The 102,180-nt window shown below is 42.6% G+C and overlaps 1 protein-coding gene across 1 annotated transcript; it reads left to right on the plus strand.

The window, feature by feature from the left end:
- Window positions 1-28,539: 28,539 nt before the first annotated feature.
- On the plus strand, window positions 28,540-91,065 carry LOC120061856 (ecto-NOX disulfide-thiol exchanger 2-like; the record flags this gene model as incomplete). Its single annotated transcript, XM_039011639.1, has 11 exons — window positions 28,540-28,698; window positions 35,056-35,262; window positions 38,482-38,715; window positions 41,564-41,776; window positions 49,357-49,463; window positions 57,735-57,840; window positions 68,743-68,945; window positions 70,271-70,417; window positions 85,555-85,663; window positions 87,899-87,984; window positions 90,934-91,065. Coding segments are annotated over 11 exons (1,703 nt in total), but the record flags the coding sequence as incomplete, so codon positions are not given.
- Between the last annotated feature and the right edge of the window lie 11,115 nt (window positions 91,066-102,180).

Raw genomic sequence — 102,180 nt, forward strand, 5'->3', positions numbered from 1 at the left:
CCTCTACTGTGTTATAACACTAACCATACCTCTACTGTAGTTATAACACTAACCATACCTCTACTGTAGTTATAACACTAACCATACCTCTACTGTAGTTATAACACTAACCATACCTCTACTGTAGTTATAACACTAATCCAAACCATACATCTACTGTAGTTATAACGCTAATCCAAACCATACATCTACTCTAGTTATAACCCTAACCATACCTCTACTCTAGTTATAACCCTAACCATACCTCTACTGTAGTAATAACCCTAACCATACATCTACTGTAGTTATAATCCTAACCATACCTCTACTATAGTTATAACACTAACCATACCTCTACTGTAGTTATAACCATAACCATACCTCTACTGTATTTATAGTCCTAACCATTCCCCTACTGTAGTTATAACACTAACCATACCTCTACTGTAGTTATAACGCTAATCCAAACCATACCTCTACTGTAGTTATAACGCTAATCCTAACCATACATCTACTCTAGTTATAACCCTAACCATACCTCTACTGTAGTTATAACCCTAACCATACCTCTACTGTAGTTATAACCCTAACCATACCTCTACTATAGTTATAACACTAACCATACCTCTACTGTAGTTATAATCCTAACCATACCTCTACTGTAGTAATAACCCTAACCATACCTCTACTATAGTTATAACACTAACCATACCTCTACTGTAGTAATAACCCTAACCATACCTCTACTATAGTTATAACACTAACCATACCTCTACTGTAGTTATAATCCTAACCATACCTCTACTATAGTTATAACACTAACCATACCTCTACTGTAGTTATAACCATAACCATACCTCTACTGTATTTATAGTCCTAACCATTCCCCTACTGTATTTATAATCCTAACCATACCTCTACTGTATTTTTAGTCCTAACCATACCTCTACTGTAGTTATAACCCTAACCATACCTCTACTGTAGTTATAACACTAACCATACCTCTACTGTAGTTATAATCCTAACCATACCTCTACTGTATTTATAACACTAACCATACCTCTACTGTAGTTATAACACTAACCATACCTCTCCTGTAGTTATAACACTAACCATACCTCTACTGTAGTTATAACCCTAACCATACTTCTACTGTATTTATTACACTAACAATGCTCCTACTGTATTTATAATCCTAACAATACCTCTACTGTAGTTATAACACTAACCATACCTCTACTGTAGTTATAATCCTAACCATACCTCTACTGTAGTTATAACACTAACCGTACCTCTACTGTAGTTATAACACTAACCGTACCTCTACTGTAGTTATAATCCTAACCATACCTCTACTGTAGTTATAACACTAACCATACCTCTACTGTAGTTATAACACTAACCATACCTCTACTGTAGTTATAATCCTAACCATACCTCTACTCTAGTTATAACACTAACCATACCTCTACTGTAGTTATCACCCTAACCATACCTCTACTGTAGTTATCACCCTAACCATACCTCTACTGTAGTTATAACACTAACCATACCTCTACTGTAGTCATAACCCTAACCGTACCTCTACGGTTGTTATAAGCCTAACCGTACCTCTACGGTTGTTATAAGCCTAACCGTACCTCTACGGTTGTTATAAGCCTAACCGTACCTCTACGGTTGTTATAAGCCTAACCGTACTTCTACTGTATTTATAACCCTAACCGTACCTCTACTGTATTTATAACCCTAACTGTACCTCTACTGTAGTTATAACCCTAACCGTACCTCTACGGTTGTTATAAGCCTAACCGTACCTCTACGGTTGTTATAACCTTAACCGTACTTCTACTGTATTTATAACCCTAAACGTACCTCTACTGTATTTATAACCCTAACCGTACCTCTACTGTAGTTATAACCCTAACCGTACCTCTACTGTAGTTATAATCCTAACCATACCTCTACTATAGTTATAACCCTAACCGTACTTCTACTGTATTTATAACCCTAACCGTACCTCTACTGTATTTATAACCCTAACCGTACCTCTACTGTAGTTATAACCCTAACCGTACCTCTACTGTAGTTATAACCCTAACCGTACCTCTACTGTAGTTATAATCCTAACCGTACCTCTACTGTAGTTATAATCCTAACCATACCTCTACTATAGTTATAACACTAACCATACCTCTACTGTAGTTATAACCCTAACCGTACTTCTACTGTATTTATAACCCTAACCGTACCTCTACTGTATTTATAACCCTAACCGTACCTCTACTGTAGTTATAACCCTAACCGTACCTCTACTGTAGTTATAACCCTAACCATACCTCTACTGTAGTTATAACCCTAACCATACCTCTACTGTAGTTATAACACTAACCATACCTCTACTATAGTTATAACACTAACCGTACCTCTGCTGTAGTTATCACCCTAACCGTACCTCTACTGTATCTATAGTCCTAACCATTCCCCTACTGTATTTATAATCCTAACCATACCTCTACTGTATTTTTAGTCCTAACCATACCTCTACTGTATTTATAATCCTAACCATACCTCTACTGTAGTTATCACCCTAACCATACCTCTGCTGTAGTTATCACCCTAACCATACCTCTACTGTAGTTATAACACTAACTTTACCTCTGCTGTAGTTATAACACTAACCATACCTTTACTGTAGTTATAATCCTAACCATACCTCTACTTTAGTTATCACCCTAACCATACCTCTACTGTAGTTATAACACTAACCATACCTCTACTGTAGTTATAACACTAACTTTACCTCTGCTGTAGTTATAACCCTAACCATACATCTACTGTAGTTATAACACTAACCGTACCTCTACTGTAGTTATAACCATAACTATACCTCTACTGTAGTTATAACACTAACCATACATCTACTGTAGTTATAACACTAACCATACCTCTACTGTAGTTATAACCATAACAATACCTCTACTGTAGTTATAACACTAACAGTACCTCTACTGTAGTTATAACCATAACTATACCTCTACTGTAGTTATAACCCTAACCATACATCTACTGTAGTTATCACACTAACCATACCTCTACTGTAGTTATAACCCTAACCATACCTCTACTGTAGTTATAACCCTAACCATACCTCTACTGTAGTTATAACCCTAACCATACCTCTACTGTAGTTATAACCCTAACCATACCTCTACTGTAGTTATAACACTAACCATACCTCTACTGTAGTTATAACACTAACCATACCTCTACTGTAGTTATAATCCTAACCATACCTCTACTGTAGTTATAACACTAACCATACCTCCTCTACTGTAGTTATAACACTAACCATACCTCTACTGTAGTTATAACACTAACCATACCTCTACTGTAGTTATAACCCTAACCATACCTCTACTGTAGTTATAACACTAACCATACCTCTACTGTAGTTATAACACTAACCATACCTCTACTGTAGTTATAACACTAACCATACCTCTACTGTAGTTATAACACTAACCATACATCTACTCTAGTTATAATCCTAACAATACCTATACTGTAGTTATAACACTAACCATACCTCTACTGTAGTTATAACACTAACCATACCTCTACTGTAGTTATAACACTAACCATACCTCTACTGTAGTTATAACACTAACCATACCTATACTGTAGTTATAACACTAACCATACCTCTACTGTAGTTATAGCACTAACCATACCTCTACTGTAGTTATAGCACTAACCATACCTCTACTGTAGTTATAGCACTAACCATACCTCTACTGTAGTTATAACACTAACCATACCTCTACTGTAGTTATAACACTAACCATACCTCTACTGTAGTTATAACACTAACCATACCTCTACTGTAGTTATAACACTAACCATACCTCTACTGTAGTTATAACACTAACCATACCTCTACTGTAGTTATAACACTAACCATACCTCTACTGTAGTTATAACACTAATCCAAACCATACATCTACTGTAGTTATAACGCTAATCCAAACCATACATCTACTGTAGTTATAATCCTAACCATACCTCTACTATAGTTATAACACTAACCATACCTCTACTGTAGTTATAACCATAACCATACCTCTACTGTATTTATAGTCCTAACCATTCCCCTACTGTAGTTATAACACTAACCATACCTCTACTGTAGTTATAACGCTAATCCAAACCATACCTCTACTGTAGTTATAACGCTAATCCAAACCATACATCTACTCTAGTTATAACCCTAACCATACCTCTACTGTAGTTATAATCCTAACCATACCTCTACTGTAGTAATAACCCTAACCATACATCTACTGTAGTTATAATCCTAACCATACCTCTACTATAGTTATAACACTAACCATACCTCTACTGTAGTTATAACCATAACCATACCTCTACTGTATTTATTATCCTAACCATTCCCCTACTGTATTTATAACACTAACCATACCTCTACTGTATTTTTAGTCCTAACCATACCTCTACTCTAGTTATAACCCTAACCATACCTCTACTGTAGTTATAACACTAACCATACCTCTGCTGTAGTTATAACACTAACCATACCTCTACTGTAGTTATAACCCTAACCATACCTCTACTGTAGTTATACCACTAACCATACCTCTACTGTAGTTATAATCCTAACAATACCTCTACTGTATTTATAACCCTAACTATACCTCTACTGTAGTTATAACACTAACCATACCGCTACTGTAGTTATCACACTAACCATCCCGCTACTGTAGTTATCACCCTAACCATACCTCTACTGTATTTATAACACTAAACATACCTCTACTGTAGTTATAATCCTAACCATACCTCTACTGTATTTATAACACTAACCATACCTCAACTGTAGTTATAACACTAACCATACCTCTCCTGTAGTTATAACACTAACCATACCTCTACTGTAGTTATAACCCTAACCATACTTCTACTGTATTTATTACACTAACAATGCTCCTACTGTATTTATAATCCTAACAATACCTCTACTGTAGTTATAACACTAACCATACCTCTACTGTAGTTATAATCCTAACCATACCTCTACTGTAGTTATAACACTAACCGTACCTCTACTGTAGTTATAACACTAACCGTACCTCTACTGTAGTTATAATCCTAACCATACCTCTACTGTAGTTATAACACTAACCGTACCTCTACTGTAGTTATAACACTAACCGTACCTCTACTATAGTTATAACCCTAACCGTACCTCTACTGTAGTTATAACCCTAACCGTACCTCTACTGTTGTTATAACTCTAACCGTACATCTACTGTAGTTATAACCCTAACCGTACCTCTACGGTTGTTATAAGCCTAACCGTACCTCTACGGTTGTTATAAGCCTAACCGTACCTCTACGGTTGTTATAACCCTAACCGTACTTCTACTGTATTTATAACCCTAACCGTACCTCTACTGTATTTATAGTCCTAACCGTACCTCTACTGTATTTATAGTCCTAACCATACCTCTACTGTAGTTATCACCCTAACCATACCTCTACTGTAGTTATAACACTAACCATACCTCTACTGTAGTTATAACACTAACCATACCTCTACTGTAGTTATAATCCTAACCATACCTCTACTATAGTTATAACACTAACCATACCTCTACTGTAGTTATCACCCTAACCATACCTCTACTGTAGTTATAACACTAACCATACCTCTACTGTAGTTATAACCCTAACCGTACCTCTACGGTTGTTATAAGCCTAACCGTACCTCTACGGTTGTTATAAGCCTAACCGTACCTCTACGGTTGTTATAAGCCTAACCTTACTTCTACTGTATTTATAACCCTAACCGTACCTCTACTGTATTTATAACCCTAACCGTACCTCTACTGTAGTTATAACCCTAACCGTACCTCTACGGTTGTTATAAGCCTAACCGTACCTCTACGGTTGTTATAACCTTAACCGTACTTCTACTGTATTTATAACCCTAAACGTACCTCTACTGTATTTATAACCCTAACCGTACCTCTACTGTAGTTATAACCCTAACCGTACCTCTACTGTAGTTATAATCCTAACCATACCTCTACTATAGTTATAACCCTAACCGTACTTCTACTGTATTTATAACCCTAACCGTACCTCTACTGTATTTATAACCCTAACCGTACCTCTACTGTAGTTATAACCCTAACCGTACCTCTACTGTAGTTATAACCCTAACCGTACCTCTACTGTAGTTATAATCCTAACCGTACCTCTACTGTAGTTATAATCCTAACCATACCTCTACTATAGTTATAACACTAACCATACCTCTACTGTAGTTATAACCCTAACCGTACTTCTACTGTATTTATAACCCTAACCGTACCTCTACTGTATTTATAACCCTAACCGTACCTCTACTGTAGTTATAACCCTAACCGTACCTCTACTGTAGTTATAACCCTAACCGTACCTCTACTGTAGTTATAACCCTAACCATACCTCTACTGTAGTTATAACACTAACCATACCTCTACTGTAGTTATAACACTAACCATACCTCTACTGTAGTTATAACACTAACCATACCTCTACTATAGTTATAACACTAACCGTACCTCTGCTGTAGTTATCACCCTAACCGTACCTCTACTGTATCTATAGTCCTAACCATTCCCCTACTGTATTTATAATCCTAAACATACCTCTACTGTATTTTTAGTCCTAACCATACCTCTACTGTATTTATAATCCTAACCATACCTCTACTGTAGTTATCACCCTAACCATACCTCTGCTGTAGTTATCACCCTAACCATACCTCTACTGTAGTTATAACACTAACTTTACCTCTGCTGTAGTTATAACACTAACCATACCTTTACTGTAGTTATAATCCTAACCATACCTCTACTGTAGTTATCACCCTAACCATACCTCTACTGTAGTTATAACACTAACCATACCTCTACTGTAGTTATAACACTAACTTTACCTCTGCTGTAGTTATAACCCTAACCATACATCTACTGTAGTTATAACACTAACCGTACCTCTACTGTAGTTATAACCATAACTGTACCTCTACTGTAGTTATAACACTAACCATACCTCTACTGTAGTTATAACACTAACCATACCTCTACTGTAGTTATAACACTAACCATACCTCTACTGTAGTTATAACCATAACTATACCTCTACTGTAGTTATAACACTAACCATACCTCTACTGTAGTTATAACACTAACCATACCTCTACTGTAGTTATAACACTAACCATACCTCTACTGTAGTTATAACCCTAACCATACCTCTACTGTAGTTATAATCCTAACCATACCTCTACTATAGTTATAACACTAACCATACCTCTACTGTAGTTATAACCATAACTATACCTCTACTGTAGTTATAACCCTAACCATACATCTACTGTAGTTATAACACTAACCATACCTCTACTGTAGTTATAACCCTAACCATACCTCTACTGTAGTTATAACCCTAACCATACCTCTACTGTAGTTATAACCCTAACCATACCTCTACTGTAGTTATAACCCTAACCATACCTCTACTGTAGTTATAACACTAACCATACCTCTACTGTAGTTATAACACTAACCATACCTCTACTGTAGTTATAATCCTAACCATACCTCTACTGTAGTTATAACACTAACCATACCTCCTCTACTGTAGTTATAACACTAACCATACCTCTACTGTAGTTATAACACTAACCATACCTCTACTGTAGTTATAACCCTAACCATACCTCTACTGTAGTTATAGCACTAACCATACCTCTACTGTAGTTATAGCACTAACCATACCTCTACTGTAGTTATAACACTAACCATACCTCTACTGTAGTTATAACACTAACCATACCTCTACTGTAGTTATAACACTAACCATACCTCTACTGTAGTTATAACACTAACCATACCTCTACTGTAGTTATAACACTAACCATACCTCTACTGTAGTTATAACCCTAACCATACCTCTACTGTAGTTATAACACTAACCATACCTCTACTGTAGTTATAACACTAACCATACCTCTACTGTAGTTATAACACTAACCATACCTCTACTGTAGTTATAACACTAACCATACCTCTACTGTAGTTATAACACTAACCATACCTCTACTGTAGTTATAACACTAACCATACCTCTACTGTAGTTATAACACTAATCCAAACCATACCTCTACTGTAGTTATAACACTAATCCAAACCATACATCTACTCTAGTTATAACCCTAACCATACCTCTACTGTAGTTATAACACTAACCATACCTCTACTGTAGTTATAACACTAACCATACCTCTACTGTAGTTATAACACTAACCATACCTCTACTGTAGTTATAACGCTAATCCTAACCATACATCTACTCTAGTTATAACCCTAACCATACCTCTACTCTAGTTATAACCCTAACCATACCTCTACTGTAGTAATAACCCTAACCATACCTCTACTGTAGTTATAATCCTAACCATACCTCTACTATAGTTATAACACTAACCATACCTCTACTGTAGTTATAACCCTAACCATACCTCTACTGTAGTTATAACCCTAACCATACCTCTACTGTAGTTATAACCCTAACCATACCTCTACTGTAGTTATAACACTAACCATACCTCTACTGTAGTTATAACCCTAACCATACCTCCTCTACTGTAGTTATAACCCTAATCCTATTCCTAGACTGGTTTCTGTAGTCTGTGGATCCTGCATTCCTCACGTTTGCCTCCGTAGGCCATGTGTTGTGTCTATTAAAATGGGTTTGCAGAGCTGAGTCAGCCAGGTAGAGTTATGACTCTATTATCAGTCTGAGGACTTGAGAGCCACACAGCTCAGTTCCAGACAGTTGGAAGGAGCTTTGGCAGTATCATCCCTTATTTGCAAAATGCTCATGCAACTCAATTTGTTTCTATTCTGCCATCCACACCACTACTTTATTGATTTATACAAAACTTGTTGAGTTTTGCAGAGCATACAAGCTATGATTAAGCCCTAAGAGATTAACCAGAGGATCCTTCTAATTTACAAAAAGGGCAGAATCATCCTCTGCCTACTGTCATATGTCATCATGTGTCACTTGGACAGGTGAACCATAGAAACATGGCATTAGACTGTAGCGGTCACTGTCGGTCGCCATCTTGGCTCTACCGAAGACTGTTTGCCTAGTGGCAGAGCCCACAGTTATCATGTGTACCTCAGACAGTGGAAATTACAGTGGCAGAGCTCACAGAAATGTCATCATCATGAATCACACTGTCAGTTGAACCATTTAGGGGTGTCATTGAACAGTATCCACAAAGCGACTCAGAGTAGAAAACTGGTGGTAAGTGCTGAGTATAGAGACTTTTTACTCCTACTCTTATGGGTAAAAATAAAACCTATGCATGAAGCCTCTTTAAGTCATAAATCACATCTAGTCGACAGATAATTCGAACGCATCGTGAGCTGTCCTTACCCGTTAAGTTACCAGCAGATGTCTTCGTAATAGAAAAATGTGGTGAGTCAGTGGTTCCTGCGCCACATGCAATTGCTTTGGAATTGTTAAAATAATGTGGTAATTCTATTTGATCCAATCCATAGATAATCTAGATCTACATGGAACAGTATATCTTATGCCTTTGACAATGATTTACAAGGCTTATTTCACATGACATGCCTAAATACTTATAACAAATAGGCTAATAAATAAACTTGTTTTGGTTTTTATTATTTAATTACCTAAATCATGTTATTTCAAGATATACCTTTGGAGCACAATATCACGTTGTTAAAAAATATGCCTAATTGTGCATGCCTATAAATTGGGCAATTAAAGGCATCTAGGGCTTATGTTTACTTTGATTGTGTTAGATGAAAATTATAGACCTTTCAAATGCTGTTTGCAACGACAAGCGATTTAGAGTTGTTAAACGGCAGTGAAGAGTTTGTTTATAAACTCAGCAATAGGCATGCTGCAAGGGGGCATGAGGACTGCAGTTGTGGCCAGGGCAATAAATTGCAATGTCCGAACTGTGAGACGCCTAAGACGGCGTTACAGGGAGACCGGACGGACAGCTGATCGTCCTCGCAGTGGCAGACCACGTGTAACAACACCTGCACACGATCGGTACATCTGAACATCACACCTGCGGGACAGGTACAGGATGGCAACAACAACTGCCCGAGTTACACCAGGAACGCACAATCCCTCCATCAGTGCTCAGACTGTCCACAATAGGCTGAGAGAGGCTGGACTGAGGGCTTGTAGGCCTGTTGTAAGGCAGGTCCTCAGCAGACATCACCGGTAACAGCGTCGCCTATGGGCACAAACACACCATCGCTGGACCAGACAGGTCTGGCAAAAAGTGCTCTTCACTGACGAGTCGCAGTTTTGTCCCATCAGGGGTGATGGTCTGATACGCATTTATCGTCGAAGGAATGAGCGTTACACCGAGGCCTGTACTCTGGAGCGGGATCGATTTGGAGGGTCCGTCATGGTCTGGGGCGGTGTGTCACAGCATCATCGGACTAAGCTTGTTGTCATTGCAGGCAATCTCAATGCTGTGCGTTACAGGGAAGACATCCTCCTCCCTCATATGGTACCCTTCCTGCAGGATCATCCTGACATGACCCTCCAGCATGACAATGCCACCATCCATACTGCTCGTTCTGAGCCCGGATCTCAATCCAATTGAGCACGTCTGGGACCTGTTGGATCGGAGGGTGAGGGCTAGGGCCATTCCCCCCAGAAATGTCCAGGAACTTGCAGGTGCCTTGTTGGAAGAGTGGGGTAACATCTCACAGCAAGAACTGGCAAATCTGGTGAAGCCAATGAGGAGGAGATGCACTGCAGTACTTAATGCAGCTGGTGGCCACATCAGATACTGACTGTTAATTTATATTTTGACCCCCCCTTTGTTCAGGGACACATTGTCTGTGGAACTTGTTCAGTTTATGTCTCAGTTGTTGAATCTTGTTATGTTCATACAAATATTTACACATGTTAAGTTTGCCGAAAATAAACGCAGTTGACAGTGAGATGACGAAATCTAAAAGTAACTTCTCTTTGCCATATATGTAAAATAGCCTACATAAACCCTACAAATAAAAACATTGCATACTGCAGGTAGAAAATATCCTGATTAAAATAAATATCCTATAAATCACATTAGCTATGCATGGTCTGTCTGCAAGGAACTTGAAACATTGTATCAACTATTGTATTAACTTGGTCCAGCCTGACGCTCATGCTAGCAAACTTACAACATTGTATAAAATATTCTGGGCCCTCAGTTTCCCATGCCAATGAGCTCTGGACAGACAGACACAGCTGTAGGGTATTTTGCGTAAGGGATAAGAAGTTATCTGGTAGACCTATTTTATAACGTTTCCACCGGATCAGAGTATGACATTTTTTTCCCCTTTAATGCTGAGTGGTTATCGAAATGGCGAGACCTGGAAAGATTTTTCATATAGGCTACGTTGAGGAATGATTGTCATTCTCAATGGATGTAAAAACAGACCTTGTTTACTTGCTGTTTGAGGCAAAGAACAAATACTTTGAGAAGCTCCACAGTGATGGTGAGTTAAGGCAATCAGAAATAATATCTGATCCCCAAATGGGCATACTTATCGGCCTACATTTGCATGCAGGCCAGGTAGACTAGTCCTATTTCTATATGTGTAATTAGTTGCGTGTCCTTACTCGAGCTTGACAGGAGCGCTCTAAACAAAAGATAATGAATAAATTGACAACTTGTAAATGGAATGAAATAAATCAAAATTGTAGCCTAGGTGGTGTGCTCTGCAAACAATGTGTCCACTCCTACAATGACAATGGTAAGTCTCTAATAATAATACTGTATATTGTCTGCATTAACAGAAATGACCGTAATCAAACAAACATTGTAGATGAGAAATGATGTGACTTAACGGTACATGTACTGCTGGTCATACTGGTGTGCCAGCCCCGTGGCTTCCGCAATGGATTAGTCTACTCAGACAGGCGTGAATCAGTGTGCCAAATAGTTTTGTATATACAGTGCATTTGGAAGGTATTCAGACCCCTGGACTTTTTCCACATTTTGCTGCGTTACAGCTTTATTATATAATAGATTCAATGAATTTGTTTCCCTCATCAATATACACACAGTACCCCCATAATAACAAAGCGAAAATAGGTTTTTGAAATGTTTGCAAATTGAAATATCACATTTACATACGTTTTCAGACCCTTTGCTATGAGACTCGAAATTGTGCTCAGCTGCATCCTGTTTCCATTGATCATCCTTGGTAAATTCAATTGAATGGACATGATTTGGAAAGGCACACACACACCTGTTTATATAAGGTACCACAGTTGACAGTGCATGTCAGAGCAAAAACCAAGCCATGAGGTCAAACAAATTGTCCGTAGAGCTCTGAGACAGGATTGTGTCGAGGCACAGATCTGGGGAAGGGTGCCAAAAAATGTCTGCACCATTGAATGTCCCCAAGAACGCAGTGGCATCCATTATTCCTAAATGGAAGTAGTTTGGAACCACCAAGACTCTTCCTAGAGCTGGCCGCCCGGGCCAAACTTAGCAATCAAATAACATTTGATTTGATTTGATCAGGGGAGAAGGGCCTCGGTCAGGGAGGTGACCAAGAACCCGATGATCACTCTGAGCGCCAGAGTGCCTCTGTGGAGATAGAAGAACCTTCCAGAAGGACAACCATCTTTGTAGCACTTCACCAATCAGGCCTTTATGGTAGAATGGCCAGACAGAAACCAGTCCTCAGTAAAATGCACGACAGCCCGCTTGGAGTTTGACAAAAGGCACCTAAAGAACTCTCAGACCATGACAAACAAAATTCTCTGGTGTGATGTAACCAAGATTGAACGGTGAAGCATGGTGGTGGCAGCATCATGCTGTGGCCTGTGGGGATATTTTTCAGCGGTAGGGACTGGTAGACTAGACATGATCGAGGGAAAGATGAACAGTGCAAAGTACAGAGAGATCCTTGATGAAAACCTGCTCCAGAGTGCTCAGGACCACAGACTGGGGTGAAGGTTCACCTTCCAACAGGACAACGACCCTAAGCACACAACCAAGACAACGCAGGAGTGGCTTCAGGACAAGTCTCTGAATGTTCTTGAGTGGCCCAGCCAGAGCCCGGACTGGAACCCAATTGAACATCTCTAGAGAGACCTGAAAATAGCTGTGAAGCGATGCTCCCCATCCAACCTGACAGAGCTTGAGAGGATCTGCAGAGATGAATGGGAGAAACTCCCCAAATACTGGTGTGGCAAGCTAATTGCGTCATACGAAAGAAGACTCAAGGTTGTAATCGCTGCCACAGGTGCTTCAACAAAGTACTTAGTAAAGGGTCTGAATACTTATGTAAATGTAATGTATCTTTTTTATTTTCAATAAATTGAGAAAAATGAATAAAAATGTGTTTTTGCTTTGTCATTATGGGGTATTATGTGTAGATTGATGAGGGGGGGAAATAGTTTAATCAATTTTAGAATAAGGCTGTAACATAACAAAATGTGAAAAAAGGCAAGGGGTCTGAATACTTTCCAAATGCACTGTATATTTGCCTCTGCTCTACAAAAAAAAACGTTCATTCGACCAACAGTCTATCAACTAAACAATGGGGTCAGCCCTACAGGATTCCTAGGACCTTTTCTGAGATGCTTTGTGTATACGGGCCCAGAGCTCCTTGTCGACTGATGACGTTCCATTAGCGGTTGTTTAATGCTTTGGAAGCGAGAGGTTGAGATGAATGAAACGCAATAAGGTGCTACGCTTCTGGTGTTTTATTATTTGTTAAATATCATTAAAAGAACTGCGGGGCATTGATCACTTTACCATTACATTTATACTTCACCATTTCACCCCGCCATCTACAATGATTTATACAGCCATGTGTCTTTTTTCTGTCCTTATTATAATATCTTCTTTCCCAAAGCCTTTTATAAACCACATCCTTCAGCTTGTTTAAAAGCACATTCATGTCAACAGAGCTACTGAATTATAGGCCTCACGGCAACTCCACTCCACCACATATTTCAAATGAAGTGGGCATGGAGGACGCTAATCCCACCTACTGGGTTTTTCCCTATTTCATTTAATGTGTACAGTTTACTGAGCTTCTTCCAGACTTAGCAAACTCTCCGTCCTAGTTTACTGTGCTGCCTATGCAAAATAAAGTTATAGTTTTGTTGAGCGAGTTATAGTTTTAGAACTGTGTTGGAGAGGAAAACTCTGTGGTGTGTGTGTGTGCGCGTGTGTGTTTTGTCACTGAGCGCCTTGAGCCATTGGAGCTGCTCTTAGTGCTGTTACCTTAAAAGAGGACTCTCTCTCCCGCAGCTGCATTGGTATCATACCAACATTGCCAGCAGGTTGGGCTGTAGTCAGGTTTGCTGTGTAGTAGTGGGATTGGGGTTTCGGGGTGAGAGGGCTGTACTTATGAATCACCTGGAGAAACAGCTGTTCCGTAGCTTGTTGTCGCTTTCTCCCACCCACTCTCTCCATCTCTCTCTCTATTCCTCTCCTCTGTCCCCGTTGTCTCTCTCTCCCTCTTCTCTCTCCACTCTCCCTCTTCTCTCTCCACTCTCCACCCCTCTCTCTCATCCTCCACCGCTCTGCTCTGGAGCTCAAATTATCCAACAGCTTCATTACTGCCATCTCTATACTGAGTTACCACTCTGCTCCACTGCTACAAAACTCTGAACCAAAGTAAAGTAGGACAAATAATACTAATCTGGCTAAAACACTGTTTAGTTATACATAAATTTATACAGTTGAAGTTAGAAGTTTACATACACTAAATACATTTAAACTCTGTTTTTCACAATTCCTGACATTTAATCCTATGAAAGATTCCCTGTTTTAGGTCAGTTAGGATCACCACTTTATTTTAAGAATGTGAAATGTCAGAATAATAGTAGAGAGAGTGATTTATTTCAGCTTTTATCACATTCCCAGTGGGTCAGAAGTATTTCTCCTGACAGAGGTGGAGTAACTGAGTCAGGTTTGTAGGCCTCCTTGCTCGCACACGCTTTTTCAGTTCTGCCCACAAAGTTTCTATTGGATTGAGGTCAGGGCTTTGTGATGGCCACTCCAATACCTTGACTTTGTTGTCCTTAAGCCATTTTGCCACAACTTTGGAAGTATGCTTGGGGTCATTATCCATTTGGTAGACCCATTTGCGAAGAAGCTTTAACTTCCTGACTGATGTCTTGAGATGTTGCTTCAATATATCCACATTTTCCTCTCTCATGATGCCATCTATTTTTCAGTCAGGCAACCGTGACTTTCCGAATGGAAAGGAGTCATACGCCTACGTTGAATCCCTCTGCTTGTGCCTCCATTTGACATTTCGAGGGTTATGGTGTAGGGGTTACCGACCGACCGACCATCATCAACATCGCTGACTTTGGAGTCAAGCAAAATCGACTGAACGCGAGTCAATGCAACGAAGTCTGAGGTAACGTTAACCGGTCATGACTGTTGTTGACTAGGCTAGCGTTAGACACTGGACAACTTTGTTGCAACTCTAGTTGAAGGTAACTAGCTAATTGCATCGGAAGTGTTTTGTGTAACACCCCCAGCAAATAACGTTAGCAAGCAACTCAACTGCAACTAAAATTGCAACAGTTTATCCGCGTACCCCTGTTATTAGGTAGTTAACTGTAGCTAGCTTCCACCTCAGATAGTCAAGTACTGTAATACATTTTGTTGACAGATTTGTTTTTGAAATGTTTTGTTAGCTCCACCTCATTTAGCTAGACTGAACTTGACATAGCTAATGTTTGCTGAAAAATAAGTGTCCCTGTATTTGCTGTGAGTGTGTGCGTGTGTTGACAAAGCATTCAAGACAGGAAGCTTGTTAATGCCAACTGATATATTTGGGTTCAGTTGTCTTAACGAAATGTTTTTCTTTTTTCAGGATGACATCTTCATCCCTGAAAAAGTTTTCATCCTGGAGGAGACTTCAGGAGGCAGAGGAGGTACATGCAAATCCATGTTTTTTCAAGTATATGCAGTGATTCTTGAATATGACTATAGCCTAATAGATGCCTTAATTGTTTTCTACCAACAGGGAAGAACGGTTAGTACAGCATGCCAAACGGACTCCTGGGTCCCAGAGTGTGCCTGTGCTGCGGTGGAGAAGAGGTCCACCGGGACTATCACTAAAGAGCTCTGGGCCCAGCTAGATTGAGCTCACAACCATCAGTATACAACTGAGTCCTGCCCCTATACTCCACAGATGGAGCTGATGGAGAGTGAAATCAGTGAAGACCACAAGTCGCTGTATGAACCTGAGAGCTCAGAGCCACAATCATCACAGTGCGAACCAAGATATACTATCGATCACTTTGGGGGAGCGGGCTGGTGTTCCGAAAATGGAGAAGGAGCAGGCCATTCAACAGCGAGTTAAAAGATACACACATCCATAAAGGGAATCGGGGTGGAATTGTTTTTCAGCTGATTTTGTTTAACCCGTTTCAACCCGTTTTTAACCTTGTCCCAATGGATGTGCTACCTTGTCCTGGTCCTGCCGTTTCGACTCTCTCTCTCAACCTATGAATGCTCAGCTATGAAAAGCCAACACCTCAGGAGCAAATGTCAGTTGAACTGTTGCACCCTCTATAACCACTGTGGTTATTATTGTGATGTAAAAAGGGCTTTTGTAAAATACATTTGAGTGATTGATTGTTTGCTGTGCTGGATGCTGTGTATTCACTAACTGTCTGAGTGATGGGACATTTTTATAGTATCTGTAACATATTTTGGGGTGTATTTAATCTGCATCTTAACTTCTTAAAGTGGCAGTTAGCAGTAGAAATAATAACAAAGTGTCTCCCTGCTCCTCTTTCGGTAAAAAGCTGAGAGATGGGGCTGGATAAATGTAACCACTCTTAAATTCAAAGACAGAGCTATAGATGCAAGGGCTGACCATCCATGATATCAACATTGTAATCCTGTTTCCACTACCATGTACCCAGTTCGCTTTGGATAAAGGCATCTGCTAAATGGCATATCTTATTAAAGTCTCATTTTACTCTGCCAACTAGCTGCCCAGTGTAGTTACCATTCCTTTCCAATACATGGCAGCCAAAGTGAGTTGAATTCAGTACTCTAACGACAGGGACACAGGATTAGTTTTATCTTCAAAGCAAGTTTATCTGGTTACGCTTGAAGCTGTTGTTCTAGTGGACAAGCTAACAAACACTATTTTTTACATAAGGCGCAGGCATAGATTTACTAAATGAACTGGTTTTATTCAAACTTTTATTCAATGCCTTTGCTTTTGGGTGTGGGCACCTTATGGAAGAAACAACACACGCAGGGATGAGACGCCGAACACCTCGTCCAATTCTCCCTTGTGCCCATAGCTTGAAATGGCGATAAACTGCCAGCCTGTATGCTCCGCAAACAAAATCATAAGAAAAGTTAGTCTGATACCGAAACTAAATCATAATGTATTTATAATGAGCACGCCCCATTATTGGTTAGAATGAGATTTCATGAATCATGATGCTTTCTGTGATTCGAACTGGGGATAAACATTGTTATAGGATACTGATTGTATATATTGAGTACCTATCCACTACTGATATTAACCTTAAACAATTTATAATCAAGCAACATTTCACCAATTATTTAACTGGCATATCGGCTGCTAACTGGTCGCGTGACCTCTTCTGCCAGGAAGTCCTTCATAAGGATTAGTTGCACGTCCAATAAATACATCACCATCCAGACAGACTGACAGGAACCTCTGACTGGATGTAATACATCACCATCCAGACAGACTGACAGGAACCTCTGACTGGATGTAATACATCATCAGACAGACTGACAGGAACCTCTGACTGGATGTAATACATCACCAGACAGACTGACAGGAACCTCTGACTGGATGTAATACATCACCATCCAGACAGACTGACAGGAACCTCTGACTGGATGTAATACATCACCATCCAGACAGACTGACAGGAACCTCTGACCTGGATGTAATACATCACCATCCAGACAGACTGACAGGAACCTCTGACTGGATGTAATACATCACCATCCAGACATACTGACAGGAACCTCTGACCTGGATGTAATACATCACCATCCAGACAGACTGACAGGAACCTCTGACTGGATGTAATACATCACCATCCAGACAGACTGACAGGAACCTCTGACTGGATGTAATACATCACCATCCAGACAGACTGACAGGAACCTCTGACTGGATGTAATACATCACCATCCAGACAGACTGACAGGAACCTCTGACCTGGATGTAATACATCACCATCCAGACAGACTGACAGGAACCTCTGACTGGATGTAATACATCACCATCCAGACAGACTGACAGGAACCTCTGACTGGATGTAATACATCACCAGACAGACAGACTGACAGGAACCTCTGGATGTAATACATCACCATCCAGACAGACTGACAGGAACCTCTGACTGGATGTAATACATCACCATCCAGACAGACTGACAGGAACCTCTGGATGTAATACATCACCATCCAGACAGACTGACAGGAACCTCTGACTGGATGTAATACATCACCATCCAGACAGACTGACAGGAACCTCTGGATGTAATACATCACCATCCAGACAGACTGACAGGAACCTCTGACCTGGATGTAATACATCACCATCCAGACAGACTGACAGGAACCTCTGACTGGATGTAATACATCACCATCCAGACAGACTGACAGGAACCTCTGACTGGATGTAATACATCACCATCCAGACAGACTGACAGGAACCTCTGACTGGATGTAATACAGCCACCATCCAGACAGACTGACAGGAACCTCTGACCTGGATGTAATACATCACCATCCAGACAGACTGACAGGAACCTCTGACTGGATGTAATACATCACCATCCAGACAGACTGACAGGAACCTCTGGATGTAATACATCACCATCCAGACAGACTGACAGGAACCTCTGACCTGGATGTAATACATCACCATCCAGACAGACTGACAGGAACCTCTGACTGGATGTAATACATCACCATCCAGACAGACTGACAGGAACCTCTGACTGGATGTAATACATCACCATCCAGACAGACTGACAGGAACCTCTGACTGGATGTAATACATCACCATCCAGACAGACTGACAGGAACCTCTGACCTGGATGTAATACATCACCATCCAGACAGACTGACAGGAACCTCTGACTGGATGTAATACATCACCATCCAGACAGACTGACAGGAACCTCTGACCTGGATGTAATACATCACCATCCAGACAGACTGACAGGAACCTCTGACTGGATGTAATACATCACCATCCAGACAGACTGACAGGAACCTCTGACTGGATGTAATACATCACCATCCAGACAGACTGAAAGGAGCCTCTGACTGGATGTAATACATCACCAGACAGACTGACAGGAACCTCTGACCTGGATGTAATACATCACCATCCAGACAGACTGACAGGAACCTCTGGATGTAATACATCACCATCCAGACAGACTGACAGGAACCTCTGACTGGATGTAATACATCACCATCCAGACAGACTGACAGGAACCTCTGACCTGGATGTAATACATCACCATCCAGACAGACTGACAGGAACCTCTGACTGGATGTAATACATCACCATCCAGACAGACTGACAGGAACCTCTGACTGGATGTAATACAGTCACCATCCAGACATACTGACAGGAACCTCTGACTGGATGTAATACATCACCATCCAGACAGACTGACAGGAACCTCTGACTGGATGTAATACATCACCAGACAGACTGACAGGAACCTCTGGATGTAATACATCACCATCCAGACAGACTGACAGGAACATCTGACTGGATGTAATACATCACCATCCAGACAGACTGACTGGAACCTCTGACTGGATGTAATACATCACCATACAGACAGACTGACAGGAACCTCTGACCTGGATGTAATACATCACCATCCAGACAGACTGACAGGAACCTCTGACTGGATGTAATACATCACCATCCAGACAGACTGACAGGAACCTCTGGATGTAATACATCACCATCCAGACAGACTGACAGGAACCTCTGACTGGATGTAATACATCACCATCCAGACAGACTGACAGGAACCTCTGACTGGATGTAATACATCACCATCCAGACAGACTGACAGGAACCTCTGACCTGGATGTAATACATCATCATCCAGACAGACTGACAGGAACCTCTGACTGGATGTAATACATCACCATCCATACAGACTGACAGGAACCTCTGACTGGATGTAATACATCACCAGACAGACTGACAGGAACCTCTGACCTGGATGTAATACATCACCATCCAGACAGACTGACAGGAACCTCTGACCTGGATTTAATACATCACCAGACAGACTGACAGGAACCTCTGACTGGATGTAATACATCACCATCCAGACAGACTGACAGGAACCTCTGACTGGATGTAATACATCACCATCCAGACAGACTGACAGGAACCTCTGACTGGATGTAATACATCACCATCCAGACAGACTGACAGGAACCTCTGGATGTAATACATCACCATCCAGACAGACTGACAGGAACCTCTGACTGGATGTAATACATCACCAGACAGACTGACAGGAACCTCTGACTGGATGTACTACATCACCATCCAGACAGACTGACAGGAACCTCTGACTGGATGTAATACATCACCATCCAGACAGACTGACAGGAACCTCTGACCTGGATGTAATACATCACCATCCAGACAGACTGACAGGAACCTCTGACTGGATGTAATACATCACCATCCAGACAGACTGACAGGAACCTCTGACTGGATGTAATACATCACCATCCAGACAGACTGACAGGAACCTCTGACCTGGATGTAATACATCACCATCCAGACAGACTGACAGGAACCTCTGACTGGATGTAATACATCACCATCCAGACAGACTGACAGGAACCTCTGACCTGGATGTAATACATCACCATCCAGACAGACTGACAGGAACCTCTGGATGTAATACATCACCATCCAGACAGACTGACAGGAACCTCTGACCTGGATGTAATACATCACCATCCAGACAGACTGACAGGAACCTCTGACCTGGATGTAATACATCACCATCCAGACAGACTGACAGGAACCTCTGACTGGATGTAATACATCACCATCCAGACAGACTGACAGGAACCTCTGGATGTAATACATCACCATCCAGACAGACTGACAGGAACCTCTGACCTGGATGTAATACATCACCATCCAGACAGACTGACAGGAACCTCTGACTGGATGTAATACATCACCATCCAGACAGACTGACAGGAACCTCTGACTGGATGTAATACATCACCATCCAGACAGACTGACAGGAACCTCTGACTGGATGTAATACATCACCATCCAGACAGACTGACAGGAACCTCTGACCTGGATGTAATACATCACCATACAGACAGACTGACAGGAACCTCTGACTGGATGTAATACATCACCATCCAGACCGACTGACAGGAACCTCTGACCTGGATGTAATACATCACCATCCAGACCGACTGACAGGAACCTCTGACTGGATGTAATACATCACCATCCAGACAGACTGACAGGAACCTCTGACTGGATGTAATACATCACCATCCAGACCGACTGACAGGAACCTCTGACTGGATGTAATACATCACCATCCAGACAGACTGACAGGAACCTCTGACTGGATGTAATACATCACCAGACAGACTGACAGGAACCTCTGACTGGATGTAATACATAACCAGACAGACTGACAGGAACCTCTGACTGGATGTAATACAGCCACAATCCGCTGGGATTTTGGGCTGTATCGCCACCATTTCTCTACAACACACACACTCCTACTCTTGCCATTATCTGGCAGACCCTCTAGCTGAGGTGTTTCAGGCGGCATGTCTGTGTTGTTACTGCTACGAGAACAAATTATTTGAACTGGGGCAATGATCGGCTCAAACATGAACGGCTTCAGTAGGTTTATTGGCTCCCTAACTAACATTATTTCATTCTCTGTAATAAACTAATTCTCAGACTCGGAGCTACTCTGTAAATTCAGCCATTTTGGGGAGTTCCAAAATTGTCTCTCCTGCCAGTGACGCAACAATGCCAATATCGCGATTTACAGTTACAGTAGGCTGCCTTTCTAAATCCTGGTGTTTCCATTCCCCTTTAAACTTCACTTTTGATTAGATGTATTGGCTCTCTGGTAAGCAACACCACCTGCCACCAAGTCATTGCATCATCAGTCTTTCTAAGCCAAGTATACTGAACAAAAATATAAATGCAACATGTAAAGTGTTGGTCCCATTTTTCATGAGCTGAAATAAAAGCTTGCAGAAATTTTCCATATGTACAAAAATTGTATTTCTCTGAAATTTTGTACACAAATTTGTTTACATCCCTGTTAGTGAGCATTTCTCCTTTGCCAAGATAATCGATCCACCTGACAGGTGTGGCATATCAAGAAGCTAATTAAACAGCATGATCATTACACAGGTGCATCTTGTGCTGGGGACAATAAAGGGCCATTCTAAATTGTGCATTTTTCTCACACAACACAATGCCACAGATGTCTCAAGTTTTGAGTGAGTGTGCAATTTACATGCTGACTGTAGACATGTCCAACAGAGCTGTTGTCGGAGAATTTAAAGTTAATTTATCTACCATAAGCCGCCTCCAAAGTCGTTTTTAGAGAATTCTGCAGTACATCCAACTGGCCTCACAACCACAGACCACGTGTAACCAAGCCAGCCCAGGACCTCCACATCCAGCTTCTTCACTTGCAGGATCGGATGAGGAGTGGCGTGCTCAGGAATAATAATGTCTGTAATAAAGCCCTTTTGTGGGGAAAAACAAATTCTGATTGGCTGGACCTGGCTCTCCAGTCGGTGGACCTGGCTCCCAAGTGAGTTGGCCTGCGCCCCTGCCCAGTCATGTGAAATCCATAGATTAGGGTCTGATGAATTTATTTCAATAGACTGATTTCCTTATATGAACTGTAACTCAGTAAAATCTTTGAAATTGTTGTATGTTGTGTTCATGTTTTTGTATTCAGTATAGCTACTGGAAGATCAGGCTCAGTCAACTTACCCCGCTGTGCGGGGACGGAAGTGGTACTGAAGAGGTTCCGCTGTGAGGATATGTTGTTTTATGAGGACGGGGTACTGTAGAGACTCCACTATGGGGGCATGGTACCTTGCGGGGACAGGCTACTGTAGAAACTCCACTATGGGGACATGGTGCCATGTGGGCACATGGTACCGTAAACCCTCCACTGTGGGGACATGGTGCCTTTTGGGGACATAGCTTGCCTTGTGGAAATAGTTGTGTTAGGGCCTCTTCTAGTCCTTAAAGGAGAGAGCATGCTTGCTTATAGGGACAAGGCTTCCGTAGAGTCCCCACTCAAAGGACGTGTTGTCTTTCCAACTGCAGAATCTCTGCAATATAAGACTTGATGTTCTATATTCACAGCGATGATGTCATTGATTTGTTTGTTTGGATTTTGATTAGAGTTGTGAGTTCTCCAGACACACTGCTGTGTATGAGGAAGATGTGTGGACAGACCAAGCTAGTTGTCAAGCCTGATGCATGTTAACCTGTTGAGGACAGAGGGCGCTGTTTTCACTTTGGGGGAAAATCGTGCCCAATTTAAACGGCCTCGTACTCAATTCTTGCTCGTACAATATGCATATTATTATTACTATTGGATAGAAAACACTCTCTAGTTTCTAAAACCGTTTGAATTATATCTGTGAGTAAAACAGAACTCCTTTTGCAGCAAACTTCCTGACAGGAAGTGGAAGATCTGAAATCGATGCACTGTTCTAGGGGCTGCCTATTAAAGTCCTTGATATTTATTAGTTTAGATGCACTTCATACGTCTTCCACTAGATGTCGACAAGCAGTGAGAGAAGAAATTGAGTGTGTAACCTGATCTGGGCTCGAATAATAGCTCTTGGCATGACGTGTCACCAGTTTCCTGTTTTCTGGAGAGCGCGAGAAGGGACCTGGATTTGCCTTCTGATAAGCTGTCGTTATGGACGACTAATATCTCCGGCTTTGATTTTATTTGATACATGTGACAATATCATCGTAAAGTATGTTTTTTCAATATAGTTTAATCAGATTATTGAAATTTTTTCGGGAGTTTTGCCGTGTTCCGTTCTCTGAGTTTGTTGACGATGGAGAGATTCGCGCCACTTGGCAAGTGTGCTTGCTAAATCGAGAGGGAAAAAGGCCGTTCTAAAACCAAACAGCGATCGTTCTGGACAAAGGACCCCTTGTACAACATTCTGATGGAAGATCAGCAAAAGTAGGACCCATTTTATGATGTTATTTCATATATCTGTCGTACATGTGAACTAGTCGTTTGCGCCCAGAGTTTGGGCACTCTCTCGCTATACCTAAGCTGGATGTCGTAATGAAGTTATTTTTAGAATTCTAACACGGCGATTGCATTAAGAACTAGTTATTTTTTAGTTATGTTTATGAATAGTTATTTGGTCAGAATATGTGTGTCAGAAAAAGTGTCAGAAAAATATCCGGACATTGTGGGAAAAAGATGCTACGTTAGCACAATGTATAACCACTGATTTCAGCTCTAAATATGCACATTTTCGAACAAAACATAAGTGTATGTATAACCTGATGTTATAGGACTGTCATCTGATGAAGCTTATCAAGGTTAGTCAAAAATTATATATCTTTTGCTGGTTTATTCGCTATCGCTAACGTGCCTATTGCTATCGCTAACGTGCCTTGATGAATGAATGCGGTAGTGTGGTAGGCTATTGTAGTAAGCTAATATAATGCTATATTGTGTTTTCGCTGTAAAACACTTAAAAAATCGGAAATATTGGCTGGATTCACAAGATGTTTGTCTTTAATTTGCTGTACACCATCGATTTTTCAGAAATGTTTTATGATGAGTATTTAGGTATTTGACGTTGGTGTCTGTAATTACTCTGGCTGCTTCGGTCCTATTTGTGACGGTAGCTGTGATGGTAGCTGTGATGGTAGCTGCAATGTAAAACTGATTTATACCTCAAATATGCACATTTTTCGAACAAAACATAGATTTATTGTATAACATGTTATAAGACTGTCATCTGATGAAGTTGTTTCTTGGTTAGTTTGGTTGGTTCTTGGTTAGTTAGGTTGGCTTTGTGCATGCTACCTGTGCTGTGAAAAATGTCTGTCCTTTTTTGTATTTGGTGGTGAGCTAACATAAATATATGTGGTGTTTTCGCTGTAAAACATTTTAAAAATCGGACATGTTGACTGGATTCACAAGATGTGTATCTTTCATTTTCTGTAGTGGACTTGTTAATGTGTGAAAGTTAAATATTTCTAAAAAATATCTTTTGAATTTCGCGCTCTACCTTTTCAGTGGAATGTGGGAGGAGTTCTGCTAGCGGAACGCCAGAGCCAGACAGGTTAAACACCCACAGGGAAGCATTTAGTCTGCAACACACACACACACACACACACACACACACACACACACTCATACACACCCACACACTCTTCTCTGAATTGATTTAGCCTGACAAACACACCCCTCTGAATACATAAACAAGCTCTAGGGAAGGTTCCCTGGGGATTCATACAGTTCTATCTTTTATATCCTCAACAATCACTGCCCCCTTCTAACACACACACACACACACACACACACACACTGGGTGTATATAGTCTTACTGTCATCCTCTTTTTAACTATTTATACAATATACTGACTAATAGAAGCAGCAGACAGTGGAAGTAGCAAGCAAATGTTTTGGTCTCATAGGTTTGTATCTGATAATATTCATATTATACTAGTAGAAGCAGTGGATATAAGGAGCTTCTTGTGTTCCTGGCTTGAACATTTATTTACTTGAATAAATACTTAAGAAAAATAAGGTTTTCTTCCAATTGTATTTTACTCTTGGCCCTCTGTGTCTCTGTAATTGCTGACTTAGTGTTAAGGAGCTGTAGTGGTTCCCAGGTGTACAGCCAGTGCTGTTGGCAGAACGAGGACTGATAGAGATATCGATAGTGAGATCTGTAGCTGCACATTTATAGGCTGAGAGAAGTAGGCGAGTTTTCTGATAGAGATACAGAAGTGTGCTGTGCATTCAGGCTGGAGAGGACTAGAGAGAGGGAGATCTTTGGCAGAGATGAAGAGAGAGGGAGATCTGTTTTAAAAGTGTGGAGGAGATTGAAAGAGCATCTCTGATAGTGATTTAAAGAGATACAGTATGTTAAGTAGAGAAGATGTCTGGCAGCACATTGAGACTGGAGACTGCCTCTGTTCGTGTTCTAGGTGTTCCGACCTGCTCGCCTCATCAGAAAATTTTACCCAGCATGCCTCATTGCAGCTCCCTGTGTCACCCTTCCTCCCTCCACCCAGCACCCACTGCTGGAGGGGTGGTTTACCCTGAAAAATAGGGGGAGGAAGGGGGGAGAGGAGGAGGATAAAGGGAGGACTAATGTGATGTGTTGGATGGCCAGGAGGTATCTCTAGTCAAATGTCACATTTTCTTTTCTGGCTGGACTTTTGATTGACAGGCAGCATGAAATGTAATGACCTTAACAAACCTCTTGGAAGCTGATTGTTTAACATGGAGGGACAGGACTGTGGCATGTGTGTGTTGGCGAGCGTGTGTGCATGCTTACGTGAAAAAGAGAGAGAAGAGGAGAGATGAAGAGACATAAAGATGGAGGGAGAGGGAAGAGAGATGGCGAGAGAGACCTTGTGTGGGTGGAGAGAATAAAGTTCTCTACTGATGTTTCTGTTCTAGAGGAGATCCCTGCTCTCTGTGTCTCTACAGAGTTTTACCTCTGACTGAAAGAGGCCTGTTTCACACTGAAGATAGTGTTTTTGTTAGTGTGTGGGTGTTTTCAACCGAAGATGTTGAAAGATGTGAAACTTGAATTCGGGGGTTGAGTCTCCATTGTTCTGTCTGTACAGAGAATCCTGCTGGAGCTACTGTAGCTGAATATCCCTGAGAAGAACAGCTCTACTGCATGCCTCTGTCCTCTGGCTCTCAATGGAATTGGACACGCGCACACACACACACGCACACACACACACACACACACACACACACACACACACACACACACACACACACACACACACACACACACACACACACACACACACACACACACACACACACACACACACACACACACACACTGGAAGGAATAAGGAAAAGGCAGCAGCGAAATGGAAACAGCTTTGTCTTGATCAAACCAATCTTCTCTGTGCTCAGAATGGGTGTATGAGTGTGCCAGCTAGGAGTGTTTTCTTCAGCACTGTTTCCATTTCCTCAGTGTCAGGGTACTAAGGGGCAGTTATGAATCAGCTCACACCTGTGGGCCTCACTCCCTCATTCAGAAAATGACCACTTCCACTCCTCTCTGAGACCCACCAGAGAGCTCCTCTGTGGGCCTCTCAGCCAGCCCGGAGACCAGAGCTGCCACTGAGACTGGCCTTGGTATTCAGCAGACACAGAGTCCGCTGCACCGCTCCCTCCCTCCTCTATTTCTACTCCTGCCATCACTTCACCTCTCCTCCGCCCTCGCTGGTCTGGGGAAGTCATTACCGGGGCATGAATACAAGATGTGAGGTCATCAATAACGGCCACAGAGAGGGATTAAGCAGACCTAGACGTCCGGTTACTGTCTTCTCCTCTGATTGGTCCAGCTACACGTCTGGCGTGTGACCCCCCTCTCTTCCTCATCCTTCATCCTCATTTATAGCTTCCTCGCTCACACACAGAAAGCTGAAATTATTGAAAAGCTTCCTTGTCTCACAAAGTGGGATTTAAACATAATTTACATAGAGGTTAAAAAGTGGTACTTTGTTATACTCTTTCAGTTTTGTCACAGTCAGGCCTCACATTGTGGTCCATGACACACACACACACACACACACACACACACACACACACACACACACACACACACACACACACACACACACACACACACACACACACACACACACACACACACACACACACACACACACACACACACTCATTTCTAAAACCCTCTGCAGATACATAGCTAGTGTGTCTGTGCGTGCAAAGTGTATCCAGCTGCAGTCTAAATCAATAGTCCCCTACCTGTGAAGGAAGGCTGGTTCTTCGATCCATCTCTCTCTCTCTCCAGACAGAACATTAAAGGTCAGCCAATCAGCAACAGAGAAGAGAGTCAGTAGAATCCCATGTAGCCGTAGTGCCACTTTAAATATGCAGGATGTCTGAATGTTCTTTTATTCATGAGAGCATGGATTCAGTTATTTATAAACTGTTTGTGTTTCACCATTGTTGACAGAACCTCCACAAAGTGCTCAAGGGGAAATGCATAATGTCAAATGAAACATGAGAATGGAATAACACACATAGAAAAACACACATTTCCACAGGTATTAGTTCATCCCACATTGACATTTTCATGTGTGTGTGCATCTCCTTCAGATTTCGACTCGGGCCTTGGCATGATGACGGGCATCGCTCCCATGAACCCCATGATGCCTGGCCTTGGTTACGTACCCCCGCCCCCCCTTCCCCAAGATCTGCCCATCGTCAAGGAGATCATCCACTGCCAAAGCTGCACCCTCTTCCCCCCAAACCCACGTAAGTCTATTTCTCTCTATTTAACTTTAGCCGCAACCCGCTACAAATCTATGGAAGTGATTGGGACAAACAAGCAATGTTTATTTTATTATGGCCAAATCCCCTTTAGATAACATCAAACCAAATAATTAACTTTACAAATTGCACAGTTGCCCCTATCACTCTCATGGGTTTTTAGCCAGTGGCGGCTAAAATTAGCTGAAGTTTGTAGTGGCTGTTTAAAGAAAACCGAACCATGGATTTCAGTTTCTCCTGGTCCATAGACTACTTTCAGGGTGAGAAACCATCTGACATTAAGTTGTAAATTACTGAACTTCCCCTTTAATTAAGACATAATATGCTTACTAAACTCAGCAAAAAAAGAAATGTCCCTTTTTCAGGACCCTGTCTTTCAAAGATAATTCGTAAAAATCCAAATAACTTCACAGATCTTCAATGTAAAGGGTTTAAACACTGTTTCCCATGCTTGTTCAATGAACCATAAACAATTAATGAACATGCACCTGTGGAACGGTCGTTAAGACACTAACAGCTTACAGATGGTTGGCAATTAAGGTCGTAGTTATGAAAACTTAGGACACTGAAGAGGCCTTTCTACTGACTCTAAAAAACACCAAAAGAAAGATGCCCAGGGTCCCTGCTCATCTGCGTGAACGAGCCTTAGGCAAGCTGCAAGGAGGCATGAGGACTACAGATGTGGCCAGGGCAATAAATTGCAATGTCCGTACTGTGAGACGCCTAAGACAGCGCTACAGGGAGACAGGATGGACAGCTGATCGTCCTCGCAGTGGCAGACCACGTTTAACAACACCTGCACAGGATCGGTACATCTGAACATCACACCTGCGGGACAGGTACAGGATGGCAACAACAACTGCACGAGTTACACCAGGAACGCACATTCCCTCCATCAGTGCTCAGACTGTCCACAATAGGCTGAGAGAGGCTGGACTGATGGCTTGTAGGCCTGTTGTAAGGCAGGTCCTCACCAGACATCACCGGAAACAACATCGCCTATGGGCACAAACCCACCATCGCTGGACCAGACAGGTCTGGCAAAAAGTGCTCTTCACTGACAAGTTGCGGTTTTGTCTCACCGGGGTGATGGTCAGATTTGCGATTATCGTCGAAGGAATGAGCGTTACACCGAGGCCTGTACTCTGGAGGGGATCGATTTGGAGGTGGAGGGTCCGTCATGGTCTGGGGTGGTGTGTCACAGCATCATCGGACTGAGCTAGTTGTCATTGCAGGCAATCTCAATGCTGTGCGTTATTGGGAAGACAACCTCCTCCCTCATGTGGTACCCTTCCTGCAGGCTCATCCTGACATGACCCTCCAGCATGACAATGCCACCAGCCATACTGGTCATTCTGTGCGTGATTTCATGCAAGACAGGAATGTCAGCGTTCTGCCATGGCCAGCGAAGAGCCCGAATCTCAATCCCTTTGAGCACGTCTGGGACCTATTGGATCGGAAGGGTGAGGGCTAGAGCCATTCCCCCCAGAAATGTCCGGGAACTTGCAGGTGCCTTGGTGGAAGACTGGGGTAACATCTCACAGCAAGAACTGGCAAATCTGGTGCAATCCACGAGGAGGAGATGCACTGCAGTACTTAATGCAGCTGGTGGCCACATCAGATACTGACTGTTACTTTTGATTTTGACCCCCCTTTGTTCAGGGACACATTAATCCATTTATGTTAGTCACGGTGTCTGTGGAACTTGATCAGTTTATGTCTCAACCGTTGAATCTTGTTATGTTCATACAAATATTTGCACATGTTAAGTTTGCTGAAAATAAACGCAGTTGACAGTGAGAGAACGTTTCTTTTTTTGCTAAGTTTATGTCCCTTTTCTTACCGTGTACCTTCTCTATTACTTGAGTGCTGACAATGACTGAGACCACCTCAAGGTTCATCTATCTCCTCACAGTTAATTTATGCAACCATAAGCATTATCTTCTCCCCTCATGCATTGTAAATGCTGCTAGACTCCAGCGGTCTGATCTAAAATGCAGACGAATTAAAAGATTTCAAGGTTTTCCAATTGACTGAACTGACCCATGTAAGCTCTGGAGGGCCATATCGACTCCATATTTCAATCTGACAGCATTTAAACTCTCCAGCCAAGAAGAACGTCTCATGGGTACACACACACCTTGTAGAGACAGACTAGGGCTGTCTCCGAATAAAATAAATCTTTGTCGACCGAAAGTCGTATATATATAGACACACCCTGTGTTTTAATAAAATCAACGATATGCATTGAGCTTGTCTGATGCTTTAAGCTTACTGTTTGATGAAATAAGACACAAATAACTCAAGAGGGAGCCAGAGATCTAGAGGAAGAAAAAGACCTTAGCCTGACCCCACCATTCTCCTTTTGCCATTACTCTCCTGAAGTTGCCAGTAATAGGCTACATGAGGAGTTGGCAACCTTTCTCATGTGGAATGCCAATTTATTTTACCATTTATACCGATCTGTGTGCCAGTTACGGTTTTCATATGCTCATTTTCGTGGAACAGTTTAATTTCATATACAGTTGAATTCGGAAGTTTACATACACTTAGGTTGGAGTCATTAAAACCTGTGTTTCAACCACTCCACAAATTTCTTGTTGAACTATGGTTTTGGCAAGTCGGTTAGGACATCTAATTTGTGCATGACACAAGTAATTTTTCCAACAATTGTTTACAGACAGATTATTTCACTTATAATTCACTGTATCACAATTCCAGTGGGTCAGAAGTTTACATACACTAAGTTGACGGTGCCTTTAAACAGCTTGGGAAATCCCAGAAAATGATGTCATGGCTTTAGAAGCTTCTGATAGGCTAATTGACATAATTTGAGTCAATTGGAGGTGTACCTGTGGATGTATTTCAATGTCTACCTTCAAACTCAGTGGCTTTGCTTCACATCATGGGAAAATCAAAAGAAATCTGCCAAAACCTCAGAAAAATAATTGTAGACCTCCACAAGTCTGTTTCATCCTTGGGAGCAATTTCCAAATGCCTGAAGGTGCCACTTTCATCTGTACAAACAATAGTACGCAAGTATAAACACTATGGGACCACGCAGCCGTCATACCGCTCAGGAAGGAGACGCGTTCTGTTTCCTAGAGATGAATGTACTTTGGTGCGAAAAGTGCAAATCAATCCCAGAACAACAGCAAAGGACCTTATGAAGATGCTGGAGGAAAGAGGTACAAAAGTATCTATATCCACAGTAAAACGAGTCCTATATCGACATAACCTGAAAGGCCGCTCAGCAAGGTAGAAACCACTGCTCCAAAACCGCCATAAAAAAGCCAGACTACGGTTTGCAACTGCACATAGGGACAAAGATCGTACTTTTTGAAAAAATGTCCTCTGGTCTGATGAAACAAAAATAGAACTGTTTGGCCATAATTACCATCGTTATGTTTGGAGGATAAAGGGGGATGCTTGCAAGCCGAAGAACACCATCCCAACGTGAAGCACGGGGGTAGCAGCATCATGGTGTGGGGGTGCTTTGCTGTAGGAGGGACTGGTGCACTTCACAAAATAGATGGCATCATGCGGTAGGAAAATTATGTGGATATATTGAAGCAACATCTCAAGACATCAGTCAGGTGCTTGGTCGCAATTGTGTCTTCCAAATGGACAATGACCCCAAGCATACTTCCAAAGTTGTGGCAAAATGGCTTAAGGACAACAAAGTCAAGGTATTGGAGTGGTCATCACAAAGCCCTGACCTCAATCCTATAGAAATTTTGTGGGCAGAACTGAAAAAGCTTGTGCGAGCAAGGAGGCCTACAAACCTGACTCAGTTACAGCAGCTCTGTCAGGAAGAATGGGCCAAAATTCACCCAACTTATTGTGAGATGCTTGTGGAAGGCTACCCAAACGTTTGACCCAAGTTAAACAATTTAAAGGCAATGCTACCAAATACTAATTGAGTGTATGTAAACTTCTGACCCACTGGGAATGTGATGAAAGAAATAAAAGCTGAAATAAATCATTCTCTCTAATATTATTGTGACATTTCACATTCTTAAAATTAAGTGGTGATCCTAACTGACCTAAGACAGGGAATTTTTACTCTGATTAAATGTCAGGAATTGTGAAAAACTGAGTTTAAATGTATTTGGTTAAGGTGTATGTAAACTTCTGACTTCAACTGTATAGGTAGGGGTATCGTGACTAGCAGCAGTGTGTGTGCGGCGTCAGTATGCATTTGTCTGTTGTCGTATTTAGTGTGTGTTGGCGTATTTAGTGTGTGTTTTGGGATGTAAGTATGTGTGGGTAGAATCCCAAAAAGGAGCAATGCAGGTAGCAATTTGATTTGCTATTTAGTAGTCTTGTTTTGAAGTCTTATGACTTTGGTGTAGAAGCTGTTCAGGGTCCTGTTGGTTCCAAACTTGGTGTGTTGGTATCACTTGCCGTGCGGTAGCAGAGAGAACAGTCTGTGGCTGGAGTCTTTGACAAATTTCTGTCAAAGACAAAAATCGCCTGGTATAGAGTTTCAGAATGTCAGGAAGCTCGGCCCCATGGATGTACTGGGCAGTACGCACTACCCTCTGTTGAGCCTTGCGGTCGGATGCCAAGCAGTTACCATACCAAGCGATGATGCAGCCTGTCAAGATGCTCTCGATGGTGCAGCTGTATAATTTTTTGAGGATCTGAGGGCCCATGCCACATATTTTCAGAGGCATTGTTATGCCCTCATCACAACTGTGTTGGTGTGTTTGGAACATGATAATGATGTGGACATCGAGGAACTTGAAGCTCTCGACCCGCTCCACTATAGCCCCATCGATGTAAATTGGGGGTGTGCTCGGCCCTCCGTTTCCTGTAGTCCACGATCAGCTCCTTTGTCTTACTGATGTTGAGTAAGAGGTTATTGTCCTGGCACCACACCTCCGTAAAGGCTGTTTCATTGCTGCCGGTGATCATGCCTACCACCATCGTGTGGAGTTGTGTGCGGCCACACAGTCGTGGGTGAACAGGGAGTACAGGAGGGGACTAAGCATGCACCCCTGAGGGGCCCCCATGTTGAGGGTCAGTGTGGCAGATGTGTTGTTGCCTACTCTCACCACCTGGGGGCGGTCTGTCAGGAAGTCCAGGATCCAGTTGCAGAGGGAGAGGTTAAGTCCCAGGGACCTTAGCTTAGTGATGAGCTTCGGGGGCACTATGGCGTTGAACTCTGACCTGTAGTCAATGAATAGCATTCTCACGTAGGTGTTCCTTTTGTCCATGTGGGAAAGGGCAGTGTGGAGTGCAATAGAGATTGTATCATCTGTGGATCTGTTTTGGTGGTCCAGGGTGTCTGGGATGATGGTGTTGATGTGAGCAATGGCCAGCCTTTCAAAGCATTTCATGGCTACAGATGTGAGTGATACATGGCGATAATCATTTAGACAGGTTACCTCGGTGGTCTGCTTGAAACATGTAGGTATTACAGACTGGGTCAGGGAGAGGTTGAAAATGTCAGTGAAGACACTTGCCAGCTGGTCAGTGCATGCCCTGAGTATGTATCCTGGTAATACATCTGGCCCTGCAGCCTTGTGAATATTAACTTGTTTAAAGGTCTTACTCACATCTGCTATGGAGAGCGTGATCACACAGTCGTCCGGAACAGCTGGTGCTCTCACGCATGGTTGTGAGCATTGAAGGCATTTAGCTCGTCTGGCAGTGTGTGACTTGGTTTCCCTTTGTAATCTGTGATAGTTTGCAAGCCCTGCCACATTTGACAAGCGTCAGAGCCGTTGTAGTAGCATTTGATCTTATTGGTGCTGTATTGATGCTTTGCCTGTTTGATGGTTCGTTGGGGGGCATAGCGGGATTTCTTTTGAGAGTCAGCTGTCAGAGCAGCTTACCGATTGCTGCTGCTGTACACAGCCCATCTGTAAATAGCCCATCCAACCAACTACCTACCTCATCCCCATATTTGTTTTAGTTTTTCTGCTCTTTTGCACACCAGTATTTCTACTTGCACATCCTCATCTGCACATATATCACTCCAGTGTAAATTGCTCAATTGTAATTACTCTGCCACTATTGGCCAATTTATTGCCATACCTCCTTACTTCATTTGCACACAAATGTATACAGATTTTCCTATTGTGTTATTGACTGTACGTTTGTTTATCCCATGTGTAACTCTGTGTTGTGTTTGTCGCACTGCTTTGCTTTATCTTGGCCAGGTCGCAGTTGTAAATGAGAACTTGTTCTCAACTGGCCTACCTGGTTAAATAAAGGTGAAATATAAAAATTGTTTAAAACACTCAGGTCAAATGAATACTTTATTATCATTCTTTGTTTCCAAGTTTACAGTTAGTTCTCTGTTTTGATGACTCTCTCTCTCCTCATCTACAGACCTTCCCTCTCCGGCCATGAGGGAGCGCCCTCCAGGTTGTAAAACGGTGTTTGTGGGCGGTCTGCCAGAGAATGCCACCGAGGCACTCATTGTGGAGGTGTTTGGCCAGTGTGGTGACATCATCGCCATCCGCAAGAGCAAGAAGAACTTCTGCCACATCCGATTCGCTGAAGAGTTCACTGTAGACAGAGCCCTCTTCTTATGTGGTACGCTTCCGATGTTTCCTATTAAACATCATGCTGTGTTGTGAAATAAATACAACCCGTTTCCAGTCAGAGACCTTAACTATGCTGGTCAATGAGAAAACGACTCGGTGTGTTGTGGAATAAATGTCCCCTCTCCTGAGTCAGACCATCACTATGCAGGTCAATGAGAAGACAACTAGAGGTGTAGTGGAATACATGTCTTCGATACCCTTACTATTGAGGTGACAATAGCAGAGGTGTAGTTAAATAAATAGAGTTCTGAATGGAGGAAATTCATCACCAGTACCAGTCCCATTAGTCATGTGACACCAGAGGGTGTTTTGTTGTCTAATCTCCTTTTTCCAGCTACTAGACTCCAGCCACATCTTACATCTCTCTCTTTTCTAAAGCTACTAGACTCCAGCCACATCTTAAATCTCTCTCTTTTCTAAAGCTACTAGACTCCAGCCACATCTTACATCTCTCTCTTTTCTAAAGCTACTAGACTCCAGCCACATCTTAAATCTCTCTCTTTTCTAAAGCTACTAGACTCCAGCCACATCTTAAATCTCTCTCTTTTCTAAAGCTACTAGACTCCAGCCACATCTTAAATCTCTCTCTTTTCTAAAGCTACTAGACTCCAGCCACATCTTAAATCTCTCTCTTTTCTAAAGCTATTAGACTCCAGCCACATCTTAAATCTCTCTCTTTTCTAAAGCTACTAGACTCCAGCCACATCTTAAATCTCTCTTTTCTAAAGCTACTAGACTCCAGCCACATCTTACATCTCTCTCTTTTCTAAAGCTACTAGACTCCAGCCACATCTTACATCTCTCTCTTTTCTAAAGCTACTAGACTCCAGCCACATCTTACATCTCTCTCTTTTCTAAAGCTACTAGACTCCAGCCACATCTTACATCTCTCTCTTTTCTAAAGCTACTAGACTCATGCCACATCTTACATCTCTCTCTTTTCTAAAGCTACTAGACTCCAGCCACATCTTAAATCTCTCTCTTTTCTAAAGCTACTAGACTCCAGCCACATCTTAAATCTCTCTCTTTTCTAAAGCTACTAGACTCCAGCCACATCTTACATCTCTCTCTTTTCTAAAGCTACTAGACTCCAGCCACATCTTACATCTCTCTCTTTTCTAAAGCTACTAGACTCCAGCCACATCTTACATCTCTCTCTTTTCTAAAGCTACTAGACTCCAGCCACATCTTACATCTCTCTCTTTTCTAAAGCTACTAGACTCCAGCCACATCTTACATCTCTCTCTTTTCTAAAGCTACTAGACTCCAGCCACATCTTAAATCTCTCTCTTTTCTAAAGCTATTAGACTCCAGCCACATCTTACATCTCTCTCTTTTCTAAAGCTACTAGACTCCAGCCACATCTTACATCTCTCTCTTTTCTAAAGCTACTAGACTCCAGCCACATCTTACATCTCTCTCTTTTCTAAAGCTACTAGACTCCAGCCACATCTTACATCTCTCTCTTTTCTAAAGCTACTAGACTCCAGCCACATCTTACATCTCTCTCTTTTCTAAAGCTACTAGACTCCAGCCACATCTTACATCTCTCTCTTTTCTAAAGCTACTAGACTCCAGCCACATCTTACATCTCTCTCTTTTCTAAAGCTACTAGACTCCAGCCACATCTTAAATCTATCTCTTTTCTAAAGCTACTAGACTCCAGCCACATCTTAAATCTATCTCTTTTCTAAAGCTATTAGACTCCAGCCACATCTTACATCTCTCTCTTTTCTAAAGCTATTAGACTCCAGCCACATCTTAAATCTCTCTCTTTTCTAAAGCTACTAGACTCCAGCCACATCTTAAATCTCTCTCTTTTCTAAAGCTACTAGACTCCAGCCACATCTTAAATCTCTCTCTTTTCTAAAGCTATTAGACTCCAGCCACATCTTACATCTCTCTCTTTTCTAAAGCTACTAGACTCCAGCCACATCTTAAATCTCTCTCTTTTCTAAAGCTATTAGACTCCAGCCACATCTTTACATCTCTCTCTTTTCTAAAGCTATTAGACTCCAGCCACATCTACATTCTCTCTTTTCTAAAGCTATTAGACTCCAGCCACATCTTAAATCTCTCTCTTTTCTAAAGCTACTAGACTCCAGCCACATCTTAAATCTCTCTCTTTTCTAAAGCTATTAGACTCCAGCCACATCTTACATCTCTCTCTTTTCTAAAGCTATTAGACTCCAGCCACATCTTAAATCTCTCTCTTTTCTAAAGCTATTAGACTCCAGCCACATCTTTACATCTCTCTCTTTTCTAAAGCTATTAGACTCCAGCCACATCTTTACATCTCTCTCTTTTCTAAAGCTATTAGACTCCAGCCACATCTACATCTCTCTCTTTTCTAAAGCTACTAGACTCCAGCCACATCTTACATCTCTCTCTTTTCTAAAGCTATTAGACTCCAGACACATCTTAAATCTCTCTCTTTCCTAAAGCTACTAGACTCCAGCCACATCTTAAATCTCTCTCTTTTCTAAAGCTACTAGACTCCAGCCACATCTTTACATCTCTCTCTTTTCTAAAGCTACTAGACTCCAGCCACGTTTTAAATCTCTCTCTGTATGCAAACTGAAGGACATATATCACAGCCCCACAAAACGCAGAGAGGAGGCAGAAGTAAACTGGAAGCCCACGCTAATTTCTCTTTCCTTTTGGCAGAGACTGGAGAGATAGAAACAGAGAGTGAGAGCAACAGAAAGATAGAGCGGGAGAGACACCAGAAAGAGAGAAAGAGAAACAGATAGGAGTGGCAGAGAGAGAGGAAAGAAGAATGAGAGAAAGGAGGGAAAAGGAAAGAGGAGCAATTAGCAATTTCTATTATGTCACTAGAGGAGCAATTCGACTCTTTAAGTCTCCTCTATAAATTAGTATAGAGAGAGCAGAGTCATTTCCTACTCCAACCTAGCAAAGCTACTTTAGCTGGGATGCAGCTGTGACAGAGGATCAAACAGATTAAAAATAGGGACAAAGGGATGGAGAGACAGGTGGATGGACAGATCGTGTTAACCCAAATAGAGGATGTCAGGCATCAAGATAGAGATGCAGGTGAATGACAGAAAGTGGGGTGTGTATTTCCCGCATTTTACTGCCCTGCGCCTATTCGTTTAACAGAGTGAAATGTCACTGTGATGTTACCACCTGGTTCTAACTCTCTCCCCTCCTCCCTCCCCCTTTGCTCTCGCTCCCCCCTCCTCCCCAGGCTACCGTATGCGTCTGGGCTCCAGTACAGACAAGAAGGACACAGGGCGGCTCCATGTGGATTTTGCCCAAGCCAGAGATGACCTGTATGAGTGGGAGTGTCGTCAGCGCTTGTATGCCAGAGAGGAGAGGCACCGCAGGAGGATGGAGGAGGACCGTTTCAGACCCCCCTCTCCTCCACTCATCGTCCATTACTCAGACCACGAGTGTAGTCAGCTGGGGGACAAGATTAAAGGTGGGGCTCCACGACTTATCGAAGAGTATCCCTTTAATGCGTTTGATTGATGCGTGCATGCATGCGTTTGTGCGTATGTATTTATATGCGTTTGTGCGTATGTATTCCCCGCTACTGTAATCTGCTGTAGTACAAAAAGATCCCCTCCCACAACTTGTACTACTTAAAGATGTCTGAATGTGAGGATTCCAGTGGAAAGTAGGTCAACATCATGTTTTGTGAATTAGTGATGAGGTTCGCAAAGACAGTTAGCCTCGCTGCTGTCTTGGCCCAAACACCTTGACGTGTTCTCCGTTAACTGTTTCACAGCAAGAGCAGTAACATTTCAACTGCGGATGTTGTGAATGTGGCTCCTCTACTTTCAGTTGAGCTGTGAAGCTGCTAGATGTGAACATTTGTGACAGCCAGGCAGCAGCCGGATGTTTTAGTATCTACACATCTCTTCAACACATCCCGCTGCTCTTACTGTGTTTGTGCATTGACTCTTAGGGACCTCGTTAAAGTGTGTTATTTTGATAAGCCTCTTAGCTCCCTAGACGTGTAGATGCATTGTATGACATTGAAGGTGATAATTATGTTCATCAGATGCCACAGCCTCACAGTTAAACACTGATTCAGTCCAAATATGAATAATCTATGGGCCCTGGTCATTGTCAGTGATTGACTAGTATTGATACCTACTGAGAATGTGTATTAATAATGGAACTGTAGTTACCAGGAAGGACTAGTGACTGTCGAGGGCCTGGAAATCTAAATCATTCTATAATATAGAGTAACACCTCAGCGAGTTCTAGTTATGACACATTCATTTCTGACACCTTGATTCAATATCGAAAGCAGTGATGGATTCTTTAAGCAAATTGTGTGTGTATGTGTGTGGGGGGGTCCGTGTTTGCGGGGGAGGCTTCTGTGGGCTTCATCTTAAATCAATTAAAAAGGCTTCCAGCTGCTCAATCTGTTTTAGTATGTGTGTGTTAGAGAGTGAGTGAGTGATTTGTATTTTCTCTCATACCCTCTCTTCCCCTCCTTGTGTTGAGTTAGAGGATCCTTTATTAGGTAACTAATAAGCACTAACCAAATGTAATGTAATGAGCACCAGTGTCCTTAGTGGTGCCTGGAGAAATGGCTATAGTCAGAAACAAAAGAGTGATCAAATTAAGATCTTACATCTGTACACTCTGGATGACATGAATCATAAATCCCATATTGGTCTTTCACAGTCAGGCCAACCCAAGCTGCACTGTGCAAGTAGGCTAATAGTAGGCATACTAGGTTGTCAACTGAGTACGAAATTCACAGGTTTCAGATTTTCAACAAATCAAATTGGTTTTCGCTCTCAAGTCACACTTTATTCATAGAAAAACAACAATTGGATGTTCTAAGTCCACAACAATGCTTAAACCACATCAGGAGATCACTTGAGGCCTGGGGAAATTATAATTTTCAATTAATCTGTACAGGCACCTAACACTGTTTGGTTAGCAGTGTTTCTGTAGCGTTTGCAAAACAAATTCCCACTGGATTGATGCAAATAATCGTGATATCATTCTGCCAGGTAGGTTAATTTTTAGCTAGTTAACATTTCATTTTTGGAAAGCCTTTCCATTTACCAGAAGACGGTTAGGCCTGTCATTAGCGTCACTATATTTTTCTTGTTCCTTAATTGTTTGAAACCTGGACGTTTTACTTCATGTTATGAGGAATGTCTGACCTTGCTTCAAAGTAGCCTGTAGCCAAAATCCCACCATAGAAACATGGAGGCAATTATTTTATAAAGACTTTCTCATTTGCGCTTTCCTGTTCTATTGGTTTTCAAACTTTCTTTGTCTAACAGCCAAAGGCATTATCCTCGTCATATTAACAACCCGTGATAGTTATTGCGTCACTGTCGATGAAACCTCATTTTAGAGCTGTGTTTTCCCACAAATTGCATTTTGGAACATTTGAGCGTAGGCCTACCGCTGTGTGCACATTGCAGCGCTTAAAATGTGAAGAAATAATAGTTTAGCGACATTTGAAGCGAAACATTATGTTCTGTTCCATCAGCCTTATTTAATGATACGGCGTGTACCTCCAGTACGCTACTTTGATACGCATCGTGGGGGATTAAAATGTGAGTATATGCAATTCCCACTGAAAATAAAGTGAGTATACGGTGTATTCCTGTGTATACCCTCCATTACACCACTGAGTGTCATTAACAATGAAAATCAATAACTCTCTTGACATCACCTCATCAGTCTACGACCCAAAAATGAATAATGCAAAACAACCACTGTTGTTCATACAAAGGCATTTGAAACATGATATTTATTCCATTCATTCACTGCCCTCTAGTTAACATTCAGAGCAGTACTGGAGAAACGCCAAGAAGCTGTGGTGCCATTTAGAATGAATTTGAGGGATTTCATTAAAGATATCACTATTCTTTCTCCTCTCCTGTCTCCCCTCCAATCCCTATCCTCCCCTCCGTTCCTCTCCTGATATCAGCTTTGGGATGAATTAATACGCTTTTTTCTCTAATGAACTGTGACACGTCAAGGTCTCCACGGAAATGGTTTGGCCTGCAAACACTGTGACTCCCTGCTTCTCTGCTATCTCTGTGGCGCCTCTCCTCTCAGTTCACTGTCAGGCCTTGATACATAGGACAGAATAACTTTCAAACCATCCCACTGAATTATTTGTTATTTCATGCAGAAATTCATGTTCTAATTCTGAATTCTATGTTTCAAACCACAAATGGATTCTTACCCCTAACCCTAACATTACATTTTTTTTTTACCCCTAACAAATCTAGATACTGACCCTAACCTTTAGTTTGACTTTAATAACCCTGTCCTCTCCTCAGATGAGGCAGCGTTTGCGGAGGCGGTGCGCGTGCTGCTGACCTGGGTGGAACGCGGCGAGGTGAACCGTCGTAACGCCAACAACTTCTATTCCATGATCCAGTCGTCCAACAGCCACATCCGCCAGCTGATGAGTCAAAAGGCCACCCACGAGAAGGAGATGGAGGAAGCCAAGGACAAGTTCAAAAGCGCCCTCTCTGGCATCCTGGCACAATGTGAGTACACACTAGACTGACATCACACACCCACATACAGAGGGAAAGAGAACCATGTCTCACGTCAGGGTCAACATCAAACCACGCCTTGCGTTCTCTTGAGGCAACGTCACATTGTCCCTGTAAAAGTTCCCCATACTCAAGTGATTTTCATGTCACAAGTTCACTTGTCCTATTATTACAGGTTAGTGCTCCATACACTCGGGACATTAAACAGAAATTGTATTTTCTGAAAACACACACATACAGCAGGGCACAAACATAGCACTTCTGAAGACCCCCTTTATGGGAATACTCTTTGAAGAAGTAGATTTGGAGCAGTTTGGCTGCTAAAGGCCAGTGATGGCAGCAATAACACTGAACAGGTTATTTAGGGAGCTGTTAGCTATCTTTCTTAGCACATCATCATTAAACCCAGAGTGGCCATCTCTCTAGCTCCGTCTCCCAATCTCCTCTCTCTCCATCTTTATTGTCTTTCTCCCAGCTTCCCTCTCCCTCACTCTCTCTTTCTCTCTCTGTCTCTCCACCTCTCCATCTCCTAGTGGTTGACACCTCTGACACCTCTGTCTGTGGAGAGCAGCTGTATGGCAGATTCACTAATGAGGCTTTTAGGAGCTAATCTCACGGTCGACTCCTGTAGAGCTGACCCTGGGTCAGTCAGAACCATTAGACTACCCAGGTCAGCCAGAGACATTCAGATAGTTCCTGGGTCAGTCAGACATTCAGGTAGTACCAGTACCTGGGTCAGTCAGAGACATTCAAGTAGTACCAGTACCTGGGTCAGTCAGAGACATTCAGGTAGTACCAGTACCTGGGTCAGTCAGAACCATTAGACTACCTGGGTCAGCCAGAAACATTCAGATATTACCAGTACCTGGGTCAGTCAGATACATTCAGGTAGTACCAGTACCTGGGTCAGCCAGAGACATTCAGATAGTACCAGTACCTGGGTCAGTCAGAACCATTAGACTACCTGGGTCAGCCAGAAACATTCAGATATTACCAGTACCTGGGTCAGTCAGATACATTCAGGTAGTACCAGTACCTGGGTCAGCCAGAGACATTCAGATAGTACCAGTACCTGGGTCAGTCAGAGACATTCAGGTAATACCAGTACCTGGGTCAGCCAGAGACATTCAGATAGTACCAGTACCTGGGTCAGTCAGAACCATTAGACTACCTGGGTCAGTCAGATACATTTAGATAGTACCAGTACCTGGGTCAGCCAGAGACATTCAGATAGTACCAGTACCTGGGTCAGTCAGAACCATTCGACTACCTGGGTCAGTCAGATACATTCAGATAGTACCTGGGTCAGCCAGAGACATTCAGATAGTACCAGTACCTGGGTCAGCCAGAGACATTCAGATAGTACCAGTACCTGGGTCAGCCAGAGACATTCAGATAGTACCAGTGCCTGGATCAGCAAGAGCAAATTCATATCGTACCATCCAGAGGTGGGACCAAGTCATTGTTTCACAAGTAAGTCTCAAGTCTTAGCACTCAAGTCCCGAGTCAAGTCCCAAGTCAAGACAGGCAAGTCTCAAGTCTTTAACTTTGAGTTTCGAGTCCTAAACAAGTCATAATGTGCTCTTTTTTTAAACATTTATTTAACCAGATAGGCCAGTTGAGAACAAGTTCTCATTTACAACTGCGACCTGGCCAAGATAAAGCAAAGCAGTTTGACACATACAACAACACAGAGTTACACATGGAATAAACAAACATACAGTCAATAATACAGTAGAAAGGGTCTATATACAGTGTGTGCAAATGTGATCGACTATCGAGGATCGCTATGGGGCGCAATCGGGCGATGTAGGCTTGTACACAATTGCCCATCCTTGTTTTAGGAACGTCAGGCAGGATTTAGGCTACCAACTGCCTAGCCAGTTGTAGCTCAATCTTGGGTGCAATGATCATGTTCCCGCACTGACTGACTGTGTGGAGGCTCATTGATTTAACTTTACGCTAGCCTACATGATACACTAGTAAAGTAATAAAATATATAGCTGTCGGCTATATTAGCCACGACTTACCATTCTTTGTGCAGCTTCAAATGTCGAACAAAGTTGAAAATTGTTCCGCCTCCGTCTGTAATTTTCTTCCCGCATGTTTTGCAAGTTGCAATCCATTTTTTGTTGATAGAGCGCTGTCTTTATATCCGAAAATAATAATTTTGGGTATCATCTTTCCAAGGGCTCAATCTGAATTCACCCGCCGACGTTCCTCTGCACTGCCACGCACAATTTGATTGGCTGCTGTCTGATTCCAACTTTAATCTGTTAAATGAAGAGTTGATGCGCTGCACACTTAATAGCATCATTTTTAATATTTGGGCTTGGGGAGGGTATCGAGACAGAAGGCTCAAGTCCAAGTCAAGTCACGAGTCATTGGTGTTAAAGTCAAAGTCGAGTCCAAGTCATCATATTTGTGACTCGAGTCTGACTCGAGTCCAAGTCATGTGACTCGAGTCCACACCTCTGGTATCATCACCCCATCCATATTATCATTCTGAGCACCAACTAGGGAACTCATTTAGCTTGAGGCGGGACTACCCTGGGGCATGTTGGGTAGTCTACAGATGTAACTCTTGTTTGTCAGCTGTTCAGCTGTAACTCCTGTGCTTCGAAAGACAACATCCCAAAGGGAGCAGACATAGTTTTATAAACCTGCTTTAACCTTCTCTGTGGCAGTCTCTTTGTATCCCACAGCTGTGACAGGCGTGACACTAAGAACCAAGGATATAACACACTCCCATACCTGCCGGGGGGAATAGAGATATCCATGTCTGAGGTTGCAGGAAACCTGTGATGGGCGGAGCTACCTTGCACAAGGACTATATGAACTCAGTCGAGTGATCATTGAATGGCGAGGATCTGTCATTGGGCCTGTGAAATATTGATATCACATACAGTAACTTGTGTACTAAGTACTCTTTCTATTGTAGGATTCATGAAACCTCCGCTTCAATGACTCTTGCTTTTGAATACGATTGACACCAACACAGTCGCCACAGATAGACATAACGATAATCACATAGACGTAACAATCATCACAGACAGACAGACATATAAACATAACAATCATCAGACAGACAGACATATAAACATAACAATCATCAGACAGACAGACATATAAACATAACAATCATCAGACAGACAGACATATAAACATAACAATCATCAGACAGACATATAAACATAACAATCATCAGAGATAATGAAACACGTAACAAAGAAACACCAATGATTTAACAACTCTTCAGCCACTCAATGCACTCTAAATTCTTACAAAAAGTATGCTGTTGTATACCTCTTGTCTGTTAAACTAGTATTTAGGAGCAATGTTTATTTGATGAGAAAGAAGGTACGTTTGTTTTTGGCCCCCCCATGTACAGTATCTTGTGCTGCATGTAGAAATAGTCCAGTGTAATCTCCCCCAGAGGTCTAACACAAACTCCTCTAGTTAACGTTAGCCTGTTAGTCAGTGGACAGCTGATCTGAAGGAACCCACAGCCATATCATCAAAGTAAGTAACACCTCTCTACATGAAAACAAATGGAAGCAATTACATGAGTCATATCGATGATTGAAAAGGCCAAAAGGGAAAATGTATAGCTGACCTGATTCACAACTGCCAATGCTAAGAGCATGCATGAGTTCAGATATCTTTGGTGGTACACCAACTACAGTAAATACAGTGATGTATTTGAAAGAACAAAGTGGGTCTCTCTCTTTGTTCTCTTTTAAAGTCCACCCTCCTCCATCACAATAATCCATACAAACACTTGTTTCTATTCAGGAGTTTGTCTGCGGTTTCACCCTTACAAATGTCAACACGGGCTTTGGTGTCCTGGGAGGCAGGGATACACTGTCGTTCTGTGAACAAAGCCACATCCATATTTACCAGGCTTTCTCACAGCTGCACATTTGAATACAGAGACATGTTGTTTCCAAATGTAATATACACTGCTCAAAAAAATAAAGGGAACACTTAAACAACACAATGTAACTCCAAGTCAATCACACTTCTGTGAAATCAAACTGTCCACTTAGGAAGCAACACTGATTGACAATAAATTCCACATGCTGTTGTGCAAATGGAATAGACAAAAGGTGGAAATTATAGGCAATTAGCAAGACACCCCCAATAAAGGAGTGGTTCTGCAGGTGGTGACCACAGACCACTTCTCAGTTCCTATGCTTCCTGGCAGATGTTTTGGTCACTTTTGAATGCTGGCGGTGCTTTCACTCTAGTGGTAGCATGAGACGGAGCCTACAACCCACACAAGTGGCTCAGGTAGTGCAGCTCATCCAGGATGGCACATCAATGCGAGCTGTGGCAAGAAGGTTTGCTGTGTCTGTCAGCGTAGTGTCCAGAGCATGGAGGCGCTACCAGGAGACAGGCCAGTACATCAGGAGACGTGGAGGAGGCCATAGGAGGGCAACAACCCAGCAGCAGGACCGCTACCTCCGCCTTTGTGCAAGGAGGAGCACTGCCAGAGCCCTGCAAAATGACCTCCAGCAGGCCACAAATGTGCATGTGTCAGCATATGGTCTCACAAGGGGTCTGAGGATCTCATCTCGGTACCTAATGGCAGTCAGGCTACCTCTGGCGAGCACATGGAGGGCTGTGCGGCACCACAAAGAAATGCCACCCCACACCATGACTGACCCACCGCCAAACCGGTCATGCTGGAGGATGTTGCAGGCAGCAGAACGTTCTCCACGGCGTCTCCAGACTCTGTCACGTCTGTCACATGTGCTCATGTGCTCAGTGTGAACCTGCTTTCATCTGTGAAGAGCACAGGGCGCCAGTGGCGAATTTGCCAATCTTGGTGTTCTCTGGCAAATGCCAAACGTCCTGCACGGTGTTGGGCTGTAAGCACAACCCCCACCTGTGGACGTCGGGCCCTGACCGTTTGAGCAGACACATGCACATTTGTGGCCTGCTGGAGGTCATTTTGCAGGGCTCTGGCAGTGCTCCTCCTTGCACAAAGGCGGAGGTAGCGGTCCTGCTGCTGGGTTGTTGCCCTCCTATGGCCTCCTCCACGTCTCCTGATGTACTGGCCTGTCTCCTGGTAGCGCCTCCATGCTCTGGACACTACGCTGACAGACACAGCAAACCTTCTTGCCACAGCTCGCATTGATGTGCCATCCTGGATGAGCTGCACTACCTGAGCCACTTGTGTGGGTTGTAGACTCCGTCTCATGCTACCACTAGAGTGAAAGCACCGCCAGCATTCAAAAGTGACCAAAACATCAGCCAGGAAGCATAGGAACTGAGAAGTGGTCTGTGGTCACCACCTGCAGAACCACTCCTTTATTGGGGGTGTCTTGCTAATTGCCTATAATTTCCACCTTTTGTCTATTCCATTTGCACAACAGCATGTGAAATTTATTGTCAATCAGTGTTGCTTCCTAAGTGGACAGTTTGATTTCACAGAAGTGTGATTGACTTGGAGTTACATTGTGTTGTTTAAGTGTTCCCTTTATTTTTTTGAGCAGTGTATTTCAATATCACATATTCCTCCATTTTGGCATTTGGTTGTTGTCACCTTGAATGGAATGGTTACTTTAAAAAGCCTGCTAAGAAGCAGGTTATTCAAACAGGGGATGTGTCCCAAAATGGCACCCTATTCCCTATATAGTGCACTGCTTTTGGCCAGAGTCCTGCTTCATAATTCACTCAGGAGGATCTTCATAGAAGATGACAATCATTTCACAGCTACAATTGGATCTGCTTCCATCGTGTTCGGTGGATTTCAGTTGGTCTTTATGCCACTGCATATTTCATCTACAAGATAAACCTTGTTGACAGATAGTTAATGGCCTCATTTAGAAATGCGGGCACAACTCTAGCTGGAGTCCTACAAATAACAACAAAGAGCATACACTTATCCATCAGCTATCTCTCTGACTCAGAAAAGTCGAGGCCACAACCTACACTTTGCTCTCCCCTGCCTTCCCTGTCAATCTCTTCCATCAAATGAAGGATTCCGAGAAGCCACTACTGATCTCGACACGTACCTCTCACTCCACCCTTTCTTCCCTCTCTACCTCCCTCCCTGCCAAGGCCACAACTCCCCCCCTGGGATCATTAAGACCCCTTTGGCACAAAGAGAAACCGTTAACATGACCTGTTCCGATGTAAAGCTGTGGTAAAGCTGTGGGAGTGTTCATGCTTCCACATTGGACTTCACAGAGTGGAAAGCTGACCAGTTCTTTAATATTGTATATTATGAGTTGTTGAACATTTATGTCACTATGTCTTGTGTGGGTACTCTGTCTGGACAATCTGTGACTATGCTGCATAATATCAACAGGTGAGTAAATTGGTCATTCTGACACGCACACACTCAACCATACACATATACACTACACACACACATTAATTATGAGAAACAAAAAGTGTTATGACAATTAGTACAGTCTCACAATCTCTAGTTTAATCTATTTTCATCTATTGAGTAATTTTCTCCATTGCTCTGGGTTCACACACTGAGGGTGTTTTTGTAACTAATCTGAGGCTGGTTGTTAATACCAGGCCCAGCTGTCAATCACAGGAGTGATTAGGAGGGTGTGTTGAACAGACACATGTCTTCCAGCAGGCCTTCCTGCTTCCTCTCTTACACAAGTCCTGAATCAAAGCTGTCATCTTACTCAGGCTCAGGGATATGACCGCTCAGCCCTTCTATCTAACCCACAATAAGGACAGTAATGAGGAGAGCCAAGTTGTATCCCAAATTGCAGCTTGTTCCGGTGCACTACTTTTGACCAGAGGCCTATGGGCACTGCGTAGGGGATAGGTTGCCATTTGAGACACAGCCACAGTACAGAAACAGGCTTTAGACACAGAGGCAGCCTTTGATTATGGCATTCAGAGCGTCTGAGAGTCGTAGAAGATGAGAGGTGTTGTGGTAATTAAAAACAGGAGAGGCTTTAGACGAAAAGAGGGTTTCAGTTAATGGTAGAGACTTTACTTTGATCTCTTGATAAGATCTCTGTCCCTTCAGAGAATTCCCTTGTTTTACAGTCAATCTCTACTGAGTCTGTATCACTGAGGAGGAGAGGAGAGAAAGAGGAGCAGAGTGTGTGTGTGTGTGTGTGTGTGTGTGTGTGTGTGTGTGTGTGTGTGTGTGTGTGTGTGTGTGTGTGTGTGTGTGTGTGTGTGTGTGTGTGTGTGTGTGTGTGTGTGTGTGTGTGTGTGTGTGTGTGTGTGTGTGCAAGCAAGCGTGTGCAAGCAAGCGTGTGCAAGCAAGCGTGTGTGTGCAAGCAAGTGTGTGAGGCATGGTCACGGCAGGGGTGTGTGTGAATAGAGCAGGAGCCTGCTGCTAGCCGTCTGATCTTCCTGTTGCATTTTTAGGACGGGCTCTCTGTGACCACCTCGAGGCGGGGTGACTCGCGACTCTGACCCAGAGCTGTACTATACTGTATAGAACAGAAAAGAACAGTAAAATCACATAAACATACAGTAAGGTGTCTTCCTACCTGATTCCACTTTCTCACTCCTCTGCTCCTTCCCACCCGCCCTCTCTCTCTCTGGACGGTAACTGGCCCCTGCATCCCCCGCCACAGTTGAGCAGATTGTGTCTGTATTCCACGCTGCTTCCAAACAAAAGGCATGGGACCATTTCTCCAAAGCTCAACGCAAGAACCTGGACGTGTGGCGCAAGCAAGCAGAGGTTGGTCCTTTTACTTTTTCTACAATTACTTAAGCATTCTATTCATTTGGTGAAGTGCAGTATAGTCTCCATATTATTGTGTCCTTTATGTGAACACTATGTAAACATCCCCATCTCTCCAGTATTCCAGCCTCCAACTACATTTCGTGAAATTCATGGTGTTGTCTTGGCAGGATGATTTGTGTTGGAGTATTAAAGCAAACACTAGCTTTCAAACAAGGCTTAACATTAGCATTAGCTTAATTGAAATGGTAAAAAGAACTGGTCCTAAAATGTAACCATGTGGTATTCTTTAAGTATTATAAAGGAACTGAGATTGTAGAACATCAACATTAAGTACTAGCCTAAGAGGTAAAGACTAGAGCTAGCCTAATAAATGCAGGATGAAGTCTAGGCTACACCCAGTCTCTCTACTTAGTTCAGTCCCAGAGTGGGGGCTCCGGTCAGGACCAGGTACAGGCTACTCCCCCCTCTCTCCTCTGAAGGGAGTCCAGTCCGGTGAGTGCTCAGTCTCACTGCCAGGAACAGGTAACGGTAGACTCACCCTTTAGCTCAACCACAGTACACGGGATCTTTTTTTTCACGTAGCACTTCAAAACACACTTATATTTCCTTTATTTTATTACTCTCTTGACTGTGCTTTCATCCAATAGGTGAACAAATGACCTACTTTAATCTTTTGTTTGGTGTAAAATGTAGGTCGTGCTCAGATTTGTTCTCTATTTTCTTCGTTGTTTCCAACAAATTAATGAATTACCACAAACACGTTTCCCTCTTTAATGGAGGGTGTTCAAGTGTGGCGCCGCTGTCATTTCAGGGCCAAACGGGTAAGTTTGATCTGGGTATAAATCTCTGAGGCCACCCGTGTGTAAACAACAGGTGTGGTGTGTAATTAACAGCCTAATCTCTGTCTCACAGTGACACTGACATGGTCACCATGGATTTCACAGCCTGGAGACGGTGTAGCTCTTCTATGGAGATCCTAGTGCAACAGACGCATTACAAACTGTTGATGCACGGTGGCAGTGTATAGGTGTTCTGTAAAGTGAGAATCATTTTTATGTGCAGGTCATGTGTAACTGACGGTATACAATTGGATGGGTTGGTAGCTGTGTGTTTGGGTGTGTGTATATCATGATGGACTCATTCAGAGGTATAGCTGGCATGTCTTGATCTCAGACTGTAGAGACTCTTCTGCTCTAAAGGTAGGTGTGAGGTGGTGTGTGTAGACTAGTGACATCACTCCTCACTAAGCAGAAAATTACAATTTAAGCCTAATTTATACCTTGCGTATATACGCAACACAAGAACCCAAGTTCATTATTGCAGGGTTGCACTTGTTTGTGTACGTTTGCTACATAACTATGCAGGACCACGGTTTTGCATAGGTAATTGTAGTTCTTGTGTTTTGTACTGACTAGGATAAAAAATTAGGCTTAATATACATAAACATGACATTGCCTTTTTATTTTTCACAGCACGGAGCTAAAACATCCCTACACACATCTCAATGAAGCTCTATGTGAATATTAATTTATTAAAAACACACAGTTACAGTATAATACAGTACAATCCCCTGCAGAGCTGTTAAAATGCTAATGACACCAGGAATAGAACTCTGGAGAGTTATCAACTCATACTGAGAACTGGAAGTGCCTCTTTGTGTATAGATGCATATTAACACTCTACTGTTGGCGGTGAATATTCAGTTATTGTGATCCAGCAACACTGTTCCCTACAGAATCATAAACATGCGTATGGTGATAACTGGAACTGAGCTCTTAACACAGATGTATCACCTTCTGTTGTAAGAGTAGATGGCTTCATATACTACTGTCAATGGACATCTCTGTCATCACCAGGGCCAATCTTCTATTGTTCTACTGGACATAATCTCTGTCGTCACAAGGGCCAATCTTCTATTGTTCTACTGGACATGATCTCTGTCGTCACAAGGGCCAATCTTCTACTGTTCTACTGGACATAATCTCTGTCGTCACAAGGGCCAATCTTCTACTGTTCTACTGGACATAATCTCTGTCGTCACAAGGGCCAATCTTCTATTGTTCTACTGGACATAATCTCTGTTGTCACCAGGGCCAATCTTCTAGTTCTACTGGACATAATCTCTGTCGTCACAAGGGCCAATCTTCTACTGTTCTACTGGACATAATCTCTGACGTCACAAGGGCCAATCTTCTATTGTTCTACTGATTTTGTCAGACCTTGAGTCTCAGGGATCAAGTCCTTAGAGGAATATTAGAGCTCTCTTATTGGGAGTTTATTTATTTATAGACAATGTCTTTCAATGCAGAACGACTGTTGTGGCGTGTTTGTGTCACTGTGCTGTAAATGGATAACAGTGATGTCACACAGTAATCCAGCAAAAATATTCCAACATTTCCCCAAAATTCCTAGGTCTTCCAGAAATCCTAGTTGGACGATTCCAGATTTCCTGTTTATTCCATACTGATTCCAGGAATCTTCCAACCAGGATTTCTGGAAAACCTGGGAATTTTGGGAAGTATTTTCCCACCCTATAGCAGTGTCTTTATTGAAGGTCTGTTCTGTATGTGTCAGACAACAGGATGCACAGAATAGCAGGACTGAAAGATTGCAGAAGTTTCACTGTCAGTCTGACACAATCACAACAAACATCTGCTACCTTCCATCTATTCATTTATCCATTTTCCTCCTCACACAGTCACTCATCCATTTACCTTATTTATCCATGTACCTATTCAGATCCAGCCATGTATCTATCCATCTATCCATTCCACGAAATGGGTGCCTTTTGCTTCCCTTTGATATTTTAAGTAGAAATGATGCACCGATATTGAATTTCAAAAGCTTGTTATTTTAAATGAAGTGCACATATACACCACATGGATAATTTAATACATCTGATTTTTTATATGAATAAAGGATTAAGTAAGGGTTCTCTCTCTTTTTGGTCTATTTACACGTCAACCCTCTTCGCTCAATTAATTTTAGGAAAACTTTATTTGATGAAACTTTCATTATGTGTGAAACATGTATCATTCTTCATTTCGTGAACACCATGTGGTCCCATGCTCTTCACCGCATGAGGAGTAATGGCCAATCTTCACCTTAAACCTCAACCTTGTTAAAGGCTCCACAGTAACTTAATCAGTTTGATATTATATATCAGTTCATTTGTAAAAGGGATACTTGATCAATGAGAAAATGTTGGATTTATCTCAAACATGCCTTTAAATAATATACTGAAAAAAATATGAATGCAACAGTGAACAATTTCAATGATTTTATTGAGTTACAGCTCATATGGAAATCAGTCATTTGATATAAATTAGGCCCTAATCTATGGATTTTACATGACTGAGAATACAGATGTGCATCTGTTGGTCACAGATACACTGTATATACAAACGTATGTGGACACCCCTTCAAATTAGTGGATTCGGCTATTTCAGCCACACCCGTTGTTGACAGGTGTATAAAACACAGCCTTGCAATCTCCTATAGACACGCATTGGCAGTAGAATGGCCTTACTGAAGAGCTCAGTGACTTTCAATGTGGCACTGTCATAGGATGCCACCTTTCCAACAAGTCAGTTCGTCCAATGAATGCCCTGCTAGAGCTGCTCCGGTCAACTGTAAGTGCTGTTATTGTGAAATCAAACTTTATTTGCCACATGCGCCGAATACAACAAGTGTAGACGTTACCGTGAAATGCTTACTTGCAAGCCCTTAACCAACAGTGCAGTTCAACACTTTACATGTTGGGTTTATCTTTTTATTCAGTGTAGTTACGCAGTTGCGTAAGTGTCTGTGACAGGGTTGACAGTGTGCAGATAAAATGCTCTTAGTTCATAGGATTTTAATGCATGTGATGGGGGAAAGTGTTTTTCCATAGGCTAAACATATCCTACATGCAATTGAATGTTGAACGAAAATATATTTGAAAGTTAATTTCTGTCCAAAAGGCACCTATTATGTGGAACAACCCAACACATCTATCCATCTCTCAACTACACATATTTGTCTTCTGGTACAGGTTTTCTGATCCAAAAAGTTGGATTTTTGTAATTTTCATTGTTGCACCAGGAAATCAGCTCCAAGTGATTTTAATTGTGGAAATCTGTTCCCAAGTATTCCCACTCATAATAGAGTGACACGCGATCGTATACAAATGTAAGCAAGGTTTAAATTATCTGCGTCGTCTACAAAATATTTGTAATTATGTTCCGGCCCCCGACCGTCCGCTCAAGAAAAAATTGGCCAACGGCTGAATTTAGTTTATGATCCCGGGTCTATTCTCTGCTACCACTGCTCTTATTGTCTCAGGATGCGTCCCAAATGGCACCCTAATCCCTATATAGTGCACTACTTTTGAGTGGGGCCCTCTGGTCAAAATGAGTGCACTACATAGGGAATAGTATACCACTTGTGCCGCAGATCATTCTTTCTACTCACTGCACAGACACAATAACTTTAAGCAACGCAGCTAGGGCTGTGGTGGTCATAACATTTTGTCAGCCGGTTATTGTCATACATAAGACTGCCGGTCTCATTGTAATTGACCGTTAGTTAACATAAACACGTTTAGTATCTCCAGGCCTCCACTCATACAAGCTGATGCGTAGCTTTGTGATGTGTACATTTTTTTAAAGTCTAAATAAATTTAATATACACCATCACAATAAATCCATTATTTATTTTTGTCAGGTCTGAAGAAACATGATATGAAAAAAAAATATTTCAGAAGAAGAGAATATGAGTTACTGTATGTTATCTGGCTATGCTCCATGTCTGTTCGTTTAGCTGACAAGATATGCTTATAAGTCCCACGCCATTATTTTATATAATATGATTTTATAGGAAGAATGTAATTGAACTTAGCTGAATAAAATAGAAATATATATATTTTTCCGCATATGCAGTGTCAATGTTGAGCATAAAAGTGATCATTTGAAACAGGTCCTATTTTCTAGATTTACAGTTATTTGGCAACTTTAGTTGCGAATGATGCAATCCTTAGAATGTCTTAGAAATCGAAAAGTATATGGGCTACATGATGCTATTGATGATTTGAGAAAGTAGCAACAAAAGCTTGCTCTCTGTTCCTTGACTTAGGCTGCTCAGCTGTCCTCTGCACAGCTGAACCCCCCCCCCCCCCCCCTTCCATTTGTTTTGTACACTGTTGCTACTCGCTGTTTATTATCTATGCATAGTCACTTCATCCCTACCTACATGTACAAATTACCTCTAACCTGTACCCCCGCACACTGACTCAGTACTGGTAACCCCTGTATATAGCCTCATTATTGTTATGTTATTCTGTTACTTTTTATAATTTTTGACCTTAGTTTATTTGGTAAATATATATTTTTAAACTCTTCTTGAACAGCACTGTTGGTTAAGGGCATGTAAGTAAGCATTTTCACAGTAAGGTCAACACTTGTACTCGGTGCATGTGACAAATAAAGTTTGATTTGATCAAGTGATCATATTTTCACCCATCAGACTATTCCCAGTTTAATATTTGTATTTACTAGTATGTAAAATTTGTTTTGATTTCGAATGGTCCAATTCACCTTCGGCTCCAATCCACTGTGACTCTGCTCAGGAAATAGACGCAAACAAAAAAGCTTATTTTTCTCAAATGTTGTGCACAAATGTGTTTACATCCCTGTCAGTGAACATTTCTCCTTTACCAAGATAATACATCCACCAGACATGTTTGGCAAATGAAGAAGCTGATTAAACAGCATGATCATTACACAGGCGCATCTTGTGCTGGGGACAATACAAGGCTATTCTAAAATGTGCAGTTTTGTCACACAACACAATGCCATAGATGTCTCAAGTTTTGAAGGAGCGTGCAATTGGCATGCTGACTGCAGGAACGTCCACCAGAGCTGTTGCCAGAGAATTTAATATACATTTCTCTAAGCCGCCTCCAACATTGTTTTAGAGAATTTGGCAGTACGTTCAACTGGCCTCACAACCTTAGACCACGTGTAACCACACCAGCCCAGGACCTCCACATCCAGCCACCCAGACAGCTGATGAAACTGTGGGTTTGCACAACCGAAGAATATCTGCACAAACTGTCAGAAAGCGTCTCAGGGAAGCTCATCTGCATGCTCGTAGTCCTCACCAGGGTCTTGACCTGACTGCAGTTCCGCGTCGTAACCAACTTCAGTGGGCAAATGCTAACCTTCGATGGACCACTGGCATGCTGGAGAAGTATGCTCTTCATGGATGAATACCGGTTTCAACTTTATCGAGCAGATGGCAGACAGTGTTTATGGCGTCGTGTGGGCAAGCGGTTTTCTGATGTCAACGTTGTGAACAGAGTGGTGCTGGTGTGGTTATGGTATGGGCATGCATAAGCTACGGACAACGAACACAATTGCATTTTCTTGATGTCAATTTGAATGCACAGAAATACTGTGATTAGATTCATCCGCCGCCATCACCTCAAAATTTCAGCATTACGATGCACGGCCAACATTGCAAGGATCTCTACACAATTCTTGGAATCTGTAAATGGCCCAGTTCTTCCATGGTCTGCCTACTCAGACATGTCACCCATTGAGCACATTTGGGATGCTCTGGATCGGCGTGTACGACAACGTGTTCCAGTTCCTGCCAATATCCAGCAACTTCGCCCAGCCATGAAGTTGAGTGGGACAACTTTCCACAGGCCTGTCACGAGAATTTTCAATCACAATGATAATAACTAACAATCAATAGCTTTGACCAATCCCAGAGGTTTGTAAGACCATGGGTTTAATAATAATTAGGCAAAAACTCAGCTTATGCAAAAGGTTAGTACAGTTTATTCACGAGAGCGCTCTGAAATCAAAAATACAAACACAGTCTTTATAACACACACACAAACAAGTTCAAATCTTATGCTACGCCTTGCTCAGAGGGTCTGTGTTTTTCCACTACACAGATAAATTGTTTATTTAATATGCAACATGTTTCATAATCTTCTACAAGCCTAACAGTTTCTCCCCTCTGCAGGTGGAGACAGAATGTCCTGTAAGGAACACAGTAGTACAACTTGTCTGTCGATAGCTCCTCTTATCATTTGTTTCCCACTTGCAACCTTCTTACATACTAAAAAGGAACAAAAGGTCCATGTTCTAATTCTAACTAAAACTACACACATCATCAGATTATAGTTTTATGATTCTTATAAATTTCATACAATTATATGGTTTCAGGGTGGAATATTTTAATCATTACCTTTAAGCATATAATTCCCTTATCAAGGACACAATTAACAGCCTGATCAACTCTATGTGAAGGAGATGTGTTACGCTGCATCAGCCAAAAGGTGGTCACACCAGATGCTAACAGGTTTTCTGATCCACGGGGCTACCTTTTTTTTTTACATACAGTATCGGTGACCAAAAGATGCATATCTGTATTCTCAGTCGTGAAATCCATAGATTAGGGCCTAATGAGTTCATGTCCATTGAAGTGTAGCTTGTAGCAGTGTAACTTGATCTGATGGAATGGCTTGTCCGGCACTTTGTAAAAACCAAGAGTGCATTGAGTGAATGTTGGAAGGAGATCCTGGTTCCTTTCTAAACATAGCAATGTGAATGCACACAGGACTCGGACCACAAAATAGGTGAAGTGAAGTGAAAAAAGAGTTGAGTCCACATTCAAAGGCAAAGGATTGAGATCGGTTCTTTTAAAGAGGACTGTGTGAACACACCCTAAGGGGAAGTTCACCCTACTCTGAGCTAGACACAGCCAACAGCACAGTGGCTACAGCAGTATGCTTATAGGACAATTATATCAGTACAGTTATACTCAATACAGTATAGGACATACATTACATGCAGGCTGCTGCTCTCTGCTATCTGCTGTCCCATCAGTGCAGCAGAGGGAGAACCCAGTCCTGCTCTGAGACCTGTCATCATGTCTTATCTCATCTCCACTCCTCATGTTCTCTGTGTATCGCTCTGGGTAGAAGCTGCCTTTAGGTACAGCTCAAGGATCAGCTCACCCTCTCAATATCCTAAATGTACCGATATAGATGGAAAGCAAATCTGAACCTTAAATCAGTTTGCACGGGCAACATCAACCACTGTGCGTGTGTGCGTGCGTGTCTGTGAGCTTTCAAGTGTATGTATTGTATGTATCTATCTGAATGTGTATGTGTGTTTGAGCCATGTCTGCAGCCAGGCTACCCAGGAGGAGTTTGTTCAGAAGGAACATTGTCATAATCCTGTTTTGTTGTGTTGTTTTGTTTCCCTCCAGGAGATCAGAAACATGCAGAATGAAGAGCTGATGGGTATCAGACGAGAGGAGGAAATGGAGATGTCTGACGATGACATGGAGGATACACACAACCCTGACGAATCAGGTACACACACACTACACACACTCCTGATAGAAAATCTAACGTTAACAACACACACCACACACACTTTTGGGATATGGTTCCTTCCCTTTCTTCTTAGTTGTAGAATAGATCTGTAGCAGAGCCCTCTGTCTCAGTGTCATCCGCTCGTTCACTCTCTAAATGGACAAATTAAGTTGGAGAGGAGACCATGCAGAGACAATATAATGGGCTTCTCCAGACTGAGTGTGTACGCGTGTGTACTTGTAGAACTGTGTGTGCGTGTGTGCCACTCTAATTGGGGATGCTCACAGCTGGAACGGTGTGTGTGTGCGCGCATACTTGTACACTTAAGTGTGTGTCTGTGAGAGAGAGAGATAGAGAGAGAGTGTGCACGGCTGGTAGACACTCTGAGACAACTATCAATCATCCAGTAAGCCCTTCTCTAAAGCACCTTTATGGCAAAATAACAGGTCAAATATCAATATGGAGCAGGGGTGACAAACATATCGCCTACGGGTCCAATACAGTGGGGGATTAGCTCACCAAATCCCCCCACTGCTAAACATTTTTCCAGAGGATACACTGAGCTAATAATCATTGAAATGAAAACTAGACCGTCAGGGAGCATAGAAAATACCAAAAACGACAGATTTTATTTGTACATTTTGACGGAAATATAACACATTTTCAGTTGACGACTGAATGCGGCCCCCGGCGCCAAATTAGATTGACACCCCTGATGTACACGGAGTGCACAAAATATTAGGAACACCTTCTTGCCCTCAGAACATTGACTCTACAAGGTGTCGAAAGCGTTCCACAGGGATGCTGGCCCATGTTGACTCCAATGCTTCCAACAATTGTCAAGTTGGCGGGATGTCCTTTGGGTGGTGGACCATTCTTGATACACACACGGGAAAATGTTGGTCATGAAAGACTCAGGAGCGTTGCTCTTCTTGACACACTCAAACCGGTGCGCCTGATACCAACTACCATACCCCGTTCAAAGGCACTTACAGTTCATTCAAAAAGTATTCATTCCCCTTGACTTATTCCACATTTTGTTGAATTCACAGCCTGAATTCAAAATGGATTCAATATTTTGTTCTCAACCGGGGGTGCCTCAGCTAGCTCGTTGGGCTTCCCCACCTTAGCTGGCTCGAGAAGTCTTCTTGCCTCGGTGGGCTAAGCAGGCTCCCACCCCACGTCATGCTTCAGCTCTCCTTCTCTGGTGCTCGATGGCACCAGGCTGCCCTTCATTACGCACACCTGTCACCATCATTACGTGCATTAGCGTTCACTGGACTCACCTGGACTCCTTCACTTTGTTGATTGCCTTCCCTATTTCTGTCTTCTCCCCCGTTTGTTCCCTGTGTCAGCATTAATGTCATTATGTGTTCATGTCCAGACGCTGTCCTGTCATGTTCCATGTCCGTTGATGATTAAATGTTCACTTCCTGTAATTGCTTCTGGTCTACCAGCGTCGATCTTTACAGAAAGGTGAATTCATCTCCCAGTGTCTGGTGGAAAGCAGACTGAACCAGGTTTTTCCTCTAGGATTTTGCCTGTGCTTAGCTCCGTTCTGTATCTTTTTTTCCTGAAATACTCCCCAGTCCTTAACGATTACAAGCATACCCATAATATGATGCTGCCAACACTATGCTTAAAATATGGAGAGTGGTGCTCAGTAATGTGTTGTATTGGATTTTCCCCTAACATAAAGCTTTGTATTAAGGACAAAAGTAAATTAATTTGCCACATTTTTTGCAGTATTACTTTAGTGCCTTGTTGCACACGGTGACATGACGTGACTCTTATTTATCGAATAATTACCTACTATGTTTGTTCGTGGATTAAATGAATCATGTAACAATTAACTCATCAGGAATTTGGGGCACAACGGGAGAAGTTGTTAACCGAGTTACCGTCTCTCGAATTAACTCAAGAATATACAGTTGAAGTCAGAAGTTTACATACACTTAGGTTGGAGTCATTAAAACTCATTTTTAAACCACTCCACAAATTTCTTAGTTTTGGCATGTCGGTTAGGACATCTACTTTGTGCATGACACAAGTCATTTTTCCAACAATTGTTTACAGACAGATTATTTCACTATCACAATTCCAGTGGGACAGAAGTTTACATGCAAGTTTACTGTGCCTTTAAACAGCTTGGAAAATTCCAGAAAATTATGGCATGGCTTCAGAAGCTTCTGATAGGTTAATTGACATAATTTGAGTCAATTGGAGGTGTACCTGTGGATGTATTTCAAGGCCTACCTTCAAACCCAGTGCCTCTTTGCGTGACATAATGGGAAAATCTATAGAAGTTAGCCAAAACCTCAGAAAGAAATTGTAGACCTCCGCAAGTCTGGGTAATCTTTGGGAGCAATTTCCAAACGCCTAAAGGTACCACGTTCATCTGTACAAACAATAGTACGCAAGTATAAACACTATGGGACCACGCAGCCGTCATACCGCTCAGGAAGAAGCCATGTTCTGTCTCCTAGAGATGAACGTACTTTGGTGCGAAAAGTGCAAATCAATCCCAGAACAACAGCAAAGGACCTTGTGAAGATGCTGGAGGAAACAGGTACAAAAGTATCTATATCCACAGCAAAACAGTAAAATGTCCTCTGGACTGATGAAACAAAAATGTAACTGTTTGGCCATAATGACCATTGTTATGTTTAGAGAAAAAAGGGGGTCGCTTGCAAGCCGAAGAACACCATCCCAACCGTGAAGCACGGGGTTGGCAGCATCATGTTGTGGGGATGCTTTGCTTCAGGAGGGACTGGTGCACTTCACAAAATAGATGGCATCATGAGGTGGGAAAATTATGTGGATATTTTGAAGCAACATCTCAAGACATCAGTCAGGAAGTTAAAACATGGTCGCAAATGGGTCTTCCAGATGGACAATGACCCCAAGCATACTTCCAAAGTTGTGGCAAAATGGCTTAAGGACAACTAAGTCAAGGTATTGGAGTGGCCATCACAAAGCCCTGACCTCAACCTATAGACATTTTGTGGGCAGAACTGAAAAAGTGTGTGCGAGCAAGGAGGCCTACAAACCTGACTCAGTTACACCAGCTCTGTCAGGAGGAATGGGACAAAATGCACCCAACTTATTGTGGGAAGCTTGTGGAAGGCTACCAGAAATACTAATTGAGTGTATGTAAACTTCTGACCCACTGGGAATGTGATGAAAGAAATAAAATATGAAATAAATCACTCTCTCTGCTATTATTCTGACATTTCACATTCAGGAATTGTGAAAAACTGAGTTTAAATGTATTTGGCTCAGGTGTATGTAAACTTCTGACTTCAACTGTATGGTTATCGATAACAGTCACTAATTGATCATTTCCTCATATCAGTCTCATTCTGAACGTCGCAGACTTCGTGAATATGCACAAACGCAAGTCTTTCTAGTCATTCCGTACCACACAAATTGATTTGATTATTTATTTACTAACAAACTAAATGATTACACAGGATACACACACACGGTATAGATTATTGATTAGAAACGTAATAAGGTTAGACAACAATATGACACTTGTTACACAAGATGGAGAGTTAAAGAGAGAGAGAAAGCAAGAGAGAAAGAGAAGCAACACTTGTATACCCTCACAGTAACCCTAATACCTGCCCCGAATGCCGCTCTTTTGTGTAAGAAGTAATGCATGTATTTACATGTTGAATGTCTTTGTCGGGTATCTCTGTTGGGCCCACGCTTTGGTGGAAAGGGTTCCGCTTTGTGAGAAGGGTTTCGATTGGGCCTTCTTCTTCGGATGGCCTTCTCCTTCATTCGCAGGTGTAAGTCTCTGATTGTCCACAAGATGTCACAATGTCCTTCTTATTATTTGTCTGTTTACTTGCACTCATTCTGGAAGAGTGGTCTTCTGAGGACAGCTAATCAACCGTTTCGATGATCTGCAAACAGGTGATGAGAGCAGTGTAGACAACGATGATTTGATGAGAATAACCGGATGGTCCTACTTAAATTAACTTTCTTAGATACAGTACTTAGAACAGCTACTCAACCGTAGCATTGATTGTTAGAGGTTAGTTTGTCTTCTTCAACCTCGTGTTGAGTTCCAGGGTCGTGACAAATGTAGACCTAGCTGCAGCTTGTGGTCCATTTAGTCTGGTATGTTAATTCTTAACTTTTATACCCTCTGTAAAAAGGGGGTGTTTTCGTCTCTGAGCTCCCTGGGGCGTGGCTAGTTACTAGGCAAAGTATCCTAATTACTATGATGCCGTTAGAGAACTAAAATCACAATACTATCGACAAAAAAACGTTCTCTTCATCCTTGATATTTTCTACACCACGTAAAGGATGTAAACCTGATATACACAGTGTAAAAGCTCAAGTTACAATGTTTTCGTTATAACGTCTTTATACAATTTTTAATGACATCAAAAAATAGACGTTCATTTTCCATATTCCGTCTCTCATCATTCCCAACATTCGGGAATGACATGCTGAAATGTATTGTCCAGGGTTCATTGTTTGATGTTGAGGTTTTGGGTGGCAAACTCTTCTGTAACAAAAAGACATTCCATTCAACCATACTAGAGACCAGAAAGGAGTCATCTGCTGCATTACAATTTACAATCGACGTGAGGTGTCATAAAACCACCACATCAATCCCTCCCCCCCTCTGCGGGTGAGAGGGTTCTGTAGACGCTGATCCACTGTCCTGATCTTTGGAAATGCTCACCCAGAAGCGGCGCTCCTAGTGGCCGGGGACTTTAATGCAGGCAAGCTTAAATCAGTTTTACCAAATCTTTCCCAGCATGTCACTGTGGCTTCTGTGCAACCAGGGGGGAAAAAATCCTAGACCACCTTTACTCCACACAGAGATGCATACAAAGCTCTCCCCCACCCTCCATTTGGCAAATCTGACCATAATTCTATCCTCCTGATTCCTGCTTACAAGCAAAAACTAAAGCAGGAAGTACCAGTGACTCGCTCAATACAGAAGTGGTCAGATGACGCGGATGCTACACTACAGGACTATTTTGCAAGCACAGGCTGGAATATGTTCTGGGATTCATCCAATGGCATTGAGGAATACACCACCTCAGTCATCGGCTTCATCAATAAGTGCATCCCCACAGTGACTGTACGTACATATCCCGACCAGAAGCCATGGATTACAGGCAACAACCGCATCGAGCTAAAGGCTAGAGCTGCCACTTTCAAGGAGCGGGAGACTGATCCGGAAGCTTATAAGAAATCCCGCTATCCCCTCAGACGAACCATCAATCAAGCAAAACGTCAATACAGGATTAAGATTGAATACTGCTACACCGGCTCTGACGCTCATCGGATGTGGCAGGGCTTGGAAACTATTACGGACTACAAAGGGAAACCCAGACGTGAGCTGCCCAGTGACGCGAGCCTACCAGACGAGCTAAATGCCTTTTATGCTCGCTTCAAGGCAAGCAACACTGAAGCATGCACGAGAGCACCATCTGTTCTGGATGACTGTGTGATAACGCTCTTGGTATCCGATGTGAACAAAACCTTTAAACAGGTCAACATTCACAACGCTGCTGGGCCAGACGGATTACCAGGACGTGTACTCAAAGCATGCGTGGACCAACTGTCAAGTGTCTTCACTGACATTTTCAACCTCTCCCTGACCGAGTCTGTAATACCTACATGTTTCAAGCACGCCACCATAGTCCCTGTGCCCAAGGAAGCGAAGCTAACCTGCCTAAATGGTTACCGCCCCGTGGAACTCACGTCGGTAGCCATGAAGTGCTTTTAAAGGCTGGTCATGGCTCACATCAACAGCAACCTCCCAGACACCCATGACCCACTCCAATTTGCGTACCGCCCCAACAGATCCACAGATGACGCAATCTCAATCGTACTCCACACTGCCCTTTCTCACCTGGAAAAAAGGAACACCTATTTGAGAATGCTGTTCATTGACTACAGCTCAGTGTTCAACACCATAGTGCTCACGAAGCTCATCACTAAGCTAAGGACTCTGGGACAAAACACCTCCCTCTGCAACTGGATCCTGGACTTCCTGACGAGCTGCCCCCAGGTGGTAAGAGTAGGCAACAACACGTCTGCCACGCTGATCCTTAACACAGGGGCCCCTCAGGGGTGTGTACTTAGTCCCCTCCTGTATTCCCTGTTCACCAATGACTGAGTGGCCAAACACGACTCCAACACCATCATTAAGTTTGCTGACGACACAACAGTGGTATGCCTGATCACCGACAACGATGAGGCGGCCTATAGGGAGGAGGTCAGAGAACTGGCAGCGTGGTGCCAGGATAACAGCCTCTCCCTCAATGTGAGCAACACAAAGGAGCTGATCGTGGACTACAGGAAAAGGCGGGCTGAACAGGCCCCAATTAACATCGACAACGAACTATCATGGTCCAAACATACCAAGACAGTCGTGAGGAGGGCACAACAAAACCTTTTCCCCTTCAGGAGACTGAAAAGATTTGGCACGGATCCCCAGATCTTCAAAAGGTTCTACAGCAGCACCATCGAGGGCATCCTGACCGGTTGCATCACCGCCTGGTATGACAACTGCTCGGCATCTGACCGTAAGGTGCTACAGAGGGTAGTGCGAACGGCCCAGTACATCACTGGGGCCAAGCTTCCTGCCATCCAGGATCTATATACAGTGGTTTGCAAAAGTATTCACCCCCTTGGCATTTTTCCTATTTTGTTGCCTTTTGGGGGGGGTTGTATCATTTGATTTACACAACATGCCTACTACCACTTTGAAGATGCAAAATATTTTTTTGTGTGAAACAAAAAATTAATTAGACAAAAATAAACAGAAAACTTGAGGGTACATAACTATTCACCCCCCCTAAAGTCAATACTTTGTAGAGCCACCTTTTGCAGAAATTACAGCTGCAAGTCTCTTGGGGTATGTATCTATAAGCTTGGCACATCCAGCCATGGATTTTTGCCCATTCTTCAAGGCAAAACTGCTCCAGATCCTTCAAGTTGGATGGGTTCCACTGGTGTACAGTAATCTTGAAGTCATACTACAGATTCTCAATTGGATTGCGGTCTGGGCTTTGACTAGACCATTCCAAGACATTTAAATGTTTCCCCTTAATTAAACCACTCGAGTGTTACTTTAGCAGAATGCTTAGGGTTATTGTCCTGCTGGAAGGTGAACCTCTGTCCCAGTCTCAAATCTCTGGAAAACTGAAACAGGTTTCCCTCAAGTATTTCCCTGTATTTAGCTCCATATATCATTCCTTCAATTCTGACCAGTTTCCCAGTCCCTGCCGATGAAAAACATCCCCACAGATTGATGCTGCCACCACCATCCTTCACTATGGGGATGGTGTTCTTGGGGTGATGAGAGGTGGAGGTTTGCGCCAGACATAGCATTTTCCTTGATGGCCAAAAGGGTCAATTTTAGTCTCATCTGACCAGAGTACCTTCTACCATATGTTTGGGGAGTCTCCCACATGCCCTTTGGCGAACACCAAACGTGTTTGCTTATTTATTTCTTTAAGCAATGGCTTTTTTTCTGGCCACTCTTCTGTAAAGCTCAGCTCTGTGGAGTGTACGGCTTAAAGTGGTCCTATGGACAGATACTCCAATTTCCACTGTGGAGCTTTGCAGCTCCTTCAGGGTTATCTTTGGTCTCTGTTTTGCCTCTCTGATTAATGCTCTCCTTGCCTGGTCTGTGAGTTTTGGTGGGCAGCCCTCTCTTGGCAGGTTTGTTGTGGTATCATATTCTTTCCATTTTTTATAATGGATTTAATGGTGCTCCGCGGAACGTTCAAAGTTTCTGATATTTTTTTATATCCCAAACGTGATCTGTACTTCTCCACAACTTTGTCCCTGACCTGTTTGGAGAGCTCCTTGGTCTTCATGGTGCCGCTTGCTTGGTTGTGCCCCTTAGTGGTGTTGCAGACTCTGGGGCCTTTCAGAACAGGTGTATAAAGACTGAGATCATGTGACAGATCATGTGAAACTTCGATTGCACACAGGTGGACTTTATTTAACTAATTATGTGACTTCTGCACCAGACCTTATTATGCACCACTTTTCAGTTTTTCTTTTTAAAGATTTTTTTTTTAAGTAATGTTTAAAATTTCACTTAACCAATTTGGACTATTTGGTTTATGTCCATTACATGAAATCCAAATAAAAATCTATTTAAATTACAGGCAGTAATGCAACAAAATAGGACAAATGCCAAGGGGGATGAATACTTTTGCAAGGCACTGTAATAGGCGTTGTCAGAGGAAAGCCCATAAAATTGTCAGACACTCCAGTCACCCAAGTTATAGACTGTTTTCTCTTCTACCGCACGGTAAGCAGTGCCGAGTCTGGGACCTAAAGGCTCCTCAACAGCTTCTACCCCCAAGCCATTAGACTGCTGAACAATTCATAAAAATCACCACCAGACAATTTACATTGACCCCCCTCATGTACAGTGCTGCTACTTGCTGTTTCTTTGTTACCTTTTTATTTATTTATTTAAAAATATATATATTTGATCTTTCTTTAACTAGGCAAGTCAGTTGTGCAACCTTTTGGTTACTAGTCCAACACTCTAACCACTAGGCTACCTGCCGCCCCACCTATGCATAGTCACTTCACCACCACCTACATGTACAGAGAACCTCAACTAGCCTGTACCGGTGTACACTGACTCGGTACCGGTGCCCCCTGTATATAGCCTCATTATTGTTATTCTTATTGTGTTACTTTTTATTATTACTTTTTATTTTAGCCTTCTTGGTAAATATTTTCTTCTTCTTGAACTGCACTGTTGGTTAAGGGCTTGTAAGTAAGCATTTCACAGGAAAGTCTACACTTGTTGTATTCGGCGCATATGGCAAATAAAGTTTGATTTGATTTGAGAGTCATGACAACAGGATGCATGTTTTGAAATATTTTTTATTCTGTACAGACTTCCTTCTTTTCACTCTGTCAATTAGGTTAGTATTGTGGAGTAACTACAATGTTGTTTATCTGTTTTCTCTTATTACAGCCATTAAACTCTGTAACTGTTTAAAGTCAACATTTCCCAAGTCAACATTTCCCTCCTCTCCGGCAACTGAGTTAGGAAGGACGCCTGTATCTTTGTAGTGACTGGGTGTATTTATACACCATCCAAAGTGTTATTTTTTATTTTTGCCCATCTACCAATCGGTGCCCTTCTTTGCAAGACATTGGAAAACCTCCCTGGTCTTTTTGATTGAATCTGTGTTTGAAATTCACTGCTCGTTTGAGGGACCTTGGGGTACAGAGATGAGGTAGTCATTCAAAAATTATGTTAAAAACTATTTATTGCACACAGAGTGAGTCCAGGCAACTTATTATGTGACCTGTTAAGCAAAAGTTTACTCCAGAACTTATTTAGGCTTGCCATAACAAAGTGGTTTAGTACTTATTGACTGTGGACATTTCAGCTTTTCATTTTTAATCAATAACCTAATTCCACTTTGACATTATGGGGTATTGTGTGTAGTAGGCCAGTGACAAAAAAATCTACATTTAATCCATTTTCAATTCAGGCTATAATACAACAAAATGTAGAAAAAGTTACGTTAAGTCCCTTGCTCAAGGGAACATCGGCGGAAGGTGGCACCGGAGATATTGGTGCCAGAAACCCTCTGGTTGCCCCCCCACCCCTTCATGTCTTTTAGTTTCTGCTTGTTAATCGTTGTGATCTCTGCCAGTTGCCAATATGACAGCCTCCCTCGTTACTATGCAGATATATGCAAACGTTATCATCAGCCTACCAGGTCCGGATTCCCACCTCTTTTCATGTGCGACCTTGCTTATTAGAAAACACAGATAACAATCGTTGTCAGGAGGCTGTCACAGTGTTGGATGGGAACGCTGTGGAGAAGGGCACAGGATGTGCTGGGGGGACAGGTGTTGTGACACCCCTTCATATTTACAGCATTAGCTCACACCTGCTAGGGATCCTTGTAACCCAGGAACACAGGGGGAGCCCACCCAGTCTGTTTCTTTAAAAGCTAATCGATGCTAATGGTTAGGTGTCCTATTCATACACAGTGTAGAGTGTGAATGGGTTGGTGCTTCTACATTCATGCAGTATAGAGTGGGAATGTGTTGGTGCTTCTCTCCTGTCAGCAGCCCTGTGCTGAGCTGCTGGAGTCGATGCTAAAGCCTGTCACGTTGTGGAGGGGGAATCGGTTGGCTACCCCGGACAGCAACTTGATGAGGCTCCCTGATTAATATACACCTCACCCAAAACCTCCCTGCTGCTGGCACACACACACACACACACACACACACACACACACACACACACACACACACACACACACACACACACACACACACACACACACACACACACACACACACACACACACACACACACACACACACACACACACATTAACCAGAGCAGTTGGATGACTCAGAGGTCTCTGTGTCTTAGAAGTCTGTATCTCTTGGTTCAAACAGACCCGATGCCTGATTCAAAGAAGCCAGCATGAGTCTCTATGCTCAATCTAACACACACACACACGATGCTAGGCCTCTCTTATACAATCACTCTCAGGTCTTATCTCTCCAACTCAGCTACACAAACACACCCTCTACTTACATCACACATGTCCCCTGAGACAGCATTGGAGAATGAAGACTCTTCTATCAAAGCCCAAAGGAACAGGGACTGAGTAGCTCTCATCACAGTCTCATCATGTCTGTTCAATAGGACACGTTAGGATTTCACGAGTATTTCTCATCACACTGTCTCTCCTGTCTGTTCATTATAGGACAGGTTAGGATTTCAAAGCCTCTGCAGTAGAGTTGCAGTATGTCCTCAGATCATCAATAGACATTGGAAGGCTGTTTATACAGTGTAACGTTATGCTACTGCAGTTGTGATGTTCTATGTCTCTTGTGTATGTGTGTGTGTAGGCCCTGTGTCCCAGGCGGAGGCTCTGAAGGAGGAGAATGACTCTCTGCGCTGTCAGCTGGATGCCTACAGAAACGAGGTGGAGCTGCTGAAGCAGGAGCAAGGCAAGAACCAAGAACACCCTCCTCCACAGCACAATGAAGAGGACGCCTGCAGGCAGCAACAACTAACCTTTCTACAACAGGCACTACAGGGCATGCAGAAGGTATACTTCTACCACACCCGCTATAGCTTCACTTTTTGCAGCAGGTCCTACTTTGGATTTATTTCAAGCAATTCCACAGGCATTTTTATACAGATATAAGTCGTGCAGATTCTAGCTGATGAGAGTCATAGTCCGTTGGTTTTTCTTTCTGGGGCGACAAGGGGTTTAGATGAAAAGTCACTTTTAATGGAGGTGGATAGAGAACTGCCCTCTCAATCACACAGACACAGGCGCGTGCACACATACACACAGCACTAATAAAGAGATGAGAGAGTGGTAGGGAGAGATGCAAGCTGAAAACAAGAGCAGCAGAGGGATGCACGCAGAGTAAGGTGGACGGATCGAGAGTAATAGAAAGAACAATAGAAAGACTTCAGAGGGAGAGAGTCCTTCTAGAATCGGATCACTCCGCTGTCCTAGACGCTCCACAGAAACCAATACCGACCCAGCTTGAAGGGTTTTCTATTAAAATCTCCCTCAGAGAAAAAAAACATCATACTGTTGCTAAGATAAACAACCCTCTGAGGCAGGCAATCTGTTGCTCCCATCACCTGCTGGGTCATCAAATATCCTCAAGTTGTCAACGGTCATAGTTAATCTAAATATATATTTTTTTAATGTTGGTTTTGAGCATAAATAATGTGTCGTCCTCCTGCTCATTTGAATAGACCGATGGTAATTACATTTCTAACATTTCCATGAAAAGATTAAGTGAATAGATTAAAATGAGACCAATTGGATGCTTCTTATTGCTCCATACTAAATTGCGTTATCATGCAGGCTCTGGCAAATTACCATAAAATATTATCAGCAGGTGATTTGAGTGTACCCGGGTTCTGTGAATTTCTTCCACTTGTGAGTCATGTTATACTTGCGTATTTCAGCCTAAACCCAACTGAGACTGTGATGGATAAGCTGAAATGGATAAGGAGAAAGGACTTTTCAGCTCCTACGTGGTTCTAATTTGCAGCACCAGAGAGACTAGATAGATAAGCTATGAGCTCAAAGTTCCTACTCGATAGCAAATCCTGAAACATAAGAGCTAACTTGGTTTCTTCTCTGTAGCTGATGCATAAAGGGTTAATAACTAGCATGTGGCATATGCCTGTTGTAAGCAGGCATCTGTGGCTAACTGTGCCTCCTCTGTCTTAAGGGTTAGTTAACATTTGTGTCTTTTAAAGATTAGTTAGCATCTGTAGCTAACTGTGTCTTCTCTCTGTAGCAGACCCTTAGTTAGCATCTGTGGCTAGCTGTGCCACCTCTGTAGCAGAAAATGAAGGGTTAAATAGTATCTGTGGCTAACTGTATCGCCTCTCTGTTTGCAGCAACTGCTGAAGATGTGTGAAGAAATGAAACAGCGGGAGGCAGAGATGGAGAAGACTGTGGAGGACAAACAGCAGCTGGAGAGCCAAGTAAAGAGCCTCAAGGAAGGACTGCAGAGCCTGAAAACACTAACAACACACACACCACAGGTCAGTAAAACACACACACACGCAACACATGCACACTTTACATCTTTACAGTTTGGCTTGTTTGAAAAACTCCTGGGGTTTGAAATGGAATTACATTATCGGATTTGTGCTGTAATTATAATTAAATTAGTTCTAAATGAGTTTCAATACATGAGAAATATTTCAGAAATAATTACTCAGCTACTGGAACCCAGGCTGTATTGGACTTGAGTTACAGTGTATTTAGTTTCATTCCAAATGGTATTGCATTTCTTCAATATCCCAGTGTCAGCTGATCTACCCCTAAAAAAAAATATATATATATATATATATATATATATCTATAGGGGGTAGATCAGCTGACACTAGGATATTGAAGAAATGCAATTACATACATTCTAGTGTCCCCACTAGACATTGATTTCAAATAGTTAATTTGGAATCCCATAGAGAGAGGGTCAAATACAATGCCATATACAGTAGAGAGAGAGAGACGGGTCATTTAGAATGCATAGAAGAAGAGGGACAGGTCATTTAGTGTTATAAACCGTGTAATTTGTGTCCTGGATGCTGATTGGCTAAAACCGTATTTCAGTCATGTGTACTGTATATCAGACAATATACCACGAGTATGACACAAAAATACAATTCTATTTATGTTGGTAACCAGTTTATAATAGCAATAAGGCACTTCTGGGGTTTGTGGTATATGGCCAATACACCACGGCTATTGGCTGTATCCAGGCACTTTCCGAAGAACAGCACTTAGACGTGGTATATTGGCCAATATACCACATCCCCTCGCGCCTTACTGAGTATAGAGAGAGACGGGTCAATCCTCTTTACATCCATCTGGCCTATTCAAACTAACTACTAGTTTCACCACCACTGTATCATCTTAAAGTAACTGTCCAGTGAAAATCTAACTTTTAAAAGTTCATATTCTGTTAACTCATATCCAGATAAGGTTGTTGACTCGTGCTATACTCGTATTTGTAGCCAAAGCATTGATTGAAGGGGGAAAACACACTTTAGACCCCACCTCAAATTTGTATCCTAAACAGACCGTTTCAAAAAAGCTTGCTATTTCCTTAGAGTATAATGTCATACTCCTGAGGAGAATGAGCTGGCCAATCAGCGGTCTAGAGGAGGATGAGCTGGCCAATCAGCGGTGTACTTGCGTGCATATTTGTAATGTCCGGTACATGCCCACACCATTACAACACAGAAAGCTGCTTTTTAACATACTTAATTACCATTTTTTGGAAGGAAAACCATTTCACTCATATTGTAAGTAAATGTAGGTCTTTTTTCATAGAAATATGGAAACACTGGACAGGTACTTTAACATTCGCCATGTATCACCACTGCTTTTTAAAGCACAGCACCACACCTCCAACTACTCCTAGCTGACTAACTTCTTTACACTAAACCAGCCTGTATAAACTGAAACCGCATTTTACATTCACCATGTGTCAACACCACTGTTTATGGCACTGTGCGAAAACGCAGACTAAAACGGCTTCATACTAGCCATATACTGTATCTAGATAGTAGGGATGTAACCATTCACCGACAGGCATCGGTCCCTGATTCAAATGTTACAAATACAAATGCGTCGGTCTGCGAACCCCAAACCGATCCAAATGTAACATGCATTGGTCAGACTGCATCTTACATTTGTTAAAGCAACTGTCCAGTGTTTCCAGATCCAATTTTTTTCTCATATTATACTTTCTGCCTTCCAAAAATACCTCATCTTTTGTGACAACTGATGCGTCCTCTCCTTCAGTGTCGAACTGCATTTAACTTGGTGACAGTCATTGATCTCTTAGTCGTGGCCAAAAGTTTGGAGAATGACACAAATATAAATTTTCAAAGTCTGCTGCCTCAGTTTGTATGATGGCAATTTGCATATACTCCAGAATGTTATGAAGAGTTATCCGATGAATTGCAATTAATTGCAAAGTCTCTCTTTGCCATGCAAATGAACTGAATCCCCCAAAAACATTTCCACTGCATTTCAGCCCTGCCACAGAAGGACCAGCTGACATCATGACAGTGATTCTCTCGTTAACACAGGTGTGAGTGTTGACGAGGACAAGGCTGGAGATCACTCTGTCATGCTGATATAGTTTGAATAACAGACTGGAAGCTTCAAAAGGAGGGTGGTGCTTGGAATCATTGTTCTTCCTCTGTCAACCATGGTTACCTGCAAGGAAACACGTGCCGTCGTCATTGCTTTGGACAAAAAGGACTTCACAGGCAAGGATATTGCTGCCAGTAAGATTGCACCTAAATCAACCATTTATCGGATCATCAAGAACTTCAAGGAGAGCGGTTCAGTTGTTGTGAAGAAGGCTTCAGGGCGCCCAAGAGAGTCCAGCAAGCGCCAGGACCGTCTCCTAAAGTTGATTCAGCTGCGGGATCGGGGCACCACCAGTACAGAGCTTGCTCAGGAATGGCAGCAGGCAGGTGTGAGTGCATCTGCACGCACAGTGAGGTGAAGACTTATGGAGGATGGCCTGGTGTCAAGAAGGGCAGCAAAGAAGCCACTTCTCTCCAGGAAAAACATCAGGGACAGACTGATATTCTGCAAAAGGTACAGGGATTGGACTGCTGAGGACTGGGGTAAAGTCATTTTCTCTGAATCCCCTTTCCGATTGTTTGGGGCATCCGGAAAAAAGCTTGTCCAGAGAAGACAAGGTGAGCGCTACCATCAGTCCTGTGTCATGCCAACAGTAAAGCATCCTGAGACCATTCATGTTTGGGGATGCTTCTCAGCCAAGGGAGTGGACTCACTCACAATTTTGCCTCAGAACACAGCCATGAATAAAGAATGGTACCAACACATCCTCCGAGAGCAACCATCCAGGAACAGTTTGGTGACGAACAATGCCTTTTCCAGCATGATGGAGCACCTTGCCATAAGGCAAAAGTGATAACTAAGTGGCTCGGGAAACAAAACATCGATATTTTGGGTCCATGGCCAGGAAACTCCCAGACCTTAATCCCATTGAGAACTTGTGGTCAATCCTCAAGAGGCAGGTGGACAAACAAAACCCCACAAATTCTGACAAACTCCAAGCATTGATTATGCAAGAATTGGCTGCCATCAGTCAGGATGTGGCCCAGAAGTTAATTGACAGCATGCCAGGGCGGATTAAGGGTCAGGACAGGCAAGGGTCAAAAACCAGGAGGGCGAGAAAAAGATAGGCTGGGAAAAACAGGAGCTGACAGGACAATCGCTGGTAAGCTTGACAAACAATACGAACTGGCAACAGACAAACAGAGAACACCGGTATAAATACACAGGGGATAATGGGGAAGATGGGTGACCCCTGGAGGGGGGTGGAGACAATCACAAAGACAGGTGAAACAGACCAGGGCGTGACACATTAATTGTCTGTCATAGCTAATTTGAAAACAATAAATATTGATACATTACTAGCTCAATAAATGACAAGTTAATTAGTGGGTGATGGGGATTTCAGAACCAAAGTGGGGGGACAAAAGCAATTGCCCCCCTAATCTGATAGTGGTAGTGGGGTGGCTCCCTTATGGCTCAGCTCAGGTGCCTACATAGTACATACACTGTATGTACACACACACACACACACACACACACACACACACACACACACACACACACACACACACACACACACACACACAAGTCAGCTCAGACAGATCCAGCTCAGAGAAGCCCAGCTCATGAATGCCATCAGCAGCAGATTTTTATTTAGAATGCAAAGTGTGTATGCAAAAAATGTTAGTGCATCGCATCGAAACGAATCACATCGAATCGTTCTCTAATTAAACCAAATCACACCGAATCATTTGAAACTAAAACAAATCGTTCCTGAATCGTATTGGAGCCCTTGACTAGAGATGGGTATCGTTAAGATTTGAACAGTATTACTACTCTTACTGATACTGCTTATCAATCTGGTACTTTAACAGTATTCTTATCGGTTCTTTTTGTTAATTTTGTACGAAAAAAAACGAAAGAAATTAGGAACAGAATTAACATTGCTTTATTTTCTGAAAGGTTAAATAAATAAAAAATACTATTATTTTACAGCAAAAGAAACAGCAATGTTTTGAACAAATCACTATTATAGGCTCTAATAATGTTGTGATGATGGAAATGTAAAACAAATGAAAAACTATTTTCCTGCAAAAGAAAATACACGGGTGGGGCATGCAGTTAGGCTGCAAAAGGAGTAAGAGTTCTTAGCTGTTCTTCTGGAGAAAGATCAATATATTTGCCTTCTCTGGCAGAAGTCAGGACCTCTCCTGGCTTATTGTGTTCCCTGCAGTCGAAAATATCCTCTCGCTAGGGGTGGAGGAGCCTTGAGCACAGAGGTAGCTTGTTGCAATGTTTGTGAGGAGGGGCAGAGTAGCTCTCTTCTCCCACCACCACATCACAGGATCTTCAGCCATGGGGATGGGAGGCATGCCTTTGTAGAGCTTGACCTCTAGGTCAACACAATCGCTGAGGGTGAGGGACGAGGTGTTCTGTTGGATCGTCAACCTCAACTCCCTGTCCTCCTCTGAGAACAGCTCCTCCAAGGCACTCCTTGTTTTGTACAATGGAGGGACTGCCTCCTCCATTTCCTTCTCCTTCAGACTCCTCCTCCTGTTGCTGGTGCTCTGTGTCTGTCTGCTCCCGGCTCCTTTGACAGCATTGGTGTTGCTCCTGTCACATTGACCTCAACAGTTGCCTTCCTCAGTCTGTCCCAGGTGGCGTCACTCACCGGCCTCCCTTTAAATCTGGGGTCCATTGCTGTGGCAGGAAGGCATGAATGTCCTTATCCTGATAGCGCTCGGAGAGATTCTCCCACACCTTCTCTTTGATGGTTGCCACAAATGTTCTATCTTCATGCTTCACAGTAAAGTGCTCTTCCAGTTTTTGGAGGATGAGTATGATCTGTCCACAGGTGGCATTCTTTTCACATGACACACACAGTGTGGATGTATAGAGGATTCTCATGAGCTGGACAAACTCCTCAGCCTTACAGATGTCCTCGTCCTTCAGACGGTCCAGGTTGTCCTTGGTCAATGCTTTTCGCAGCCGTGGGTCCAAGGCTGCTGCTTGGATCGCTAGATTCCATCTGGTCTTGACATCAAGTATAAGTGAGTGTTGCGGAAGGCCTGAAACAACAAGAAAAAATAACATACATTTAATTATAGCACACTTGAATATTTAATTAAATTGTTAAATGTGGGAATTTCAAAATAAAACTTTAATAGATTGAACTGGCTTCTTACTAAGGCGCTGCTGCTTTTCCTTCAAGACTGTTTTGGACATCAAGGATCTCTTGAACCACACGACCACTGCTCTGATTCGGGCTGCCCATTTCTCAATGGAAGTCATTTTGTAGATTTTCTGCGATGCCAGATTCAATGTGTGCACAAAGCATCATATCTTTAGGATGTGTAGCCTCTTGATGGCAACATCCATATAGCCAGCATTATCAACAGTCACAGCTACAATCTTGCTTGCCTCTATCTCAAACTCTTCCAGAATGTCTGAGATCTCCTTTGCCACTACTTCGCCAGTTTGCGATTTGTACACTGCCCTGGTGTGGAGGACCTTCTGTTTTACACTGCCCTGGCTTGTGTAGTGCACTGTAACAGTGAGATAGTGGTCCTGACAGAGGCTGGTCCACCCGTCTGATGCGATGGCCAGCTTTGGCACGTCCTTCAGCTCAGTGATCACATTGGCCTTTTCTACACCATACCAGGTAGGAATGAATGTATCACTGAGGTAACTCCTGGAGGGAGGGGTATCTTTGGGGTTGAGTGCCTTGCTCTCCTCCCTACAGTAAAAAAAGTATCGTTTTCATGTGTTGAATTATCATTATTGAATTGTTGTGTTTTGATCTCTCTTCTGGATTGGGAATAGCGAAAATGCATCATAGACGAACTTATTGCAAATTAGAAACGGTTGGTGAGATAAAATGTGCAAGATAATGTTTATGCAGCAACAATAAATAGGAAATGTATTTTCTTAATTTCTCCAGTATCGAAAGCAGAACTGATAATGTTGGAGCTTATCGATACTACGGTCTTTCATAATTTAGCCCCGGGGCCCGTTTAATACTGGGTTTTGGTACCCATCCCTACCCTTGACAGTACCAGTCAAAAGTTTGGACACACCTACTCATTCAAGGGTTTTTCTTTATTTTTACATTTTTTTACATTGTAGAATAATAGTGAAGACATCAAAACTATGAAATAACACATGTGAAATCATGTAGTGGAATGGTGCAAAGCTTGCCGCCATTGGACTCTGGACAGTGGAAACGCGTTCTCTGGAGGGATGAATCACATTTTACCATCTGGCAGTCCGACGGACAAATCTGAGTTTGGCGGATGCCAGGAGAACGCTACCTGCCCAAATGCATTGTGCCAAATGTGAAGTTTGGTGGAGGAGGATTAATGGTCTGGGGCTGTTTTAGTGCCAGTGAAGGGAATTCTTAATGCTACAGCATACAATGACATTCTAGCATGCGTACGTACAGAGATGAATCATTGGAAGGAAGATAAATCAATTTGCAGAGGGCGTTGCTCTCTAGATTTGTGGTCAGTGTGTTTGTGTGTGTGTGTGTGTGTGTGTGTGTGTGTGTGTGTGTGTGTGTGTGTGTGTGTGTGTGTGTGTGTGTGTGTGTGTGTGTGTGTGTGTGTGTGTGTGTGTGTGTGTGTGTGTGTGTGTACACTCATGTCTGCTTACATAAGAATCTGGCATGTTAGACAGTGTTGGCTCTTCTCATTTCATAATTGACTCTAGCTGGAGATGTCCCTACAAGATGACAGAGGGAGCAAGGAGAGTGCTAATCAAGTCAATGTAAGTAGAAAAGGATTGTGACACTCGCTCTACTTTTTCTCTTTCCCTCTCTCTCCCTCTTCCTCTATTCCCCTCTCTCTCTCTTGCTGTCTGTATCCTCCCTCTCGTTCTCCTCTCCTCTCTCTCCTCTTCCAGTGACATGACAAATCATTACAGGCCAATCCAGTGCAGAAGGACTTTATTTGTTGCCGGATAAATCAACCCTACACAACTGGGTTAGGAAGTCAAGGGCTTGTCCAATCACACACACATAATAGCATAGTGAGGAGTATTAGCCCACCACGACTGGGTCAGACAGGGCAGCGCCCACACACACAAACACATCAGTCATACAGACACAAACACCTATCCTTCCCTCCCTCCCTCTGCCAGCCTGTCAGAAACCCACAGTAACCAACAGCTTGATCATTAGTATCTCTAAGACTCTCAGCTCTGTCTCTCGCTCTCTCTCTCTCTGTTTCCTCCCTCTGTTAGAACTATTGCTGTCGGCTCCCTCTGTATTTTCTCTCCTCTCTCTGCCTCCTTTGTCTCTCCCCCTCTGTGTGTTTGTGTGTTTGCGTGTTTGCGTGTTTGCGTGTGTGCGTGTGTGCGTGTGTGTGTGTGTGTGTTTGCGTGTGTGTGTGTGTGTGTTTGCGTGTGTGTTTGCGTGTGTGTGTGTGTGTGTGTGCGTGTGTGCGTGTGTGCGTGTGTGCGTGTGTGCGTGCGTGCGTGCGTGCGTGCGTGCGTGCGTGCGTGCGTGCGTGCGTCTATTTACATAAGAATCTGACATGTTCGACGGTGACGGCTTTTCTAATTTTCATAATTGACTCTAGCTGGAGATGTCCCTGCAAGAGGACAGAACGAGCGAGGAGAGGGCTAATCAAGTCAATGTAAGTAGAAAAGGGCTGTAAATCTCTGTCTGTTCCTCTTTTTCTCTATTCCACTCTATTTCTCTTTCTATCCTCCCTCTTTCTCCTCTTTCCTCCTCTCCTCTCCTTAGATCATTACATGACAGATCATTACAGGCCAATCTTATGCAGGAGGACTTTGTTTGTTGCAGGATAAATCACCCAACACAACTGGTTTAGGAAATCAAGGTCCTGTCCCATAATATAGTGGTTCCCGAACAGTGTGCCTTGAGGAACTCTCAGGTGCGCCATGAAACCTTTCCTAATCTAGACTATTTAAATATTTTTACACTCACGTATAAATGTGACCTCTGAAATGCACATGGAATTTGGACTTGCGAGCACTAGTACCGGTCAGATAATACATTAAATGGCACATGGTTACTTCTGTATCTTTGTTTCAAGTACAGTACACGCAGGCTGTTCTTACATTTGCATCATTTGATGGGTGCGCATCACAAACATTAATTTGGTTAATTACGCTTTGTCTGTAAAAACTTAGCACAGGCAAATGTAATTAGGCTAAGCCAGAGGACACACATGGTGCCCAAATTTATGACATATGTCGCGCAGCGAGAGCCGAGGGGAGACGAACAGATTCGGATCAGTCAGTTTAGTCAGTCGTCCTGGTGAGCCCTTCCCAGCTAGCTAATAAGGCTTGTGCTAGAAACTTCAGCAAGATTTTGAAACTTCTCAGAGTAATTTTTATCGTAGTTAACATTATTTATTTAATGACTACCCCATCTCTGTACCCCACAAATACAATTATCTGTAAGGTCCCTCAATCGAGTAGTGAATGTCAAGCACAGATACAACCACAAAGACCAGGGAGGTTTTCAATTGTTCGTAAAGAAGGGCACCGATTGGTAGATGTGGTGTAAAAAAAAAAAAAAAAAAAAGCAGATGCTGAATATCCCTTTGAGCATGGAAAAGTTATTAATTAGTCTTTGGATGGTGTATCAATACACCCAGTCACTACATAATGCAGGCGTCATTCCTAACTCAGTTGCTGGTGAGGAATGGAAACGCTCAGGGATTTCACCATGAAGCCAATGGGGATTTTTAAAACAGTTACAGAGTTTAATGGTTGTGATATGACAGAACTGAGAATGGATCAACAATGTAGTAGTTACTCCACAAAACTAACATAAATGATAACCAGATAAAATATTCCAAAAACATGCGTCCTGTTTGCAACAATGCACTGAAGTAATACTGGAAAGAAATGTGGCAGAGAAATGTACTTTTTGTCCTCAATACAAAGCATTATGTTTGGGGCAAATCCAACACAACATATCACTAAGTACTAGGGGTGTGAGCATTTAAACTTTGAAATAAAGTTCGGATCCCTAACGTTATGAAAGATCCCTACCCGAAAAACAATGGGTTTTTTTTGTTTTTTTCACTTAATTAAAATCACAGTTCTGTTATGACAAAACATATTATTTTCTGTGTTATAGCCGATAGGCTACAAAGGCCTGGGGAAGTTGTGTAATTAAAATAAAACCAGAGGAGGAGGCGAATTGTAGGCTACTTGGGGAATTTATAAGGCATGCAAGACAAGACTTTGCAAGATGCAGATTACCAAAACATATGAGCATGCTTCTGCCTTCTTCTGCCTCTCTCTTCCTCGTGCTGGCCTGCCTGCTCTGTCTCTTCGCTAATGATGCAAGTGCGTTCAGTCTTTGTTCTGTTGAGTGTAGAATATCCTAGTTTATTCATGGCACCAATGTCTTCGGGCTAGTCTTGCGTGCACAAGGCTGCCTACTCTTCGTTTTAGCCTCATTTGAAATTACTGGCGCTTTTTAGGCATCATGGAATGTGGCCCCATGCATGTTTGATTGTCTGTCTGTTAGGGTACGCTACACTACAGTTTTTTCAATGCCAACATGATGCCGACACGAAACAGACATTTTACTTGACTATAAGGAATGCGGCTTCTGAAGCGGGATTTAAATCCATCACTAGGCAACCAGAATTGTCAATCAAATAATGTTGAGCTGCTGCGCGCAGCCTGCTTGTCTGCTGCCTGTGCGCAGACCACTCTCTCCTAAAAAAGTACTTTCAAGTTTGTTAAATACAGTGACTTACCAAAACATTTAGTTTAAATAAAACACATTGCTCCCCTACCATAAAACACTGCATAAAAAACTATAGCAGTACATCAATCAGTGGTGTTTATTGTTGTCAGGGAAAAAATACAGAACATTTAGACCTGATGTGGTACTTTTTTAATTGTCTGAAAAGTGATCAATTGCCGCTATCGACATGTTACTGTAGCTGTGTTCTATGACTGTAAAGGGTTGTGGTAGATATAACTTTATTGCTCGGCCATAGCGGTCATACATGCGTAATAGGACAATTATTCTGCATTGTAAATTGATTTGGATAAAAAAAAGCATTTTAATGGAAAACCCCCAAAAAACTATTATTGTCAGTTTAAAAGTTAAGCAAAATGGTTTATTTGTCACATCCTTACTGAGTACTACTCTTCATATTTTCAATCATGGTTGTGGCTGCATCATGTTATGGGTATGCTTGTCATCAGCAAGGACTAGGGAGTTTTTTAGGATGTAAACATAATACAACTCTAAGCACAGGTAAAATCCTATAGAAGAACTTGGTTCAGTCTGTTTTCCAACAGAAACTGGGAGATGAATTCACCTTTCAGCAGGACAATAACCTAAAACACAAGGTCAAATCTACACTGGAGTTGCTTACCGAGACAACATCGAATGCTTCTGAGTGGCCTAGTTACAGTTTTGACTTAAATTGGCTTGAAAATCTATGGCAAGACTTGAAAATGGCTGTCTAGCAATGATCAACAGAGCTTGAAGAATTTTTAAAAGAATAAAGGGCAAATATTGTACAATACAGGTGTGCAAAGCTCTTAGAAACTTATCGCCGCCAAAGGTGCTTCTACAAAGTATTTCCTCAGGGGTGTGAATATTTATGTCAATTTGATATTTCTGTATTTCATTTTCAATAAATTAGCAAAAAATTCTAAAAACATGTTTTTACTTTGCCGTTACCAGGTATTGTGTGTAGATGGGTGAGGGAAAAAAATATTTAATTTATTTGAATTCCGGCTGTAACACCACAAAATGTGGAATAAGTCAAGGGGAATACTTTCTGAAGGCACTGTACATCAGTCACAAACACACATACCCCACACACCCTCTGCCAACCTGTCAGAAGCCCACAGTAAACAAAAGCTTGATCATTAGCATCGCTAACACTCTCAGCTTTCTCTCTCTCTGTTTCCACCCTCTGGTAGAACTATTGCTGTCGGCTCCCTCTCTGAATTATCTTCCTGCATTTGTCTCCCCTCTGATCTTCCACTGCATCTGTCTGATGTGAGTGTGTGTGGTGTGTTTTTAGGTGCTGCTGGGTACTGATTGTGTGTGTATGTATGTGCTGTCAAACAATTAAAATAATTAATCTCATAATTTTCTGTAGTTAATTGTGATTAATAGTAATTTTTGAATTTGCTCAAATTTGACCCTAAACAAATATTTTTCTATTTAAAAAGCAGTGCATTGAGTTACAGGCATACTATGCTGTGGGACGAAAACACGAAATAATCTGTATCAGAAACAAAATGCTTCTAATATTTAAGTAGGCCTGCCTACTCCCTCAATGTTCTTAAAGTGTAACACTTGCGCGCTCACAAATACACACACACACTCAAGTACTGTTAAAGCGACAGACAGGCATTCTAAATGAGTGTTCTCCCAATTTCAGATTGTATGGTTGACTACAGGAAAAAAATAACTGGCTCTACAAAGAACAAAGAGCATTTAAACTTGTCCAACAGTGTTATGAATTCCACAGAAGACAATAACAACAGGTCAGCCCGGTCTGAATTAATGTAGGCTAATACAACTATTAGATCTAGCCTAGGCGACTTCGACATGCACTAGTCCACAAGCTACTACAACTAGAATTGGGATAATTGCGATAAATCTTTTGACCTGAGACCTATAACAAAAACAGTAGCTAAATGGAATGGATGTCCTGTTCTGATTAAAATTGTTGTGGGAAGTTAGTTATATCAAGAGGCATTCAGCCAAATGGCATTGTAAACGTTATTTTGGTTAGCTAGTGAGCTAACGTTATTATAATTAGCTAGCTATTCTGTACAAATGATCTTGTTGCTGTTATCTAAAGAAATGCCTGGGAATGTGTTTGATTGAACTTTCTGTAAGTCAAACCTGTGAGCATAGTGGATTTTTCAGACAGACAGCGCTACATAACAGCAGCTGCCACCGAGTGCAGTGTCTGTGAGGAATAGGGTCCGTGCGGAAACACGTACGCTTAAAAAGGGTCTGTGCGGTGAAAAATGGAGATTCGATTAATGACATCAATAAAATAATTAACGGCAATAACTTTGTGTGTATGTTGAGGTTATTATAGTCAACGAAAACTGAAACTAAAATAAAAACAACAATTGGAAAATCTATTTAGTAAACTGAAATTAAACTAAAACTACTAAAACTATCTTTCACTGCAAAACTATGTAAAAAGAAAAAACATAAATTATTTTAAATTGTAGTTTTTTTCTTCTAATCTTTGGGTAAAAATCAAATGGTTTTCAAGGTTTTTTTCCCAACTTTTCCCAACTTGCTGACCAGTGACTAGGCCAAGCTAGAGCAGCTTGTGCAGTTCCTGGATCCGTTCGCAATTCACACCGACCCACTTCAAACTGATAGGCAGTTGCTTTTCTGATCTGGTGCCGTGCATCCTCAACCTTGAGGCACAGTTGCAGTCAACTACTGTGTTAAAACAGTTGGCACAGGTACTCCTGAAGTCACTGTGTCAGAACTGGTATTTCCGCAGCTCAGACGCGACACTTAATGCTCTGCCATGTTGACCCTCCAGCTGGACAGTGACTTCAAACACAATCTTTCGATGCGAGGAAGCTATATTTCTGAAGCACTGTGGTCAAGATGATTCATCGTGTTGGCATCTTATTTGGGTCCTGCTGCTCCATGGCTGTACTCTCTAATTTGCTGAAGTACAAAAGGCTCTGCTTCCCTCATCAGTGGCTCCATCTCCATTGAGCGAAGTTGTATGGAGTCCTCTAGTGGCCAAAAGCCTGTGTTAGCATGGGCAACGCCATTCAGGGCTTTCGCCGTTTAGATTTAGTCAACTGGGCGGGACTTCCAACTTCATTGGCTGATCCCTCCTGATGACCCGGTTGGCATGACCCGATGACCCAGTTGGAGTTGTACTATTTTAAGATGGAGATGGCCTCAATGCACATACTCTCACAGACGCCGTCATGACACCGATACAGAGATGTTATGTCTATCCAAGTCTATGGTCCTCGCCCATCACCTTATGTATTACTTCCCCCCCCAGTGTCAAGAAGTGACATCACAAAAGATCTGACTATAGGCCTACAACACATAAAAGACTCCTAGCCTCCCACTCATAGGCTACTTTCTGTCGCGAACACTAAAACTCAAACTAAATCATATAAATTAAGTCTAAAAATGAACTGAAACTAAGCTGAATGTCATATAAAATTACTAAACTATATTAACTGTGTGTGTGGATGTGTTTTAACTATACCAGAAGTCCCCACAAGAATAGTAAACGAACAAAAATTTGACCAACTGGGGACATTTTGTTGGCCTCCACAAGATCAAATGCTATTTCTAGGGGGTTTAAGTGTTAGGATTAGGGTTAGGGTTAAGGGTTTAGGGTTAGGGTTAAATTAAATAAATAAATAGGAGCTAGGGTTAGTTTTAAGGTTAGGAGCTACGGTTAGGTTTAGGGTTAAGGTTAGGTTTTTTGGTTAGGGTAAGGGTTAAGGATTATGGGTTAGGGAAAGTAGGATTTTGAATGGGACTGAATTGTGTGTCCCCACAAGGTTAGATGAACAAGACTGTGTGTGTGTGTGTGTGTGTGTGTGTGTGTGTGTGTGTGTGTGTGTGTGTGTGTGTGTGTGTGTGTGTGTGTGTGTGTGTGTGTGTGTTCCCCATATTATAATTGTATTTATTGAATGTTTGTTTCTATATAATCCAGGTACCAGCTGAGTTATTCCAGTTACAAATTTTAAAAATAATTATATTGTGTAGTTCTTTCATGTGTGTTTGGATGGGCTAGGCTAATGGTGTTAATTGAAAGCCTTCCCACCAAGTTAGCCTGCTTATTAGATACAGGTGCATAAAGGTTTGGTAGTATCACAGATTATCCATTATATTGACCACATACTCTATGAAAATAAATCTCTTAAAAAATGTCAGGCAGTTTGGAGGAGGCACGATCTGGTGGGACCATTCTAGCCAATGAGAGGGCAGATACCCATGTGAACAACCGGCACAACGGTTTCCACTAGTTACCACAGCCGCAGAAATTGGCTCTATCGTAAATAATCATGAAAACTAAAATGTGATTTTTGGTTATAATTTAAGGTTAGGGTTATGGTTAGCAGTGTGGTAAATCACATTTTAGTTATTGAAATTGTAGAAATAGGCGGAGCTTATGACTGTGGCAACTAGTGATGACCAGGCACAACTCCGATATTAACTGTTTTTTCTCAAAGTTGCCAGAATATCACATGTCCTACTTATATCAGTACACTCGTAAAAAAAAACGAATCATTACGAAACGTATATTCGATCAAATAAGCCACACATAGCAACGTAAGCCATTACAATTTTTGTTAACCAAATTCGACACACTCTTCTTTTTTTTTCAGCAGCAAACAACCCTGCATCCCACTGCTGGCTTGCCTCTGAAGCTAAATAGGGTTGGTCCTGCACGGTCCCTGGATGGGAAACCAGATGCTGCTGGAAGTGGTGTTGGATGCCCTCTTTCCTCTGGTCTAAAAAAATATCCCAATGCCCCAGGGCAGTGATTGGGGACATTGCCCTGTCTAAGGTGCCGTCTTTCGGATGGGATGTTAAACGGGTGTCCTTACTGTCTGTAGTCACTAAAGATCACATGGCACTTATCGTAAGAGTACGCTTTTAACCCCGGTGTCCTGGCTAAATTCCTATCATGGCCACCTTATCATCTCCCTTCTCTCCCCTTTAACTATCTCTCAGGTCGTTGTTGTAAATGAGAATGTGTTCTGTCAATTTATCTAGTAAAATAAGGTTAAACATTTTTTATCCTGGCTTGGTGAGTGAAAATAAACGAAAAACCGCCACCTGCTGGAGAAGACAGATTTGGGGCTTAGTTATCCCTATCGCGTCGCTTTTTCCTCTCTGAGAGAATGTAAGGATGAGTAAGGAGTATTTGCACATTTTTAGACCTAATAATAAAACTCAAGATTTTGAGGAAATCTGTTCCAGTCATATTTAAAAATATATATATATATGTGACATGCAACAGCCAGATTCGTCACAGTGTGTGTTTGTGTGTCATCTACCAGTCTAACAGGGTTTTCAACTCCTTTCCTGTAGGAGGCAACAGTGTTAGAAGTGGTGTCCTGCAGTCAGGAGAAGGAGACTCTGCCCCCGGAGAAGAGTCCCTCCAATCCTGTTCACTCTGAGAGAGAAGCCTTGCTAGTTGGTATGTTCACCTAACAACATTACTATAATGTTCCCCAATTCCCCCAATTCCTGTCCACTCAGAGAAGCCCTGCTACTTGACACATTCACCAAACATTATTGTAACCGTAGTCCGGTAAACTCTGAGGGAGAAGCCCTGCTTGTTGGTACGTTCAGACAGCATTACTACAACCTTCTAACAACATTTGTACGTACAGAGGAGAACATTCCCCTAGCGCCATCCATTCTAGGAAAAAGACCCTGCTTGTTCATACACTTTTTGTTCATTTAACTGGTTATTTTTAGAGAAACTATCCACAATCATCAAACGCTGTTTTTTTTGTGGAAAGCCTGGTTTTCCTCCCCTGGTTATTCCCAGTTCTCTGGGCTGGTTCACATGTTTTCATTGGCTGGTTTACTGAGGCCTTTAGCACCTGTACTTTCCAATCAGCATAGTTTTATGGCACATTCTCCATTTCTTTCCACAGGGAACGGTTGGTCCTGGATCAAATTGGTTTCTACGAAAGTAAGGTCTTGCTGAGATACAAGGGAAAGTAATTGTGGCGTTACGATTAGGCCTATGCCAGATGGCAGGATGCTCACTATTGTGTGGTAGTGGGAGTTACCTGTCCTGTCCCACAGTGGTGTTATTCTGGAATGATCATATATTTGGCATAGTTGGTTAGGTAGTCAATGAGGCGCTCCCTCCCTCCATGCCGGCCCACTTTGGCTGCTCAGTGAAGTAGATGGCTGCTGAGGATCCTGGGTGTTCTCTCTGTCAGAATCGCTCTAAATTACATCTTGTTTGAAGATGAAGTGAGCACCGCAGAGAAAAAAGGACATTGGCTCAAAAGTGAACTCATCTTTAACTGCTTTGTCTGTCCTTCTAGATGGCAAAATGAATACCAATGAGATGAACACTTAAAGGAATGTTATATATCGTATATGTGCATCTCTGGGCAATGTTATATCGATTTCCGGGGTCATTTCATGTTTTTATGTGTATCTGACCTATTCAGCGTTCAAGCAGGCAGAAAAACAGCCGGAATGACGCATTTTGTGTGCATAACATTGTCTTTAAAAAGGAGAGAAAACGGATGACTAAACTCTGATCACAACAAAGACATAGGGAAGGAAAGAACAGATGCTAGACCTTTTTCAAGACTTGAAGTTTGATATTAACAAAGCACTTTGTATTGAACTTCCATGTTTCTCGAAGAGTGGCTGAATATCTAGCCTAGGCTACAATTACACATTCAGTTAGAAAATGAAACTGTAGACTTCACCAACTACGAAGTTAGCATTGTCAATTAGCATCAATATGAACTTTAGCTAACTAGGCTTTGGAACAGAGCAGCTACTGCTTTCTCCACAAGTCCCTTTACAACTAAACATAAAGTTCTGATTCATTTGCTATAAATGATTTGGACATTTGGAGGCTTTTGGACCCATTCAAAGTATATAGACTGATTTTAAGTTATGCTTTTCTGTATATCATTGGTCCAAGCCCAGCCATTAAAACACACTTCTGATCAAAGAGTTGTTCTCCTCCAGTGTCTCACCCGGTGTCTTTGTTTTCTGAGCTGGCTCCTCAGTGGGCTCATGTTATTACACGGGGGTTTTGGACTATCAGTAGTGCGTCGTCATATCAATTAGCTGATAGCAGATGTTATTGTTGGGATGAGCGAAACCCCTTTGTGCGTGTGAGTACGTGCGGGCGTGACGCCCCATGCTGCTCTGATCAGAGAAGCTTTCATGTAGAGAGCAGCATCAAAGTCTTCCTTAAACACTTCTCTTAATCTGGACGGTTAAAACACAAGTCTTCCACAGGGCCGGGAGTGTTTTGGGGAAGACAGACACACGTGACGAGTGCAGATACATTTTCACTTCGGTCAGACAAGATGAGTTAAGATGAGTGTGGTGTTCTCGCTGGCTTTCACGTTGGACAGATCGGTGAATGAATCAACACTCAAACGTAATGTTGTTAGTTAGCTATAGATTAGCTATAGGTTAATGGTCTACAGTTTGATACTTTGGATGGCATGTTCTCATTGGCTCACACTCAGACTGGATGGAATTATACCATAGTATAACTTGAGTGTTTGAGTTATAGTTCTAAAGTAATAGCCTACACTACTGTATGATAAGATGGGTGAATCAACCGTTATATATCATGGTTATAGAGTTATAGGTATAGAGTAATGCTAATGCCACTGTATTGACACTGTATTTGAGGTATCTCTTTCTCCTTCCTCAGGGATCATCTCTACATTCCTCCATGTCCATCCATTTGGAGCCAGCATCGAGTACATCTGCTCCTATCTACAGCGGCTGAACACCAAGGTACTGCTGGCACACGCTGACACTGACACACACACACACACACTGACACTAACCAGGTTTCCATCCAACCATTTCATGTGGATGAATTTCCTGACACATGAAAAAAGTTCACGCCTGAGCTGCAACAAGGAAATGCCGGTACAATTGTATAAATGTCAACAGACAATGTGTTAGTTCGACGTGGTGGGATCTTTTTGTGTTGGTAAAATGTATTATGCGAGAAATGGCAGTGGAAACGCCTTTCTGCGCAAATATGGAAGTGAACTTGGAGTGATGCGATGATATGTTGTGTGGTCCTCCCACTATGACTCGGGAAAGCATGCAGTTTATTAGGCTACAGATGAAATAAGTTATGATGAACTTTAAAGGGTGGTGAATGTGCAAGGGTGTATCAAGGGTCTTATTCTGGTGACATGATGATCGATGCTTGGCTGCCGTTTGACAAATACAAATGATCTTATCCATAATAATCTTATCGTGTAGGTAGCATACCCGCTCTGCGAGCTGTTGGCTAGAGCACACGTGCCAAGACCAGAGTGGGCACATTTGCATATTACGTAACAGTTTTTGTGACAAAACCATGAGTAGAGTTGAAAATGCAATGGATACCCATTTAACTTGTGTTTTTTATTCAGTACATGGCAATTTAACCACACAAGTTGTCTTTATGTGCACAACGTCATCAATCACAGCCTTTAATACGCAAAAAGTCCGTTTGATGCAAACACATCTCTGGTGGGAAAATGCAAAAAAAAATGATGCCGATTTTTGAACATTCGCAGGAAAATCTAGCTACTGACACACACGCAGCCTGTCATGATGAGCAGCAGGAGCCATCCTGGCGCACTATTCCAGCACACGCACACGCACACATACACACACACACAGCCATCCTGGCACAACACACACACACAGAGCACAAACTTGGAATTAACACCCCTACTGGGCTGTCATACGGTATTGTCCTGATGTATTCCAGGGCCACACGGTGCAGTTGGAGCACCCTGGTGTAGTCAGCCTCCCCCAAATGAAATGTGAATCATCCCCTTGTGACAGCAGAGCCCCATCGTGCAGCAAGAGTTTCCTCATACGGCCAGATCCTTCTCCTCAAATGTGATTCCCCTGGTGCAGAAAGGCCCCTCTCATGATGCTGATCCCCAGGTTAGCGTTGGGGTTGAAGCAAAGGCAAGTCCCACTGCCTCCAATCTCTGTAGCTACCATAGACGTGAATATAGGATATCTCCTTGTATCTCCAGTGTTCTTGAGGAAGTGTCTGGGTGTAATTTCCCTGGACACTGAGACCTGTTAGATCTGGATCATTCCTGTTTCTCCCTGACAGAGCTGAGCTGTTTCATTTATTCTGACGCTTCGCTTAAACACCCATCTCCACATGTCGGGCTCCTCAGGGGCCTTCCTTGGTTCTCACCTCTGCTCTCGTCTGCCAGAGAGATTATTTTCCTTCTTCTCAACCACATACACTGAGTGTTCAAAACATTCCATGACATAGACTGACCGGGTGAAATGTTTGGATCCGTTATTGATGTCACTTGTTAAATCCACTTCAATCAATGTAGACGAAGGGGAGGAGACCGGTTAAACAAGGATTTTTAATCCTTGAGACATGGATTGTGTATGTGTGCCATTCAGAGGGTGAATGGGCAAGACAAAAGATTTAAGTGCCTTTGAACGGGGTATGGTAGTAGGTGCCAGGAGCACCGGTTTGAGTGTGTCAAGAACTGCAACGCTACTGGGTTTTTCACGCCTAGCAATTTCCTGTGTGTATTCAGAATGGTCCACCACCCAAAGGACATCCAGACAACTTGACACAACGGTAGAAAGCATTGGAGTCAACATGAGCCAACATCCCTATTGAACCTTCGACACCTTGTAGAGTCCATGCCCCAACGGATTTGGGTTGTTCTGAGGTCAAAAGGGGTTGTTACTCAATATTAGGAAGGTGTTCCTAATATTTTGTACACTCAGTGTATAAATAACATCTCTTTTCGCTCTATCGTGGCCGACCCAAACCTCTATCCGATAACATGGCTGGTGGAAACCCAGAGGGGCATAGTAGCCATGCCTTGCCTAAACCAGGCTGGACAAAAGCATGTTTTGTACACTGTGTATATGACCACTACACTCACTGCCATCGCCGCAAGGAGGCCTTCAGATATAATATATGGCCACTCTCACTCTACCTCCATGAGGAGGCTGTCAGATAAAGGACTATGGGACCACCAGCCCCCCTCCACCCTGAGGCCTTTAGACATGACTACTCTTACTGCTACCTCCATGAGGAGGCCCTTGTGAATATATTGTATGACCACTCCCCCCGCCAACTCATTAAAACCTCTGCGCCTTCACCGCACTGACTCATTCCTTCTCTCTCCCTTTGGCTTTTCCACTCTGTCTGAGGATGTTTTTTGTTCCCACGCTACCTCTCTGTAACACCACACAACAAGCCCACAGGGCTTTGTCAACAGTACTGGCTGGATTCACCACAAACAACATGACTCTCTACTTATCTACTGTGTTCATGTTGCACTGCTACATTGTTAATGGTGATACACACATATCTACGCTAGTGCTTAATGCATACTGACAGGTTTACCCATCTGGTTCTTACAAATGTGTTTTTTCTCTGCATAAAATTATACAGTGCTTCCTGCTGTCGTTGTTTCGTGTAATCTCACCTTTTTAAAGTGATGCTATATGCCAATGTGGTGCTATTGCATATGTAGGTGTGGGTTTGTGATGTATTGTGTGTGGGGGGGGGGGGGGGGTTTATTGTTTGTCAATCAGATCCGTTTTCCAGAGATGTGTGGCTCTTTTTGAGTTTGTAGGAGTGTGTGTCAAATCTGTGTGTTAAGTTTGAATTGTGTTTGTGTGTGTGGGGGTGTATTTATCGAATCTGTGCATTTACATTGAGTGTGTCTGTGTGTGTTTCAGATAAATACAGGGGAGGTGGATGCTCTACTGGGTCGGCTGCCCTGTACCTTCAGACAGGAGTCGACGGGGGTAGGCGCCAGCCTGGAGAAACGCTGGAAGTTCTGTGGCTTCGAGGGCATCATGATCACATAGAGCATTACGGGGACACAGAGGAGGACATCACAGGGACACAGAAGAAACAGCATTGAGCTCAGGCTGAATTATTAGGACATTGTATTATGGAGACCGGTACTGGTCCCTGAGATGTTGCTCACCGGTCCCTGCGATGGTTAACTGGCCTTGGTTTAGTCCGTTCTTAAGAGCTAGTTATAATGTAAACAGTTTGCTGGTCCCAGGCACAAATAAGGTTGAGAAACACTGGCATAGAGCTCTGGCTGTATTATTAGGACACAGAAGTAAAAACATAGAGCTCAGGCTGCAGAGCAGGCTGTGACACTGAGGAAACAGCCTCTCTGTATGGGTGACAGAGAGGGTGACTCATCTCCAGGGTGATGGAGATCTCTATAACACCACCAAAGCCACGATGCTCTTCTCTGTGCCCAAAGGAGTATCAGTCCGAAGGTGCCAGGGCATTGGCTGTTTGTCCTACACATGGGCGGACCAGACCATTCCCAGAGCCTCTAATTGGTTAACTCTGCTGTCACTCAGCTACCCAATGAGGTTATCAGGGTCTGCTGAACATTTTCCACCTCCCAACCCTCTGGCCTCTCTCACTCTCTCTTTTTTTTGTTCCTTGTTTTTATAATTCTATGAATAAAAATCGATATATTTCTTAATTTTCTGTAAAGGCTGTTAACAGTTGCATAGATTGATTTGTTTTACTACTCTGTAAATGCGTGGATGATATTTTTAAAAAACAAATAAAAGCAGTCTGAAGAATTGAGAAGAGAGTTTTATTGAATAGAGTTCTTCTCACTGGCGCTTAGGCTATATACCGGTAAGCTGCTTGTATATGCAATGTGTGTAGATGTGGTATGTAGCATGAGTGTGAGTAAACTGCTAATCATAGTCCCCAGCCACATGAGGAACCTTCAGCCTGCCAGCCTCCGGACATGAAGTCTCAGTGGTACACACTCTCTCTCTCTCGCTCACTCTCTCCTTTTCTCACATACATACACACACTTTCTCTATCACGCGCACACGCACACAGAGCAAAACGCAACTGCTACACTCCATTACGCCTGTGGCCAGCCATAACTGGAGAGATGCCTGAGACCGTAAGTGACTTGAGGCAACCAGCATCACAAAAGGTGTTCTTCCCTCTTAGCTCTGCCCAAGGCCAAGGCAAAGCACCATCACACTTACAGAGATACACACACTTGGGATCATCCTAATGGCTGTATCACAACCAGCCGTGATTGGGAGTGCCATAGGGCAGCGCATAATTGGCCCAGTATCAGCGTCGTCCGGGTTTGGCCCGGTGTAGGCCGTCATTGTAAATAAGAATATGTTCTTAGCTGGCTTGCCTAGTTAAATACAGGTTAAATACAAGTTTTTTTTTTTTTTTACTAACTATGTAATTATAGATGCAGATGTGTGTGTGTGTGTGTCTGCATGTGTGAGAATATGTGCTTGTCTGGGTGAGCATGCATACGTGTGTGTGTCTATAGAAGCCAGTTTTATAACAAAATAGAGGTTGCCCCTCCAGGTTGAATCCTGGCAGCCAGTACCGGTAGTTCTTCCCAAAAGCCAGCTAGAGCGTTCCAAATGCAATTTGTCTGCACGCTCTCTTCCCCTGTTTCGCTTGGGGAAACCAAATGTTTATTACACATGATTTGCGCTCATCAGCCTTCGCCTTCTCCTAAGGCCTTGTGTATAAAACATAAAACACACCATCCATCCTACCTGAATTAATAATAGGTATTGAGTTGGTTTTCCCCCTGCAAGACTCCATTCTATACATAGTAATTTGTCTTGGCATTTATTATTAACATGGGTCCAAAAGGGAAGAGCGCAGTGGATATGGCAGAACCATAGAGTGGAGTGGAGATGTGTGTACTGTATTATATATGTATATATATAGTATTCTAATCCCTAGGTATATATTTTTTTAGAATTTTTTTTTTTTAGCCCTTTTTTCTCCCCAATTTCGTGGTATCCAATTTGTAGTAATTACAGTCTTGTCTCATCGCTGCAACTTCCGTACGGACTCGGGAGAGGCGAAGGTCGAGAGCCATACGTCCTCCGAAACACAACCCAATCAAGCCGCACTGCTTCTTGACACAATGCCCATCCAACCCGGAAGCCAGCCGCACCAATGTGTCGGAGGAAACATTGGAGGAAGCCCGCCACAGGAGTCGCTAGTGCGCGATTTGACAAAGATATCCCTGCCGGCCAAACCCTCCCTAACCCGGACGACGCTGGGCCAATTGTGCGCCGCCCCGTGGGCCTCCGGGTCACGGCCGGCTAGCACTGCGATGCAGTGCCTTAGACCAATGCGCCACCCGGGAGGCCCTCATCCCTAGGTTTTGTGTTACAAAAAAAGAGCATGGTGGTTCTGCAAGTGTATTAGTAATGAAGTAATGAAGCCTTTCTACTGACTCTAAAAAACACCAAAAGAAAAATGCCCAGGGTCCCTGCTCATCTGCTTGAACGTGCCTTAGGCATGCTGCAAGGAGGCATGAGAACTGCAGATGTGGCTAGGGAAATAAATTGCAATGTCCGTACTGTGAGACGCCTAAGACAGCGCTACAGGGAGACAGGACAGACAGCTGATCGTCCTCGCAGTGGCAGACCACGTGTAACAACACCTGCACAGGATCGTTACATCTGAATATCACACCTGCGGGACAGGTACAGGATGGCAACAACAACTGCCCGAGTTACACCAGGAACGCACAATCCCTCCATCAGTGCTCAGACTGTCCGCAATAGGCTGAGAGAGGCTGGACTGAGGGCTTGTTGGCTTGTTGTAAGGCGGGTCCTCACCAGACATCACCGGCAACAACGTCGCCTATGGGCACAAACCCACCGTCATCTTTCTTTTGGTGTTTTTCAGAGTCAGTAGAAAGGCCACTTTAGTGTCCTAAGTTTTCATAACTGTGACCATAATTGCCTACAGTCTGTAAGCTGTTAGTGTCTTAACGACCTTTCCACAGGTGCCTATTCATTAATTGTTTATGGTTCATTGAACAAGCATGGGAAACAGGGTCCTGAAAAAGGGATGTTTCTTTTTTTGCTGAGTTTATGTTAATGTGGGCTAAATTTGATTTGATTTGTACCAGACAGGACTGGCAAAAAGTGCTCTTCACTGACGAGTCGCGGTTTTGTCTCACCAGGGGTGAGAGTCGGATTCACGTTTATCGTCGAAGGAATGAGCGTTACACCGAGGCCTGTACTCTGGAGCTGGATCGATTTGGAGGTGGAGGGTCCATCATGGTCTGGGCCGGTGTGTCACAGCATCATCGGACTGAGCTTGTTGTCATTGCAGGCAATCTCAACGCTGTGCGTTACAGGGAAGACATCCTCCTCCCTCTTGCGGTACCCTTCCTGCAGGCTCATCCTGACATGACCCTCCAGCATGACAATGCCACCATCCATACTGCTCGTTCTGTGCGTGATTTCATGCAAGACAGGAAAGTCAGTGTTCTGCCATGGCCAAAGAAGAGCCCGGATCTCAATCCCATTGAGCACGTCTGGGACCTGTTGGATCGGAAGGGTGAGGGCTAGGGCCATTACCCACAGAAATGTCTGGGAACTTGCAGGTGCCTTGGAAGACAGGGGTAACATCTCACAGCAAGAACTGGCAAATCTGGTGCAGTTCATGAGGAGATGCACTGCAGTACTTAATGCAACTGGTGGCCACACCAGATACTGACTGTTACTTTTGACCCCCCCTTTGTTCAGGGACACATTATTCAATTTCTGTTAGTCACATGTCTGTGTAACTTGTTCAGTTTGTCTCAGTTGTTGAATCTTGTTATGTTCATAGAAATATTTACACATGTTAAGTTTGCTGAAAATTAACACAGTTGACAGTGAGACGGCGTTCATTTTTTTGCTGAGTTCATGTAGCTTAATAAACAAGGTTCGTGAAATCAATCATTTGCTAGTAACAGATGACATTCATATTCTGACAATCTCTGAAACAAACTTAGATAATACCTTTGATGATACAGTGGTAGCAATAAATGGTTATCAGATATACAGAAAAGACAAATGCCAGAGGTGGAGGTGTGGCCGTTTATATTCAGAACCACATTCCTGTAAAGCTTTGAGAGGATCTCATGTTAAATACTGTTGAAGTAATATGGCTACAGGTTCATCTGCCTCACCTAAAGCCCTTTCTGGTGGGAAGCTGCTATAGACCACCAAGTGCTATCAGTCAGTATCTGGATAACGTGTGAAATGCTTGATAATGTATGTGATATCAACAGAGAAGTATATTTTCTGGATGATTTAAATATTGACTGGCTTTCATCAGGCTGCTCACTAAAGAGAAAGCTTCAAACTATAACTAATGCCTGCAACCTGGTTCAGGTTATCAGTCAACCTACTCATGGTAGTTACAAACAGCACAGGAATGAAATCATCAACATGTATTGATCACAACTTTACTAATGCTGCAGAAATTAGCTTGAACACAGTATCCAAATCCGTTGGATGTGGTGATCACGACATAGTAGCCGTATCTAGGAAAACTTTGTAACGTTCGTTCTCCTCCTCGTCTGAGGAGGAGCAAGGATCGGACCAATATGCAGCGAGGTATGAAGACATAACGATTTATTTAAAGAAAGACGAACACGAAAAAACTCTTAACAAACTACAAAACAATAAACGACGTAAACAGACCTGAACATGAGAACTTACAGACAACGAAGAACGCACGAACAGGAACAAACTCACAAACGAAACAGTCCCGTGTAGCATAAACACTAACACAGGAACAATCACCCACCAACAAACAGTGTGAACAGCCTACCTTAATATGGTTCTCAATCAGAGGAAACGTAAAACACCTGCCCCTGATTGAGAACCATATCAGGCTAATTGAAAAGAACCCAACATAGAAACACATAACATAGAATGCCCACCCAGCTCACGTCCTGACCATACTTAACAAAGACAAAATAAAGGAAATAAGGTCAGGAACGTGACAAACTTGGAAAGGAAAGTCTAGGAAAGTTCCAAACGCTGGGCCTAATAGAGTGTATAAGAGGTGATTCCTATGTTGTTGATGTAAATAATATTTGTTGGTCCGTGGTGTGTAATGAGAACCAAGCAGATGTTGCGCTTGAGACATTTATGAAATTGCTTATCCCAGTTACTAATACATATGTACCCAATTAAAAAAATAACTGTAAAAACATTTAAACCCATGTGGATTGATGAGGAATTGAAAAATTTTATGGTTGAGAGGGATGAGGCTAAAGAAATGGCAAATAAGTCTGGCTGTCATGCCCTGACCATAGATTGCTTTGTATGTTTCTATGTTTTGTTTGGTCAGGGTGTGATGTGGGTGGGCATTCTATGTTGTATGTCTAGGTTGTCTGTTTCTATGTGTTTGGCCTGATATGGTTCTCAATCAGAGGCAGGTGTCAGTCGTTGTCTCTGATTGGGAGCCATATTTAGGTACCCTGTTTTTCCTTTGAGTTTTGTGGGTGGTTGTATCCTGTGTTAGTGTTTTCACCATGCGGGACTGTTTCGGGTTGTTTGTTTTGTATTTTTGTTATTTCGTTCAGTGTTCTGTTTGATTGATTAAATATATCATTATGGACACTTACCACGCTGCGTATTGGTCCGATCCTTGCTACTCCTCCTCAGACGAAGAGGACAAAACCTGTTACACTGGCTGCACAACCGATTGGCAAACGTACTGCAAATTGAGAAATCATGTGACTAAACTGAATAAAAAGAAGAAGAAACTACATAATGAAACAAAAATAAATGACAAAGAATGATAGTAAAAAGCTTTGGAGCAACTTAAATGAAATCTTGGGCAAAAACGTAAACTCCACTACATCATTCAATGAATCAGATGGCTCATTCATCACGAAACCTACTGATTTTTCCAACTCCTTAAATTATTTTTTCATTTGCAAGATTAGCAAACTTAGGCATGACATGCCAGCAACAAATGCTGACACTAGTATATCTGACCAAATTATGAAAGACAAGCATTGTAATTTTGAATTCTGTAAAGAGTGTGGAAGAGGTGAAACAATTATTGTTGTCTATCAACAATGACAAGCCACCGGGGTCTGACAACTTGGATGGAAAATGACTGAGGAGAACAGTGGACAATATTGCCACTCTTATTTGCCATATCTTCAATTTGCTTTTTGAGTAAAGCCAGTTTGTCTATGTATGCTGATGACTCAACACTATACATGTAGTTTCAGAATGGGTAACAAGGAAAAAGTTAGTCCTAAATATTTAAAAAACTAAAAACATTGTATTTGGGACTAAACCCTAAACCTCAACTAAATCTTGTAATGAATCATGTGGAAATGTAGAAAGTTGAGGTGACTAAACTGCTTGGAGTAACCCTGGATTGTAAACTGTCATGGTCAAAACATATTGATACAACAGTAGCTAAGATGAGGAGAAGTCTGTCCATAATAAAGCTTTAGACACTGCATCTCAGTGCTGAAGGTGTCACTACAGACCCTGGTTCGATTCCAGGCTGCATCACAACTGGCCGTGATTGGGAGTCCCATAGAGCGGCGCACAATTGTCCAAGCGTCGTCCGGGTTAGGGTTTGGCCGGGGTAGGCCATCAACAATAAGAAATTGTTCTTAACTGACTTGCATGGTTAAATAAAAGTTAAATGAAAATAAATAGTTTTGTTGCACCTGGACTACTGTTCAGTCGTTTGGTCAGGTGCCACAAGGCGGGACTTAGGAAAGTTGCAATTGGCTCAGAACAGGGCAGCACGACTTGCCCTTAGAAGTACACAGAGAGCTAACATTAATGATATGCATGTCAATCTCTCCTGGCTCAAAGCGGAGGAGAGATTGACTTCATCACTGCATGTATTTGTGAGAATGCACCGAGCTTTCTGTTTGAACTACTGGCACACAGCTCAGTCCCCAAACCCAGAACAGACTATGGGAGGAGCACAGTACTACATAGAGCCATGGAACTCCATTCCACATCAAGTAACTCATGCAAGGAGTAAAATTATATATATATATATATATAAAAAGATAAAAACACATCTTATGGAACATCAGGGACTGTGAAGCAACACAAACATAGGTACAGACACATGCATACAAACACACAACATACGCACTACACAAACGTACACATTGATTTTGTGTTGTAGAGTAGGGGCCTGAGGGCACACCTTAATGTGTTGTGAAATCTGTTGTGAATGTATTGTAATGCTGGATGCCAGGAACGGAGTAGCTGCTGTCTTGGCAGCAGCTAATGGGATCCATAATAAATACAAATACAAATACCATACAAAACATACAGGAAGCATAGATTGTTTTGGAACCAAAGCATTCATTTCATTTCTATTTTGCAGGAGCTGAAGTTGCAGGCTCTCAGTGCCCTTTAGACAGAGAGATGCAGACAGACAGGCACTGGTCTATGCATCACTCCACTGGGCTTTCTGCTTCCCCTTCAAACACTATAAAGTATACATTCCATGACCGAAAGTATGTGTACAACTGCTCGTCGAACATCTCATTCCAAAATCATGGGTATTAATATGGAGTTGGTCCCCCTTTGCTGCCATAACAGTCTCCACTCTTCTGGGAAGGCTTTCCACTAGATGTTTGAACATTGCTGCGGTAACATGCTACCATTTAGCCACAAAAGCATTAGTGAGGTCGGGCACTGATGTTGGGCGATTAGTCTGCGTTTCAATTCATCCCATAGGTGTTCGATAGGGTTGAGGTCAGGGCTCAGTGCAGGCCAGTCAAGTTCTTCCACACCGATCTCAACAAACCATTTCTGTATGGACCTTGCTTTGTGCACGGGGTCATGCTGAAACAGGAAAGGGCCTTCCCTAAACTGTGTCCACAAAGTTGGAAGCACAGAATTATGTAGAATGTCATTGTATGCTGTAGCGTTAAGATTTCCATTCACTGTAACTAAGGGGCCTTGCCCGAACCATGAAAAACAGCCCCAGACCATTATTCCTTCTCCACGATTATTGCTTCTAGACATTTCCACTTCACAATAACAGCACTTACAGTTGATCGGGGCAGCTCTAGCAGGGCAGAAATTTGACGAACTGACTTGTTGGAAAGGTGGCATCCTATGACGGTGCCACGTTGAAAGTCACATTCTACTGCCTATGTTTTCTATGGAGATTGCATGACTGTGTGCTCAATTTTATACACCTGTCAGCAACGGGTGTGGCTAAAATAGCCAATTACACTAATTTGAAGTGGTGTCTACATACCTTTGTATAAATAGTGTATCTGTCATAGCAGGCCAGCCCATTTGACAAGTGACGGTACAGTTGACAGAGGCTTCACAACAGGGTTTCCCAAACTCGGTCCAGGGGCCTCCCCTGGGTTCAGGTTTGGTTTTTGCCCTAGCACTACATAGCTTTCATTATTTGAATAATTTGTCTAGGGCAAAAAACGAAATGTGCACCCAGAGTGGGCCCCAGGGCCGAGTTTAGGAAACCCTGTCCGACAACAACAGGCTCCGATGATAATACTGACAGTTTCTATCCTCGCTGAAGTTGCAGTGTTCTGTCAAGCCCAATCTCCCTGTAGACTTGATGCCTCTGTGTTAGACAGGAGACATTAATAATACATTTTTTCAGACTTGAATGACGTTTTCGGGAACCCCACGCAAAGGAGGTCCCTAATTAAGGGATCTATTCAATCAGATCCGCTTTAGCAGACATCCACATGGTGGTTCTTTTGGCAGTGTCGGAACTGCGTTAGAGCTGTCAAATCCACAAGCGGCTCCTGGCATTATACCTAAAGCTGACATTGCCATTGGCACCAAGAGAAATCCTGCACCGAGAAATCCCATGCAGCCTTGTTTACAATTTCGAACACTGGAATTTGAGATGTAATCTACACCTCAATTAGGCTGATAGATTTTGTTTAATGATTTTCAATTTGAGCGTAATTATTTCTGTATAGTCTACACTTTCTCGTTCTGAACTTCTAAAGCAATTAGGAGGGGTGTGGCTTTGTGAGGATGATCAAGAGCAGCTGCTCACCAATTTGACAGCTCCAACGCAGTTACATCTCCAGCACCACCAAAACATCAGCTATGCGGGTGTTGGCTTTCACCGGTTAATGCTTTATCTGATTGAATCTAGGCCTAAATCCGCTCGCGGTCACCGGCCAATGTGTTTTCCATTTGGTGTTGTCTTCTCATCACCGTACCGGAGAGAGTTCATCATTAATTAAATCCAAGGGGGATTCAAGATTCAAGCAAATGCTATTCAAGGGTGCCAGCTAGCCTGGGCAGCCACTAGGGGACTTCATGGATCTCTATTATCGTCTGGACTTGAGGTGCACAGCAGGTAATACACTCCTGTCCCCTGGCGACCGGTGCTTACATAAAACGCACTTCCTTATGTTGCACCACACATTCAGCCAGGGGTAAACAACAGACTGCTGCAACCTGATTGGCTGAACATCAGGAAGTAGCATTCCTAGGCATTAGCCACTGAAGCGTGGTGGTGGAAAATGGTGTTTAAAAAAGAAAGTATGCATATTTGCCCAGTTTTTCCCCGCCTTCTTGCCATTAAATGTAGTTAAGGAGGAAATTGAAGCCTTTGCTGCCTGAATGTTTTATGTAGGAACCGGTCGCCGGGGGACACGAGTGTATTACAGGCTACGAAAGCTGATGCACACATTTCCCCTCTTTGGATGATGAATCTACATAAGGTGATGTTCGGAAGATGTCCTTGAGCAGCTTCCCTCATTCTGCTCGAGTTGTTTTGAATAACAAATACAGGAGCCTTTATCTCAGAGGCTGTGGTGTCAAACAATGAATTCCCCAGAGTGTCATAAAAGAGTTTAAATCCCTTTTAAGACATTCAAGTTGTGTGTGTGATAGGAGTTATTGGATGTGAGACGATAAGGTTATTTTGGGTGATGTGACATGATGCTTGAGATAATTCTAATTACTCCAGTCGTTATGTCACTTCCTCAAGCAATCGAGAACTAGTTAGTTGTAAACATGGTCTCCCCTGAGTACACGTGTGTGTGTGTGTGTGTGGTGCGTGTGTTTGCATATTTGTGGTTGCAGCTTATAATCCTATGTGTGTTTAGGGGTGTGAAACTTGAGGGTACTTCAGAATAGTCGGAAAACTGTTCGAAGGGCATGGCTCCATTCTTCCCCGTGACCCCTAACCTGACTTTCCAGGCGTAAAAGAAACGCCTGAGCAGGGTCGTCAGAAAGAGAAAGCATCACATTTTCAGGCTCTGCCTCTTCTTAGCTTTTCCCCTAAAAAGCGTATGTATCCGTTTCTTTACAACCCGCTGAGGGTGTGTGGCCCATCAAGGCCGCTACACTCGGAGTGTTATTTTCTACATAGTTCTACATACTTTAGTGCGGCTCAAATTTTGGAACGGACTGTATACGACTCTCCGTCGCTCTGTTTGTGTAGGGTGTGTAGGGCCCTTTAACAAAGCCCATCTGTAAACAACTCGGAGACGGGAGTTGCCAGTGACCCTACTGCACACAAAATGCTATACAATATAGAATTCATATAACCCACTGAAAAGCCCTCACTTGAGGTGGTGAGTCAATAACGCCCCCTATGGGCCAGAAATGCATCTACATAACAATATAATATATTCCACAGCTGTGATGGTGATTTGCTATGGCAGCTGGTACAGTGCCTTCAGAAACTATTCACACCCCTTCCATTTTGTTGTGTTACAGCATGAATTTAAAATGCATTAAATGTAGATTTCTTTTGTCACTGGCCTACACGCAATACCCCATAATGTCAAAGTGGAATTATGTTTTTCAAAATGTTTACAAATGAATTTAAAATGAAAAGCTGAAATGACTAGGGAGACCAGGGAGGTTTTCCAATACCTTGCAAAAAAGGGCACCTATTGGTAGATGGGTAAACATTTTAAAAAGGTAGACATTGAATATTACTTTAAGCATGCAGAAGTTATTTGATTTTGATTTGATTTATTAGGATACCCATTAGCCGATCCCAATGGTGACAGCTAGTCTTGCCGGGGTCCAACATATAAAAATGTAAAAAAGACAGACAAAAGACAATTTACATACATTTAAAAACATGAACATGTAGTGTGCTTGCATGTGCATCTATCAGTTACGCATACTGTACATGTC

This window comes from Salvelinus namaycush, chromosome 17 (genome assembly GCF_016432855.1).
Source record: "Salvelinus namaycush isolate Seneca chromosome 17, SaNama_1.0, whole genome shotgun sequence".
NCBI lineage: Eukaryota > Metazoa > Chordata > Actinopteri > Salmoniformes > Salmonidae > Salvelinus > Salvelinus namaycush.